This window comes from Ostrinia nubilalis, chromosome 15, assembly GCF_963855985.1.
Source record: "Ostrinia nubilalis chromosome 15, ilOstNubi1.1, whole genome shotgun sequence".
NCBI lineage: Eukaryota > Metazoa > Arthropoda > Insecta > Lepidoptera > Crambidae > Ostrinia > Ostrinia nubilalis.
In genome coordinates, this window is record NC_087102.1 from 10,010,659 (window position 1) to 10,143,110 (window position 132,452).

The window sequence follows — 132,452 nt, forward strand, 5'->3', positions numbered from 1 at the left end:
TGACGAAGTAGACTTGCTAGAAAAGCAGAATTTGCATAATTCTGCCTTATTGATTTATCGAAAAACAAAAATTACTAAAATCAATGTTTGAATAAAACAAAACACCCTTCCCATTTCATCCACGAAGCTTATAACATTGTGCCTCTAAGTAAACTATTTAAGTTTCCCCTTAAGGAAATTCATCTTCATTCATAATTGTTATTCACGATAAAAATCGATAGTTATATTTAGACCTTTAAATATGAAAGGTCACTATTGATACCAGTGGAAAGAGTTTCTACGCAGCAAAGGGCGGCGCAGGGGAACACCTGTTGCTAAATATAGAGCGCAGTCCAGCCGGTGATCGATACGTGGACCAAAACAACAACCGACTGATAAAAAAGCCAGACTCGCCAGGATACCTTACTTTAGCACCCTAAACGTCACCACGCATTCAAAAACAAAGAAAGCAGAGCAAAAAAATGAAAATCGAAAATTAAATGGCGACTCACCTTTGTTTGTCGGTGTCGGAACCGCGTCGCAGACGAAGAGAACCGCGAAAATCGCGGTTGTACTGATTAGTAACATGATTGCGAACTATCAGGACACGTATAATTGTAGACTTTCAAAGACTTGGAGGATCCCTGGTCTGGAACACCGGATGCGGGCGTGTAGAGTCAGCACGCAGGCAGCGAGTGTCGTCGGTCGGAGCCCAAGCTGGAGAGAAAACCCATCGCTCCTGTCGATAAACTCGCGACATGCGCAGTGTGATTTGCAGGGACGCACTCAGACGATAGCAGTGATAAAGATTCCAGTCGCACTTATGATTTTATATGCTAATAACTCTTATTTTTTAGTTTAGTTTTCTCTCAACTTCGCCTATGCGAAACCGTTATTTTAAATAATAAACTTCAAAGAAGTTTGGAGCGGTCAATTAAGGAACGGTAAAAGCAATGTAAAAAGTCGCAAATTGTTACCTAATGCAGCTGCGTGAAGTTAGAAAAGGTTTCACAAAGAGCCTCAGGAGATTTGAAGTTAAAAAAAAACATTAAAGATTCAGTCTTTTTTATCCATCTAAATCGCCGCATTTGATTTGGGTCTAGCCTCAAATATTCTTAGCCTGTAGTCCGTCCCTGCATGCTGACGTCCGATGCTGCTGAGCTAAACATGCCCTTCATAAAAGGAGTCTTATTGTGTGGAATGGAAGGAACCAGACGACAGAGGCGTCAGTCCTCATTAATTACGATACATTAAACATGTTACAGCTTTTTATTCAGTAGCTTTGTACACGCCTTTCATTGCCTACTGAAAATTACTGTTCTTGCCTGATTTTGTGAAACACCTACATCTTTTTTATTAGAAAAATCTTTCTTAATTCATTGCCTCATCAACGCTCAGGCTCTTTCTCGTTTAAAATCTTAATTTCATTAGTAAAGTAGGTACCTATGTAAGTACAAGGTAATGAGGTAAGAAATTTTGTAATTTACTTCTAAAAGGGTGATAAAAAGTGGAAAAGTTAGTATGAAACATTTTCTTGGTGGGCAGATTTAATTAAAATTTCTGTGGTCTTTAACGCTTTTTGATTTAATTAATGAAAACCCTATTTTATTCGGCAGGGTTGAAAGAATTTGCGTTTGTATAGAACTTAGATGGGCCCAAAGGTTGACTGGGAGAATACCTTATGACTTTAATAAGTTCGCCTTTTGTACTTTGATCTACCTAAATGTGTGCAATTAAGTCTTGAAAGCGCGAGTTTTCCCAGCTGAATCCTAATGTGGTACATTTAGTACTAGTTTTTCCTACAATTTAAACAAAGCATCTGATAGCTTTTCAATACAACAGTACGTAAGTAACTACCTACCTTTATCTTTGTGTAGATAAATATAGAATAGTGCTATATGCGACTGTACATAGTTGAAGACACAATGGGCAGCTTAACAAGCGCGATCTTCTCGTTCAGACACTTAACCACACAAAGGGTAACTGGTCAACCAATGAAAGGTAGATTCGCAGCGAACGTCCTGTAAACACGTGGTACAGCCGTAATAACGGACACAATGGACACAGTATTAAGGTTGCAATCTTTTTAAGACCACGTAAGCAAGTACCACGAGACCTTTTATACACCGAGAATAATACCTATCTCAAAGATGAAGGGTGTGGGTGGGTTGGTCTATATTTAGCGCTTTCTAAGATTGAAAGCATTATTGTGACCTTCAACCTTCAGAGAAACCTATTCAGATTTATATGAAAACACTTAAAACTGTAACGAAAAACCTCAACCTTTCAGAGATGATCATAAATCACCAGAAATCAGGGACAAAAGACATCAAACAATAGCATGATGGGGATATTACTTCAGAGCAAGATGACAATAATGTAGGGATACTTGAAAATATTGAGGATCATCACAGAATATGTCCAATGGCGCAGGTTCCCCCACTAGGTGGACCGACGATCTGGTGAGGGTCGCGGGAGGTGCCTGGATGCGGGCAGCGTAGGACCGGTCGTCGTGGTAGTCCTTAGTCCAGCAGTGGACGTCATTGGCGGAAACCAACGAATCGAAGGTTTGTCCAATGATGAGAATGGGAGACATCTGAAGTCTGAACAAGTTGGCTCCCAAAATACTCACATAAATAACAGGTATAATATGTAGAGAGCATTACTGAGATTCCTGTCAAACGATTTGTTGAACTGACTTTATCGTACATTATGAACTGTCAAATAATTATGATTGCTTTACACAATTCCACCTCAGGAGATAATGGAGTTATAGGTCTAGCGCCGCTTAACTCAGTTAGTAGGTACCTGAGCGTGCAGGAGGGGTAACGTGTGACGTAAACAAGCTGTCACGGGATGAAGCTATTTTAAATGACTGCATGTTATACTTACGAGCAAAAATATGGAATCACTCCCTTGTGTTTTGTTCCGAGCGATCTTTAAGAACTGAATGACTATGCATGTATCTGTGGTATCAATTTAAAGTTTGTAATATTACCTTTAAAATGGTGTCATCTTTATTTGTCTTCTATTAGTCATTTAGTTATTGTGATCGGTCTAAACAAATAGGGTGTTTCCATATTTTTGCTCGCGAGTGTAGCTATAACATTATTAAATCATCTATTGATAGATAATAGACGAACACTCTTTGCCGTCAATCCGTAAAAGAGTATTATTCAACGCAAAACCTAACGAAACGCAAAACAGAACGGATTTAGATGACAAGAATTTATAACGCAGACAAACTGAATTTCATGCGGGCGAGGCCGCGGATAAGCGCTAGTAAGTTAATAAAATCAAACATTATAGGCTCTAGGGACTGCTAAGAGCTTTTATATGACTGTGGCCGATTTGCCGATTTAGTAGGTAAAATAAAACCAGAACATACATTGTGGGAACAAATATTTATTTTTTATGTATAAAAAAATACATAGAGTACTTATCGATAATTGTGACATACCATCTACTAATAAAATGTCTAAGCAAAAAGCTACTAATAGGTACTTACATCATTTATCATAATTTTATTAGTTAATTAAGTACCTAACTAATTAAAATTCATCAGATGTCACACTCATACTTTACTTGTATAAATACAAAAATTACATCCACTTTTTTGTACTACAAATTAAGAATTTTGTATCATAAACACATAATAATGAAAATGGCATCACTTAAAAATTTATGTATCTTACAAGCTAGAAAAAAACAAATAAAATTACTACCTAATCACTTTTATATAAATTGAAAAATACAGTCAAATTGAAAATCAATATTATTTCCCTAATAAAACAATATTTTTAAAATTTATTGCTGTTAAATCTTTTATAATTTTTTTTACTGAAACAACACAGTTTGTTGATTATTTGCTTTTAATTGTGATGATATACAATACCTACATACATATATTATCTGCCTAACTAAAGTTTAATTGTGTAGTGGAACATTTAGCTACAAATTTTGAATTTTTATGTATATCATAAACTTGGCTTGACACGCTACCGCGTCTTTCGATTACATAATAATTACAATATTTAAGTTTAAAATAAATCATTTAAATAAGTCTTTCATAATATACAAATAACAGTTAATGTGGGGAAGAAGTTTAGTATGCTAGATTTAAGAAAGTAAGAACAGTAGGAAATAATGACAGAGATGAGATAAACTTGAATAATGTAGTCTGCACCAATAAAATTTGGCAATTTGATACAAGAAATACAACTGTTTCAGTTCTAAAGATGATTTTTGTTTAAATTTATTAAAGTTTAGAGACTGACATCGTTATGATTAATTACACAATTTAAAAGCTAATTTTAGGCCACATTGTTTCATTTTAAATTATCAAATTATATATAGGTGTGTAGTTGTGGACTATAATTTATTATGTAAAAATTAAATGCACACATCCACAACTATTGATCCTTATTTTATTAATAGCCAACGAAACAACTTTTCCTATTATTTAAACACTGCTATATTGGTTACTATGTACACATCATACATTCAAAATGAAGTTTGATATAGTAATATTAAATGAAATACTATTTTTGCTATCTAATTGTACTCAAGTAAGCTAAGTAGCTACTATGAAATTTATAAATGGTATAATGTCAATCAGAAAAAAGATGTTTTTTTAAGGTTCAGCCAAACCAACGCGATCACACGCGTGCAGCGATGGCGATCAATGCGTAAGTCTGGTCGCCATCGCTGCACGCCGACTGATCGCGTTGGTTTGGCCGAACCCTAACTAATAATGTAAATCCTGACATTATTTTTAACTTGAATGAAGAAAAAATGATCCTTATAGCTTACAGTATAAAAAAATATTGCAATTTGATCATCACAAAGATAAAGAGTACCTACATATAATTATTTCACTCATTGTTACAGCAAAAAATTAAAACTGATACATATCTACCTACTTCTTTTTAATTTTCTTAACAACTTTCCTTTTGACATTTTTCTTTCTTCTTTTGTCTTTTTCGCTATCTGAACTAGAACTAGTTGAGTCACTGCTGGAGTCTGAACTACTGGTAGAACTAGAAGAAGTATCACTAGTGTCACTACTACTAGAGGATGATGAATCTTTCCTTTTTCTTCTCAACCTTTTCTTTCTGTTATCCGATTCACTAGAAGAACTAGAATCGGAGCTAGTACTTGATTCTGATGAGGAGGAGTCTGATGACGTAGACACTTTGCGTTTTCTTTTGTTTTTGTCTTTTTTCGAAATATTCTTTCCCTTGTCACCTTTCTTTGATTTGTCACTGTTCTTTGATCTATGTTTTTGCTTTTTTTCCACAGGAGGAGTTTGAGGTTCAATATCTTTTCTGCTCTTTTTTGACTTATGGCTATTATTTTTTGATTCTTCTAGTTGTCGTTTTTTACCTTTGTGTTGAGGCTCATCTTTGCTATAGGATCTATCTCTACTTTTTTCATTCCTATGGGAAGCTCTATCATCACCTCTAGCATTACTGTGATCCCTCTTTCTAGACATTGATTTATTTTTGTTTGTCTTGTGAGAATTATAATCATTTTCTCTATTTTTGATATCATTGCTTTGAGAATTATTTCTTTTGACATTGTCATTTTCTCTTTGCTCATAGATTTCAGGACTAGTATCATGATTATTGTGATAGGTATTTTTTTCCTCTCTTCTATTATGAATTATATCAACAGATCTATCTTTTTCATTCCTAGACTTATCTTTCACTGCACTTGATTCTCTTTTTGAATCTTCTCTTTCATATGAGCTACTTCTTTCTCTCTGATTCTTTTCTGCCTTCTTCCTCTCATGTTCCACATGTCTTGTATCATATTCTTTATTTGTTCTTTCAGAGGACCAATCATTTTTCTGTCTTGCTTCATTTGTTCTTTGTTGAGAATTGTCTTTTTCTTTATATTTTTTGTTATTTGTCACCTCTTCTTTTTGATTGCTTTTATCATGATCTTTTTTTTCATGTCTTTGCCTTTCTTCAACAACATCTTCTATTGAACTACTTCTTTCCCGATGATTCTTTTGTTTTTTTACATCTGTCACCCTATTCTTTCTTTCATGCTCTTTATTACGTTTTTGTCTTTCGTCATCTTGTCTTTCAGAACTACTTGTTTCTCTACGGCTTTTTGTTCTAGTTACATCATTATTCTTTTCATAGTCCCTGTCATGTTTTTGGTTCCTTTTGTCACTATGCCTGTCTTTGGAGCTAGTTGCTTCTCTATTGTTGGATCTACCATCTCCATCTCTGTTTTTCTTGTTATAATCCCTTTCATGAGATCTTTCGCGTTTTCTTTCTTCTCCATGTCTTTTATGTTTGTCCTTTTCTCTATCATTATGATGATTACCTTTTCTGTCTCTGTTCCGATCTTCATTTCCATGTTTTTTTGATTTATGTCTAAAAGAGTCATCTTTAGCTTCTTCGTCATCAAAATGTTGCACTCCTCTGCCTTTGCCAAGCCACCTCATTTTAGAAACGGACTGTGAGAAATCTACGTGTATACGTCTGTCATCAATTAAAACATTGTCCATTTTAAAATAAGCATCTTCACAAGATTTTTTATCAGAAAACTCTATAAATGCATACTGCAATGAATCACCAGTCTTTTTATCTCGAATGACTTCACAGCTTTCAATTTTACCAAATCTACTAAATATGATTTCTAAATCCTCATCTGTGGTAACTGGATTTAGTTTACATACAAACAGTACATTTTCAGGTGGAGCTATGTCGGCATCAGGCAAGTCACCAACAATTTCCAAGATGGTAGCTCGAGCTTTAGCCTCTTTTTCTTCAATAATTTCTTGAATTTCTGCAGCAGATTTACCTTCAGTTTCATCGAGCTCTTCGTCAGGAGCTATTCGGCCTCCTTTCAACCTTTCCGCACTGGGAGAAGGTGACCGGGATGGTGCACGAAATCCTTTAGGATCACTGAATGGATCATCTAAAACAACTGTGTGAGTAATTCGCACGTCTTGGTAAGGTCTATGAGTCTCATCACAGATTGCCTCGTTTAATTTACGCAAAACTTCATGACCCTCAGTAACCTCGCCAATCACACAGTGTATGCCGTCTAAGGAATCTAATTCTGAGCCAAGAGTGAGGAAAAATTGCGACCCTACCATCATATCATCTGTGCACACCATTGATAGTAATCCAGCGCTCGTATGACGAATTTTAGGCATTTTCTCGCCGGAGAAGAAACGTTTCTCTGGACCCTCCAAAAGACCAAAAATAGACTCACCGCCTGACCCCTCGCCAGAAGGGTCGCCAGTCTGCGCTATAAATCCACTTCTTATTGTGTGAAATAGGTTGAAGTTGTAGTATTTCATCTTGCATAGTTTCAGAAAGTTGAGACATGTCACTGGACGTTGTTCTAAGTACAAATCCACGGTGATGTCACCAAGAGTCGTCTCTATTACCACCGCCATTTCAAAAGGGAGTATTATTCCTTGAAGATAATTTTAAAAGGCACTATTTAACATTATTACTATCGATGTTTTTGTAGCAATATTTTTGACACATCATACAAATTCTAACCTCAAATTATATTTTTTAATTTTCGTGCGTCAGTCGCAGGGTACGGAAACTTCCATACTACGATCAAACTTGCTTCCAAACAGCGACTTCAGTCGATAAATTCCAATACTTTTTTTTTTTTCTTTCTCCCCCCCCTCCATGTCCTTGCCATGATCACAAATTATTGTGTTCCTACTAAATTTCTTCTAAATCGGTTCAACGATTCTTGAAATAACACCATTTTATAAAAAAATTGGTCACATCATCATAAGGTGATCAATTTTACGATTGGCCACGATATAAATGCATATTAGTGTTAAATATGATTTATTACTTATTAATCAATAAACTTAAATGAGAAAAATTCAATAAAAATAAAGAAAAGATACCAATTGAAATAATTATAAAATTATTTGTTTTCACCCGGTGTAAACACCCACGGGTGGAATGAAACGGGTTTTTATTGGGTTTTTACCCTCATGTGGGTTTTTACCCGGGTGGAAACCCATCTCTAAATTCGCAATAGATATGATGCCAATCGCCCCAGTGTTCGTCTACGATCTGATTGAACTTAATGTTAGCATTGTAGTCATCCTTATGTATGTCTAGGTTGAAATGAATTGTCGGAGTAAGAATAAGGGATTCAAAATTTACAGAAAATATCGGAAGAAAGGAGGTTCTGTGGACTGGGGCTTGGATTGATATAAATTTACGAAAACTAATAATTACACAAGGAGGAGATTTACGTGACCAATAAGAGGAAGTATCAATTAAATCATTAAGTCTGTTGAGTTTGCTATATATAGGATGGTCAGCAAATTGAAGTACACGGAAAAGATACTTGTCACATAAATATTGGCGGCGTAATTTCAATGGGGGCTCAACACATTCAGCTTGCAAGGCATTGATTGGACTCGATTTCATAGCACCAGCTATAATCCTTAGCGCTTTAGATTGAATCGCATCCAATTTACTTAAACCAACTAAATTACAAGGCTCTAGATAGAAACTGCCATAGTCAAATACACTTCTTATAATAGCATTGTATAAAAGTCTTAATGACGCTGGGTGAGCACCCCACCAGACTCCAGAAACACATCTTAAAATATTTAAAAGCTTTTCAGATTTTGCAGCAATGCTATAACAATGAGGAAGCAATACTTTTTAACTACCCTAAAACGCTTTAGATGTCGCTGCTCCTGTTTCCTTCATATTTTCATTTTTTTCTTAATTAAAATATATTTCAGAATATTGTTAATTACAATGTGAAAACTTTTTTTAAAATGAAATTAATTTGTTTTAATTTAAAACTGAACGGTGACATTTTTTGTTATAATTTACATAATAGAGTAGTAGAAATTACTATTTAACATATGGCAACTTTGTTTTTCCTCCAAAATGGCCGGTGTTGTTTTTGTTAGGTTGAATGCATTCTTGTTTTCTTAGCCATCGTTTATGAGTTCTGTGGCCCTATTAAAGTATTGAAGAGTCGAGTCAAATTCAAGTTCATTCCTTCGTACCTGCTGCTGTTCTGGTTCATCGGAGTTTTGTTCGTTCCTTCGTGAATCGCGAAGAAACTTTCTGTTATGTTCACAAGTGATCTGAGTTTTCTCAAAGTGCAAATGCTTTTTTAGTGTTGTTGAAAACTTTGCGAAAAGACGCTTTTGGTGTATAATATTATGTGTGTTCATAAATAAAGTAAAATTATTAAATTGAAAAGTTTTTGTTTATTTGCATTTCCATGTGCAATGTAGAATTTTTCCAAATCCATTGTTTTGAAAATAATACAATACGTACACCATAAAGATAAATATTTTCAAAATAATGGATTTGAAAAAATTCTACATTGTACATCATAAAAACAATAATTCTTTGAAGGTTATGAGGGCCTATGTGTGCGTGAACTGTGTGTATGTGTGCGTGGACTTTATGTATGTATGTGTGCGTGTACTATGTGTCTATGTGAGCGTTACGTACGTAGGTTAAGTACAGCGAATTTAACACCAGGCTGTCAATTAGTAGGCTCAAAAATTTGACAGAGAGGGTTCTCTATTTCCTATGTATTACTTTTCTCTATGGTCAGTCGCGTCCAAAGAGCATAAAAGAGTAAGAGACGGCACTCCATAGATATTTTTTGAGCTCACGCACACATATGCATTTTAGAGAACGACCCGCAAATCTTTACCAACCGCACAAACTACAGGCGGAGCTACCAACATAATGCCTTATTTTCTGACAGTATTAGTGACATATGATATCTAGTATAGGAACCTTCAATATTTTAGTGATTACTATTTTTATTTTATACTATGTGTAAGTAAAACGAAGTTTTGTAACGTAAATTATTTATTTCGAAATAAAATAGGTATATTACAATAAGTATTGAACATGACATAGCAGTTGTAGGCATGAGGAATTATTGAAAATTATAACAAAGTACAGAAATGATAATTTTGTAAACTTTTATTTTCACAACTTTTTCTAAGAAAAAATAGGATTTTTATTTATAAACATCTTTAATTTTCTTATCAGCTGATCGAACCTCAGCCTCAAGATTACTTTTCAATGCTTTGTTGCTGTGCTTTTTTACTTTTGTCAGCAAAATTGTTTTCACTTTGTATGAAGCTGTCATTAATGATTTTACAACTTTTTCTTAGAAAAAGGTAACTTAATATTTTAAACATCTTATCATAAATTTCTTTATTATGTTGTTGACATTTAAACCAACTAAAATTACAATTTGTACTCAACATTAAGAAAATGAATTTTCCAACATTTTCCATATATATCTGGTCGGCAATATGGTCATGATAAAATTGTTTAGCTTCATTTACGGTGGTACATAATTGAATTGTTGGATAAACGAGACTTTTTTTATCATGCCACCATTCGCGAAGAGATATATATGCATACAAATCATTGTCAACAGGAGTTTTCACGCTCAAACACTCTTCACAAATTAAACAAGAACTGTTCTGTAATAGTTTGGCAGCTAAATACCCGCTTACATATACTACTGGTTGGTTTTCAAGGCTACACAAATTTTCAATGGGCTGTTCTAAGTTTTCAGGGTCCGGGATAGACAACACAGGATAAAATTCAGTGTCTGTGGAATCTTGAACATTAATTTTTATTTCTGTTGTTTTTAAATTAGTTTTTAAAATGTCTTTATATTCCAGCATATGTTTATTGTTGTCTGCTTCACAATTAGCACTTCTGCTATGAGGCACTTTCAGCCCAGTAACCATGCTTGTTTTAAGCGCTGCAGTAAAGTGCGTGATAGTGGGATTTCTATTGGTTACACTGTGTTGCCTAATGATTCCAAATAAGTTTTCCAGAGAGTCTTGGTTAAACTGTCTAAGGTTCATATATTTAAACCCTTCATTCTTTAACTTTTCCCAAATATCGTTTAAGGATTTGATAGATATTTGATATCCCTTTACGCATTTAACATTTTTTAGTATCGTGTTTTCTGCTGTTATAAATTTTATGGTTTTTAACTTATCAGTATAAAAGGTCCAAGACTCAATGTGATTACTTGATGTGGAAACATTTTCCCGGATCCCTTTCTTTACGTCATTTAAAGATGATGGACCATTTGTACAATCAAATAGTTTATCTAACTGTTCAATCACAAATGCTGTATCATTGCAATCAGAAACTTCTTTCCATGCCATCATTTTTAAAATAGCTGCCACGGTATTACTCAGAGCATGCGCAGCATACTTCACCCTCATCTTAGTTTTGAATGTTGGATTTACAATGGTACTATTCAGTTTTTTAATATTTAAAAAATTTCTGTTGTGTTCTTCTGCAACTACCTTCGCTATATTCCTTATTGTTTTTTTTGCATTTTGTAACTGTCGCCAAAGCCTCTTCTCTTTAATTGTAAATGTTGATGAAGTGTCTGTAATAAAAACATTTCCATTAGTAAAAAAAACAACATTAAAGCAAATTGAATTGAATATTGGTTAATTAATCAGCAATTTTACTTAGTTTTTTAAATTAGGTATGTTTTATCTTACCTTTCATTTCAATGTTTTTCTTAGGTCTTTTATAACTGTGGACTAATATTTCTGCCTGTGCATCTTGATGGCAAATGTTTTTATCATCTGAAATATTATAAATATGCAAATTAGTTTAAAATTTATTTTGTTGTTTTATGAAACATATTATTTCCAAATCAATCAATCATTATCAAGTTTTAAAAAAATGCAAAGACAGGATAATGATAGCTCTTCTCATAAAATATGAAGCGTGGGCCCACCTTCAATAACAATGACATAATATTAAATTAAAGGCATTTAGAGGTTTTAATGTTCTGCATTCTGGATGCGGTCTGCGGGTATGTCAAGACAATCTGTAAGTGGTCGTGATAAGGCAATCAGTCACGTGTGCTTTGCGTTCTTTGTTCGTATCCGCACGGTCAAATCGCATTAATATAAAATGTACAGAAACCTAGAATGTTGTACATATAAGTTCATTTTGACCTGACTGCAGACTGCAGAACGCATCCAGGGTGGCATTCTTTAGTTTGAGGGAAGGCATATTTTAGAAGGTAAATAATTAGTTTGTACACTTACCATGAGTAATGGGTTTATAGGTCATATGTTCTGGTGCATTGGAAGTAGAAGGAAGAGGTTCAAAAGTTGTTTTCGCAGAAATACCAGAATCTGGTATATCCACAGCTCCCAAACATGTTGAATTTAGTTGTTTGGTTGTAGTTGTAAGGGGAACTGAAAGCAGATAATGAAATGTGAATTGGGTAATAAAATGTCATGTTCTTACCCAACTTTAGGGTACAATCAGTCTAGTACATGTCTTGCTCACATTAAAAATTACTAGCTTATAAATATTATTAAACTAGCTGACCTGGCTAATTAATGTAGATTGCCTAAAATTTTTCAAATTGGTCCGGTACTTTTTTTGAAGAATTTGTATTACACAAATTACTAAAGTCCCTCTAACTCAACACACATTCTAAGCTAAATTGTGTTACGAGTGGGTTTACTACAATATTCAAGCTGTGGGGTTCTAACCCACACTTTAGGCTATCTTGGCTCGAGTTACGGAGCCGATCAAATACAAACAAACAATTAAATATTTCCTTTTTATATTATTAGTATAATTTTAGATAAACATACCTCGTTCAACTGGATTTGACTTCTTTGGAATGCAATATCAATGATCATAAAGAACTGTAACAAAGTATAGATATAATTAATAATTGAAATTATATATTATTTATTGATAAGCATACAACACATGTTTGTGGTTACAAAGAAAGAACCTTGTTAAATTGCATTCGGTTGGTTTGTTTTGGAAACCAAAGAAAATTAATTAAGACATCTAAAGAAAAATTGATAGATAGTAAATTAAATTTAAAAAAAATAATTGAAGTCATCATCATACCTGTCTTGAGGTTTTCTTTATTGGAGTCTTTTACATGAAGAGGAAACTCTGTCAAAACTTCATCTGGCAAGATGGGATTGCTCAATTCCAGTGTTGGAATAGCTGAGTTCTTCAGCCGAGTTCCTTTGGCATTGAAGGATTCAGGAGTGAAGTGCCCACCACAAACAAACTTCAGTTGGTGTAACTTTTCAATAGGTACATATGCTAAGTCTTCTAAGCCAGCATTTTTAACCCACATTCGACAACTGAAATAAGAAATACCTATTAGAAAAGAAAAAGAATAACAAACTGAAATTTATTCATCAACTAATTTCTTTTAGTATTGTTATGCAATTCATTTGCAGAGTACGAAACAAAATACTGAAATTAAAAATTGGTTATGGTTATTTACTGTATGATTAAAAATATTAATCCCAGCCTTTAAGTTTACACAATCAGTAAAATTATCTTGTAATAAATGAGTGTTATTAGAAACTCACCGGTCAGAATCCAGAGGAAACCTACTCAAAAGTAAGGGTGATCCACCACGACTTCGCCTCTTATTACAAATAACGCACTTCTTGTTGTTTCTACTCTCCATTATCAGTAGAAGCCTAAAATGAAATAGGTATTAATTAAACAAAGCCTATAATTTCTCTCCAACCAGTGTCAATGCCCTGGTTCATGCATTTACCAGTTTTGAAAGTACATTTACATTTTCATCACATAGGGTTGTTTTTAATGAATAATAGATTTGTAATAGATCTAATATTTCAAGTAAGTAGATAACATACCCATTAAACAGAAAAGTAAATAAGAGTTTAAACTTCTGTAGAAGTTGAAACACAGCTTATTTAAAAGAGTCTCTATCTCACAAAAAACATAACACTGAACAGCAAACTTTATCACGCCCGATACGGAGGAACTTAATCAACTCAACGTAAACGACAGAAAAGTTTATTTACAGTAATATTGCACCAAATCTGAGAAAATAACTTCACACGAATCAATTCGCCGGTTAAAAACTCAAACTCAATTGACAGACATTTTTTTTCATTTGTCAAACTAACAATACTACCAACATAAGGACACTAACAATTATTTTTAGTATGGTGGTATTGATCCGCGGGTTCCCCTGCTATAGTGAGATCAATCCAAAATGCACTTTATTGCTTAAGGGATAAGGTTGTATATCAATTGCTACATATAGAGACTAGTTTTTGTATGAGAAGTGTCTACCCACTGGTCGCGTCTTTTGTCTATGGTATTAGTGTTGTGTGTACTTAGCAATTTACGGTTTTAGTTATTTCGGTTATTTGCAATAACGTTACTTAGTTATTAAAATGAGTGTGGACTGTGGACTCGTCAATATTAAAAATGAAGAAGTCCTAAAATTTTATAAACTTCCTATTTATAGAATGCTTAGCTTAGCACTGATGAGACAAATAATAGAAGTTTTGGGGTTTTTCTACTCATTTGTAATCTTGCCTTGATAGCGCTATCTAGACGATACGATTAGTACTGTAAAGCATAGCAATATGGTGCCAATTAGTTAGGTAATAGTCTCAATAATGTACAATAGATGTCACTAATCCAGAAATAATATTTTTATAGATGACCCACGCTGAACTGTCCCAACAAACTCAACGACAGGGGGCGCTACCATCGTTCAACTATATGGTTTCCAACATGGCAAAAATCGGAACCAGCGATCCGGTATTGACGGTGGTGGGCGCCCCACTGTAAATGTCATTGATAGGACAGTTCAGTATTTTGGAACTATAGGTACCCCAATTTTTGGACTATGTTGCTGTGAATGCCTCGATACAAAAAAGGGATTTATATTTCATATAATAGAATCTATTTAAAAATAAGTAATAGGGTAGGTACGACGACTGTAAGTATAACAACATTTTACTAATTTTCTAGCTGTTATTGGCCATAATGTTTATAATACTTTTAATATTTTTATCACTTACTTACTTGAAATACACGAAATACCTACACCTGTTCACAAATACCTCCACCGCACTCTTGTTAAGGGTTTTATTTTGTTAACCGACCTCAAAAAAGTAGGAAGTTATCAACTAAGTAAGTAGGTAGTTCAATATCGAGGTGTCGGACGCAGGCCATGCAATCCGCCTATACACACCTACTCACGTTTCTAGCAAATCTAATAAGCGCCGTTTCACCCACCCTCCTTCCGCTCTTGCCCTAATAAAGAGAGTATTGAAAATTTACCAACCATTCTTCGAGGAATATAAGGTTAGCCGGCAAGAATGACGATCTCACCTAAAATTGATTAGGATCCAAATAAAATTGAGTTTTAAAACGATGACATAGAGTTGATTATTGAAGTTTGGGACTTGTTTGGAGTGGTCCGAAATTGTTCTTGGTGAGGTTACGTATCGAAATAATAAAATAAAAGCTGCCGGATGGAAAATATGATATAAACACGGCGGCACGTGCCCGACCCGGCTGTTGAACGAATGCTGTTCAATCTTATGAGCAATCGTCATTAAAGTTTTAGTAAGTTTACAGGATATTCAGTGTGATAAGATACTATGATAAACGAATATTAAGTAGGTACTTATTTAGTTTTATTACTTTTCTTAAAATGCTTAATTTAACCGTCTCCATGGACTGGTGGTGGTGACACCTGTATCAGATCCAAATGTTCACGGGTTCGATTCCCTGTGGGGGCAAACATTTTTGCTTGGTAGGGTTTGTTCTGAGTCCGTCTGGGTGTAACTGGTGTAACTATCACTGCTACTACCAATATTTATTGTCAGCATTGTTGTGTTTTGGTACTTTTGGAACTCGTAAGATAGCTGTTCCTCTAATAGAGGACCATGATGGTTGAGGATTCCGGATGAAGTTTGGTCCCGTCTTCGACCTGTCAGCAGATGAGACGCATGTGAATACTTTCCCCGGAAAAAGCAGGAAAATACTTTGCAGTGGACTGTCATAGGCTGAGTGACTGTAACAAAAGACATAAAAATTCAAAATCCTTCAGGGATTCGTCATTTTGCTATTGACTAGGTTGCTACAATACAACACGCTCATGCGTCATCGCAGGCGACAAAACGTGGCCATTCGAGTGCCACGTGTAGCTCTCATAGCAAACAAGTGCACCGTTGATTGCCTGCGGTGTTTGGAGTACTACATGGGTCAATCAGTAACGCTATAGCTCACCTCTTTGAGCTAAGGAACTATTGACTTATTTAGCACAACAAAGATATTAGACATTAGATTTGTGCTAAAAGCGCATTCAGCATTCCCAGACGCGAATAGATGACTTTCTAAATATTTTTGCAAGAAGTAAGTAACCTAGATTCGCTCGGCAAAAAACATTAAAAAAAGTAAAAAAATCACAAAATACAGAAATTTAAAAGAAAATTGAATCGATATCACAAAAACTGAAATTATTAAGCCGTAAAAAAGTTATAAAATATAGATTTGTGTGCAGATAGCAAAAAAGTAATTTTATTTATGTACGTAAACATCATTCCAGGGGCGCCCAATGGTGCCAAGTCAAGTGGGTACCTATTATCTTATTCTGTATTGCATTCTGGAAGCCCCCGACAATAAAACAGTGTTGATACACAACGCAAGACGATATTATCTACATGAAAAAGCAATCAAATCGCGAGCGCGTCAAACCAACGAAACATAACGCGAGTATAGTGATGTGGAGAGGCAGTGGGACAGTAGTGGTGGGACAGAGAGATGGGACGTGGTTATGTCCCACCGTATAGAGAGTTCACCAAAAATGTATTCAGAATTTACGTTGAGTATTTTGTAAAACTATAATTTATAGTCTGTATGTAAGTCTATAGATACATGGGAACTCTACATACTCTCTACATAATATCTTAATAATTATTTCAGCGATACGACGTTCACGGCTGACGGGCTGAACATTGGTCTCCCCCAATGATTTCCATAATGACTGCTACCTGTATGAGGTCGTCGGTCCACCTTATGGATGGACGTCCTTCGGCTACGCTTTTCGGTACCCTCTACATGTAATCTGATAATGACTAAGAACTTGACACAATAGAATGTAAGTACAACATTAAACTAATGCAAGATATAATTATCATTTTAACCAAAATGTGTCAATATTAGTTTTCTGAAGTCATTCAGTCTGCTTCAGCTTTTGTAGAACCCCATAAAAAGTCCTTCTGTAAGTTACGTAGTTCTACATAGGTCTTATGGGACAGTCCCACTGTCACTCCCCATCACTACTAGATGTATTTTTAAGGAGACGGGGGCGCGGTGACTTTTGTATTTCCATACAAATGTTGCATAATTTAAAAAGGCTCTCCCGATGCGCGCTGTTGTAAAACTCGCACTTTACGCGTTTCATTACAATACCGACCATCAACTAATGCCTATTGTTAATGTTATGGGCGCATGCGACTTTGTTTCGTAGAGCTTGGAAATTATATAGTAGAGTTTGCCTTAGAAGTCTTTTGAAAATCGTACACTCTACTAATATTTTCTATCAATGTGTAACTTATGAGAGTGCATTTTGCATAATACAAATGATTTAGCCATTGTCCAGCAGTGGACGTCATTTGGCTGAAATGAACGAACGAACGAACGAACGAAATGATTTAGAAGCTACGAGGATAACTCTATCGTAGATAAAACAGGTTATCTAGGTAAGTAGATGTTACAAATTCAGCCCACATGAATTACTGAAGATTTTGCCACAACAGTTTTTGGCCAAAGCTTATAAATCTTAAAATTGCATTTAACTGACTAAAATTATGTACTTTATAAAATATTTTACCGTGTTTCATGTTTACATAAACCTCCTACCAAATAAAAAGTCCATTCAACATAAAATTAACTACTGTATGTGCGATTAAAATAAGATGTTGTAATTTAGCCGAGAAACATTCATTCATGTTTACATAAACCTCCTATCAAACAAAAAGTCCATTCAAAATAGAAGGTCTCAGCTACGCATGTAAAGCTCTTGTCTTGTAAAAATCAGCCGACAAGCCAATAAATGGTAAACGCATCCGGCAAACACCCCGCAGTTTGATTTAATCTGTTTAAAGCCATAAAGTGTAGCCGATAAAATAAAGAGAGGCTCGCCGTCTTGTCTTATCGCCACCGAGCGGGATTACACATAAAAATGTTAAATGATCTCGAACGCGTATTGAAAAAAACGGGGGAAGCGTGGGGGTAGCGCTTACACTACGCTCGGAGGGTTAGGCTGCGACATAAAGTGATATGACCGCTTCCTACAAACGAAGCATTTGTGACAGATTCATTATTTAAATCTACAGGCGAAGACGGTCATTGTATCGTTGGTTTAGTATGTTAGCCTTACTCACACCTTGGGCAGAATCGCCGTTAACTTAGGCGGAAAATTTTGAAATGAAAATGTAGTTCTTTTGCTAAAGCTCTTCTTTTGCTAAAGGTCATCCTAATAATGCGTCTATTCGGTTGAGTTATTGAAGGAAAAATAACAATAAGATTAATAAGTATGAAACATCGGTGAAGAGTACCAATGTCTAGATGATCTACAAGGTGGGCGGAAGAAATAGTCGAGCTTTTTCAGCAGTGGACTTAAGCTAGTTAATGATGATTCGACGATTCTCGTATCTTATTATATGTTAATTTTAAGTGTATACGGACTCTAAAAAAAGCTTTTGATAAGGTTAATCACTCATTGCTCTGTCATAAGCTTAGACACTACTTTGGTTTCCATGGCAGTTTGTTACGGTGGGTGTGCTCCTATCTAAATATGAGGAGTCAATTAGTTACCCTGAAAGGATATAGCTCTGCTCCAACTACCATCTCATCGGGGGTGCCACAGGGGTCCCACCTGGGACCATTGCTTTTCTTGATGTTCATCAATGATCTCGTTGATCTCCTATCGTCCCCATGTCTTCTTTATGCGGATGATCTAAAAATATTTACCACCATAGCAAACAATAGTGATTGTCTCAGGTTGCAACGCGACCTCGATGCAATATCATCATGGTGTCGGTCTAATTGTATGTACCTAAGCGTTGGTATGTGTCATATTATCTCTTTTACTAAAAGAAAAAAACACAAAGTCCTCTTCGATTACCAGCTGGATGGTCATAAGTTGCATCGGTCGACAGTCGTCAGGGATCTTGGCGTATTGTTTGACGATCAACTCACCTTCAGAGATCATTATGACCATATCATATCTAAGGGACTCAGAGTGCTTGGTTTCGTGGCTAGGTCAACCAAACCATTTAAGAACAACCTAAGTCTTCTTTATACCTACTATAGCCTTGTCAGAAGCTGCTTAGAATACTGTTCTGTAATCTGGGCACCCAGCTACACAGTTCACTCTGAGAGAATTGAAAGGGTACAAAAAAAATGCCTCAGGATCTTATCCTTCAGAGCCGGACTCCACCGAAAACTGGTGTCCTATCAGGACAGGCTTCGCCACTTCAAGTTGACACCATTGATAGTGCGTAGAAAGCAACAGGATCTTCTTCACCTACATAAGATTTTGCACTCTGCCTTTGACTCCCCTATTTTGCTTTCCTTGCTTAACTTTAACGCCAGAATTCTTTCTAGAAACCGCAAAAAGACATTTGTATTGCAAGTATTCAAGAATAACACGTCCTTTTTCAACCCAGTAGTACGAATGTGTCGGCTTTACAATGAACTGCTACAGAACGATAGCAAAACATCGACATCACTAGATCTCGATATTTTCGAGCCTAAGCACGTCCGATTCCGTCGCAACGTCAAAAAGATCCTCTACTGCGCTTCCTCTTCGGGGATTACTTTGACATAGCTAGTATTGTTACCTATTTGTTACTGTTTATTACTGTTAATTAAGACAATATAATACTGTTTACGCAATATTTTAACCATGCTGTGTGTACACGTTATTTGAGTGATGATCTAGATCTAAGCATAAGTTACTTTCTTTATATATTATTTGTGATTGTTACTTGTTGTGTATGCCTAATAATAAATAAATAAATAAATAAATAAATGATAGTAGGTTTTGAAGCACAAAACTGCTCGCACTCTATTTGTTGGAATACCCCACACCCCCCACCGCGGGGGCGCGATGCTCGTGACAGGCGAAACGCCGCGTCGCTAGTCGCCTTCGAAATCCAATCTTGCGCCTAATTTCGATCCCGCTCCCGAAAATATCCCGACAAGTGTCATTTTCACGTTTATATTTATAACGCAACGGCTTTTGGCCAAATGGCTTTAGGTGTTTTGCAACTGGACGCACGTGAGGGCTTAAAATTACCTATTAATTTCTTTTTTTACCGCCAAGAACTTATACTTACCTACATTTAGGCAGAAAAGTTCACATGTAAAGAAAATTTCCAAACATGACTTGAACAAACCTTTGGGTCGTCGGTGGTAAGTGACACCACCACTTTCAATTCGAAGTAGGAGTGGTAATAGTAGGGTATCTATCTCTTTAGCAGTGAACGGGTTACGTCTGATAACGATGATAAGACGAGATTGGTAAGTACGAGTATGTGAACAATCCCATCTATTGTTGAAAACGAGGTAAGCTCTACCATTGGACTATCTATCATTGTGTACCACTTACTTAACATGGTTCAAAGAGATGGTTTTTTAAAGTTCCGATAGCATATCGGTAGCCCCAGTCATGCCAAATCTCAACCCATTCTCAAAGATAACAGCGTGAAATAAAATGTCTCCTTAGTACATAAAAGACCAACGAAGCAAAGAACATAAAGAAAACATTCGGACACAAAAACCGTAACGGACGAGTCCAGAATGCAATTTCAATCACAATGGCGCCTTGACGCACCTGCTATCACGCAGTGTAAGAGGCTACTTAACCTAAGTGGCACCACTTACGGAATACCAACTGCGCTCCGGAGATCGCCGCCGGCCGCCATCTGCGACCGACGCGGCAAAAAATAACATTCTAAACAGGGTATCTAGGCTGGAGGGAAATCGGGGACAGTCCTATTTTCTTTTGGGGCGCCACAAGGGCAATATGAGGAGCAGCTGCTTGAGTTTTCATAATATGTCCGGTGGCTATAAGTTCCACGTCATATCTATATAAGGTAAGCTATGTTTTGACATCAATTAAGATAGGGCTTATACTCGTAGTCACCGAGAAAACCTTACCTGTATTTGATTAATTTCAGAAAATGAATAGATTTTCCCTTATTCGTTTGAGGGTTAGAAGAGGAAATTTTTTCTTTTCGACACTCGGAAATTCGGAAATAACTCGGAATTTCGTCATTGGAAACATAAAACATAAATTCTGATTCTCAGATGCTTTTCTATTGCTTTTTTTGTGTGCTATTTTCAAATTAAAAAAAAAAAACAAGCATTTTATGATTCTGTAGCTATCTAAAAGTTCTCTTTGGTGTTCGGTGTTCTACCAAATGAACTCTTTGTCCCAAACCAAACTTTTTTGTAGTCTCCCTACTCCCGAAAAACATTTCCGAAAGAAAGGGATATTAGTCTCCGCGGGGCCATAATCGAAGCCAATTGGCCCACGAACGAAACGACACTTTTTATTTATGCCGTCACTGTACAGCGGTGATGTCGTAAAACATGGTTTATGGCCGTGAGTATGCGGCATGATTTTAAACTGCTTGTAGCCTGTCTTAGACATGGCTTTTAGAGGCAATTTCAACTACGCAGCTATGCTGTAATATCGAGTGCTTTATATAAAGGAGCTAAGCCACAACCACTCGTTGTAGGTCCCTATTTATTTTACTGTACTGGGGCTTTTAAGGATACTAGCTAACAATTAACAACTATTCATAGAAATTGTAGGCCAACTAAAAGTCGACTTTTAGTTGGCCGATAGTTGGGCCCGATGAAGAATCGGTCGACACCAAATCGGTTTAATGTGCGCACTTCCTTATATGCCCATACTGATTAACTGCCCGACTAAACTATCGGCCGACGAAAAATCGGTGGTCTGCGCTTAGCCTATGTGCAGACCACCGACTCTTAGTGGGCCCAACTATCGGCCAAATAAAAGTTGGTGGTCTGCGCCTAGGCTAAGGCTAATAGGTATAACAGCCCAAGGCAATAGCACATCAGACTCAAATCAGACTGCAAAATCGCACTTATCACAAATACAATAAGATGCATAACAGTGTGTTGTAACGTCTGTGTAAGAATATAGATAAATAATGTGCGTGTTCCGTACTAATTTTGTCCTTAGCGGAATTTAAAATCGAGATCCACAAGAAAATATTTATACTGATACGTTGATTGACTATAATTTTTAATTAAAGTGACTATTAATACAACCCCTCAATTTAGTAAATATCACTACTAGGCCGTAGAAAACATAGATCACCTTGCGTTTAATAAACCACCCGTTACCGTAATTTGCACCCAAAACACTCAGTAAATTATTAAACAATGCCGTTCATCCACGAAGATGAGCAATAAACGTATCTCAATGCAGTATTGCGAAACACAATTTCTAATATAAGAACGAAGGCAAAAAGCAAACAAGGCAGAGGCAGTTTCCGGCAGATATTAAAGGCATATCTCTCTACTATGAGCGGGAAGTTCTGTAATTTAAGGGCGGGCTGGAGCGCCGCGGCATATGGCGAGACTCGGAAGGGTTGGGGCCGACTAAACATCGATAAAAACAAATAATATCGATAGTATATTATCGATACAAACGTTGGTATATATTTAGAAAAATATTGATAGATAGAATACACTTTATTGTACACCACACGTCAAAACAAGAAAACAAAAAGAAAGTCAAGTAAGTATTCATACAAAAATTAACTAAGACTTGAATTGCATCTAAAGTTTGGAATAACGCTTAGATAAAACCAATAGAAAGCAACATAGCATAGTTCCCATATGAATAGTTTGTTTGGGTGGATGAGAACTGCTACGAAACATGGCTACACGTGTGCTACGAAATAAAGAGCGACTACGAAAAAATTCGTAGCTATAACAGTTATGAGTTTAAATCAAAGGAACTTCTGAATTAGGACCAGTTAAACAAAACATTACAAAATAGTATTCAAATATAAACTAAACATGTTTCGAAAAAGATGCTATAATTGTAAACGCTACGAAAGACTACGATGGTTCTGCTACGAAATTATTATCGTAGACAAACTCGTAGCTCTACAAGCTTCCTCTTTGCTACGAATTTCGTAGACATTATTTATTAACTTTTTTATTCTAAATCTTGTATTTATTTGATACTTTATTAGCAGGTAATAATTATGAAGTTTTTAGCTATTATTTTCTGTTCTGTTATCTTATTGCATTAATTAATGTTTATTAAGTGTCAAGTTTTTTAGAACGTAGAACTAAAGTTTCTTGATACTGGTTCTTGATAGCCTCGTGTCTTTAAGTTGCATACAAACACTACAGTAGATGTACGAGTAGGTTACGTTTAATGTTTACAGTCGTCCTACTAAACCTACTTATGTCGGATTTCTGGTTTGTTATCGATATTGTCAACTAGTCGATAATTTTCCACATCACTACTCGCTGCTCGTTCTTCAGACACAGCTGCTCGCTCGATTATAACTGGCTTACTGAACTTGCGATACACATTACACACACGTTGGTCGCGTTACTAGTTTATTTTTCAAACTAAATTCTTGCTGCAGTTATGTTCTCTGAGATTTCTCGTTTCGTTTGGAAGTTAAATCGAAGTCTTTCTAAGTTTTATTTTACGCGTGGATACCGTTTTACCCCCTTAGGGGTGGAGTTTCATAAAATCTGTTCTTAATGAGAACCTACATTCTAAAAGGAACCCCCATGCAAAAATTGAGACTCTTAGAACTTGTAGTTTCTGAGATTTCGTGATGAGTAAGTGAGTCAGTCAGTGACCTTTAGTTTTTATAGATAGGAGCCTTTTCTGTTCTTGTTGGATGATCAGAAATGAAGTTACGAATACTCGTAGTATGATTTCGTGACATGGTTTCGTTTCTTAACTATCTAAGTGATATTTTATTACGAGTACTTAATTTTTTACTATGTAAGCTTTTCGTGACACGACTTAATACCCAAATAGTTCTATTATACCACTATAATAGCAAGTCGTATTTTGTTTGTTACAAGAAATACAATTTATAATATCTAACAAACGTAAAAATCTAAGGCTAAGCATTTTATAATTATATCGCATTAACATTACCAACATTAAGGTACCAATTTGGTATTTAAAAAGCTGCGTGGAGCCTACACGCATACACCATCATGGCACGCGTGTAAACGTTGTACAAACACCTCAGCCGACGTTCGCAAACAACTCTCAAATTGGTTGTCAGAAAACATAATGCGAGGAAGGAAAAGGGTTGGGTCGTGCCCTTTCCTATTCTTGACATTTTAAATTGTTTATTTGCGTACAAGTGTCATGTTACTTATTCAGCGCGTTCGCTTGTTTAAGCGTTGGGGTTATTTGTATATCTGTGATTTGGGAAGTTTATAAATATTTTTCAATTCTGCAACCAATTTATGATAGTCTGATTGTATTTTGTGATTCAATAAGTAGTTTGTTTTTTCTTCATAGTCACTTGTGTCCACACAAAGGATAGGTTTAACAACAAGCAGAATAGTCAGTCAACACAGAATATTGTAAAAAAACGCGTTGCTGAAACTGTGAAAAAATTTGTTTTGCTAAAGGATATCAGTGAGTTATCCAACCTGTAGCTGTAAGACCATTCTTCACTTCTTACAGAAACTCATTAATATCACATTTCATTATAGTTTCCTTGCAATTACAACCAAAACTACATTAGCTTCAAATTAAACACTTAACAAAGGTCAGCTTTGTCCGCCCATCCTACAGATTGTTGGCGCCCACAACGGGTATCAAACCCGACGCCGATCGCGGTGTGTGGCCACGCCAGCCACACTGCCCGCAAGTTTTGAGGAACCACTATTTATGCGGTGTGGCCACAACTGGGCTGCGGCTTTATTAGCGGGCTTAGGTTACACTCGCAGCGGAAATTTTGATGTTGGTTGGCCTTTTGCTATAACAATACTGGTAACTGTTCGTTGATTGTTAGTTAGCGTTGTAACATACGTGCATTACTGCCTTCGTCATTTCATTTTTCTCATAAACTTAACTGATGGTAATTGAGTTTGTTACGGCGTTTTATCTCGCACATGTTTGTCATAAAGAGCTGGTAGAGCACAAAAGAAAAACCTTTTTCATATATTTTTTGACGTTCATAATACCAAATCTTTAAAGAAGGACTTATGTTTAAAAATTTTGACTGAAATAACTATATTCGTAATATTACCCTTGTTACAACTATGAGTCTCAGCTAACTGTGCTATTGCGTAGCATGTATACAGCATTCTTTCTAAAAATGGACCCACCAGAATTATTTTATTTGTGCTTTAGTGCCTTCTTCTTCTTATGCCTCGCTTTATCACATTAAGCAGGGTCATCTTACGCAATCATTTTTCTTTTCCTTACTTATTGCCTAAAAATAACCGAAAACTAATCATTTCGCTGTATCCGCAACGAACAAAACGTAGATGCTCCTTTATTTAATGTAACATATTGAATGAAATGTAACATTCTCAGATCATATGATCTGAGGTAACATTGTATCACCTTACCACCTAAATGCCAGTTACCGATACTCGGCGTGGTAGATGCGACCACGGCGCGATTAGGCGCGCGCGATACTGCGGCGTAGCGAGGCGGTTTGTTAATAAGTGAACAGCCATGTTTCAGCGGCTATCGGCATGACAATCGTTGTCATTTGTTTTCATTCCATAGCATTGCCAGCATTGCTGCTGCTATGGTATGTGTGGTATGATTGCATACCAAAATCGTTTATTAACAGATTAAGTAAGTACCTACAGCTCTATAATCACAGCTGCTTGCGGTCAGATTTACCTTCAACTGTTTTGACGAACACGATTGTTTCATTTATAGTGATTGTTATGGGTATTCCACGGCGTGGCGTAGTAAGTACAGTAGTCATTATGATTGTGTGTTCTTAAACTTTCAAATGAAAATATTAAGTCCACTGGTCCACACATTAGAGTCAGCATCGTAAAAAAACTTTAATGATGTGCTTTACGCATAGCGTTGAATAGAGTTCTTTGATTGGTTCGCGTGTGACCCTGTGCGTCCACGCGCACTGTGAGACCTCATAGTAATGTTTGTGAAGACGGGCGTGACAATCTCAGACAAAAGTACCTACATACTGGCCACTGCCAAAACCAAAGTACCTACTTGTGACGTCACACTGTAAACGATCAGGCCATGCGGCGGGTGTTGCGGCCGAGCTCGTGTAAGGCGGGCAGCCGCTGCCGTTTGAGGTCGCCCGCTTTGCTCCGAGAACTTCGAAAATTCTGGAAACTTGTAAGAACTATTTATTAGTCTAAAGAAATAAATAAATTTTGACTTTGACTAAAAATCATTAACAGTCAATAACTGGTATATTTTGAAAATATTTAGGTAGATGTCTCTACCAATCTAATGTGATCAATAAAAACCATGCTTTGATCGTCAGTAAGGAAAACATTCAAACGCTTCATAATTTCATCCAATATAATTTTCCTGTAAGCATATCCATCCGCAAGAAGCGTTCCGGTCCAACTTCAGAAATGAACTGTCAGAGTTCGCGCGCAAACTGTCATTTCAGCGCATGCGCGCGCGAAGAGTGTCGCCTGATTTTACGTCTCGTTTTCCCTGAACGAGGTCTGCGGCCCGTGGCTAACCTTCGGCGCGAGGTTTGCGGCGGGAAAAATGTGTGTTTCGGTGTGCCGATAGCGGAGCGCCGCAGCCCCGCCCACCGCCCGCACCCGCGCCCGCTAACGCGTCTTGAGCCACTTAGTCGCTAAGACGACGCGCACACTGCCATCTGGAGCGTGAACGTCTTGGAGTTTTCCGAGAAATTTATGATTTTTCCTTTGAAATTTCCTTCGTTGTAAGGATTCGTATGAAGTTTTGTGCGAGATTTGTACTTGGAGGTATCTTTTGGCTTGTTACAATGAGTATGGGGAAGTTTTATGTTATAATTTAATGATTTTTTAGTAGGACTGGATGGTATCTTTTGTGAGTGGAGGGATTAGTTCTGTTGCGTGTTTCAGATCGTCATTTATGTTTACTTATCAATCTACTGTGTCGATATTTAGAGGATAGAGTTTTTAAAATGATTGAGTAAGGAGGGATGAAAGGCTGTGATTCGAAATGTAACTTGGGGGAATGGATGTAGATAGAGGTATATTCGGAGATAATGACATTAAAATTTGGATTTGCTTGTGAACGCAGACTTACCTTCCGGCCAGATATGGAGCCGCGAGCTGTCAAAATGGAGTGGGAAAAAAGGCGGGAATGTGGCGCGCTTTATGTGAAGCTCGTCATTGCGCGGGAGCGAGAGAGCACGTTGCGGCGGCGCGCGGGAACGAGACGTCGAACACAACGTGGTTTATAAGAAAACCCAAGACGTTGGGCGTGTTTGGCGGGTGGGCGTATGGGTTTCGGGCTAGTGGTGGTGCGCCGTGCATGTGTGCGGTTGCAGGTGTGTGAGTCGCGGCTACCCGACCTCTGGAAACGTGCTCATCCTTTTGTCAACGATACGAGGCTATATCGGCTTCAGGCTTTAGTTATTAAAGTGTGCAGTAAAATTTTACGGCGACGTAAAATTTCCATTGTCGGCTGCTCGGGAAACGACCCCGGCGTTTATGCGGCGAATCTGAAGCATATTAATAATTAATGCCAAGAAATGGTTAATATCTGATTCGGTTGGGTTTGGTTCTGGATTCCATTTTAATGATTCATGTCTTAATTAATTCGGAGATTATAATGGAAGTCTGTACTGTTGGGATGGGATATATTTTTATAATAAATAGGTAAATCTTTTAATGAACTAATATTTTACAAAAACTATCAATTTAAAAAAAGTTCAATGAATGGATTGGTAAACATTGTTTTGTTCGTATTTTTGTTCATATTAACTTTTTAATTATTTCAAAATGTAATAAATTCTTCGAAAACTAAAGCGGACTCAAGGAAAACGACGAGCATCCTCGTTGAGTATCCAAGGTCATACTGGGTTCGATTTTTAGGAGTAGATAATTTTATCGAAACACTTGTTGTTAAAAGACTTTTTATTAAAAGAAAAATGTATTCAACTTTTTCTATTATAATAAAAATGGTAGTTGGGTAAAGGGACACATATGTAAACCACACTTGATTTTTAGTTATATTTTTTAATGTTAAGTTCTTTGTAACATTATAAATAAAAATACATTTCTGTAAACAGGAAAACTTGTGTTTTATTTTAAGAAGATCATCCAGTTAAAAAAAAGTTTCCGACTCTACATGCCGGAGATCATTTATAGACCAAATATGAAATCTTTAATAGACTATTTGACCCCATTCTACAATAATTCTAAATCTTCACTTCAAAAGGTCACTTCATTATGGTATTAAAAACTTAATTAATATTTATTAAATTAATTGTAAATTAAGATTTTTGGTTGCATTGTAATTGAAAAAAGTAGTTTTAATTCAGTTGACAAAATAGTGACGTCACTGGCATGCTATACAAAATCTATGGGAGAGTCTCGTTTTGACAGTTTTAAAAAGTACGGCAATTGATTGGTAGTGTCAAAACGTCTATTACTACTAGATCTATGAAGCTTCGAGGCAAGTCGAGTGATATAAAGCTCGATCTATGTATAAAGCTCTTTGGTTCGCCTAAGTAATAATATAAAGGTAGAAGTTGGCACATAGTTAGCCGAATTAAAGGGTCTGGTTGAGGGCTACCGCATTTACGTTCATCAGTTGGCGCCACTGTCTTAACCACTACCAACTGAAAGATCAAAACTCTACCCCTTTTATTAATAAAAGTTACACCCTAATTGAACTCTGGCTTAAATTGGCATTTAGTATGGAAATGTCATTTAATCCAAGGTTCATCCTAGGTGTAACTTTAACTTTTTATTAATAAGGATGTACGAGTACCTACAGTTACAGTGGCGCCAACTGGCGAGCGCTAATGATATACTCGTAGTCCTGATTAAAGGATTTGTTTTCTTAAAATGGATATCTTTATCCTTCTACCCTATTACAAAACCTGTATATGTTTGAATTAATATCTTCTGATTAACCACTACCGCACAGTACAGCCACGCATTATTGTGACCAGTGACACAGTGTTAGTAGACACCTATGATATTATAATTATGGTTTGAAGTTGTTATGACAAAATGAGGTTTAAATGCAAGTTAAGGTACATTTTTATTACAAAAAAAGGACCTGACTCGGTGAACAAGAAAAAGTTGCCTCAAGAACAGTTCAAATGTTGCGTAAGAGGTAGGATTAATGACCAATGATAATAATGCACGACAGGCAGGAACAGTTTGTATGGGAAGATTAAATTATCCTCTTTTGTCGAAGTTTTCATTAGGATCTCTAACTTAAAAAAAAAATATCCTATCGCCTATGTTCATCAGGCATAATGTTGGATTCTAATGGTGAAACATTTTTCTTAAATCGGTCCAGTAGTAGGTATAGTTTCGTAGCATATTCACTACAAACAAACAATTAACAAAAATGACATATCCTAATCATACGAGTAGGATATGAGTAGAGTACCTAAAACTATTCGAGTATTAAAACAATTAATTTCATTTGGTGCCAAGATAAAAAAGTACAGCAATTAGAAACCACTGTTCTGTGTATGTAATTCCTAGAATTCCGTACTAAACTTTGAGAAGACTTTTCCAAGATGTATGAACACTGGGTTTGTAAGTAGGTTACGTCAGGCGTAGTATTCATTGTATTGGTTTTATTGATATACATAAGTACGTGTTTCAACATTTACGAGTACAACATAGTTTAGGTTGTTTTCTATTAAATTATTAAATCATAAGAAGGATATTGGATATTTTACTTCGTATTTTTTTTTCAGTTGTAAGGCTCACCATCATTGTTAAATATTACGAATGCTAATATAAATCATGTTTATGAAATGCTATCTGACTACTTAGCATCATATGAGACTCTAGCTAGGTAGAGATTGTTGCTATTCAAATATCATCTTAGTGCTGTTACTCATAGAGTTCATGTTAACGCTTTTATTTTGATTAGGTTAAATGAGAACAAAAACCATTGATTTTACCATTCACCATGGCTACATGATTTAAATGAATGTAGAATGAATGAATGAATTTAAATATAAAAAAATTTTTTTTTTGAGGATTTTTAGGTCACACATTTATTTTGATGAAATTTTCAAGTTTCCAAAAACCTTCTCACACATTTTTGTCACACTTCTGTGAAGCCGGATCTCAGAACAAAGGGAATTATACAAATTACGAAGACCCTTTGACTTTTGGAATAGTTTGGGTCGAGAATTTCTCATGTACGACGTCATATGGAAACGTGTCAGACGATTCGCGTGCTTGGCCCGCACCTAACTATCTCTTTTAATACTTATTTGTACCCTGCCACGCACACAGCCGCAGCCTTCCCCCCATGTCGCGAATAACGAGCGCCTCTGTGTGGGTGGACTTCTTTCGCTACCCCTGTGTGCGGGAGAATTTCTTTCGAGACGTAATAAGGGGACCGTTTCTTTCCCGCTAAGGTTTTAATGTCGACCACGTTTCGGTGGCGGACGCGCGCGCTCTCGCGGTTACTGGCAAAACTTTTTAGTTTTCTTTTTTTAATTCTGTGCGGACTGTGTTGTGTGCCAGTTTTTTGTGAAGAAACTTTTTGCAGGTAAATTAAAAAATTAAAGTGTGAATAAAAAATAATTGTTTTGAATAGTTTGTAAGTACAGTGGTGTGAAAATGTTGGGGATTAATTACGGGAAAGTTTGTCTTAAGTTGTGTTACGAGCGGCGCGTCTTGCGTGTTGTTCTCGCGTAACCGCAGGCTCATTAGCCCGGGCGCACACTACGCCGCGGCGATTAAACTTCCAAGATAACGTTGGGAAAGGTCTCGTTACGGTTTCAGGATTTTGATATATTATTAACGAGAGTTTACTTGATGAAAACGAAAACTTTTGAACTGGTGTTTAGAAACTATTTTGATAAACGAGTGCGCGTGGCGTAGAAAATTAACAGTTGGTTTCGGATAAGATTTTTTGTTAAGTAATTATATTATTTTGTTTGTTTTTCGAAGGTTATTTTATTGTTCAAACATGCTATGATTAACCATCATTAATTAACTGTTATCCAATCGTATTTTTATAGTACAAAATATTTTCATTTATTGGAATAATAAACGAAATAAGAAATAAATTGTATATATTTTATTATTCAAACCAGGAGACTTATTCACTGTTTCTGAAGCACTATTACAGGAGCGTACCTGCTTTAATTTAAAACAAAAATTACCCAAACAGCATCTAAAACCTTTTACATCAAATCAAAATCTAATAAAAAGCAATGGATCTGTTACTTAAATATTTGTGAAAAAATTACGCACACCTTCATCGCAGTATAAAACAAAAAGAACGCACTCACCTCATTGAGGCGAACCACCTTGGAAGGAACTTGTTAAAAGTAGGCGCGAACTGCCATTAGCGCGCGTGTACCCGACCCTTAACTTTTGTCTAATTGTTGAGTGTGTGACGAACGGAGCATTTGAGTGTTGCCGATTTTTGTTATTGTTTTTGAATATCACGTTTTCTGTGTTGCTACTGTTAAATTTTAGTACTTATTTGAATTGTTTTATTTTATGTTTTTAATTAAACATATCTAATGTATTAACATTAGATATTATTCTATAGTATACGATATTTTTGTCCCTTTGCTTTACAAGCATTAGTACTATTTAAATTTATTTGACTTGTTCTGACTATAACAGATCAAAATAATATTAAAAATGTATAAAACCATTTTATAATGTTGTCTGTGAAATCAAGATCTAAGTAGAGCCGCTATGCACACTTTTCGCTAAGATTGTAGTTGTCTATACAATTAGTATCGATCCTATAATTTTAATCACTGCTCAGACGCGATAAATCGAAGTTACAATAATATCGCGAGGGGAGAGGCAGTATGAGATAATTCCTTTGATTTCCGCGGGATGAACCATGCGTCTCGGCGGGGGTTGGCAGCATTGTTCACGGGCTGCACTCGTTTGAAATTCGAACATCGAATGTTTTGAATTTTGAACAAGCATGACACCCTTCTGGCAATGGGCGCGACACCAATAATTCCACAAATAAAATAATGCAGTCCGAAAATTATAAAACACAGTTAATTTGACGCTGTACGATGTAAGGTAATAATAATATATTAATTGTCTGAATTTTATACTATTATGCTCTGAAGGCTTAAAAAAGTAAATGTGCATGTTTAAAATATTCCTTGTCTGGTTGTCCATAATATTAGAACAAAGTTTTTTTTAACTATTTAAATGCCTTAAGTACAATGGGTACTTAAATTATATTTATACAATTTATATTTTTCTCTGTAGGATCGTCATGATCCTAAATGCACTGAATCTGTATAATTTTTATGGTAAAATTCCGTTTAACCATTTCGTATCGTTTTAAATGACACATTTTTCTTGTCATTTTTTTACAACCCAAAAGGAACTTTTTTGTTCAAACAGTTTTCATATTTAGCATTGTGTAATTTGTGTATCGTTTGCTCGTGATTTATAAAAATAAAACCATTTAGGTTTTCTTTTGTTTCCCTTGAGAGTAAGTTTATAGAGCCACAGATTACTAATAATGTAGATAGAGCGTTAAAATTACTTTAATAATTAAAATATCAATACAACCCTCGTATTTTAATCCTGAAAGCATCCAAAATCATACGTAGACGCGTGAAATGTAAACTTAAATGTAAAAGTGTTGAATAATTAACACGCGCGTGCGTTATTAGCTGATTACTCGCATAATGACGATGTATTATTCACGATCATTCGCGAGCGTTTCCGAGGAGCAGAAGATGCTTGGGGTTTGCGAATGTTACTTTAAGTGCGTTAATATTTTACGTGCTAGGTACTGAAAATAATGGTTTAAACAAGGTATAAACAAGAGATAATGTACATTAATCCATGTGACCTTCAAAAGATTAAAAAATTAACACAATCAGCTTGCAAATCGACTGAGGACCATGATAATGTTTGTTGTTGGCATATCAGTCACAATAAGTGGTATAGCATGCATGACTATATATTTCTTAAGATTGATAACGATTTTGGTATTCTAATAAAAATAATTTTAAGAATTAAAAAACATTTAACTCAGCGCATTCCCTTCTATTCTTATTTAACTGCTTGATTGTGGCTTTATCGTTACTTATCGTTAACAGCAATATTGCGTTCTACCAACCCTCGTACTATTTAAGAAGAGCCGTGACTAAAACTGTGGAAATCGGCACGTAGTAGTCGTGAAGTTATGGTAGAAAATATCATGGAATTACGTTTATGTGAAGAATCATCACCGCGTACCGGAAAACGCAGCGTGGGACGTCCACCTACAAGGTGGACCGACGACATCGTAAAGGTAGCAGGGAAGCGCTGGACGCAGGCCGCTACCAATCGATCAACATGGAAAGCATTGGGGGAGGCCTATGTTCAGCAGTGGACGTCCTGTGGCTGAAATGATGAAGAATCATACGGTTTGTAAACAAAGGCAGAGTTTTTTTTATATCGCCTAAGAAAATCACAACAGCTAAAAGTAATTTATATCTATTACTTTGTTCAAGCCTGCAAATAAGCTATTTTTTAAGCCCACTTGTTCGTTACTCGTTGAACGAATGCCATTGGGACCAACGTTGGGGCCAACGTGTAGAGTCGGCCTTAAAAGCTAAATTGAAAATTATTAAATACACCACCATACACCATATACGGGAGTCACCCCGTTTGGAAATCAATCTTAAAATCTTCGAGTATAGTCTTTAGCTAGCCCACAATGTTCTTTTGTACGAATGGTATTCCGAAGTAGCACACTAGCATAGTCATTTAGGCCATGGACGTCGAACATTATACACTAAATTACATCTTAAATAGTTCGATTACCTACCCCCGTTGTTTATTGTTGCCAATATTGCGCGGTGCCGCCCCTCGCAACGTTTAAGGGATTCTGTTTAGATTTTTCGCTGAAATGAGGATGAACGTGACAAGTTTCTTTAGATGATCTCATTTGGGCTTTATTGAATTTCAGGCATCCAAGGTATTGACTTATATTTTTTCCCAAAATGCTGTGTTTTTCAATTATAAACATCTTTACTTATAATGTGTAGGCAATGTGATTATGTTATTGGCATTGTTTTAAATTAAGATCTTTCTATGAAGTTGGCCCTTTTTGAAGCCTTCTATCTTCTGAAATACTTGTGGTAGACGTTAGTTGATTTTTTCAAAAAAGGGGGTTTGTAAGTTAGGGTAAGTTTGTAGTAAGTAACATGCAGTCATTTGTACTATCTGAACTTAACTGCCGTATGACTTATAAAAACAAAACAATATCGCACTATTTTGCATAGCTGCAAAACATTTTTCCTATTGTGTACACACTACTTTTGTTTTATTACATGCTTATCATTGTTTCCTGCTGTTTTCTTATCATTGTTAAGCTGAAACTTTGTTATTTTATTTGTGTTAAGTGTATGCATATAAATAATTGATCTATTTTGCATAATAATTCCAGCACTCATTGCTACCTACTCAACACCGTCTTAACAAATCAGGAAGCAAAGCAGGAAGTCGCAAGGGTCGTCACGGCGTCCGTTCATCTGAATATCGGACGGTCGGATATTACATTTGCTAACCCATTTGTACCCGTCGCTGGTCGCTCCACAATCATTATACATGTCCAACCCGTCTCTAGGGAGCTCCCTTAGGAATCCCTCCAAAGGTCCCTATTGATTCCCTCCGCGTTCACTCTTAAATTCGAACTGATAATGGCCGGGACACTTTATAGGACACATGTGAGCCTTATTGAATCCACGATGGTGTTTTCCAAAGTCCAATTGCCTGAGTTTAGTGAGCGATAAAATTATTAAGGGTCATCGGAGGACGAGACGCTTTTTTGTAGGGGAGAGTCCAGGGAAAAATATTAGGTGGCAGGTTTTGTGTTCTGGAATGAAAATGGTCTTGCTTCTTTTATTGAATGTGGTTTCCATGACATGTGATTACATAGTATAAAACTAGTTTTAAAGATGAATAGAACAAATCTCGACTGCGAGATTTCAGGATTTTCCCATCATAATAATGCCTAGGTATTTGTTTATTTTGAGAAAAGTTATGAAGAACAATGGCAGGTTAAAAAATAACATAACTCTAAAAAGTAATTGAAAAAAAGGTCACGACGGAAAACGTAAGTGTTTCCAAATCCGCCGGCGCGTGAGGTTTTTATTAAAAATATTGTCGAAATGTTACGTCGTGCAGTCAAACAGAAATGGTCGGTGTAATGTATCTTTACCCCATTTGCTGGGTCCTTTGTGGAAGGGTGTAGAGTAACGAGCGTGCCCACTTGTAGGGTGCCCCTACATGCTTTATTATTTACGACTTTTGCCCTTTATGTATGTTTTTAAGCTAAGATTTTATTGCTGTGCTATTCATGAGTTTAATCCGTAGCAATCTCGGCAGAGAGTTTTCCAGTCATAAATGCATTTTATGTGGAAGCGTCGTATAATGGTTCGCTATTTTCATAACAAATGCCGGAGAGGCTAAGCAAATTGATTCAGTAAGAATTTAAGTTTAGCGTTTTTGAAAAGCGTCTCATCTTCTTTGTGTCTTGCTCAAATCATACAGTGACCATATCATACATAAGTATTCACGATCAATTTCCTAATTTTTAAGTGACACCTATGAAAACAAAATTCCTGTTAATGTGTTACTATAGGGGTCACTTAAAAATTAGGGATTGATGGTGAAAACGGGCATAAGTCACCTTCCTTCGTCTCACAAACATTTGTTCAATAATTCAATCCGACAAATGCGTCAATATACTCACATCAGTACGGGAGCAGTAAAAGACGGGGTTCACCCTCGCCGAATTAACTTAACATGCCATCGACATATCGCGTAACACGTAACGGCCTGTTCGCAGGGGCGTCTTACCATTATCTGAGATGCAGAAAATAGTGCCATTTTCGGTGGTAATTGCTGTTTTTGGGTAGAAAGATGCGTGCGATTGGAGTTGGAATCCGGTAGACATGAAGGATGTGAATCCAGGGTAATTTTAAAATTTTATTTTATTTTTCTAAAATATTTTTTTACTTCAGGGGTTGCCTTTAATGATAACAATTAAAACACCAACATCTACGACTCTATTACATATTTTAATATCAACGAATTCTACTGCTTTACATGTAAAGGCTCCTTAAAAGCATTTGACGATTTGTAAGATCTAATTATTTGGATATTTTTGATTTTGATTTTATTACTAACTAGTAATTAACTAACCATTGTTTAGAAAGTTAACAACCAATATTATTAAAAAACTTTGGAGGTTCTTTTTTATCAACTTGAGTTTATCTAGTCATAGGCCCGTATTCATAGCCCGATTTGAGTGTCTATCATACTGGCCTTAGTTTCCAAACTATAATTCTATTGATTCGTCATGACCGGGTAAGATATTAGGATCAAACGCGCGGGCGGGGGCAAACAGGCCGCGGTGGCTAACCAACCATGCTTAGTGACTGGGGTGACTCTTGACGCTGTGTCTGTCGCGAAACTTTACTTATTTACTACTATAGGTATTATCAATTGGATTGGTCTAGTTTTCGTTTTGAAATAGAGCCTGTTTGATAGTATAATATCGCAAAAGAAAAAAATGATCTCAGAACCAATTTTTCATTGGCCGCCTTTTTTTTGTCGCGGAGGAAATGCTTTGCGCACCGTCACCACTAAAGTCAAAGTCAAAGTCAAAGTCAAAATTTCTTTATTTGCATAGACTATTATAAAATATAGTGCTTACAAATCGTCAAATATTTTGCTCTTAAGAAGTCTCTACATGTCTCATAATCTTTTTACCCTACCAGCGCTTCGAGACCAACATTTGGCAAGTGCTGAGAAGAAGCGCCGCAACAAACTCACTGCCGGGGGACAGTGTGGGACTCCGGATTCAGGGCGCTGCTCCGTCCTGAAAAGGACGGGGTATACCTACAAAACCTCCGAAGTGACATGGATCAACCTATAATAACATCCAAATGGATATTTACCTATACCTAAGTACTTTTCAGACAATCATACTGGCTAAAATTCTTTTAGTGTCTTAAGCACATACAATGTGCTTTAATATTATGTCCAACCTGAAAATCAAACCACTCCTTTTCGTCGCGCAGTCGGGTAAATAGTTCTGTGTCGTTTACCCGACTGCGATTCGAAAACTCTTACTCACAAAATCATTGAGTAGCTAGGCTACTTTTAGAATTCAAAAAAATGCCTCACGAAAAATTCCGCAAACATTGTGCCCAGCAAATATGCAATGACCTATTTACAGCCAAAAGTAGCAACTGTATTGTCCGCATGACTTCCCACCCCGTTCCTCAATTGTGCGTATTCTTGATGCGTGAGTTCTTTGATCCATCGCGTTTCGTCCTCATACGAAGTTCAAAGCATCAAAGTAGTTCACCTGCGAAATGGGTTTAAACATTTGTTAAATCTGCTCTGTCATCTCATTGATCTTTGAGGAAATGAATTAGGTTTTATTACTTTTGAGTTCTTTGAATAGCTAGGTTATGTGGTAGATGTGTGCTGTGAAACGTAGCGCGGTTTCACTTATCGCTTTGGTACAGCCGACGGCTTATAAAGATAATATAAACACATTGATGTTATTTTACAACTAAAATGTATAGTCTGATTTGTATTGTCGACTGTACATATTTCATGCGTAATGCAAGTAACACAACTTACTTATTTTTTACCACCCTGAATCTCAAGTGATTCAATGACTGTCGATATCATAGAAAGTATGTATATGTCACCGTAAAATTGTGAATTCTGTCAGATTATAATCTGACGTAGTTAAATTACAATCTAACCTAACCTAACCCACTGTTAGTTTACAATCTAACGCGTTATATTATAAACTGACAGAGTTCACAATTTCACGTTGACATATATAAATGTAACATTCCATTGTCTACAAATAAAACGTTATTCAGTTGTTTCAGATAACATTACGACTATGCTCCCGACGGCAGTGCCAACGTTTCCCCCCAAAGACTGTCATCTAGCGTGCCCCCACCTGTGTATGACTGACAGAGTTATGTGACGGATGTTGGTGTCACCGGGACAGTTACATGGTTGTTAGAGTGATACAGTGGTAGACGATGCATTTGTCGAGTGAAGTGAGTTCGACTACGAGCGGGTTGGGCCACGAAGCCCCGTCGTCGAGTTACGGCAACGCGTTGCCGAGTCAGCCGTTGACTGCGGAGTTGTTAGCCGAAAGGACGCTGGAGGGGCTGTTGGCTGATCACCCGGGTGAGCTGGTGAAGACCGGGAGCCCTCATGTTGTGAGTAACTTCGCAATTTATACTTTTTGATCGCATCGTTACGCGTTAGCGGCTGTAGATAAATCGATGTTCATTTGTTTTAAAATGTAAAAATTTGAAGGTGATAATATTTACCCCAATGTAGAAGATATCAGACTAGTCAAATCAATACCCGAGGAAAGCTGCTTCGAGTGTCACCATCGGTGGACTACTGTGCTACTCTTAACACGAAAGTCGAGCTTAGCACGAGGGGTTAACGTCACTATAAGTAATTTGTTCTATGCAAATTCTATAAAAAGATTTGCTTTCAGATTTTTCAGTGTTAAGTCGTTAGAGCTGGATATCCATGTCATAATATTACCTTCTTAAAGAGTTATGTTTAAGAGCTCTTTCAATATAGGCAATTTGGCACTATTGCCAGTCAACCACATCCTTGAGCAGCAGAAAGTTTAGGACGTATTAGGGCAGTCCCAGAGAACTGGCAAGCTTTCAAATTGTAGTTACAATTTATTGATTTAGGGGAGAGGGGGGCATAGTGGAAGGGGTGGGCAAAGCGAAAACTTTGATTTTACCAACACTCTTTCACCCAACGGCACTCGTGCTTCACGTAAGCCAAGCACAGGGCCGACCAAGGTCATTGACCAAAATCAGTCCGGCTAGCGCCACCGAGCAGGCTACATGACTGAGCGATGTAGATCGAATGAGTTTCTTACGAAATTTAAGGATTTTGGAGACTGGATATTATTGTGAAAAGTGAGTAGTGATGGTATTTTTATTATTTAAATCTAATATCTGTTTATCATAGATTCCTTTGACATTTTGTAGATTAAACAAATTTTAATACTTTCTTAGTTATCAATTGAAAACTGTAATTATTATCAAAAAGGCAAAGTGGAAAAAATTACAAGGGGGCAAAGTGGAATGATTCCCACATAGAAATATTTAATTTGTTTTTTCAGATGGTTCATAATTATTACAAAAGTAAAACGAACCAAGGATCATTTGAAATCTGGTGATGCATCGAAGAAGATTGATAGGTTTCGTTCAGTATTTTTCAAAAAAACTGGAGCAAAAAATATATGATCTTGCAGTAGTAAGGGACAAGGTTTTTTATGGCCTAAAACAGTTCCTAATTACTAAATAAGTTTTTATGTTATTTCATTTAATTGACCTCATTAGCAAATTGCACAAATACAGTAGATAAACGCTTAATAAGTGCCTTTTTCACTTTGCCCAAAGTGCAATTCCACTTTACCCTTGTGATAAGGGCAAAGCGGAAAATTGTAGACTATAAAAAAAACTTATTTTAAGCCAAAATTCTTAATAATTCGTAAATTTTTTTTAGAGTTATCTATAATTCAATACTTGTAGTATCATTTCGATTAAAACTAGTCTTCGTAACTTATCTGGTTCTTTTTATTTTTTCGATTGAAGTTAAGTACTCCACTATGCCCCCCCTTCCCCTATTTAGAGTTAGACAATGTAAGTTAGTAGTTTAAAGAAGCATTTCTAGTTTTATTTAGTCTTTGCAGCTGATATTAGGTCCATAAGTATGTTGTATACTATGAACTATTGTGCTGCTTTTGTTTATAATGTGACTTGTATTACAATCTTCCCAAATTCTCCAAAGTAGAGTCTAAAATTGTAGATTTACCGTAGATGTAGATTTTAATGTGAGGCGGCTGGGTTGCACCATCTTACTTAACCTTTAACAAACGTCAAAACTGTCAAACTCCATACAAAAAGCACCGGTTATCGTTATAGTTACCGTTAAAGTTAGGTTGTGCAGCTCAGCCTAAGAATCAACTATCATGGACATTTGACAAATGAACGTATTTATGAATGCATGAATCTATCCTCAGGTATGTACAGTCCTTCCCCCACACTGGCGGTCGAACAAGACCTTACCCGTGGCGTTCAAAGTGGTGGCCCTTGGTGACGTTGGCGACGGAACCCTGGTCACAGTCAGAGCCGGGAACGACGAGAACTGCTCTGCTGAGCTGAGGAACTGCACTGCGGTCATGAAGAACCAGGTCGCAAAGTTCAACGACCTGAGATTCGTCGGCAGGAGTGGCAGAGGTTAGTTAGATTAATTGTCATTTGTTTAGCAATTGTTCCACTTCAAATTAAAAATAAATGAGAATTTGAATTTTTCCTTCGATATTTAAAAATTGGCGGGAAAACATCACTTCATGTGTGATTGTTTTGTTTTGCACACACTTCCATTGAGATTGCATTGAGATGGCGCTCCGTCACGGTACTATTTATTTAGTAATAGCACAGTGGATTTCATAGCAAAATGAAGAGTCCGTTGTGTAGTCTTTTTAACTTTGAGATAATTATTCAACATGATTTCTTTTTATCGCCAATCGATGAGACATCATCCTTACGATGCGATATATTTATAGTTGTTTCAACGAGAGTCTAGCAATTACGTTGTAAAGATATCAATTGAAGGAAATAGCTTTTCATTGAAGTATCCAATTAACAAAACTTACCTAGCTCTCATGCTTTTCTTTACGATACAGTCAGTCATATAAAATATAGGTTGTTCAAAATAATGCAGACATTAGCTTATAAAAAATCCCCTCGCCCTCAGGCGGGCACTCAAAAACAAAGCGCTTCGCCTTCTGAATATTTCAACAGGTCTTCGCTTTGTACGAATATTAAGTCAATGGGGGTAATTGATCTGTTAAGGTCCTAGTGTATGAAAATCTATGCGATCAATGTTTAAACGCGCAGGTGTATTATGCATGGGGTCTTCGAGGCAGGGATAAGGTGCTCATCAAAGAGGATTGATTAGAATTAACAATAATCTCCACCCAACGTAATCGCCTAAAGGCGTATCGTTTGTTTGTATTCAAATTGTTTGCAGTATAGACGGAAAAATCAATGTGAATTTGTCTGGTTTTTTATTAGTTAATTGGAAAATCTGTTTAAAATTACCAATAAGCGGATAAGGTTTAGTTAATTAAAGAAGATGTTATAAGTCGGTTCGTTTTTCTGAGCTAATATGAAAATAATAACACGAGGTAGCAAAGTAGCTTACCTACATATACTTATGGTGTTTATAAATGTTGGTTCGTTCGTTCGTTCGTTTCAACCAAATGACGTCCACTGCTGGTCAAAGGCCTCCTCCAAGGTTTTCCACAATGCACGGTCCTGCGCTGCCCGCATCCAGGCTCCGCATCAAATGTTGGTTATAAAACATTTATCAAGCAACGTTCACAATGAACGAAACAAATAAGTCAGTCTCCAAGTCTCTACTCGACTGAGTTTCCAGGGTGACCACAGTCTCAAAAACAGTGTGTGCGGTGAACCACTCAGTTGGTCGCCGGCGTATAACGCGTCCACACTTGAGGTGATTCTAGCGCTTGGCCGATTAGTGGGGCAATATTATGCAATGCAGTGTACGGAAGAAACGCGGGTGAAAGTCTATAATGTAATAAATAAATGTAAAAAATATCCTAATTTGGACGTCCATAATTTGGGTGTCACTTGAAAAGTTTAAGTTCGAGTTGCTCATTTTCATTTAACAATCTTGAAAACATTTAAAGAAAACACACACATGTAAAAGTGTTTTCAAAGGGACGATTAAATGGTTTATTAAAAGTGTAAAGTCCAAAATTGCGAGTCCTATCTTTGGGATTTATCAAAATCAAAATACGTTTATTCGTGGAACATAGGTAAATTACATATAAACGATGTCTTCTTACTTTTAGTAATACAAAATGATATAAGATACAAAAAGATACATTTTACACACTTTATTCTAAACCTCACAAAACAGAAACAATAAAAAAAAAGAACCGAAGAGAAACAGGCAGGCACTATTTAGGCGGTTTTCATTTGCCTCATAGCGTTGAGAAAAGATTTTATACGTTGCGTTTGCGTAACTTCAATTTACGTAAGTACAATATGTTGCAAAAAGAAGACCCAATCAATACTGCATCGTCTGCGATCACAAGTTGGTCAATAAGTGCGGATTAGGGTGTAAGCGGTCAAGTGGACTCACTTGTAGTACTTCGCAATTACGCTGCCGTCTGAAACTAATACTTCGCCCTTTAACCCTTTGCGTGACTCTAGACTTAAACAAAAGCTACTTGTGTTCAGAGTATCGCATTATATTGAAGTAATGCTAAGACGCGGTAGTAGGAGCCAGTGTTTTACTATTTTTCTGAATTAAATACTTGTTTTTGATCATCTGAAAATGAAAGGACTTTGAAATCTTAGAACACACACATACAATAAATACTTCAATTCAATGCAGTGAGCTTTATACTAAAGAGTATTTAATTCGGCGTCATATCGAGTCACTCACACAGTTCCTAACACAGACACTATACATATAATGTAAGTATGTACATATCTGATAAAATTAAGTACTCTGTCTTTTTTAATTTTATTTCATCTAACTTTCTATTAGCGAATTAAACAACAAAACGGAACCTACATTTTGCTAAACTATCCCATCGATCGGCGAGCAAACTTAAAGTTTGGGGTCGCAAACATCGGAGTATCTCAACTGTAAACTTGCCTCGCATCTCATATTCAAATAGTGGGGCTAACGAAGGGGAGGCAGGGCGTAAGAGTCACCCGAAACTTGTAAGAAATATCGGTGAACGTATTTTATGTATGCTGCGGGGTAAACATGGTCTGACAAAGAGTGACGTCGTCACCTCTGAACAGGTAACGGTAAACATTGCGTGGAGTGTTTTGGAGAGGAATGTGTATTCTCTTGTTTGTTGATGTTCAGTTAAGGGAGCATTTCAGTTGTCACATCAAAATTATTTATGAAACGTTTAAATTGAAGTAAAATTGAAGCTTTTGTTAAAGACATTTAAGTTGATTTCTGTTACAGCTTTTGTTATAAGTAGCTACTAGTTTTTAAAGTTACTTAACTCAAATCACTAATATCTAAGAGTAGCATATTAAAATATCAATTTATCAAAGAGTGTTTATAATATAAAGCAAATGTGGCGTAATTTAAAACATCTAATCGCGTTTTCAGAAGAGTGCTCACTGTATTTGTCTGCCTCCGTGTACGAGTAGCTATTAGGAGAGCCGTAATGTCCCAGGCAACCCCATTAAAATTTCCTTAAACAAACAAAAGCCCTGACCGGATTGTACACGAAAAAACCAATATAGCCCTGAGCGGCAAGTGGGAAAGAAGTTAAGAGGTGTCTATTTGTCACGTTCCTTCCTGAATAACGTTCTGCTTCCAATTAAGGGTAAGCGCTCTCTTTGTTTATCTCAAATTGCGAGAAAATCTCACTCAAATTATCGAGCTAAAAGACAAAGGGGAGATTGGTGCCCCGCGAAACATAACTTTTGTTTCGTTCGGGGATAAAAAGTTGCGTATCTGATGTTGGGGGAGACCGGGAATTTTTAATAAGCGAAAAATTTAATGAGGGCTCCTCGGTCCACTTTTTGCTCGGTCAGCCGTGTCAGCCCGTCAGCTTAGCCGGCCGACACCTATCATTTTAGAATTAATCTCGCAGCTTTAGAGGTATCCATTTCTTATGTCAATTTATAAAAGAAAGTTTTTGTAAATATTTTATGTAGACGAAACCATTATGTTACCTCTTTAATTTTGGGCATTAAATTAAGGTTCATAACATGATCATATTTAAGATAATAATTGGCAATACATGCTCGTACCTACTTTATCAACCTGGCAGTTGCTTTATGATCACGATACTGATAGCACAATATTTAATAGCATCAGGGACAAACTGAAATAGCTATACACTTGTTTTTATTCGGCGCTTCCTAACGACGCCCTTCGAAGTGAAATTTCTTTTAAAACCCTAACAAGGCTAGACCCACCTTATTACACCGACGGAGTTGGGCCAATTTACCGCATCAGTAGTCGGCAGCGACATCTGCTAATCGATTGATTGACCCGCCTTAGCCCCGATAAAACCCTCAGGGAGCGTTTGTCCCCATCTTCCCTGTGCGATCTTTAATTGCGTGGGGTACTTTTTAATATGTGATTTTTGAGAAATCTCCACCGTTTACCTTCATGAAAAGTTTCTAAATTGGGTGGGATTCTTTGAATACGTAATATTTGTTTCTAAAGTCTGATTGGCATTATAACAAGAATGTATTTTTGGAAGTTATCGGAAGGCTGACGTTTATCTTGTATTAATATCAAAATTGTTAACATGGTCTCTATAAATATACTAGCTGACTCGGCGAATTTCGTAATCGTTTCCTAATGGTGAACCTTTCCTCTTTAGAAATCTTTCCAAATACCTACCTTACCTCGCAGCTCTTAGAATAAAACTAGGCATCAGCGTGTCTACTCCGAAAAACGAAGTTTCGAATTTGCCATCCCTCTCACGCAAAGCGAGGTGCCAGCATGAGCGACGGTGACAGATAGACCCGAAACTACGTAAACAGCGTTTCGGAGTAGCCCTCCAGGTTTATTTGCCGACTGTTCTCACTATAGAACAAAGTCTGCAGTAACCAGTGAGAACCCGAGACAATAGCCTTTCCCTCTGGCTTCCCTCCCTCCTCCCTCCGTTATTTTTGTATGAAGCCGCGAAAAGATCTCTGGCTCACCTTTCCTTATTAACTGGAGCCCTTTGATGTACTGGCTGGTCCCTCACGGGCTAATGACTTTAAAGGGCCAGAACTTTCGCTAACTACCCACGTGTAAAGTTGGTTATGTTCAGTATCATCGTAATGGGGACGTGTAGGTTAACACAAATTCGTTTATAAATAATTTTAAACACAATTAGTATATGTAGTTGATACCTTATGTTCTGTTTGTCTATTGTAGAAGCCATTGTACAGAATTTTTGATTTGTGTAAACAGTGAATTCTACCTATGTTCCAGTATTTAGTGCAGTTAAATTAAGACCTAGACACTTTTTTACATGAAAGTGGACCACTTAGACAGAAAAACTGCTATTGCGAAAAACTGGTTGTGGAATTCAATGATCCTTCCATTTAACTTGTGACTTCTTATGCAGAGCGTGGCTCTACCTACAGTCAAAATGGATCTAGGTCTAAAGCCATGAGCCATGACGTCATCAATTTGGAGTTATATGAGTGTTAAAAATTGAGACTGAGAGAACACTTTTGCATATCCAAATACCTCACAGATCTCATTAAAATCAATAAAAGCTATCGCAACACGAATATCCGTAAATAATTTACTCCGCTATAAAACCTGTGTAGCGATAATTCACCGGACATCAGCTATATTTATGCGATATCTACCGAATATGTTAATGAAGTGAGCGCATTAAATTCGTCGCTAAAATAATAACGATAATGCATAGTCGTGGTGCGTCGGCAGTGCATTATTCATCTATGTTAATGTGAGTTATGTACGTAGTTTCGGTATAAAACGTTCAAGCTATGTGTCGATTTGTTATTGTCTGAACCGTTTTAATGGCTTAGGGTTTTTATGGGTAAACTAACTGCTTTATACGTATTTTGGGTGTAGATATCAGACCTAGCTGAAGACTTTATAGATTTATAAATTCATAAAAGTGATTAATGAAAAGGTCAAACGACCTTTTTTAAAGTTGCTATTAGGTTAGGTACCTACCTACTAACGCCCGTATCCACAAACGATGCTTGCTTAAGCGAAGCAGCAAATCGAACGCATAGCGTTAAACAGAGCTATGTGATTGGTTCGTGTGTCACCCTGTGCGTCCACACACCCCGTGAGACCTCATAGTAAAGTTTGTGAATACGGGCGTAAATGTCTTACTCAACGTGATTCTGTCTATTTATAAGATGCAAAAAACATGTTACCTATTGAAAATTTCTTCAAATGTTCCAGTAAAATCAATAGATTTTCTAATTGCAATCAAAAGATTAACAAATGCAAGCTTGTAATTAAGGCAAAGTATGAACGTTATTATGACTAAAAGCTTAGGAGATGCCAAAAGCTACATTGCGAATTCCTTGACCACTGTTTTAGCAAAAACAGTACTATATCTGTTTACAAGTCTGCCAACTACCGCAACTCAAGGCATCCATTTGAATTTTTATTAATTCAAAAGAGCAGCCAGCGGGCGCAAAAAATTCATAAGCGAAATTGAGACGAGCGAGCGAAATGCAAGTACGGCCGTGTCTAATCATAGAGCGAGACAGATAACTTTCTTTAGAATCTCACCCGCGTTTTTCGAGTTGTTCTCTTTTCCGTTTTTAATTATTGAACCACTCATTCCTAATTATTGTTATTAGCGCCGGGGAGTGGTGAAAATTGAGGGTCTTGCTGGGTAATATTGACCGTTAGGCCGAGGTGCGTCCCCCGGGATGTTTTTAATTGTGCCGCGTTTGACTTTCCTCTTATTCTTTTGAGACGACTTGGATTTTACGGTGTCTTTATATTGGCTGGTTTTATAAGGGCCGCTCTCGACTCTCGACCTTTGCGCCTTAAATTATAACGATCCACTCAAATGGTACGCATAAGTATAGGTACTTTCTCGTATTCAATCCGCTAATGTGTAATGCGTATCGGTCCGCATTAGGTTTTTATATCCAAATTGCCGTTCTCTAAGCTGCAAATCCCCTGTAAGCTATGAAACCGAGATCAAAGGAACTGGCAGCCATTACGATTGTGGCTCATTTTTTATTTAGCCCCGAGTGAGAACTCTTATCTTAACGCGGCCCCGCGTACTTTATGACGTTATAAAGCTGATTTTTAATCTGACGTGCCCGGGAAATTGGCCGGGAACAATCCGACGGAGTTAGATTTCGATTTTTAGGGTACGCAGAGTTTTAATTTATGCATGGTCGCTCGGTTTTCTTAAAAGCCTTGGTGAATCAAATATGTTATACATATTATTAATCTTTTCCCTGTTATTATGATAGTAGTATTTCATGAAACTCTTTATGTAAGAATCTAGTGCTATTGTTAATATGGTTATTTGTTTCAAGTAGTGTTAAGAATAATTGATTTCAAGAAATTGATTTAATTATTAGAGAAATAAATAAACAAAACTTGAGAATATTGTAATGAGCTTTCAGAAAAGCTCATAAAGTTTAGAAAGCATCACGGCTAAATACTCCATTCGTTTCAACCCTTCTTCGACAGATGGCATTGTCCTACCCAACGAAACTGTGAATGCTTTTCACAGTCAGTCACTTTCAATTCAATTAATAGTAATTAATATTAGTATTTTATTTTATTAATAACTGACAGACGCTTTATTATAGTTTCAGTTATAAAACTATTTTTAATATTATACCTACATTTCAGAGAAGTTGTATGAAGTGTTGCGTATTTTAACAACGGTAAGAATTGTCACGATTTAAAAAACAAAAAAATATAAACAAAGAGGTCACGATATTTGATTCGATTTGAACTTGAACCCGAGTGCAAAGAGGGATGTTTGGTAGCATATTTTTATGAACAATCACTGCACCCCTCGCCGGGATCAATATCAGTTTATGAAGTGTGTAGCACGTGCAAGCATGCAATATGTTCGCCGGGGGACCTCAGACGAAAGCCTTTTTATGAATAACTAAATGATTTATGAAGTACTCACTGAACGCACGCATTTTTCCTCGCGAGGAAAAATAAAATTGTCTATAAGTTGTGAATTTTTAATGAAGGTTTTGGAAGGGGATACGCAGTGACATTTCAGAAGATGGTCTCGTGTACGATCAGAGCAAAAATAGCGCATTATGTTTATAATTTGGGCAACGAGAACTGAAATAGATTCTATCCACACTGATACTGTCTGAATGATATCTTAAATATCTGTAAATATTAGTCTATAAATAAAATAATACAATTAGATTTCTATTGGGTCGTTACCATAAATAGATGAAAATGTGAGAGCAATACATTTATTCCGAATAACTAAGTATTCTCAGTGGATATTAACAAGAAAATTTGCCATTTTGACGAAAAGCTCGCGAAATTTTAATGCTAAGGAGCGAGCCAATTTCTTATTCTAGAATACTTGTGTACTTGTGGGTGTAAGCACATTTGGTAGCGAACAAATTGCTTATTTTTTGCGAACATAGCAGCTGGAAAACAATTTCTTGGTCTCTCTTAAGTTCGCGCGGAGTTTATGCGGGTTTTATGAAAATAGGTGGGCGCCCGCTCATTTTGGGTCGTGGGGGGTTGGTGTTGGGGGTGTTTATGTCGTTTTCATGGGCGAGGACCACCGCCGTTGGCTGCAGGCCAGACGCCGGGTCGGTAGTCTTTTGTTTTGCTCTATAACGGTATCTCGGTCCGTTTCTTCGGTTCTGATTATAATTCGAAGCCTAAATATGAAATGTTCTGGTCGGATGAAACGAATGTAAGTGTGTGGGGTATTTTTAACGCGATTTTTGTAGCCGGGTAGGTACTCTTGTCTTGGCTACTGAATAACATTAGTTAACACGAGTCTAGATAAGTACCTATCTTTCTTGCTTGACTCGTGGTCCTAAAGTAGGTTCTTTAATATAAAAAGTATCTGTTATTGAAAATCTAGGTTTCAAATAAGTGGTATTGGTGTAGGTATACCTACCTAAATCTAAGTAAGGTCTTGCGGTATTTCAGCAATTAAACACTAGTTATGTTAAATAGTATGAAGTGAAATATTTAGTTTAGCTCGTCGATGCGCACCGATACACGGCTGATTGCTCCAGCTAACCGCGTGTTTGCGGTCGTTCTGTGGTACAAGTAGTGTCATTGTCGAGACCTAAAACATTTTGGGATAGGTACCTGTTCTGTCTATTTCATTAGCATTTTATTAAAAAGCTAAGGGCCTATATTCAATACTTGCTTACGATAAAGACCGAAGCTTATTAGAATCTTACATGTCGGTTTTGATGTCACGCTTATATTTTGTTTCACAAGTCCCGAATATGGAACATAAAGTAACCCTAATTTTATTGTTAGCTAACGTATAATTGAGACTTAGGTAGTTACTGATAAAACGTGCTCTGGTGAAACTGACTGAGTTTCACAGAAGGTTAAGGACTTATGATGACATGTTTGCAAATGTTATGTTGTGAAGACAACTGTCAGTATTACCACAGAATAATAATGTACTATTACGTTTACAAGCAAATGGATGGCCTTAGCATGTGTTATCAGTTGTGTATCTGTAAGCTGCTTTCAGAATGTAATCCACTTGACACTAGTGCACCGCGTGTTTGTGGCCACTCTTAAACTATATCTAAAGCTACGGTCAAATAATTTGAATTAACGCGATCATTAATTTGCACGGTGCTATCACTAATTTGGCTCAGACTTTACGATTTTGAGTCAAGTTTTTTAACCTCAGACTCTCAAAGCTAAGTCGTTACTTAAAAAGGCTTATAACACTAAAAGCTCGCGTCTGGAGTCGTCCAATAATTGAGGTTATTGACCTTGCACTACTACAGATAAAGATCTAAAATGAATGTGTTTAAAAATGATATGTAGTTTGAGACATTCTATTTAACAAATAGTCTTTCGCAAGTTCAGAATAGGCCTCCTCTTTTCTATGCCTTACTCCACAATGTTATTTAGTTTTTGTGTAAGTAATAATTGATTGGAGTATTTATGTGACATGGAAAGAATGCAATGTCTCGAATTGTGTTTTAAAGTTCCAATTTCGAATCCCAACAAAAATGGTGTTTCAACCCTAAAATACTCACGGCAAGACATCTGGATCACGTTCCGGGATGATCACGGTGCGGAATGCGTTAAGAATTCAGCGCGGCCCGGAGGAGTTACCCCGGGAGGAGGTATGCCGCGAGGAGTTATTCCGTGAGGTTGATTTGTGGTGCGGCGTCAACGTGCCGCGTAGGCGCGAGTCACGTTGATTTGTTGAGAGTACAAATAAATTATGAGGCGATGACAAGTGACAGTCGGAAACAATCAGTACGCAGAAGCAGTGAAACGTTGAAATAAACTAGGTACAAATTTTGAGAGTAGGAGACAGTAGTGTGATAAGAATTCCGTGAGGTTGATTTGTGGCGCGGCGTCAACGTGCCGCGTAGGCGCAAGTCACGTTGATTTGTTGAGAGTACAAATAAATTATGAGGTGATGACAAGTGACAGTCGGAAACAATCAGTACGCAGAAGCAGTGAAACGTGAGAGTAGGAGAAATAATAGTTTGATAAGAATTCCATGAGGTTGATTTGTGTTGCGGCGTCAACGTGCCGCGTAGAAGCGAGTCACGTTGATTTGTTGAGAGCTGAAATAAGTTATGGGCTGTACAAGTGACAGTCAAAAACGATCAGCACGAGGAAGCAGTGTCACGTTGATTTCTTGAGAGAAGCAAAAATAACACGTTGATTTGCTGAGAGTTGAGATCAGGAGAAATAAGTATGATGTGATAACAAGTGACAGTCGGATAGCAGTACTTGTAGCAGTGCGATAGTAGAACCAACGTAATATCTAAATTATACCTAAATACTTGTACGGTTACTTGTAATCAAAATAGCAATTACATAATTAATTAATACAAAATTACCAATAACATTTTAAGATGAAGAATATAAGAATAAAAATATAAATTACATTAAGCGCCACAATTGATTTGATAAATGAGACAATGCTAGACAATGCCTAAATTATAATTATATCGCATGGCATATAAACAGTAGCGATACTACACGTTTTGAATTAATATTAGACGTATATTACCTATAGACAGTACTCTAAATAAAATTTTAGTGAGAAAGTAGTTTTTAATGAAACTTTTGTTTTGCAGGAAAGTCGTTCACCCTAACGATAATGCTGGCCACGTCGCCCCCACAAGTGGCGACGTACCAGAAAGCCATCAAGGTGACGGTGGACGGGCCTCGGGAGCCCCGTTCAAAGACCAGGCACCACGGCTTCCACCCGTTCCATTTCGGACCACGTTTCGCACCGGACCCTTTGATGGGGTCGCTACCTTTTAAATTATCAGGTAAGAACTTAATACATACAAAAATCGTTTGTGATTGTGGATATGAAATAGTTTATCAGTAATTATTTAGACAGTATGAGTATTTTTACATCCAATTTTGGTAAGTACCTTTAAAGACAGAAACTTGAAAAAGGTGCTGATTTTATTCATGTTTCTTTCAATTCGAATGAAGTTTAAAATTAGTGTAAAATACACATTATCAGCATAATGTTGGTAGTCGATCATATAATCAATCAGATGATGGTAGTACTTAATATAATCTTGATATCTTTGATAAAAAACTTATACAAATGTGTCCGATTCGCGGGACATTTTGAGACACTCAACAGCTTCTACTTTCTAAAATTCCTGTGGGTTAGGGTTTTAGCATTTCCCAGGTTAGTTACATCTTAGCACTCTACCCTCACACAGAGCCAGAATGTCTGAAATAGTCACAAAGTAGTCGCCAGCATTTAAATTCAGCGCTGTAGCTACAGTTGCGAGTTCCACAGAGTTGCCTTTTGTCTTCACCTTTACACCTATCCTCCAAGTTGGCAACTAAGTCGAGTGCCTAGTTAGGTAGGTTGAAGGTAGACACAGTTGTTACTACCTGAAGTTTTTAATCGAGATTTTAACGCCTGTATTCACAAACATTACTATGAGGTCTCACAGTGCGCGTGGACGCACAGGGTCACACTTCACACACGAACCAATCACAGAGCTCTATTCAACGCTGTGCGTTCGATTTGCTGCTTCACTTAAGCAGGCATTGTTTGTGATACGGGCGTAAAGATGGTGTCAAGAAATATGTGATAATCCACCTCTGATGACAATGTATGTATCCGAGTTACAATGATTGGTGAAATTAATGAATTTAGAAGCACATATCCGTTACGCAAGGAGCAGCATTGCCATACAGGGTGGAAGAAACTGTAGCCTCGTAAATACCATAACGCATACGGAATTACTCGCACAAAAATCGAAAACAAATCACTAAGGTTCATTTAGATGGCAATGCTTATAGAAAAACGTCTCCTGTTTGAACTTCATCGTAGAAAAACTTTTTTACACACTAATCAGTATACTCAAAGTAACTCTATCATACCATAAACTAGGTCTTACCCCAGATACCAGCACACCAGCACAAATACTTAACACTATTCTTGCCACTAGAGTCGCAAGTTGCATAAGAAGGAATGCTTTTGCCTCCCGTAACGTTATCCTCAAAGTTAGACTTCAAGCCGACATTTCTATCGTAATATTAAATTGTCAGCTAGACCGTTGTCACTCGGGTCAGAGCTTCAAAAGGGATTTAATTTGGCCGAGAAGTTTTACGAAACAATTAATTATCATTTGGGCTCTCTTTGACACCTGTAAGACGGGTTTGTTATAGCCAGTTTGATATTTTGGAATTGGGAATTTTGTTTCTCACGTTTTTGTGTATATTAAAACTCAAATTGATTAATATACCTATCTAAGCTTTTATTATTTACTTTATATCAGTAAATCAACCACTTTTTATGCAAAGTCTAGGAAGGGTTTTTATATATAGCCAATAAAAAGATACCTCATACTTTCAGCTATGACGGAAAGTTTACTATCCCCCTAACGACATCACACTTTGCATCTAAAATATTACATACAACAGTGGTTATTTCTCCACCACTGCCCCTAAATCTCAGGATGAACACAAGACGTTTCAAAATGATTAAACGTTTCAAATTTTCTATCTATATTTATCGATCTCTGAACGCCACCACGTCGCACATTCTTTCGAACACAAAGGGCTAGTGACAATCGCCAGGCTCTCCAAAGCGTCGAAATATTTCGACGTCCAAGTTATTCGAGTCTAAAATTTTAATATGACGTAGGATACAGGGTGTGCAAAGTTGAACGGTGAACACGGACAATTTTGCAGAATTCAATCATTATTTATTTATTTTTTTCTAGATGAAAGACGAATATTTACTATCCACTTGTTTAAACTCTTAAACGAACATCATATTGTTGTAACTTATAGTACTTAGGTCAATATAAAAATTAATACAGCAGGTGTTACGGTTTAAAAGAATATTTATAACATCGAAAAATAATAAATATTTATTACATTTACACTAATTTAGCAATACTAATATTGTGGTAATACCCGTGTCAAATTATAAAAACTGAAAAATCATTTTTTATGTCAGAATATTTCTACTTATTTTCTGTTTGAAATACCTGTTTAAATTTTTTCCCAAACGCCCTGTATAGCACCTGCCCCCAAGCCAATAAGGCTCCTTCCCCGCGGCGTCGCTAGGCATCGGGACCCTCACCTAATAAACACTCTGTAATGTAGTTGTTATGGTGCAGAGGTGTTGTATGGCTTTTTGATGTAACCTTCGATCTTGGAGTGGTACAAGGATAACGGTTTTTGGTTATTAATCTGACTTATTAACATAATATTCTATGGTTTGGATATAGTGGTAGTACAAATTATCAGATCAATACTATTACGCCCGTGTTCCCAAACGATGCTTGCTTAAGTGAAGGCAAGTCGAACGAACAGCGTTGAATAGAGCTCAGTCATTGGTTCTTGTGTCACCATATGCGTCCACGCGCATTATGAGACCTCATAGTAATGTTTGTGAACACGGGCGTAAGTCTTGATCGGCTAATCACGGATGTTCAAAGAATTATTTTAAAAATATTGATAATTGTGACGTGAATCTCACGTAAGTATAGATATTTTTTTTATTCTGATAAATTAAGATTCTTTAAACTGAAGTACTGCTACAAATTATGAGTCAGCGTGCAGCTTACTTGAATAATTTTGCAGATTGTTTTACAGTATGTAAAGGCAACTATAATGTCTCGTTATAATATTTCTACAGAATTAGAAATGACACGTTATTAGTGTTCGAACTTTCATCATCATTTCAATTCACCGATAAACACATAGTACTCGACTATTGTGCTAGCTATAGTATAGCGAGGCGAGGAGCGTACGCAAGTGTAGCAAACCTCGTTACGGCGGGTGTCAAAGGGCCGTAACTCAATTACACACCTCGCGCTCTTGTAGCGTGAGACGCGGGCGCGACACGACTACGAGGCTACTACGACGCGATTTGACGCGACTACGGTGCTACGAGAACACGTAGTAAGAAACTACGAGCTACGCCGTAGCATCAAGTCAAGTTCAGTAGTGTTGTAATTACTTAATTATGTTAGGTATAACTTTTGGGGTAGAGTCTAAATAGGACGTGTAAAAGTATTCATTTTACAAGAACAATTGAAAAAGAACTTTGATGACTTTTTATTCAATCAATATTATTTGCTGCAAAATATTGTATTTATAAATAAACAAAGGTATATCTTAAGAAATATTATAAAATGGTTTTAACAAGGTCGTTTCTATTAGAAAATTAAGTACCTTACCAATGCGGAAGCGTTTACGAGTTACACCATTTGCACAATTTAGTGATTAACGCTCAAATAATTCCTTAAACTCGACGAAATTCGAAAATCTTCCCCAATAATACGGTTCAGCTAGTTGCGTATTCAATAAAACTTTCCGCGAAACGTTACTTAGCTTCCATCGTGACACGCATTCGCGTTCTCATTGAAACAATTTGCTTACTACTTCAATATGTAAATTCCTGGCAGAGGAACCGACGCCTTTTCTGCCTCTTACAAGTACCAATAACCCTTCTGGAATCATGATAAATTATCCACACTCACGTTCGAACGCTCTCATAGGAACGCGGTGAGGAAAATAATGGATGCGGTATTTAGTTTTTATACAAACTATGTTACGTCATCTGAAAACGATCGAGGTATTTTTAGTTCACTGTGATTGGATGTTACTGTTTTTTTTTATCAGAACGTCGTGTTTCAATCACGATTTCAAGATTTGATTGTTTGGGATATTTTTTTTTACCTCTACTCTTAAAAACTTCTTTCAAGAGTAGAGGTCAGCTATGCTTTAGTACTGTTTTAGAAAATGGTCATTGCATAAGTTACTATCGCTAATGAGTTCTGGTAATAGTAACAACATGATAACATTTAATTGCGATTCGACATCGCAATCGCTTGCCACGTTTCAAGTTAAGGTAGGCATAAAACGGTAGGCAGTGAAACTTAATCAAAATTGAATGAAAAGAAATGAACGCTGTCTAGATAGAAACACTTTTCTAACCTAAACTAATGAAATTACAAATAAAGCAACTATCTATCACTTACTTTAAAGTTGCAAATAGCACCTCCTAATCAAAGTTTCTCACGAATTTCTAAATCTATCCCAGTCTAGTTAGTCACTTGCGCTTCTCGCATCCGCGAGCGTCGTGTGAGCGCCACTTTAAGTCGCTACCTTCACATTATTAATGAGGGAGCCTTAGAGAAAATTAAATATAGCATTAGGCTCGGAAACCGGGGGTGGCAAGAAAGGGGTTAACCCTTCCACAGTCGGCGACAATGCGGGTGCATAATTACGCATTTGTAAATTTTAAATGTCCCACCCACCTCATACAGTCTTTTGTACGGCGTGATTCGCGCTTTTATGGCGCTAAACGGTCGCAAATGTGTACTGATGATGACGCGAGCTGTTAACTGTTAATGCGCTTTCATAAGTCTGCGATGGAGTTAAATTCACATTTGTTTTGATTGGTTGAGTACTTACGTTTTGGTTATTGAACTGAATGGGGAAATTTTATTTGGTAGCTGCTTTTACAGGTTGATTTGGTTAAGGCATAGTTTTTGCGAGTACGTTTGAGTTAATATCAATGATTCAAGCTGGCACATCATATTGCACTAGTTATCTACTCTAATGTGACTAGTCTAAATATCAGACTACATAAACCAAATTAGGATTCAGGTTTAAAATTAAAATTTATCTTTCTTTATACAAAAAAATCATGTGTCTATCACAATGAAAAGAAAAATAATAGAGAAAATGGAACTTTGCGAGAGTCACTTTCCCATTCTCCAAGCAAATTAACACACCGATATTTAATCCCTTAAAATAGGTGATACTATAAAACAATATCGGGTAACCTTCACCCGGCCCCTTGTCACAGCTACTTTTCTACATCGAAAGGTTAATTAAGCAAAACAAAAAGGGGTTAAACAAAATCAATAGACGCAAATTCATTAGGCGCTAAGCAGATTGAAATCCAACATGGCCGACAAGATGGCGCCGGCGGGTTAAGACGCGTTGACAAAGCGCGCTCGTTAGTTTCCGAGCCCTCTTATTAACCTTATGATGTACGGAAGGCATCCGTCTTGCTGTGACGTCATAGCCCTTGCAACTACTCGCGAGAAACTTACGGCTCGGATTTATAACGTAATCCAAGTTTTGGCATGATAAAGTGACGTCATTGAAAGCATTTGTTTCGTTTTGTATTCAGGCATTAAATTAGATTGATTGAAGTAGTACTTTGTTTTGTAGATAACGTACCTACTAGTGCTATAGATCCATTACTTTATATCCTAATATAAACAAAATACAGAATTAAACACCAAAAAATCTTATATTAAAACGTGGAAAAAAACACTGGCATATTTTTGAAAGAAGAAAAAAAACACTGGCATATTTTTGAAAGAAGAAAAATTGTTCTGATCTGTTGACTATTAAAACAACAACACAGCATTTTGCGCTACTTCAAAAATCGTTCTCTTCTTTGCAACTACATCTAATATCATTTAGGTAATGGTAATGTTCAATATTATTACATTTTCACTTCACCCAAAATTTTAACGAAGGGTTGAAATAAGTTTAACACCTTAAATTAATTATAAGTTAACCCTCTAACAGTTTTGCTATCGTTTTACGTACTTACTATAGGTCTAGCGCTTAAACCAGGTATGAGTGCTCCTATTTATTGGCCATAACATTTTTATCTTAGGTTTAACAAATTTTTAAACTTCATCGCAATGTTTTAACATATTTTAAGTAAAACTTCCTCGATTTTTGTTAAGATTGAAGCAAGGATCACTCAATCCACATGCACATTTACTGCTTGAGGTATGGGAGCTCGAGCGGCACGGGAGCGGTGACATCAGCGTTGCCAGTTTTTTTTTTCGCCAAGTCGGGACTTTGGTACTTTTTGAGTGATAATAGCGGGATTCTTCCGTCAGAAGCGGGACATAGTAAAAAAACGTATATAATCAAAGGTTTTCAAATATTTATCTTTTTATTTGACTTAAAATTACGTTTACGTGACAATAGATAGCAAAAGTAGCCATAGAAAAAGTATTTTAACAAAAAAATAATATTTTAAATCAGATTTACTCTATCGTTAAATTCGTCTTTAGAATAAAAAAAGAAAAAAAGAACAAGAATCGAAATTAAAAAGTTTTATTCTTTAGAATAATATGGCGTTTCAAACAATAGTCTGGTGAAGTGAGTGTCTCTCTCCGAAGAGCGGGACCGAGCCTGTCCCGCGCGGGACATTAAAATTTGATTTAAAAATCGGGACGTCCCGCCAAAATCGGGACGTCTGGCAACGCTGGGTGACATTGACATTTATGACGTGACAGAGTATACAAATCTGAAGCACACATTAGAAGTCTCGCTGACGTTTGACGTCCCAAAAACACTGTTTCCATTCCTCAGGCACTGACTGAGTTAACCGCTAAACCTATAGTTTGACTTTAGCATAGTAAACAATAGTGAAAGTTGAGAGCGTGTGTGACACGAGCAGCGGATTACGAAAATTAATTTAACTTTAAGTCACACGAAATAGGTAATTAAATGTTCGCACGCCAAAACAAAGGAGTTTGTAGCTCGTCAGTGAAATAGGGAAAATATTTTTGATGGAGCGTAAGTTTTGTGTAACACCTATTCAACATTATTGTGAATGCAAACAAAGTACCTATTAAAATAGAGTCGCCAGTAACTTTCGTGTTTCAAAGTGCTTTTGAGGAGCGAAACGAGGCTTTCAAATACCAAAATTGTGATCATGTTTAGAATTTATGAGTAAAGAGTCTAGGTATGGTACGTTGGAATTCTAACTCGCATACAAAATAGATACATTAAATGGATTTCTATACGATTTGTGCGACTACGTATGCGACGTAGAACTCAAAGGCTAAGGGTAGGTACTTACATCTCTAGATCTTTACTCATTTTGTAACAACAATCACTTTAATAGCACACATCCATTATCAATTTCTAATAAGTAGGGATAGACAATAATTAACCTATGGCTAAAAAGAAATTATGCTTTATGTACATATCTAAATAATTGCTTCATAGCAATAGTAACTTCAGAAGGGCTCATAAAAGCGAATTCTCAGTCTAGAGAGCCGAGACAAAAGCCTGGGGAAATTGCTAAGCACCACTCAGATTGATGTTCGGAGAAATGTAAAATAATTACTTGAAAGTGCTCCCAACCCTTTCCTAATCGCCACGAAGGGCTGGCTACTCGTTAAAAATTCCGTCCTATCGGAATCACACTAAAACGTAAATACTTTTATCCTTGTAATCCGGGTGTCTTCGCAGATTAGCGCTGTAGTAGCGGAAAAATGCAAGGCGCAATCTAGCAAATGGCATTAAAATGTTCGGGTTGAACCCTCTCGCGGCACGCGATTTTTCAAAGTCGAGAAAAACCCCTTTCTTTCGTCGGGGGCAATGTAGCGGACTGGCACGTCTTCGGATGCGGCCAATCCGGTACTGTACGCCGGTGAGCAATCTTGGTACTTTAATGGAAATCCAAGATTTGTTTTACGGTTTGTTTTGTTTTTTCTTTACGGAATTATAGGGGTTTAAATATTTTTTGTTAGATTGAAGTTAGTTTGAGCGCCATTTAACCTTTAATGGCTTGGTATACCTACCACTCTTGTTATTACATTATTTAACAAGCATTATGTAAATGATGTAGCTTTATTTATTAAACATTTTTTTTTATAAATGTAATCTAAATGTGTGTTACTTTATTTATTTAGGAATAAGTATGCGTAACAAAACCCGTCTGTTTTATTATATTTTAGTGTTATGTTCATACAAAAGGCTGTATTTCACGAATTTTCTTGAGATGATGTATCAAATCGATAGGTCGCGGTGTACGCCGATTACACATCGTGCACACAACACAAAGAATTCCAGCATTTTTAACGAATGCAAATCGTCTGGAGTTGCCCTTCCTTTTGCCTTTTTCAGCGGGGAATACGAAATGAAACGATACCCTTAATTTTTCATGTCAACGCAAAATAAAATATTCGATAAACTTTACTGAAATAGTCAACATTATTAATGAAGTGCAGTTTTATGACAAAGTTATGGTAATACTAATTAAAATTAATTTCAAACACCAAATATTACCGAATCGCAAATGCCCTTTCGAGCATCTTTTAATAATGATGAGTTTTAATAAATGGGTTAAGCTATAAAATCAGTGGCCTTAGTATGAGTTAACATCAAATGTCCTCAGTAGTGAGCGCGTTAAAAAATATATAAACATTTTAGTTCTTGTAAGTTTCCGCTAGGGGCGCTGTACAATCTGTCATACATTTAATGTCATTTTTTACTAAACCCTCAGGATTAGGATTGTAGCCTATTTTTAGCCGACTGCCCAGAAGGAAGGTTATTTTTCAAATTGAAAGTAAATTAGCTGTTGTTTTCAAATCTCTAGTTTCTCATAAGACATTTTTCGATGGTTTATATGGTTATTTAACCATTTCAATTTATAGTTTTAGTATTTTACTTCACTATCATAATTCGTAATTTTTCATCGAATATGTGACCATTTCGGGAAATGCTTCATAATGGGGTTTTTACAAATTTATTGATAGTGGTATTTCCAATTAAAAATATGAATAGACTCTACTAAGTAACCATTACATGTAAAACCATAGCTAATTCTCAAGAATTATCACTACTTACCCGGTCCATTAGTTTTATATTATTATTCTGTGAAGAAAAAAGGGCTTAGTCCGTAATCTTGGAGTCTCTTTGTTTTGTTCCCGTCCGGCGCGGATATTGCAGCCCGGGGCCGAGCGGATCTATCGGAGGTTTCTTAGTCACTTCAGCCTTTATTAAAGCTGCTTTATACATATTTTAGTTCTAGACATTCTTGATTTAAGAAGATATTTCTTGTCTCAGTTCATAACATAAATTGACCTAGAACTACTAACTTACATAAGTTTTAAGATGTTTTAATAGTAATATTTAACCTATAGATAGAAATACGAGTACCTATACCTTATAGATGTCTACATAAATAACAACAAAAATACAAATGTTTCAATCTTAGATTCCTTTTTCTTCAGATGTCTACTGATTCTGGGCCAATCTGCGGTCTCAGTTTCAAAACATAAAATCTCTCATTTTACTGGCACTCTTAATAATGCACACTTAACCCTCTCCTCGCGATCCAATATCTCAAATCGTTATCGTTGAGCCATTCTTGGCCGGATAAGCCGCGCCTAATCCTAAAAAGCAGCTATTCTCTAATTGAACCGAACTCATAAAGAACTACACCTATAAAGGCTAAGCGGTCGGATTCAAAATAATGTGTTTAACATTTTCGTTGCGACGGTATCTACGACATAAAACGGCCTGTAATTTATTCTATTGCTGAAAGGGTTGGGCTCCCGGGGTGGGAATTACCCAAGGTGGGTGCTAAAGGGTTAAGCCGAATATACGGGGTCGCGGCGCCGGCAAACTTCGTTAATTTATGCGCTTAAAAATGTCAACTGGAAATTATGACGCCGAAACACATTTCCTATATATTTTGCAAATGGTTTTGTAATAATAGCACCGTATTTTTATTATTTGCTTAGACGATGCACTGCTGGGTCGTGGTTGGGATTCTGTTCCAGTTTGTTCCAGTCAGTTTGTTTGTTTTGTTTGTTAATAATTTAATTCAATTGCTTTGGACTATTCTAGAAAATAATCCAACAATTTGACTGTTTTCCTTCGGTTTCATTAAACCTGTATGTTAGATTAATCATTCATTTATCAATAGTATTTTATAAATATTGTTAAACCTATACAGACTGTTTGTAAACCTTTTGTTGGCAAATAAAATACTTTTTTACTTTACTTTACCTTTTAAAGATCATAGATCATCGTTTTAAAAGTGCTTATCATCTAGTAAACAACGAATATCACTTTTGCATATTTTCCCATAGCTTCTTAGAAAATTCTTACACGTAATAAGAACATTCTGAAAACACTGGTACAGCCGAAGTATAAACAGAAAACGGGCCATCTGTATCCACAATTGTTTTCCCACCTCCGAATCGGTGGTGCGGAGATAACACCGAGGAGTGCCGCGGCGGAGATAAGGCGCTCTAGCTTGGAACAGGGCCGTATTCAGGGCGACAGGGGCTGTCGTGCCCTGGCCTTAGTGGCAAAAACGTTAAATTAAAATTATTAATATAAGTAATTCAAATAAGTTAGTCCCCATTAGTTACAACCCCATCGTCCGCTGGTCTATTGTGGTAAACTTACTCTTCTATAAAGCATATTATTTAGCGAAGTTGGGATTTGTTATCGATAGACCAACGACCTCAGAAGAGACAGCAATGAAAATATTAGGCTAACTTTTTGGTACACACACGAATAATCAGATAATTTTCACAATCTAAGCCACGTGGCGTGGTCCACGTGTGTATTGGTCTTCGCACAAATAATTAAAGTCGAGTTGAAGTCATAAAATGTTAGATAGTGAGTCATTTTTTTTAATTAACAATCATATTTAAAGCAATCATATCTATCATTAATAATAACAAGTCTAGTACTTACTTGTACAATTTAAGTAAATGGGCTCTCGTTCTTGTAGTTCCGAGCCCCACAGTCCTTCGCTACGTCCCTGCTTTGTATTTCTCATTATTTAAATATTCTAATGACAGCGCTAAGCGCCGTCAGTGGGGCGTTCGGTGATAACTCTCGAGCCATTGTTTCGCTGATTGAGTTCTGATGGAAGTAGGTTAAGGATTATGGTCTCGGTGAGATTTTGTCAGTTTGTTGATTTTGTGGATAGCCTGGAATTCATTCGAAATAAACATAGTATATTATTCAGTGTCTTCGTCTGTGTCAAAAGTCTTAAAACTACTTAATGAATACTTAACTACACTACGCTACTCTTTCTGTAAGTAATACATTAAATTGTGTAAGGCAAGGTATACCTATAACATTGATTTTCGAAACTTAAATACCTGGCAGTAATCAGTGTGAGTAGAATATTAGGAACCCCACCTTTCCGTGAATGTCGTAAGAGGCGATTAAGGGAATATCATCATCATCATCGAACATCTGGCTTCCCCAACCCGTGTGGAAAAGACCGTGGATAATATGTATGTTAAAATTGGTAACTTCCATTCGCTTCTTCAAAAGAGGGTCATCCTCTAACAGTAGTTAGAGTGAAGACTGACCTGATGATGATCTTGAGTAGCAGAAGAATGTATCTTTGAAAACAAACTTACCTGATTACACCTTCACAGGCATAGCGCACCAGCTAGCCGGTCTGCCCGGGGGAGAGTGGGGCGCGTTAGCCCGCCACTACCCCCCGCCACTCCTCCCGTCGCACGCGCACTTCACGCCGCACGTGCTACCACCAGCGCACGCGCAGCCGCCACACGTGCCGCCGCCGCCGCACGAGACTGGTGAGAACTTCTAGATTATTCTATTCTTAAGTTATTGTAGTCTGTCTTCCCTACTAATAAGGTTGAAAATAAAAAGGCCTCAAAGGACCATGCAAATGAAATCGTATCCACCTGACATCAGCCGTTGGTATAAATAGGGTTTTCATGCAAATTGAAATTGTCGTTGACGTCACCAAGACGTCATCTAGGTCACTGCTCAACAAAGGACTTGATGACGAAACATAGATTCTATTCGGGTAAAGAGAAAGATGTTATTTATCGTCTATATTTTTGCCAGATGTCACATCGGAGACACCAACGACGATGCACGCTCACAGCACGACCAGTCCCGCCAACTCTCGCCCGAGCTCGCCCCAGGATGACGACATCTCCGTGACGGCTTCAAGCAGTCCCCCGCCAGACGATCGTCCGGGAGCATTCACATCAGTTACCAGAACACGAAAGCCGCTGCAGCCGCTGCCAGCACCCTCGAGTCTTTTTCACAGCGCTTTAGCCGCTCAACTATTCCTCAACTCACCTCTTCTACCCACGCCACCAGCCTGGTTGTACTCACAACTATACGGAGGCTACGATTGGTGGCTGAGACCACCTCCGCCACAAGAAGACTCCAACCATTCAAGTCCAGAGAGAGAAGAAGAAGGCTCGACCACCTCAGCTGCTAGCAAGAAAAGACCAGCGTCTCCTGAGTGGTCAGAACAAGGCGTCCGGACCCGCAGCAAATCTCTCATCACGTCAGAAAGACGGCCGGTGGACGTGTGGCGTCCATACTAGTCGGAACTTTCGCACTTGCGACGAATACAGGAAGTTTAACGTTTATTTTGTAAGTTTGTGTTCGGCTTGTTTACCGTCCGGGTGAGAATCGAAGTGGACTCGTCACTAGATTTGTGTAAGGCCCGGTGTACACGGCATGCTCACGCTATGGACGTTTCTTGAATGGATGTGTAGCCCTAGGTCTAGGTGACGATGTGCAATATAGGTTAGGTTCGTGCCATGTAAACTGGGGGATACGAATTCGGTAAGCTAGTGATACATTATTGTGGATAGGTGTTTTTACGTTAGATAAATGAATGTGAATTTCTTATCGTAACGTTTAATAAATTGTTGACTGTATTATAAGATAATGCAAACTCTGTAAATAAAGTTATCGAAATTTTTAGCGTCTGGTTTTATTTTTTAAATATTGAACGACACGGATGACTGGAACTCAATTTGGTAAGTCATTTACCTATTGAAATGTTCAGCTTTTACCAATAGTCTGTGAACTAATAAATTATCCCGGAATCTTCAATGATATTAAAATGAAATCAATAAATTAATGTTGATCACTTATCGAATAATAGCTAGAAAAACAAGCGCCAATTTCCACAATAAATACATACTAAGTGCCCATATTCCCAAAGTTGCAACTAAATATTGTGTTCCAAGTCATTACCATCTATAACGCTGCGGTAAGCACTAGGCTGTTTTATATTAATTTAAATTTTATTTACAGTTCTGGCAACCTGCCCCGACTCATTTGTGTAAATAATGATTTTGCATTCCACTTTTATTTACGTGGGTCCAAGTTAAACAGCGTACATTTTGCTAAATATTGTATTTCGTAATTTAAATTACATTTTAAAACGCAATTGTAAAAATTACGCCTCATCTTGCTTTGTTTACTTTTTGCTCTTAATATTAACAGGACGTGTTAGATAGAAATATTGACATACGTACAAATTAGATCTTTTACATTTACGTGAAACCAATGGCGTTCTTAAGGTTAGCTTATCACATGAGTATAAAGTTAACAATATTAATTGATCTTATTTAGTTTATAGGGCTCTATTTAGGGCAAACACAGTTCCCAACGCCTTTACACCGTCTGTCAACAAAATCCATGAGTCTCATGACACCGCTGTAGACCTCTGAAGCCGTGGATACGATCTCTTCCTTGGGCAGAAGGAACCGGTGCTTCTTCCCTCGTAGCTCTACCATATATGAGTAGGGGATGTTGGCGACTGCGTAGCTCCAATCTGTACTGGTGCCAGAAGCGAAGTACATGAGGTCTTTTGTGCTGCCCACTTTGTAGGTGTGACCACTGGCGTCGTGGATTGCCTGAAAGAGAATAAAACCTTGGTGAACATTGTGGACCTTTTGTTTGCAATAATGCTGGTTGTTGTATGTTGTGGAAGTTATTGGGGGAGGCCTATGTTCAGCAGCTTTTACTTCGTAGATTTTGTATAGTATAGGGACGCTGTTTCTTTGCTAATTTTATTGACTGTTATTGACATCAAAGCTATGAAAATGTAATTGTATAATTATAATTTATTGATAAAACAGAAATTGGGTTTTTGGAGCAAAATTAACTGTTATTTCAAAGAAGTAGGATTATTAGTAAATTATTGTGTCAACTACCCTTTGCAAAATAATTTGAAAACATTTGTAAATTTTTAACGATTTTATAGATTAAAACAAAATATACTTTACCTTAGCCATGGCAGTGCCACCCTCAAGCATCTCGACGTAGTCCGGACAGGGGTCTCCGGTGTAGCCCCATGGGAAAATTATCACTTCACCATAGCTATGGAAGGACAGGAACACTTTGAACGTCGTGTCTGACTCTAGGATCGCTTTCTGAAAGAAATAAATACACGTAAGTATTGCACATTGCGCTATTTAGATGGAATGTACAGCGTCAAATAGTTATTGATACCCAAAGTAACTAAAAAGTTCGCGTAACGTCTTTGTTACAATTAGAATAAGGTTGTGTTGTCAACTTTTTGGTCACTTTGAGTGTCACTACATAATAAAAGAAGAAATAAAATAAAAATTACCTTCACTGCAACAGTTTCTGGTTCCGAAAAAGGTTTAGGGCCTCTGTAGAATATATTCCCTGGATCTTCTGAAGAGCCTTCTTCTCCTTTCTCTCCCCAACCGTAACTGAAGAACAAACAACAAAATAAATTCAAAGTCAATAGTTTGACATGTGCTGTCAATACAATGAAGTCGACCACCACAACGAATCGGTCTACGGAAAGTGCACATTGTAATCCCAAACCAGTCGAAAAATGGTCGAAAGGCCTTTGTAGACACAGATACATTATGTTTTTTGAAGCTACTAAAAATAAAGATTGTCAGCAAATTCAAGAGTTTTCAGCAAATCGAGACATAATAGAAATCAAATTGTTACCGCGGTTTCATGCGACCGCTTATGGTTCCACGAGTTAAAAAAGTTGTGTCTTGAAATTATTTGTTATGAAAAGTGCAGGCGACCGGCACACCAGGCTAGACACTGGAAGTGTCTGGTCTGATGTGCCGGAGACAGTAGGAACCAATTTTGCATGTGTGTATTATTACTTAGTTAATATGTACAATAAGTTACACTTATAACAGTTAGCACGAGAACGACTGCCGACAAACTGTTAAGCAGTTTGGCAGATTAGTATTAAGTAAAATCGATGTAACTTTTATGAGACAATAAATTAAAAAAAAAATACTTAAAAAATCTGAACCTGAAACTTGAAATTGATGAGAGTTGAATTCATACCTGAAATTCCTGTTCAAATCGACGCCGACGCACTCGCCGTAGCGCGCGCGGTTCTTCCGCCACATGCGGTCGTGCGTGTGCGTGTATTCATAGCCGTCTGGGTTCATCACTGGGAGGATATACCTGGAAATACCAGAAAGTTATTAGAAATGCTAAATATACAATTATAGGTAGGAGTAGGTAGAAATTCGAAATAGGACATGGTAACTATGACAAGCCCTAAATGGGTGACGTCACAAATAATTTAATACCCGTTTTCACTATCAATCCCTAATTTTTTAGTGACCCCCTATGTAAACAAAATTCCTGTAATGTGTTACCATAGGGGTCACTTAAAATTAGGGATTGATGGTGAAAACGGGCATAAGTCTTTTAATTCTGTCAGTAGCTCACTAAAATTTTTGCATGGCAACTTTCCAAAGCTGCTTGAAGAGCAAAAGTCAGCACATTTTCTCACGGATATTATCTTTTAAATTTCTTTAGAAGCAAAGGCGAATGTAGGTATGTATATTGATAAAAGTAATTTTGTTCAATAAACATTTTTGCTGGTTACAAAGTAGGTACAATCTTTCCTTTTAGGTGACTACGTTGGGGGACGCGCTCTTTCTGTCAAGTGTGAAAGAAGAAACTCACCAGTCCTTATTAGTGACGCTCTCCGGCTGCTCGTTGAAGGTCCTCACGATCCGGTCAGCTATGAAGGTGACCACTGCTGTGCTGATCCATTCCCGCGGATGTATCGACCCGTCGAGCCACACGCCCGCGTTGTCCCGGTTGCCGTTCGATATTTTGAGCATCTACAAATACATACAATCTACAGATCCGCAGGAGAACCAAAGTGACCGACACAGCTCGCAGAATTGCTAAAACCAAGTGGCAGTGGGCGGGGCACATAGCTCGTAGAGACGATGGCCGTTGGGGCAGAAAAGTACTCGAGTGGCGACCACGGGCTGGAAGACGTAGCGTGGGCAGGCCTCCTACTAGGTGGACCGACGATCTCGTAAAGGTCGCGGGAAGAGCCTGGATGCGGGCAGCGCAGGACCGTGCATTGTGGAAAACCTTGGAGGAGGCCTTTGTCCAGCAGTGGACGTCATTTGGCTGAAACGAACGAACGAACGAAACAAATACATAACAGGAAAATCGGTAAATATTTGTTATGAGTTAAGTAAAAGTGTAGGCCAAATCCTTTATTTCCCTTTGATAAATAAGAAAGGGTTGGAGTGCTGCAAAAGACTCTAAAATTATTTGATGGAAATGATGCTCAAATTCAGCTCGCAATACAGGGAATAATTTTTTTAAAACGTCTACATTACAAGAGCAAAAGGACCTCATTCGTGTTTTTTTTACTAGGTACATTGATGTTACATTAGCAAGAAATAGACCTCGTAAGATAACTTTTAAAAACTAAGTTTATGCATAGCGAGAAGCTCTACTTTAAAATGGTATAAAACTCACCTTTATATCCCTGCCTTCAGCTGACTTTCCGATAACACTCACACTACACAAGTACGGGTATTCCAGAACCAAGCTGTCCATGAAGTTGTATATAGCATACAATCGGTGATAGTTCTTCCAATCCATGCCTCTGCCTGACATAGCAACAGAACTGTTTTAACGCAGTCACAGAACGAGGAGTCTATAATTTAATATTTATAACGTCTATTAGAGAGTAAACGCGAAATGTAAGTGATGATTGTAAGTCGCACCCTGAGCTTTATATCTGAGCTACTAATAGAAATTACTTTGCTAATTAGTTTAACTGCATTACTTAATCACCTATGAGAATACAATACAATTAATTTTTAAGTGGCCTTAAATTGGTGTTTTTGAATATGTAATTTGTAATGCGTCATTATAAGTATCTCAAATGAGTACCTGGGTGAAATCTTTTTCGCGGTAATGTAACGGATTGCCGTCTTATCTTGTTACCTACAATCGTTTAGAGCAATTAGCCAAAATAATAGGTAGGTGTCACCTATTTAACGTTCAAAGTACAAAGCTATTTTAGTTTAAAAGAATTAAAAAAGAAGTGAAATTATAATTGTTGTATGTAGAGAAAGTTATCTGTTACGATTTTAACAGTCATCATATTCGTTTTTTTTTAATTTTTATTATTGTAGTAATGCCATAAAACTGATTTTATTGTCACGAGTGATTCATTTATGTATCACTCTACAGTATGCGTTTCATGTTAAAAGGCATGGTAGTTAAATAACAATGAAAAAATAACATAAATCACTTATTGCATGAAAAACTACACAGCAAAATAAGAAGTATTAAAACTAATGATCTTACCTATAAATATATCAACAACGATGTATTTTAATAAATAGCACGACTCAAGGTATTAAAGTTGCGGGCGAAAGCTAGTTAATACTTAAGAACAATATTGGATAGAAATAGTTTTTGCTATGGATAAACATTTTGAATTTAAATATGAACCACATCTAGTGAAGAGCCCGGAACTTCGCAAAAATACAAAACTGGTAAAATGGTAAAATGTTTTGCAAGAAAAATCAAAAGACTCACGATTTTCTGCCGAGTTTCTTCTGTTATTCTTTGAAAATGAGCCGCCCTGTTCCCTCTCCATCATCAGACCCACGTCGCCAATGGCCACGGAGAAGGGGATCTCTCTTTCGTGGAGCATACCAGCCACTTGTGAGGATCGGGAGGATTCCACCATTATATCCATCGTGCTGCGTTCTTCTTTCCAGATCGTTAATGCTGAAATTAAAGTGATGTTCAGTAATAACCTAAATAATATATGATTTTTATTAATACGCTTGTAAGGTTTGCAATCCCGCAAAAGCTAGCGCCATGTTTAGTCTATAATTTTCACCGGCTGTTTCATTTTTACTACATGCGATGCACCTTCCGTTGAAGTTTTTGGAGGTAATTATTTTGTAGGTAGATAAAAAAATCACACCGCAATTCTTTGCCATCGAGACCAATCATCAATCACGGAACAATCAGATAGTTTTATTTCGAGTTTCTGAATGTTTCTTTTATAATCCTTCAGTTTTGTCATTCATTCATAACGTGCGGGATTGCAAACCCAAAGCACGTGTAATCTTAATTTTGTTTTAACTTGATACTAAAGTTACAATGAATGTACCTTCAATGCTAGAAAAAATCAATAGCAGCATTATCGCCAGCATAGTTCTTACGTATATTAGTTCAATCAACGTGAATAGCATTTCTTCTGATAATATCAGTGTGGTTTTGTCAGAACATTAACATGTTGGGAGCCATATTCTTCGTCATTGGATAACTCTGATTTGCTATTTGATTTGACATTTGCGATGTAAAGTAAGTTTTATTCTTGTCATTTAGGTGCTGTAGTTTGAGTAGGCATATCAAATGAATCCACTTTGGTTTGGGTAGTTACTCCTGACATATCCACCATAGTTTGAGAGGCTAACTGAGAAGTGTCCACGTTTGTCTGTGTAGTGATTTCAGACACATCTACGTTGGTTTGAGTAGTCATTTCAGATATGTCCACATTTGTTGAGGTTGCTAGATCCCTAAAACTGATCGAAAATCTTATAGCAGTGAGTATGAGGCCTGTAGCATATCATTTCAAACTTTGGCTACTTTACCTCATTGTTATATCCTTTGGAATCAGATGATAATATTTGAAGAATGACGTCAAACGATTACATAATTAACATAGCTTCAGGTTCTGGCATGTTTTGTTTATAAACAAGTTTTTTATTGTGGCTTTTGCGGTATTGAAGACCAGCGAGATTGCAAACCCTACAAGCTTATCGATTTTTAAAGCAATTAACCGATCAGGAAAAAAAGGAATTTTGAAGTGCGATATGGACAAAATTATTTTGATTTTATTTCAGTTATCAATATCAATTTCATTACGAAATGATACCTCTGAGAATCCCCTCGGGGCACTGGAAGACCGCATTATTGAGAGATATCAGTTTCCCCAGGATTGCTTTCATATCATTTTTAATTTGTACCTAATTATTTTAACTAAATGAATGCAAAATTACCGCCCACTGTGTCCAGAGACTTGACGAAATATCTTTGCCCCTCCCTAACAAATTTTACCTCCCATACTTGGGTTTTATCACTGATTGGTGCCACTTTGATAATTTTGTTTCACTGGTAACGAAAAGAATTAAATTTTAAAATGCTGATTGTTTACTTTTGCAATTTTGAATGATTTGACGGCAGGACATTTTTCAAATGACAATGATAATGTCAACTGACAAATTAAACACTTAAAATAATTTGAGGTTTCATTACATTTTTTAAGCATTTTGGTCGCAACTACGATCGAGACTTTTTCAAGAGAAGAAAAAATGGAGGAAAAACACAATAACGTATTAATCCTAGGTTTTCATCATTTTTTTTCTCATCACAATACCATTAATTACTTTAATATTCGTTTTTGGAATTTTACTTTACATTATTTTAACACCGTTTACCTACCTTACACTTCACTTCTTCAATTTATCTACCGGGTGCTTGTCCACAAACTCCATAAGCGCCTTCACACAGTTCAAGATCTCGTTCCCAGTTTCTTCTATTTCTTCCTTAGGCAGCTTGAACTTGTGCTTCCTACTCCTCAGCTCTATGAGGTAGCAGAAGGGTATGCCGGCTTCACCGTAGCTCCAATCATTACTGGTACCGGCTGCACCATACATTACATCTCTGGATATCCCCACCTTGTAAGTATTGCCGCTGGCTTCGTAGATAGCCTGTGGGAAAAAGGTAAACGGAAAGTCATAGAACATCAAGATTCTGCATATTTATCTCTTTTGTTAAAACGTGTGTAAGCAAAATGTGTGCAAAGAGTATCTAAATCAAAAAGTGAGTAAACGTTAACTGTTTTATTAATAATAATAAATTTTATATCAGTCATTTGCATAAACTGCAATAGGTTAGGGTTATTGTTTAGGTTGCATTTTTTTTTCATAAACTGTAATATAAAAGATTCCTCTGCAAGATTTTACGTGTAATTAACTAAAAATATTATGTAATGATGTTATATATGTATCTAAATAATTCTATATTTTTGTCGTGTGCCCTAGAAATTTTGTCATAGGTACTTAGGCTGAGTTGCACCACCTAACTTTAACCGTGACTATAACGATAACCGGTGATTTTTGTATGGAGTTTGACAGATTTTTGACGTTTGTTAAAGTAAAAGTAAGATGGTGCAACCCAGCCTTAAAATCTGTCTGCAACAAGAATGACTCAGAAGCTCATTGCTTAAAAATGTAGGTGATTAGTGTTCTTCCGTTACGTTTAAAAGATAATCTTTTATCGGTAATTTGTTAATGACAACAAAGATGCACCTAAGTATTTGCTTATATTGATATATCGGTAATATTGATGAAGTCATTCACCTTCGACATGACCGTAGCTCCTTCCAGCAGCCTCACATAGTCCGGGCACAGGTCTTCCTTGAAGGCGAACGGGAATATGATCACCTGGCCGTAGCTGTGTAGAGTGATGTACACTTTGAACGATATTCCCGTATTTATCAACATGTCCTGCAATGACAAGGATTTGGTCAAGTGTGAAATATTGGCACGTAGAGGTTCCGTGAAAAGTTTATTTTACTCTCTATACTCTGTTGTTAAGTTAGACTTAGTTTCTAGTCCTATACTCGTAGGAGTATCTTTAAATGTAATCCAAGTTCATGTGGTCCTTGCGGGAATCGAACCAGTGACTTTGAATCATAACTTCTCTTAGGAAACTTTATACTAGATTTAGTAACCAAAGTTACTTGTTGTCAAAAATAAATTCGGGGCTCATTCAGCTTTTTAACAGCAACATTATCCGAGTCATTACTTTTACACAAAGATTCAACTGAATAAATCAAGTAAATAAATCAGAGCTTAACGGGCAAATTTGTTAATTCCCAGCCCAATGAACCCTAATAGGGAATTAATATAATGTAACAGAATAATGTAAACCGTTGCATTGAATTGATTTACGACTAAATCCTGTTTGAACTTTAATCTGGGCGCGCGCCGCTGACGGCACGATCGCGGCATCAGGCATTATCTACTGCTAAATGATTGCGTCGCACGTGTTGTTGATCATTCGAAATCACAATCTTTACAAAAGATACAGCTTTAAATATCTTTACAGTAGACAAAAAACTTGGATTCCACTGCACTGGGATAAAGACGGGTCAAGTCTATTGACTGAGCTGAGCTTAGTGAAAAAAGATGCAATGACCTATCGCGAACTAATATACTGGCAACGCCATCTATTGGTGGATTTTTTATTCACTTAATGGATAGCTATGAATAATAGTGAATTTGAACATTATTTCTGTTTAGATATAGGTACCTAGTACGTTTGTTTTCAGAATGAATGAAACACCTAAAAGTATTACGTCTAGGTATTAAAACTAGACGTAACACTTTCAGGTCTTTTAGTCTTTCAAGACGTTTCAGCCGAAAGACGTCCACTGCTGGACAAAGGCCTCCTCCTAGGATTATTGTCAGACATTATTTTTTCACAAGCTGAGAATAGATACTTAAAATGGTTTTTACCCTCATAGCACTTGACTCCGGCTCGGAAAACGCCTCTGGTCCTCTGTAGAAAGCGTTCGCTGGGTTTCCCGACGAGCCCTTTCCACCCCAACCGAAGCTGAATTGATATTACTTCATAATAATTAAAATACCACTTCATTATACCTATTTGCATTACAGACGAACTGTTTGTTTACTCTAAATTAATAGATGTAGCCTTTTCGGTGCATTATGCCAACCATTGAATTTGGATCAGTAACATGAAAAAAAATGTGTAAAAAGAAAGCATTCAAAGGTTTCAGAAAATGTAGTTTAGTGTCTCAAAAGCCTTTAACAGGCATAACGAGTCCAAATTTTTCATTAGCTTAAGACAATGGAATAAAGTTCAAAATATGATGGGAACTATGTTCCCACTGTCGTATAAAAGGCTAAACAGGTTAAACAAATAGGTTAACTAAAATATTACAGACCTAAAATTTCGGTTCAAATCGACTCCCACACACTCCCCAGCATGCCAGGCTCTGTTTTTTCGCCACAAACGGTTCACAGTGTGACTGTATACGTAGCCATCTGGATTTACTACTGGAAGAAAATACCTAGAAACATAACCATTAAACAAATTGATCTTGAACCATTAATGAAATAGAGCTCAATTTTCTTTAAATCCTTATAGATTCCAGTTAGTTAAAGTGGCAATGGGCACTGGGCAGGGCATATTAGTACGCAGAACTGACGGCCGATGGGGCAGCAAGGTTCTAGAGTGGAGGCCACGTACCGGAAAGCGCAGCGTAGGACGTCCACCGATGACCTCATAAAGGTAGCGAGAAGGCGCTGGATGCAGGCCGCCACTTGTGCCGACCGGCCATTGTGGAAATCATTGAGGGAGGCCTATGTTCGTTCAGCAGTGGACGTTCTATGGCTGAAATGATGATGATGAGATTCCAGTTGTAAACTTGAAAAAGTCTAAGTACCTACCAGCAATGTATTTAAATTTTTTCAAAGCTTGGTCTTATTTATTTGGTCATACTTACCAGTCTTTGTTAGTAACGCTGTTAGGCATTGTATTGAAGTTAGTCGCAATATGGTTGGCGATGTAAGTGGCAACGGCTGGGGCGATCCACTCCCGCGCATGTATGCCCGCGTCTATCCACACGCACGCGTTGGTCGTGTCACTGTTCGATATCTTGAGTATCTGTGATTTTATAAACCAAGGAAAGGAAACATAAGTATTATAATACTCCTTTAATGTATAACCACAATGGTCTCTAGAAGTTGATCAAAATTATTGCATTTCTCTACTATCGTGTGGGCCGTTATTAATCTGCTACAGGCTTCATAAATATGGGACTATTCCCACCTCTCTTTCCCACCGCTGCAACTCCTGTGTAGCCAGGATCTACAACTTGACCGCCAATAAAAACCCTTCAAAAAGGCTTCATGAATAGTTTTGTAGGTGTTCAAGATTTTCTAACCATAATGTGTTCTGTGATACCTTTAGATCTCTTCCCTCGAGTGATTTCCCAATAGCTCCAGCAGTGCATATTGAAGGATAGTCATACTCAAGGTCATCCATAAATCCATGTATGACATCCAGAGTGTGGTAGTCGTTCCAATCCATTCGAGGTGGTTGAGATGTCTTTTCATCTTCTAAAATAAAGTTAAGAACATTTTGAAAAGTAGGCTTAGTTCCTAGAAAGATTTTGTTAGGTATTAAACTATTTTGCTTACTTTCTTCGGTGATACTGGCTTTTATAGGCGTAGGAGTTTTAATTATAACAGGTTCATCACTATCGTAATGATGTTCGGTGCAAAAGGTGGTAGGACTGCTCCTGCTTTCCAGAACTATATGGTTGCTGTCGTCACTTTCCAATATGTGAATCATCTTACTCAGTTTTACGTGGGCCTTCAATTTAGAAGATGGTGTTTGCTGGAGCATATTTTTATAGTAGTTGCTGTAAGCACCAGTGGATTCTGGCACGCTATCGTCGTACCGTTCGAGCAGTAATTTGATGGTTTCTTCATATTTGTTCTTGTGTTTGTGGTAACTTTCACTGGATCTTGGAGGGTCGCTGTCATTTTGGGTACCTTCAGAGTTGTAAGCGGAATCGTCAGGGTTGTAGTAAGTAATCTGACCACGTTTGGAGAAATGATGGTTGGGGTTCATGCAAGAAAGGTGACAAGTATGACCTAATTTATCCATTTTAAAATTGTTTAAAATATGGTGTGTGGAGTCCTGTGTTTTTAGTTTAGTAGGTAACTAATGTTTTTTTCTTGTTGTATGTTACATGGCAGCGATAGAAAATCTTGGGTCAACTAAATAGAATAAGAAGTAAATTCATTTTATTGGGTTTATTTTGCTGTATTTTCTATTTTATCAATGACATGCTTTTATTTTGGTGTGTGACAAGAAATGACATTATCGCATTGCCAAAATTACAACCAAAGACAAGGCACTCTACAGAAACAACCACAGAGAATACCGTACGGTAATCCAACGGTAATCTAATAAACGATTGTGCCTTTTGAGAAATGTTTAATCGATTCTCAACTCAATTCACTAATTTATTCAGTACGGCTGGTACTGCCGTGGTAAAACTTGCTCATAATTTTACTTCCTAACAAACTTAGGGAAAAAGAAAGAATAGAATTTATAATGCAATTTGTCAAAATAGACATCATCAAAACCCATTATAATCCTAATAAAATGAAACCCATTGAATATGGCGTTATCTCAAAAGGCGTTGTTAAATAGTTCTCACATCGGACGCGGAGACGACAGTTAAGTGCTGCGACGCCCCATAAGCGACTAATGAAAAACAAAGCCCCCACCCCACAGCCCCCACCCTCGACCTGTGAGCTACTAATTGTCAAATGGAAACTTCCCTGCTTACTTTAAATAGAGGCTATAATAAAAAGGGTATTAAAACACCAGACTAAGTTTAGTGGTCAGAAAAAAATTTCTTGTGTCTGAAGAAGACACACTTTTTTTAATACTTAGCTTCGCTTGCGATTCGGAGTTTCAATTCTCAAAAATGTAAGCTAAGCAAAAGAACTCTAATCTGAAATCGAAAATATTATAATAGCAGTGTAGATACGAGTATAGATAACCCTAAAAAGCTTTCGTTTAAATCTACACACTCGCACCCACACAGAGCGATCAAAACCTCACGCTGTTGATAATTGACAACCGTACGAAAAGCTTTTTTCATTACTATTTTCCTCTTCCCCGACCAATTTAAAAAAACGGCACGTCAAAAGGCGGGATCAATCCGAGTGATAAATCTAACAAGCGAGTAACAAGCCGGGCGCGCAATTAAAAAGATAAACGCGTAAGACCGAGTGGGTGGTGGAGACGTTTGGGGTCCCAGACTGGTTAGCGGGTTACCAAGTGATCGCCCCTACTAGTGGTACTTTTGACAGAAACGAGAAAGAAGTGAGAACGGTTCGAGATCAAATTGCGAGATTATAACATCGACATCCCACCAGCTCGCACTAAGACTAGGCGCAGACCACCGATTTTTAGTTGGCCGATAGTTGAGCCCGATTTTAAATTTATGAAGAATCGGCCAAATCGAATCGGTGTAATGTGCGTACTTCCATACATGCCCATACTGATCAACTGTCCGACTGAACTATCGGCCGACGAAAAATCGATGGTCTGCGCCTAGGCTAAGCGTTTCGATGACTCTTTTATAATGCGAACAGCTAGGGACTGGAATTTGCTGCCTGATGCTGTCTTTTCAAGGTGAGAGTGAATAGGCACTTACAGTAGGGCTATGTACCATCCTAGACTGCATTTTTACTTAACACGATGTGCGATTGCGGTCAAATACCTGCCTTGTCCTGCATAAAAAAGTGATATTGAAACTTTTAATCGAAAATGTTTTATTATTTTAGCGGCATTTACTACCCGCGGTCTGGTCACGTAGGTCAGGTAGGTCAGGTCAAAGTAGGTACATATTAATAAAGAATTTGTATATTTTTTAAATCATAGCGACTTGCTGTTCGCTGTTTTGTTTTAACCAGGCCATGTGTCCACATAGCAAATACACAATAGGTATTATCCACTCACTAGATGGGGTCTGCGTTCAGGTTACTTTCACTTTGACCTGAAGGCAGACCCAGTTTATTAGTATGTATGTAGGCCATTTTCAGGGCACGAAAATACGCCCCAATATTGACTTTATTTATTATCCTTGATTAAAAGCTCATTAGAAGTAGGTATAGAACATATTAGCACTGCCCAAAATCTTCTTCTTCTTCTTCGTAATTACCACCTACGGAAGCTGTGTGCAGAAGTCGAGGCTCACGCAGATAGACATGAAACAAGCGACCTGCACAAGAAAATAAAGTACATCACCAAAACCTTTACCTCCAAAACATGGTCTATAGAAAACTCACAAGGCGTACTTTTGACCGAGATAGGTGCTATTTCTGAAACCTGGAAAAACTACTGCCAGTCATTATTTGAGGATCCTGAAGCTCATAACTTTCACTCGACAATGCCCAGGAATGAAGAAAAAGAGCCGTTTATACTAAAGGATGAAGTGCGAGCCGCTATCAGACGCCTAAAAAGCGGGAAAGCCACCGGAAGAGATGCCATACCAATTGAAACCATCAAGGCATCGGGGGAGTATGGTGTCGATATTTTTCATACCCTGTGTAATAGAGTTTGGGAGACAGGAACTTGGCCCCAAGAATGGACTCACACTGTCTTTGTTCCTCTACATAAAAAGGGCTCCACTAAAATATGCAATAATTACCGCTTGATTGCTCTAATTTCACATGCAAGTAAAATTTTACTGCATATTCTGAACGAGAGGCTGAAGTCATACCTGTCGAAGGAAATTGCTCCTGAGCAAGCTGGTTTTGTGAGGGGTAAGGGTACCCGTGAGCAGATCCTAAACGTGCGCCAGATTATTGAAAAGGCCAGGGAGTTCAACAAGCCAACCTATATCTGCTTTGTTGATTTCTCAAAGGCATTCGACTCAGTAAAGTGGCCAGTACTTTGGGAGACTCTGTTGGCTATGGGAACACCTAAACACCTTGTTCACCTTCTCAGAAAACTTTATGAAGAAGGGACGGCTTCGGTAAGGACGGAAGACATATTGTCGAATAACTTTCATCCAAGTGCTGGAGTCCGTCAGGGCTGCATCTTATCACCACTGCTGTTTAACACCTACACAGAGCTCATTATGAGGATAGCACTCGAAAACTGGTCGGACGGAGTCGTTGTTGGGGGTCATAAAATCTCAAACTTGCGCTATGCAGATGATACCACCCTTATTGCAACTAGCATCGAGAATATGGAATTTCTACTGAGCAAAATGGAACAGGTCAGCCTGGATTTCGGTTTGAAGATTAACCGCAGCAAGACGAAGATAATGATTGTCGACCGAGCTAACAATAACTCGCCCGAGGTCACTAAAGTTGCGAACTGCGACGTCGTCCAATCATACGTCTACCTTGGTGCACTGATATCGAACGGTGGTGGATGCGCGGATGAGATCAAGCGGCGTATGGCTATTACCAGGTCCGCCATGGACCGGCTCAGGAAAATATGGAGAAACAGAAACATCACAAAGGCCACCAAAATGCGACTTGTCAGGGCATTAGTGTTTCCCATATTTCTTTACGGTGCTGAGACGTGGACTCTGAGAGAAAGTGAGAAGAAGAAGATAGACGTTCTAGAGATGTGGTGCTGGAGAAGGATGCTTGGCATAACCTGGACAGAGTTCCGAACCAACGTCTCGATCATCCAAGAGCTTGATGTCAAACAGCGTCTTTCTTCCATCGTCCAAAGTCGTATACTCACTTTCTTTGGCCATATAACACGTGGAGACGTCGCTTCTGTTGAACGACTTGTCGTGCAGGGGAAGGTTGAGGGCACAAGAGCGCGCGGCAGGTCGCCCATGCGCTGGACTGACCAGATCAAAACCGCACTCAATGGTCCACTCCACGAGTGCACAAGAAAGGCTACAGTGCGGGAGGAATGGCGACGGATTGTGAGACTTGCCACCGGACCTGGTGTGACGACCACGACCACTCTGGCAAGAGTGTAGCGACGAAGAAGAAGAAAATCTTCTTGGGTGATCTTGCCTCTGAGTTGATCCTGGCCTTCAACAAAATATACCTTTGAACACTTTAGCGCATTGATTAGGCATACAAGTTAACAATTTCAGTTCGAGATCACTTCAATACGTTTAATGTAATAATTACTATACATGGCACTTTATGGATGGATTTTACAGCTATACACTGTACCAACGATGTTACTTGTTCAAAGTGACATCACAAAAATAGCTAGAATTACAAGGCTCATACATTTTTCACTAAAAATATTTGAAACCGAAAATGAGAATCAGTAGTAGTGTCTCCGTCTCATTATAGGGGAGTGCAGAGGGTCGGGCGGTCGTCGTCGAGGCGTTTACTGAAAATATCTGATTACATCTAATTATCGAGCGAGGCGCTCCGGCGCGGCGCGGCGCGACCCGTCTTGATTACGAGGCCATTGTGAGAGCAGCTGCAACAAGCAGATTAACGGATTGCTCGCTTTCTTCATTGTAGAGCTGAGGTTATTTGGCATTATGCCCTTTGACAGCTCTACTATATTCAAATGCAATATTGGGTAAAATACCTTATGGACTTTAGTAGACCCGTTACTATATTCGAACGCAATAATGGATTCATGCTTGTAAGACTAAGGTAGTACGATGTTTCGATAAAAATAAAATGCCGTTTCAATTTGTTTTGATAGGTCCATGGTTTTGATGCTGTGTGTATTTTGACAGACTCAACTAAAAATTATAAGTTTATAATCGTTTTAAAATAAATCATTCACTTCATTTGAGCTCTATCCCGAACTCTATTACGTCACGTCATCTCGATGACTGCTTATTAAAATGTCAGACTAAGTCAAAATTTAAGGGTAGGTAATTAATTTCGCAAAAGCCTTTGTTCCTAAATCTTAGTGCAATTAATCAAAGTGGCACGGAAAGAAGCAAAATATCAAATATGGGATGTGAAGTGTTTAAAAGAAGGTCAAAAGATTTTTCTAAGAAGCTTAGACGCAAAAGGCGGTAGGTGCTTTTTCTTAAACTGAATGGCCAATTTCTCAGTACTTGGCTAGGAGACTGGGACACTGATCATACTGGTCACACTGGAAGTTGGTAATTAGATACCGTTTTTAGAGGATCAGTGACAAACGACCTCACAAAGGTAGCAGGAAGGCGCTGGTTGTAGGCCGCCACCAACCGGCCATTGTGGAAATCATTGGGGAGGCCTACGTTCAGCAGTGGATATCCTATGGCTGAATTAATGTTGTGACAAAACGTCGGACTTCAGTAAAAATTATCTTTGAAGTCCCTAGCTGGATTCGAACCCGAAATTAAAACTTGCGGCAGACTGTCAGATAACGGTGACCTTATTTTGGTAGTGGAATTTGCCTGTTCCCAATACGACCTTGTTTATTCTTATAATAGCAAGTGGGCGTAACAACACTTATTTATAATAGATTTCAAGACCCTGTAAAACTTTCGCGCGTGAGACGCTCCCTGGTGGGTAAAGGCTATATCTGCGTATTTGTATGCTTTGCTACAAAAGCGGTTCATCTTGAACTCGCATCAGACCTTACCACAGAAACCTATCTAGCGTGCCTCAAACGACTTATCTCTAGAAGAGGATTGCCCAGGGAAATCTACTCTGACAATGCTAGCACCTTTAAAGGCGCACGGAACCAATTAGCTGAGCTCTATTCACTGCAGGCATCTGGTAGTCACCAAAATAAAGTATGTCAATTTGCTGCCAATCAAGGCATAAACTTTCATTTTGTTCCGGCCTACTCGCCTACATTTGCGGGACTTGCAGAGGCTGCAGTGAAGAGCACTAAATACCACTTAAAAAGAGTGTTACAATCACAATTGTTAACTTATGAACAGATAAATACAATCTTAATTGAAATTGAATGTATATTGAATTCAAGACCACTTATTCCATTGTCATCAGATGTAAATGATTTTAGTTACTTGACACCGGGACATTTTTTAATAGGAAATTCACTAACAATGTACCCTGAAAATGATGTAATAAATATTCCTTCCAACAGACTTAAATTTTGGCAGCTATGTAATCAAATTAAACAATCATTTTGGAAAATGTGGTACAAGCAATATCTTAATAGTTTGCAAAATAGGCCTAAATGGCTAGATGTTTTACCCAATGTAAAGGTAGGCACAATTGTAATTTTGAAAGAGGATAATATACCTGTAATGTCTTGGCCCATGGCTAGAGTTACTAAGATTTTTCCTGGTCATGATGGCCGCGTAAGAGCGGTAGAAGTAATAAGGTCTAATAGAAAAAGCCATGTGCGCTCTATTCGTAAAGTCTGTATCCTACCTATAGATGATAATAATTAATTTTAAGTAATGTTAAATATTATTCGTAATATCTGTATATGTTCTACCTATGGATGATAATAATTAATTATAAGTTAATGTTAAGTACTAACTAGGTAACATAGTGACAAATAGGTTGCCTTGTAGCTTTGTATTCCTTTTTTTGTGTTTATCCTTTGGACATCGTTGTTCATTGAGTAGTAACTAAGCTTTGTATAAGTAAAAATGTATTCACCTTTCATATGAAAATTAATATCTTATGTAAGTCTATACATGCGTCACAGTTCCTTTTTTATGTATTATAGCTCGCTGTTATTGGTAATTGTAACTTGCTTATAAATAAGAGTTCTCTCCTTTTGTAGAGGTGGAGCATGTTGGGTTCCAACACTAAAACTCATTCATTCCTTCATTCGTTCGATCTTGTGACGTATGTATTTTGAGCGCCTTTCGCGCCCAGTAGCGTTTCGTACTCCGGCCATTACACTTGTGATTGTGTGTATTAAACTGTGCAGACCTGGCAATAAACTTAATTAGTGAAACCACGACCTTTCAATCAACACCTACAACAACTTCGCTGCCCTACATTTTTGAAAGAGGATAATATACCTGTAATGTCTTGGCCCATGGCTAGAGTTACTAAGATTTTTCCTGGTCATGATGGCCGCGTAAGAGCGGTAGAAGTAATAAGGTCTAATAGAAAAAGCCATGTGCGCTCTATTCGTAAAGTCTGTATCCTACCTATAGATGATAATAATTAATTTTAAGTAATGTTAAATATTATTCGTAATATCTGTATATGTTCTACCTATGGATGATAATAATTAATTATAAGTTAATGTTAAGTACTAACTAGGTAACATAGTGACAAATAGGTTGCCTTGTAGCTTTGTATTCCTTTTTTTGTGTTTATCCTTTGGACATCGTTGTTCATTGAGTAGTAACTAAGCTTTGTATAAGTAAAAATGTATTCACCTTTCATATGAAAATTAATATCTTATGTAAGTCTATACATGCGTCACAGTTCCTTTTTTATGTATTATAGCTCGCTGTTATTGGTAATTGTAACTTGCTTATAAATAAGAGTTCTCTCCTTTTGTAGAGGTGGAGCATGTTGGGTTCCAACACTAAAACTCATTCATTCCTTCATTCGTTCGATCTTGTGACGTATGTATTTTGAGCGCCTTTCGCGCCCAGTAGCGTCTCGTACTCCGGCCATTACACTTGTGATTGTGTGTATTAAACTGTGCAGACCTGGCAATAAACTTAATTAGTGAAACCACGGCCTTTCAATCATCAACACCTACAACAACTTCGCTGCCCTACAGACCCTTACTAGCTTAAGGTCAACATCGATTCTTGGAACAATATGTTTAAGAATAGAAATATTCGATATTCCTGTCTTCTTCCAGCGGTAAGCATCTGCAAAGAGTACAACTCGAACATGGACGTGATGGTGGAAGCCCAGAGGATCATGCAGGTGGAGAAGCTCCTTCGAGAGAGGGAGATCTACTACGAGGTCACGGTGAACGACACGGCCGTCGTCAGCCATTCCCCTCATAGGGCTCGGAGCCCTATGGGCATAATTCAGAGGCCTAGGTCACCCATAAGTATGATTTTAAATTGATAACATGTTTTGTTATGCCATAATATGTTATTGTATAAATATTAAAATAATCCCACTCTAAACAGTTCATTCAGTAGAGAGGAAAAACGAATACTAACTAAGAGAAATAACAATCTTGAACGGTCTGAAGTTGTTTTGGTTTCAAAATAGATTACTCACTGCTTGTTGCTCTGTATTTTGGTGATAATATGAATTGTGTAGCTTCGCTTTGTAACAAGTTTGTGCCCAATAATAAACTCTGATATTCTGGGAAACAAAACTTTTTTTAAAATTAAAGTTTGTGTGAAGAACTAGAACATGAAATAATATGAAAATAATAATTTCAGAAAGAGCTATGGATTGGAAAGACTTTTATCCCTTGCATGTCATATACAATTTTATGGATTTCTTAGAAGTACAGTTTCCTTCAACGTGTACTGTTAGTTGTATAGGAAAATCTGTAGAAGGCAGAGATATAAAGGTAAGAAACAGCAGCTTACATAACATGATTTCTATAAGTAATTTTGTTTCATTTTCATATTTTAGTTGTAGCTGCTTAGTAGTTCCATGGCTGTATATTTTTTGGCCTTTTTCAGATGCTTAAAATTTCAAATAGTGACGCAAGCAACACGGCTGTTTGGCTAGATGGTGCCATACATTCACGGGAGTGGATCAGTACATCAGTGGTCACTTACATAGCAGACCACATTGCTAGAAACTTTGATGAACTCCCTGGAAGCATAACGAATAAAGATTGGTAATATTACTCTTTATATTCTTTTTGTACGTTTTTTTTCCTTGGGGAGGAGCCTCTCCCACTATCGCTACTAGGTTCACTAGTGTCGTCATCTATCTCCCAGTCTTTTACGTCAGTTCGAATCTATCTGAGCACCTTCCTCCCTGAAACACACTGTAGTGTCTTCTTCAGTCAGACATTCAGAATAATTCCTAATTGTACATCTTTTCTTTTAGGTACTTTGTTCCAATTGTCAACCCAGATGGCTACCATCACACTCACATTCTTGATCGAATGTGGCGCAAAAACAGAGCTCGAGTAGGCAATAATATTACTGGAGTCGATCTAAACAGAAACTTTTCGTAAGATTTTGATCTATCTATTATTTCAAGTATTTCAATGTAAAAGTACTTAAATGTCAAAGTAGATTCTGTCCTAGACATACATATACATATTGATTCTGAAGAAGCTTAGGCGTGTTTCCACGCCTGATCTGAATAAACATGGATAGAGACTTTTTCATTTATTTTTCAGAATCGTTTTATTGTTTGTTTTGTTTCAGACATTTCTGGGGACGGGGAGCCGGTGAATGTTCATCAGGGGACCCGTACCATATAAATTATCGTGGAACAGAACCTTTTTCGGAGCCAGAATCTGCTGCTGTCAAAGTTTGTTCCTTAACTCTAGAAAATTCTTGATAAGATATTATCTGCTAACCAATTATGTCGGCCGTTTGGTGTAGTGGTTCGAAACGGACTACTATTCCGGAGGTTGCGGGTTCGATTCCCACACAGTACAAACATTTGTGTGCATGAACATATTTGTTTGTATTGGACTGGGTGTTTTCTATGTATAATATGTATGTATTTACAAAAAAAAAAAAAAAAAAGTATTTAAGTATGTTTGTATCCGTTGTCTAGTACCCATAGTACAAGCTTTGCTTAGTTTGGGACTAGAAGCGCAGTGTAAAATGTCCAAGGATATTTATTTATTTATTATTTATTTATTTATAATTGCCTGATGTTTTGAATATTTGCAGGATTTAATATTATACTCGGGGACCCCATTCAAGATTTTCTTAACATTTCATTCTTATAGTGAAGTGATATCGTTTCCTTGGTGCTACACAGCTGATCCTTGTATGGACTACGTCACTTTGCTAGAAGGTGGCACTATCATGGCAAAGGTAAATAAAACTCATTTAGTTTTATCTTTAAAGAGTGCGGGGCAATAGTATTAAAAATTAAGAGTATCCTTCTGAGCAGAGCCAATGGAAATGAGTACCTCGAGTTTTAAAATGGTATCTACGATGTATTAGTATTATTTATCATAATAACTTATTTTGTTATTTGCAGGCAATTTATGAAACAAACGGTCGCATGTATAAAGTTGGCAATTTCAAAGACCTCATGTATTACGCGTGTGGAACAAGCATAGACTGGAGCTATGGTGTAGCTCGTATACCATTTTCATACCTCGTCGAGTTGAGAAGTAAAGAACACAGATTTCTACTACCCAAAGAACAAATACTAGACTGCTGTAGAGAAGTACTCAACGGCATAAAGGCTTTAGCACAATTCGTCGACACAAAAAAGTGTTTAAATCATGCTGTTATATCTAAAAGGAAATCAACTATGTAATGCTATTGTTTATGAATGTTTTTAGAACGTGTATATTGTTGGTGATATTGTCAATAAAGGATTTATCAATACAATACTGTTTATTGTCACTTAACTTTATACCTACAACACCATTACAATAACAACTTAAGTTTCACTTTTATAATATTCTCACAGTTTATTTTTGGTCGACGTATTCCATGAAATTTTTGACGGCACTCCATATCTCCAGACACGTCTCGGCAATTTTATCTCTTGGCAGTTTGAACTTATGCTTCTTGCTCCGCAGTTCGATCATGTAGGAGTAGGGGATCTTGGCGATGGCGTAACTCCAATCTATACTGGTGCCGCATGCATAGTAAGTCATGTCTTTTGTGCTGCCGACTTTGTAAGTCATTCCTGTCGCGTCGTAGATTGCCTGGAACAAAACAACGCTTTGAACCACTAATAGAAGCAATAACTGTAATTAATGAGTTGATTAAAGATGTAAAGGTAAATAATGGGGATGCAAACAATAATCGGTGCCACTAATAATCGCCGTCAATCATGACCCTTATTTATTTATACACGTCTAATTCAGTATTTAGTTGGAAGATACAAAAGATAAAAATATGACTTACTCTTGCCATAATCGCACCGCCTTCGAGCAGTCTCAAATAGTGGGGACATGGATCCTTTTTGAATCCCCACGGAAATATTATAAGCTCGAAATAGCTGTGGAACGACAGGAAAACTTTGAATGGCGTTGTCGACCCTAATATTGTATCCTGGAAAAAAACTTTCCGTTAGTCCACTCACGACATAGTGTTATGAATACCAGTATACTTTGCTGATTCAGAGAGATTCAAATAATAAGATTTTTGGATTGTTTATTGTAAGAAATAGCTAAGTGATCGCATGCAGGAAAAGATAATGTTGTTGTTACACGATTCTCACCCTTACGGCTGCGGTTTCTGGTTCCGAAAAGGGAGCTGGTCCTCTGTAGAACACATTGTTCGGGTCTTCTGAGGAACCTTCATCACCGTTATTACCCCATCCGTAACTGTTTGAAGAAAAAAAGCAATTTACTTCATTTAGGAAGCCAGCTTTATTGAAGCACACAAGATGGAGTTTAGGATCAAAGCTCAGAATTTCTCAATACTTTTTGTCAAACGTCTCCCCTTACCTGAAGTTTCTATTGAGGTCGACGCCATACTCTCCATCGTAACAGGCTCTGTTCTTCCTCCACATCCTGTCGTGGGTATAAGTATATTCATACCCATCAGGGTTCAGAACAGGAACTATGTGCCTGCAAGTTAAATTTTTATCAAAATTATTGATTACCTTTATTTTCTGTTCGACTGTCTAATGTCGAAGATCAAAAACGCGAAGAAGCAAAAAGGTCATATCTATCAAAGAACCGGTGACAGCCGATGCGTAAGCCCGAAGACATGGTGAAATGGCGGGTATCGGGGGAAGTCTGTGTACAGGAGTATACCTACTTCTATAGACGAATGATGAATGTATAGTTTTATATTGACTGTACACAGCTTCCTTACCAGTCTTTGTTGGTGATGGAGGTGGATAAATTCGGGAAGTTCTTGACGATGACGTCGGCTATGTAGGTGACGACGGCGGTGGTGATCCACTCGCGCGGGTGTATGGACCCGTCCAGCCACACCGCGCAGTTGCTTGCGTTGCTGTTCGAAATTTTCAACATCTGTTGGGCATACACATTTCATTTGAAAGATTCGAGTTTCAGTTTGAACTTTATGAGATATTAAATTAAGTAAAGATTTTATTCTTATACACACCCTTTTTTCATTAATGTGCATTAATGGGAATATAATCTGGGAACTCTGAACAAGAGAGGTCAACTAACTCTATAGCAACCATGGAAGCATATTATACTCGTAGGAGTTTTTTTATAGGACTGTGCACGAGCTATTTGACGACGTGAGTTCCACTGGAATAGCCACAAATAGTGTGGTCGCATTCTTATTACTTACTTTTAAGGTAAATACGAGTGTCAGCAAAAATTTGAAAGTGTAAAGTATAAATAAATTGTTTTTACTTTGATATCGCGTCCTTCAACAGATTTCCCAATCACAGATACAGTACAAATTGCAGGAAAATCTCTCTCCAGTTCATCTAGAAATGCGTATATTACGTTCAGTCTGTGATATTTCTTCCAGTCCATTAATTTGACTAAAACAGAAAATGTAAATTAACAAAAACAAAAAATATATGAATTAATGAATGTTGATAAGATTTTTATACGTACTTTTTCGTTTTTTCGGTTTATGATTTGGTATAATTATATGCTTTATACATTTTTGTATCATCCCGCTTGGAATGCATTTCCCTGCAATAAAACAGAATGCTATCAACAACTTAGTTATGATAATTGTGCTATGAGCATATTATGCTGCTATTATGCCTCAAAACGGTGCAATAAAGTTCACATTAGGAGAAAAGGTGTTGAATAAAAATTGTTAGGCAAACAAATCGCTACCTTTCCCTTTTCCAAATTTTGTTTGCGTGCCACTTTCGGTCTTATCGGCTTCCGGATGGAAATCCTCATCCTCAACTTCTTCCACTTGAAGAAAGTTCTTCCGTAAGACGCTTCCGACCTTCCGCGGGCCAGGGTCTACCACCACACTCATGGCTAATGACAGCAAACGTACACAATAATTTTGACGCTTATTTCTTGGATAAGGGCATCTGCCTTATCCTCATCCTATCTCACGGTCTGTAACTGCATTAAAAATCGTTAAAAAGTATGTTTTTTAGGAAGAAAAGATTATTTGAGTTAGCGAAGAAATCGATTTTGGAAAGTACCAAACCTTTATTGCTTATTTATTGCTCTAAAACAACGATGAATTCAACTAAAACTTGATGTTTTTGTTATTAAATCTTATAGAAACACTAAAATTTTACATAGCTACACTGATAAATTTTGTTTGATTTCAAAAATGTGACCGTTGTGAATGATGTAATGTCAAGTGACAAAAATAGCTTTCATAGATAATATAGAATATTTTTTGTCATTTTAAAAGTTGTTAATGAAGGAAAGAGATTGAATTCATTAGAGATTATCTCTGGTCAAGAAAATGGTTTTTGAGTCGAATATCTATAGTCTCATCGGTGTCTATAAGCATCTGTGTGGTATCAGATATTATTTCATTATATTAAGTCTAGTTTTCCCTTAATTAAAAATATAAAACCAGCCAATCGTAAATAATATTAAACCCTAACCGTACTTTCTTTTGTTTGCTTTTTCAGTGTCAAATTACGAGCACTCCTGTCGCGGTCACCTTCAATCAATCTCATTTGTTCGCAATTAGACTACGTCTGTCCTCGCATGGATAAAAGTTAGGGGCGTATTCTAAACGAATCATGGATGTAGGAAACAGTATGAATAAGTTTATAAATAAGGTAAATTATGCAAAATAAGAGTCAACAGTTCTTGTATAAAGCATTCGGATTTTGCTGTACGTAAAAGTTCAATCTGTTGAATTTTATTCCCTATTAAAACAATCTAACAACGTATGGTTTCTTTCATGAAATCTGCTCAATATGATTATTATTGATTGTGCTACGAGTACATAGTGAGTTTTTAGTTTTACACTTCAAAATAAAACATGGTCCTTCGAGCCAGACATGCACAATAGTAAAGTATTGCTGTTCTCTGACTCTAGTCAATTGTGACGGCTCGTAATTCGTCCGACCACGACGCGTCCGGAGTTTTCGCGCGGTTTTCTAATCCGGACAGAAATTCGTCCACGATTTCGACACCGGTGTCCGATTTAATTGGACGAGTTCAGTCGTGGCGAGCGATGCCAGAAATGGCGACTAGCGGAGTTAGAAGTCAACTTTTATGCAGACTGTAAAGTCAATATTTAACGTCGTATAAAAATAGAGTTCAGTTGGTCTGAGCTCTGTATCAACTTGGGGTGCAAAAAAAGAATCCTCAAATATAGCCAACATATTTTTTGTTTCGGCTATAAAGAGCTACAGTTTGTAAGTTTGAGAGTAAAAAGTTATCACTGGTCTGGAACTACTAAAATAATGAGTTATTTAAGTTAAATCTTTCTGCGACTGACCAAAAATCGCGAAGCCGTGGGCACTACTATCTTTGATAAATAACACCCATATTCACAAACGATGCTTGCATAAGTGAAGCAGCAAATCGAACGCACATCGTTCAATAGAGCTCTGTGATTGGTGCGTGTGTAACCCTGTGCGTCCACGCGCATTGTGAGACCTCATAGTAATGTTTGTGAATACGGGCGTAAGTATCCCTATAGTACAATTACACGACAACATTTCTAGTCCTAAACTCAACAAAATTTCTACTGTTGGTGACATGCTGCACACATAATAATATCAGTTGAGCGGCACAAATACTTTTATTATAAATACTATACAACCCTATTACACACACTAAACACTTACGAGTATAAAAAAACATCTAAAAAGGAATGTTATAGCGGCTACATAAAATTTCCTTTTTTAGTATTTTGGCATCCGAACTGTTTGCAAGACAGCTCGTAAACTGGAAGTAAGTGCCTAATCTAGCTGAGAACAGGGGAGAGCCATAAGTTCGATTCGGTCGTTATTAATGAACAGCGTTTGGCTAATTGAAACGTACGATGGCAGCGTAGTTGTTTGCGTGGAGCCGGCTATACAGTCTGTCCCAAAAATCACCTCTAATGTTTGTCCGCGATTTTTCATAGTTTTCGAGTTATGATTGTTTTAAAGGTACTTTTTTGGTCACAGCACAGCTGTGGTGCGGATAGTTAAGGTACATGCCTGATTTTTTTATTATTGAATACGAGGCCCAGCTGATTCAGAAGTATTTACATTTATAAAACGAATGTAAATTAATAAACGTTAAAAATCCTGTATGTTGTAGAAAATATAGTAACTCGAAAAATTTGAAAATTATAAATAACTTGAAAAAATCGAACTGCCTAAGGCGGGAATTGAACCCACGACCTTCCGCTTATTTATAATTTATAATTTTCAAATTAGTTTGAGATGCGACTCTTAACGCTAAAAATTAAATAACTCGAAAAATATCAAAAGTTGCGGTGATTGGGGGTAGCCCTAGTGTGCTCTACCTCTGGGCTTCGGTTTGACACTATTTTTTTGGGGCACCCTGTATATACTTAGCTGTAATATGGAGGTATGGTTTATGGTTGAAGTTAAACGTATTTGTTATCGAAATGCAGAGTGCTTGGTATTCGTATCAGAACTACGCTATGTCGTCGTTACAGTCAATGGAATTTTTACAAGGATATTAATATTATTATGTTCTAAGGTGCAGTCAGATCAACGCGAACGCTAGAAACTATTTTAATGAGGCAAGCTAATGAGTATAAGTCGCATCTGATTCCTGCTAGGAGCAGAGACCGAGTGCAGCTCTAAGTACTTACGGCGTATAACTTGTAATAGAACTGAATATACTACATTGTAATAACGAATATCTGCTCTATTTAGACAGGACTTAAGTTACTATCAAGGCAAGCTAATGAGCGTCAAGTCGCTTCTCATCGAGAGAGTATCGAGAACTCAGAGGCTAGGTCTCTCCTAGTTCTCGCATATACAGGGTGTCCCAGAATGGGTGAATCAAACTGCTAGGGGAGGTAGCTCTACTAATGTACTGTCCCTAAAAATATGAAAAAAAAAATATTTGAGTCCGGATTTTTTTTTAAATAAAGTGCTCTACACCAGAAATCTAGTCATTATTTTCAAAAGTTTGTTTACAGATAAACGAAGCGATCATGTACAATTTTATTAATATTATAAGAAAAAAGTACAAATAAACTCCAAACGCAACAATTATAGCCAGATACTTAGGCAGAGCTGATTTATTTTCACTTTAAAAAAAAAAAAATTTTTGTGTCCTTATGCACTCTATTTTTTTTCTTATTTTTTAGGGATAATACATTAGTAGAGCTACCTCCCCTATCAGTTTGATTCACCCATTCTGGGACACCCTGTATATCTTATTGAACCAATACAAAATGACTTCACTGCATTAATTTTAGGTGTCCTTTTTACTTTTTTTGGAATTATTGTTTAATGATTTAACTGGGGAACTGATTTGAAATTATGAAAATAATACTAAGAAACATATCATTAGTGATCTTATCTGTTCAACAGCCAAATGACATCGACTGTTGGACAAAGGCGTCCCCCAAGGATTTCCACAACGCAACACACAAATTTACCACTTATCTATCACGACCTATTAACTTCCTCCTCCATATTCTCATTACCCAGCTATTGTCTAACAACTACCTACTAATGAGGCGAGCTAATGAGCTAGTCGCGTCTGATCCGGGCTCAGGGCCCAGGTTGATCGAGCGACCGCGTCGCGTGATTGCTCAAAGACTGATTAGCTCATAGTTCTGGTCAGTTCTAACTAAGCAAGTTTATGGGAACAAAATGATGAGAAACAAGACTGAATGTAAATTCACATATTAAAATAACATTTGCTATTGTCTAACAACTACTAATGTGGCGAGCTAATGAGCTAGTCGCGTCTGATCCGGGCTCAGGGCCCAGGTTGATCGAGCGACCGCGTCGCGTGATTGCTCAAAGACTCGTGATTAGCTCTACTGTTCTGGTCACTTCAAAATTTTTTTTTTATTTTATTTTGGTGGAGGACCCCCTGTTGCTTAGGTGTTCAAAATCAGTGTAATGTCTTATTTCTTTACTTTTGCGTCAGCAAGTGTTATTTATGTAGAAAAGAAGTTTTAAAAAACACGTAAAATAATGCATTTAATGCAAATAACGGCGGGAGTTGATCAATCTAAATGCCATAACCTGTAATAATATTAGACCTTTTTTTTAATAGGTAGTAAGTTTAGTAGAACCTAATCAAGTTCATACCTAGTTTAGTATACACATCAAAGATCAGGCAGTAGTTTAGTAAAGGTTTTCATCAGAGGTAGCAAAATTGCGTTGGGTTTTTGGCGGCTGATCTGGACCAATCTGGCTATTGGTCAATTAATCGGCCAGCCATAGAGTTTGTACGTCATTTGTCTGCGGCGCTTGTCAAAGCTCGGCCTGAATATCATTAGCAGCGATTGGTTTAGTGATAGATGATTACCCCTGGCCTGAAGAGCTGTTAGGTTTTGGTATTGATGTTACGTTCGTGAATAAATTTTGTAGATGAGATCCAATGTTGACCCAATATCAATTAGCGTCTTGCAAATACAATCTAAAAAACATAAACTGTATTCACAAACGATGACGAACGCACAGCGTTTAATAAAGCATTAGGAAATTCACTTGAATGCTTACGGTGGGACTCTTTTGACAAACTAAAGGTTCATCATCATCATTTCAGCCACAGGATGTCTACTGCTGAACATAGGCTTCCCCAACGATCCAGTACTTTCCTGCAACTTTTATGAGGCAATTTTTGCAAGTAGATCTGTTACGGTATCCATATTTTAACATGAATCCTTTACATCTATATGAAAATATATTTAGACCATATTTTGATATAGGAATAAAACTGTAAAACTTCACAAGTCTCAAGGGAAGCGTTTATTAAACCGCTGCCACGCGCTGCATTTTTTTTTATTATACTCCATCCCTTTTGACAAGCTAACACTGTAATCCTTGACGAGCCCAATAATGCCTTAAAGCGACTGGGATCTGCTTTAATGTAAACCCGGCTCGTGTAAACAGGCTTTGTTGGCTTCCTTCGCCCACGGCAGTAGGCAGTGCGCCACAGAGTGGATTAATAGCAGTATGTTGGAGAGATGAATGCCCTAGACAAATTCTATGACTGAATATTGAGCTTCAACAACGCATTTCGAAGTATTAACAACACATTTATGTGATTCCGAGTGAACGAAAGGAACAGAATATAATATAGGTTACGAACGAGGCGGGCAAATTTTTTTTTTGTCTATAAAGTAAAACAAAAGAGACTAACTGAAAATGTTTGTCATTATTTAAGTACCTACCTACGTCTGTAAAGTTATGTAGCTAGTAAGCCTACACGCTGTGTCCTAATTTTAGTGCAAAAAGCTTGTTTAACAACTGGTATACTTACTTCTTCTAATCTGTAGTTGAAGTTGGACAAATCATTGATTAATTTTAATGTTTCACAAGAAACTGACCTCAATACTAATACAAATAATTCTTCAGGTATGCAATGTGTTTTTAAAGTCTTAAATAAAGTACTTACAGTAAGTAGATTTACTGGCACCCTTCTACACTGTAACCCCTAAATAAAGGGGCGTGGGGGATGAGCTTGAATCAAAAAATTGTGTTCTCAATAAAGGACATCATTAATTCTCACCGGTAGTCTACCGATCGGTCGACTTTGTACACAAAGAAATATTTTGCGAGCGATCGATTTTGTATTGCAGTGCTGTGGTTCGGGGTATTAAGGGCTTTTTTACCATTTTAGTTGGGTAGTTAATACGCCGTTTGTTAATGGGCTACAAAAATAAACTTCAGATTCATTTCTTAAATGAAAATGAGGTCTTACTTCGAAGTGATACTGAATAAACATTTTTTCTTTCTTTCTTTCAAGTGTCTCTTGTTGTTACTTGTTTATTAAGAAACCACTTAGGATTCACAAGAAATATGTTCCTATCTACTCGTACGTATGATTTTGTCTAGGGGGAGAGATCGATATAAAATAATGTTTCATAAGTTCTATAAACGAATGGTAATTATTAAGTTCTTACTACCAAAATATAAACTGCTTACTAATTAAAATTAATTATAAAAAAAATAAAACCGACTCCAAAAAACCTACACTAAAACGTAGAAAAATAATTACTAATTACCTACTTATTTATTAGGACGAATTATTAATATTTATGTAGGTATACCATGATTGATACTTCTGGAGTCGGTGCCAAGATTATGAAACATGTAAAGTTTGCCTGCACCGACTCCAAAAGTATCAATCATGGTATACCTACATAAATATTAATAATTCGTCATAATAAATAAGTAGGTAATTAGTAATTATTTTTCTACGTTTTAGTGTAGGTTTTTTGGAGTCGGTTTTATTTTTTTTTATAAAATTTTACTTATTTCTTGCTTTTTAGTTAACTAATTATTACCTTGATGTTACCACTGAAGGTAGGCAGTACACTGAGACCAAAAAAAAATTGGTTCATAATCGGCGGAGATATTGCGTATAAAAAAGTTCATCCCCAATTTTCCACCCTTGGGGGTGAAATATTTTCTTCAAATTCGCATGAAACCACCCTTTTGATAATACCTATTAACAAAAAAATAATCGTTCAAATTGGTTTATAATCGGCGGAGATATTGCGTATAAAAAAGTTCATCCCCAATTTTCCACCCTTGGGGGTTGTTTTTTTTATTATTAAATTTAAATGGGACCACCCTTGAGGTATTACCTATACGCCGAAAAAAGATTTGTTCAAATCGGTTCATAATTGGCGGAGTTATCGCGTAACAAACATAGAAAAAAAAAATAAAAAAATAATAATAAAAACATACGGGTCGAATTGAGAACCTCCTCCTTTTTTGAAGTCGGTTGAAAATGGATGGCAAAGATATTACAGAATAATCATCAGTTTTTTTTCGAATATACTTTCCTGTCTCAGCACAATTTCCCAACTAATCCCCGGCAGGCAACCGAGTAGGTATTTCTTTCAAATAATTATCCGACAAAAACATCCCAAGATTCTTGCGGAGTTCGTTAAGCCACGCTAGTGATGGGCTGATGTTACTGTTTTATTCTGTAGAATAAGTAGTAGTAAGTTCGAAAGTTAGTCACTGCAAAATTATGGTTTTTGTAGTCTAAATAAATAAGTAATAGGATATTTTTGCCGGTTTTTTCCTGATCAAGATTTTAATATAAAAAAGTTACTTACATATCGGCTCTATGTGACTGTGGCAAATACTCGTACTTATCGATGGCTTATAAATTGCGATCTGAATTTGTCTGCTCCTTGGGCTTTCTTTAAAATTGTTAAATATATAGGTACACTATAATCCGGGCCTTTTAAGGCGAGAGTGAATAGGCAATTACAGGGCAGAAAATGTATCATCCTAGACTGCATCTCACTTAACACCAGTTGCGATTGCGGTCAAATACCAGTACCACTGTCTTGTTATGCATAAAAAAAATCGTTGTCGACTGGTACCAATATTTTAGAACGGGAATGCACAAAGTTTAACTTTCATCGATAAAAAATTAACAGGTACATATCGCTAAAAGTTGATTAATTCCAAGAAGCCCTTGGCCCATCTCTACCCGCCTGGGCCCTCCTAAGAAGAATTAATGATTCTCTTTATTGAAAGTTCAATTTTTTGATTAGGAGAGGCGAGGGCGGACGGACCCCTACAACACTGTTTAAACACCGAATAACAGGGTATTTATTTGCATTCGGTCAATACCTATTTGATTTGTTTGAAGAGGCTGCGCTTTTTACCCAGCATCGGGGAGATTGCGTTCATGCATATTTAATTTTTAAATAGAAAAATATAGATGCCTGCTTGAAGGTGATGTTGGGATTCTGTTGCATCCCAAAAGTTAGTTTTAATAGAAAAGATTGGCAGACTGATATTTAGATACTTTTTCATGTCATGTCAAATGTCCAAGGCTATATTGATTAAATCGGCAACATTATGCTTTACACTTTAAACCTTATTGTTCCAATTTAACTTACTAACCGGGGTCAACCAATAAGTCCACATGAATCGATACAAATTCCGGCGCCGCAGCACCACGCCGTAATCTGTCCTGACCGGCGGCGGCCGGCGGGAATCTAATTTGGTTCCGTAGCCTTCGCTCATTTGTTCAAATTGCTCCGAAAGCGTCTCAGATGCAAATCCTCTGCGAGCCTGGACAAACAGCGCTTGTTGGCTATTGATAAATTCAAATAATTTAACTACGTTACCTTTCAAAGGTTAGGTAGGTAAGGCATAATTTTGAAAGTACAAATAACTTACCTTTATTTGCTACGTTCGCGATGATTCAAGCATTTAACCGTTTGATGTTTGGGTATGTTCTAATAACTACAAACAAAGATTGACATCTTATTTATAGATAAGAATACGTGGTACTTAGTCCTAAAATTACCTTTTTGGCAACAAGAAAATAAATCTACATCAGTTTATCTGTTTCGGAGAAACATAGATAAGTAATTACATTATGTTAATCTTCATCAATTTGGTCTAATAATAGACTGAGGTCTTACAATGTTTAAAGGTTGCGTTGTGGTTTATAAAGAGTTTGTTGTGTTATTTACGATTCTTGTATCTCTACTTACTTAAGTAACTTGGTCAAATCCGGTACGGACTGCTAGTGTTTCTCGTTACATAAACAACTCCTAAGTTAAGATTCGTATCAATAAATAACACCTTTCATTAAAATTCATGTGCCAAAAGTGGTTCCTTCTTTTTTCTTGTCTCAGGCAACCGGGGTCTAGTGCGTAACTCGGACAAATGAGCAACAGCTACCGACCCAAATTAGATTGCCGCCGCCGCCGCCCGCCGGCCGCCGCCGCCGGTCGCCGGTTACGACAGATTACGGCGTGGCTTTGCAAGGAAGTGTTTTTTATCGATTCTTTGTTCTTTGTAGCAAAATATGTATAGCTGAATGCAAGACATGTACCTATATTTTTCTTTCCCTTCATGCAGCAGTAGTATCGGCTCTGCATATGGAAAGTGTGTAAAACTTTCTATCGTTCGTTCGTTCGTTTCAGTCAAATGACGTCCACTGCTGGACAAAGGCCTCCCTCCCTCAAGGATTTCTATAATGACCGGTCCTGCGCTGCCCGCGTCCAGGTTCTTCCAGCGACCTTCTGCGAGCGAAATTATTGTTGCAAAAACTTTTTTTATTTTTTTTATTTATTTATTAATATATCCAGAGTTTACAAAAATATGCCCTCTTAAGTAGCTACATAATATGTAGGTATACACATATCAACTAACTTAGGTCTAAGCAAATTAAGAGAGGTTTACGATGACAGCTGTACTAGTATGCACTAGTGTGTCACAGCTGTCAGCGTCTTCCACCTTCAAAGTTACAATCAGAAGTTAGTAATTTGTGACGCCAAGCTCCCACAGGAGCAATCACTAGAGGATTAAAGGTCGTGTGTAGAATATAAATCTTTGGACAATTTCACTCAGCGCCAGCTAGCCCCAAAGTAAGCAACTTAATGCTTGTGTTATGGGTGCTAGCTTAACGGATATACTACTTATATACTTTTTTTTTTTTAAATACATAAATATTATACATAGTCACACCCAGACCCGTCACAGAAATTAAAATTCATCATTTCAATTTCTGCCCGGCCGGGAATCGAACCCGGGACCTCTCGGCATAGTAGTCCGTTCTGAACCACTACACCAAACGGCCGACGTTTCGTAGAATCGCAATGGCATACAATCAATTTAATTAAAAGCCAGTGAAAATCGTACTTTAATATTTACCCATGAATTAAAAGCTATAGGTGTAATTATAGTTAAATTCTAAAACCAATGAGGCCACGGAGCTTGGCGTATCTGAAACTGTGGATTTTTTTGCAACAAATACTTGCAACTAACATCGCACCCTGCCTTCAGCTCCACACTAATCTCCGAATATAATTGGCCTTACTCTACCTATACTATATCTAACTGCGTATATTGAGTAATATACATCGTATAGTATACACTGACTCCGTAGCAACGCCCCGACTTGTGAGCCGGAGCGTGAACACACCTGCCGGTTCGCCTCTTACACTCCGCCGCGTGTGAGGCACTGTCATATTGAACCATTTAATTAACCTGCTGCGAATATTTGGACACTTGTTGATGATTAGGGAAGTGATGCCATCATAGTTAATACTAAATTAAATTGAGGTATGATTTTGTCAAGACATATTGATGAAAGATTTAAAAGCCTGTGTAATTTTGTAGAAGGTAATTTTGTCTTTAATAACAAAAGAGTTTACTGGTGACAATTATTTTTTGGCAGGTTGTGTGTTGTCGACTGTACAAACACTCTACACTCCACAGCGCCTATAGTTCCAAAATACTGAACTGTCCTATCCATGACATTGACAGTGGGGCGCCACCGTCAATACCGGATCGCTGGTTCCGATTTTTGCCATCTTGGAAACCATTTAGTTGATGGTAGCGCCCCCCTGTCATTGAGTTTGGTGGGACAGTTCAGTGTCGGTCATCTATACATAAATACTAACCGCAAAATTTTCCAGTAAGCATTTTCATTGGTTTTCAACTTAGTCTTAAACTATAAGATTAAGTTTTTGCCAGTACTCACACTATTTTCCTCTGACTCTTACAGGTTAATTAAAGGCGTCGAATCTATCAATCTTGGAGCTCCCCTGATTGCATAGCTGCACATTTGATGAAGCAGTCCTTCGGCCTCATTACGTAATCCAATCACCGTGAGAGCGGCGTGGGCTTTGACTAACACAATGGCTGCACACTTGTCTAACGGCTAACTTTGCGAGTTTTGCGACCTCAGAATTAAGGCACTATTTTGGGTTACAGCATATTGTTACAGGAAAAATAGGTTTGGAAAGAACTTAGATGGCTGGTTCATAACAGCATTTTCATAAAAAATTGTAAAACAAGAACAGGTTTACTTAAATGTTATTAGCTTTCTCATAGATCACTATATTATAAGCTATTAATAAAACTGTTGCAAAAAGTCTTACATTAAATCAAAACATTTTTTTGATGCTATTGATAAGACCATAATTACTAATACATGTCTGCTTCTAAGACAGCAAGTCTGTTAAATTCAATATTTGCTGGATTTTATTTTTCAATATTTAAAGGAGGCTAGATGCCGTAGCATAACCGTAACTCAATCGATTGTTGGAGCGCGGACTCGAGTCCACTAATCGATATAAGCAGCTCCAACATCAATATTTGACTGATACAAGATTCGTCTTATTGCCGGCTAACGAGCGCAAACGGTAAAGATTAACGATGACCGCCGACCGATCTTGATACTATACGGAAAAAAATACATTTATTAAATGAAATACCAAGTTCATTTCTGTTGTATTTTCTGTATTAGGTTATCAAATATTGATTTGTTGATGCACAAGAAGAGAAATACAATTTGTGCTATTAAATGTACCTACCTGCAAGAAAAAACAGTATAAGTTATCTAATGACAGTTGTGTAATTAGAATGAAAAAATGTAGAGCCTCAGCCTAATCTATCATTAAAATAAGAACTCGTACGTATGATTTTTAGGAGTTTTTCTTGCCTTATAGGATCAACATTATTTAGACTGCCTATATTGGCTACGTAATCGAAGTGTTACTGATTGACTTGCCAAATTTTATAACTTCAAAATAATATTCAGTTGATTGATTTAACTAGCATCTACGTAAAATAAACTTATAGTAGTTTAGCTTTACTTAATTTTGTTTTAAGTAGGTATAATGTACTTTTCATAGTTGCTTCTTGAAGTCAAAAGTTAAGCTTATAAATCGTCAATTGATCGAGGCTACACTAACTTTTGATTTATTAGACTTTATGCATTATAAATGAAAGGTCTCGTTCGGCTGACTTGACAACTAGCAAGCATATCCAGCTTACGAAATTAATTGCATCAACCTATTAAACAACGTATGCAAGATGTAACTGCCACCTTTAAAATTTAATTATTATTACCAGATGTGATTTTCCCGTAGCCAACGGGCCATCAAACGGGGGCCGGGACGACTCAACTAAGTTTTACTTTTCATAGTTATCATCAGAACTTCGTCGATATCCGGACTGGCATAACAACTTGTTTTAGTAACCACACAGTCTGGTCTCCCCGCTGATCTTGAGTACTATACAGCAGGAAGTAAAAGGGGATTGTGGGAACAATCCCAGGGGTCAAGATATGTTGGTCGCGGATACAGCAGTCTGTAGTGCGCAAGGATGTGTTTTTGCTTTATGTCGCGTGAAATTTTATGTCGCGGGCGGCGCCGGCGAATCATTGTAACCGATGAGGTACAGTGGGACGCGGCATTGTTTGGAATCTTTTACAGTTTGATAATGGAGATGGAAGGAAAATAAAGACATATATTTTTGACGCTGACTGTACTTAACTATGCGATGTTGAATTTCTGGGATAGATGTGTAACTAGCCATTACAAAATCACTACCTGTAAAGGATGAGGTATTTTGATTGCGGGATGATTTATTTTGTTGAATAATTGGTTTTTGTCGCAGCGAGATATTTATTTATTTCCTTCAAATTTTACCCGGCCAAAACATTTTTTATACTTTTTACATTATTTCTTTGAAACAGTCAATGCATTTAAAGAAAGGTGGTCAGAATGGTTTTATTATTATTTTGATCTGTCGAAACCTTAGTTATTTCAAACAAACTTTTCGTTCTTAGGATGTTCTTCTCGACTGTAAGTTCCCGAATACATGTTAAACATAACCCTTCGCACTTTACATGTCCCAAACAGTATTCCAAAAGGGCGCCATCAACTTTTAACGTCGCATGAATTTTAAAGACGGTCAAAAGCTGCCGGGGGAGTGTATAATACTGGCAAAATCCGTATTTGCTTAACATTATCCAAATGAGGAGAGCGGGCCTCGGACATCTAACTTCGTAAATGAGAGTAGTACTAAGCAAACAGAGGAGAACGGGCAAATATGGCCACGTACGTAAGTGCCACAGGATTTTCGGTCGGGATGCCGTGTATTTCCAACAATACTTTAATGGGTTTTAAGTTCTTTTATTATGCATCTGCAGTAGAATAGTCTAAGTCCAGCTGAGGCTAAGTAAATGGTGAAAGTAGCAATGAAATAAAATACTTAGACGCTTTTAAGGGGTGGGTATAATGTAAAATTATAAAATAACTCTTCTCTAAAGTTTTATTCGGTCTCATTATAGCAAATGTAGTCCTAAAACACATAAATACCTACAAGTGAGTAATGATATCTATGTGTTCAAGAATAACTGAAGGTCTTTTGTTTATTTACATGGCTCTAAGTCAAAATCAGAGAAGCTGAGACAAAATCCAAGAAAAAACGTCTGTCGTCGCACCACATAAAGTAAAAACTATTGACTTGCCTGCGATTAACATAAAAAATATTTAATTCCTATTAGAACTACCTTATTATGTGACTTACATTATTATCAACCAGAATGTGACCATCCAAAAAAAGACGTCAAGGAAAAACCGTTTACCGTTCGCCGTCAAGTTGGCGTGTTTTCCCATCTGTTGCGAGGAAATCATCTCCCGCCCCGGGGACCTTCTCGATCACTGCTCGATAGATACGCATATCGATTATATCGATTGTAATATCGATACGTACACATCGCTAGATGACGGGGGACTTCGCACTTTTGTCGGCGAAATTAAAACTCATTGTCGGTGTAAGTGGGAGATGGTGACTGGGAAAAATGAGACGGATGAGTTTTTGGAATGTGTGAGGTATGGTTTATTCATGAGTGGATATCAGGTGACGGAAAATGTATAAGACATTTAATGAGTTCTTGTAGAGTGTAAAAGTACCTAGACGAGGCTTTACAAGTGAAATAAAATTGACCTTTACAAATTAATATTCATTACAATATGAAATCGTTGGTGAAATAGGTTATTCTTTTGGAGAGAAAAGGTGTTTTTCACAAACTAGATTATCTATTTTGTTCTGCGTAAACCAGCTTTTTATAAAACGACCAAACTTCAACACAACAGTTGCTTGTAGTACTTATCTTTTTTTTGTTTTAGTTAATTTTAATTTGTAAGTAAAAGCTTCAAAAACTGCCTGGATCCTCCACCAAAAAAAAAATTCCGCTCTCAATTCAAATCACTAACACACCATTCTGTCAACACGGCCATCAAAAAAGCAAATTCAATGCAAACATCCCTTCAACCCTTCGATGCCCCTTGCACTCCTTCCCACGGGATATGTTTCCACGAAATAGATGTTTCCGCCCTTCAGGACACAGGATGTCTTAAGTGACTGCCAAAGGGCTAAGGGCGGGCAGATATTTATATTCCCAATATATCCGAGAGGTTAACTTGTTCGGAACTTCTGAAGGGCTGTCAATGATTAGTGCGGTAGATGGATCAGATAAGATGGGCCCTGTAAGAACAAGGTTTTGGTACAATTTTGGTACTTTAACTTACGCGTAATAAAACAGTAGATATAAAATATATTTTGCTTGATATGAAGTTTTTAAAAATCAATCAAATTTTATCATTGAACTATAGGCATGAATTTTAAAAGTTTAGATAAGTGCTAAAATCTAAGGTTTAGTAGAACACATTCTTCAGGTACCTAGTTCTTGATCTGAGCTGCTTTTATAAAAAAAATATGTGTAATTACCCACTATCAGTACCAATAGATATCGCTTCTACTATTAGTGTGTTTTCGAAATGCCTTTCAAAAAAACCTACAGAATAAACTCTCAAAATAAAAGAGCAAATAATAAAAATTTGTTTAGTGTCTTTATCTAATCTCATTTCGCAAATCTCTTCAAACAAATCGGTCTTACCAATACACCAAGAGCCTTTTACCAAATTGTCATTCCCGAAAAACAATTACGACAATCCTAAAGTAGCCCGGAGGATCTCCAACTACCATTTCGCCTGTCTGCTCTTATTGTGCGCCATTGCATTTTGTAGAGATGGATATTAATTCTTTTATTCTTTTAGCTACGCTATTTATGTCCGAAGACCAGACAAGCATTTAATTCAATAATGCACGCGGAGGTACGAAGAATACTTGGGCGAGGTGGCAGTTGTTTTGAAGGTAAGTAGAAGGAGAATATTGGTTTTCTGTGTGTGACCGTAAATAGCTATGGGCGAGAACAAGAAATAGTGTTTTCACTGGATTTTAGGCTGTGTGTGTAAGACTAACTTACTATTTGAACTCATTGAGAAAATTTATTATTCTAAAGCATTTTGATGAGCTTCACTGTATATTTATGTACTGTGCTTGCTTCATGATGATTTTTTAGTGTACCTATCCTTTTTTTTTCAATATTATACCTTTATACGACGTGTTCGTAGGTACTTCTTTTTCTTCCTTGGAGGTATTCAATTGAAACTGATTTATTGCTTTAAAATGTCCTTGATGTTGTCTTTTGTAAATTAATTTTGGCATAATACCGGATTAATTAATACATAGTAGGTAGGATTTATTTGTGTAAGTAAATGCCGTATCCACTCTTCCACTTTCTAATTCATCGTCCACCATCTACTTACGCTGATTGAACAAGTTTTTCCCATAACTCGGGTCCCGCTGCCGTGCGCTCTAGTGTGAAATTAGCCTTACTTACGTCGCTCGGCGTCAGGCTACTTGTCTAATAAGTGTAACACAAGCCTAATGCCGCCCCGGACATATTACTGTGCTGAAAATAATAAACGTAATGTATGTTGTCTACTGGATTTTTGATTAACGTCATGTAAGATTGATTCTTTTGCCTGTCTTCCAATTCTGGTATAGTCTGGGTATTTAAAAATCGTAGATTATCTGGGTACTTCTCATTTACACTCAAATTTGATGGTCACACAATAATAGTTCATAAACGGTATAAGTTAGAACAATAACTTTGAAATCAGATGATAAAATATCTATTTAGCAACATACAAAATAAATTTTATCGTAATAGAAGCAAAAATAATACGAAAAAATCACATGAAACGATAAAAAACGGGGATATTTTTCGCGTTCTCATCGTGTCACACCTTCGGTTGCAATGAAACATTTGGTTACTGCATTCACAATTTTCATTCAATTTGTGTGTAGCATATACTAAAATCATCGTAATTAAATATACTTTCCACACAATAGGCAAAAAAATATCTTCTTATAATTATTTTGAATTGAGAAAGCGAAATACGTTGGTCACACGATTTTAGGTACCTAAAATTTTGAGTAATTAATACAAGATTGTCGTTAAACCGAACACCAGCAACCAATCACAGCGTTCTATTCGGTTAACGTCAGTCGCGCTTCGACCATTGGGGAGGTGAGATAGGTCGATCGTCGCTCCGCGAAAAAAATACGTAACTTTTTGTGATTATCCATAGACATACCGTCGCTTGCTTGAACAATATTTTCTACCTCTAAAATTTAAACAATTTAATTGAAACTTTGCCATTGAAAACTTAACATGTTAGACTTATTTGTGTAGTATTCGACTTGAACCGTTAAATTCAAATTTAAGGATAATTCATAAAAAACTAAAATTTTCGTCACCTTCGTGGCATCACCTTCGTGGTGTTTTATACACGAAGGTGATTTTAGGCCACGAAAGTGATTTCTTGCTTTGGTTTATTTTAAAATAAAGTGACTGGTGTTTATGTTTTTACAATATTTTAATAACTAATAAATTAAACGTGGTAAGTAGAGATCAGTACATCAATAAATAAATAAGGGTCTCGTATTTTTGTTATCTGTCTGTATGAATGTATGTATTGGTGTATATGTGACTGTGTATCTGTTTGTAAGATAAATTTAATCTGAAGTTTGAGTTAAAAGTTGTACAACAAAAATACGAGGCCTAAATAAAAAAAATATTTTTGTTGGGGGACTGATAATCAGTTAGAGTTCTTTTTATTGAGGTACTGATAATCCGTTTTTTGCTTCTTTAGAATTTCAGAATGCCACCAGTGTCACCCTTAAAAACCAATGAGGATCAGTACTGTTGTAGAAAATTCAATAAAACTAGTATCTACGTTAATCTTTAAGACATAAGAAAGATATATCTTTTTGAATTATCCAAATCGGACCATTACTTACGAAGATATTAAGTAATAAACATAGGCCGTTTTTGCCGCTAAAAGTCAACGTACGCAGGGCCGCGTGACGTCATTATATCCGAATCGAGCGCAGCCGGCGTACTATTGGGATGGAAAATATTTTTTTCCAGCTAAACCATCAGTTTTAGAAAAAAACTTTTAATAACATTTATTCATCAAAATAAAGTAACCTATCGACCAGTAATTTTAAAAAATAAAAATTGTGAAAATTAAGTATCGCTATGTCCAAAAACCACATTTTCATAGGATTCGATGCAATGCGGAGACGCGGTTGGGGTGAGTGTAACTTAATGATTGTTTGTATTGAACATAATATGATGCTAATACCCAGTTTCTGGCCTGGGGGGGGGGGGGATAAGTCATACCCAGCTTATAGCCTGGGGGGAGGGGCAAGCCTTACCCAGCTTCTGGCCTTGGTGGGAGGGGGGGAGAGGCAAGTCATGCCCAGTTTCTGGCCTGGGGGGGGGGGGGTAAGTCATACCCAGCTTCTGGCCGAGGGGGAGTCATACCTATCTTATGCTTATTGACTGGGGGAAGGGGCTAGCCTTACCCAGTTTCTAGCCTGGGGGGAGGGGGGGGTATGTAATACCCAGCTTCTGGCCTAGGGGGAGTCATACCCAGCTTATGCTTATGGGCTGGGGGGAGGAGCTAGCCTTACCCAGCTTCTGGCCTGGGTGATGGAGGGGGGGGGGGGGGGGGTCAAGTCATAACCAGTTTCTATGGGCTGGGGGGAGGGGGGGGGGTATGTAATACCCAGCTTCTGGCCGAGGGGGAGTCATATCCAGCTTATGCTTATGGCCTGGGGGGAGAGGGAGGGGTCAAGTCATACCCAGTTTCGGGCCTGGGGGGGAGGGGGGGGGGGCGGGGGAGTCATACCCAGCTTCTAGGCTAAGATTAAATAGATTTCCAGGAGGGAGCAGCTGTCCTTTCCTGCAGCAGCTGGTCCGCCCATGGGAACGGCGAATAGATAGGTAGGTACGTAGGTTTAACTCAGAAAAACTAAATAACAGGTAGGTATTGCGTGTACATCGAAATGATCTGCATAGAAATGTCTTGTAGCCTAGGCAGAGTGTATCTGCCTCAGCTATATTATTGTTAGAAGTAAATAAATTAATACTTATACATTTTTATATTTTACTTGGAAGAAGATATGACTCTAACAACACTTATGAACACTTTATTTGAATAAATCGCCAAATATACCACACCGCGGAGACCCCAATCGCGTCTCTGCGTTCCATTGAATCGTATGAGCGTATGGATTTTTTGCGTTATTTTTCACAATTTCTATTTTTAAAATTACCTATCGATAGCTTACTTTATTCTGATGAATATATGTCATTACAAGTTTTTCTCTCAAACTGATAGTTTGGCTAGAAAAAAATATTTTCTATCCACGCAGTACGCCGGCAGCGTTCGGATCGGATACAGTGACGTCATCGGTCCCGCGCCGGGCGGTCAGTGAACTTTTTTAGTAATTTGGCCATAACTTCGTCAATTTTTGTCGTAGAACAAAAATTTTTGGACTGTGTATTAAGGATTTCTTAGCCCTATAAATCTGCATTCACAGCTAAAAATCGAAATGATCCTCATTGCGTAGAATCTTGTAACTTAGTAGGTGACGTAATCGGTAAAATTTTATCTTGTATTTAAGTAGGTACCTATTTATATTATGTTATTGCTATTTATCTATGAAAATAAAACAAAATATATGTTTTATAAACACTTAAGAGTCATTTACAGTAATAAAGTTTGAAAAAATTATTGCTGTGAAGTACAGAATCACTTTCGTGGCATCAAAAAATTCAAAACGTTAAAGCTTCCAAACGAGACTCACTATTTGACTGATTTACTGAGAATACAATCTTCACATCAAGCGCTACAATTTTTGTTTACAAAAAGTTGAAATAAGTTAGAAATAAAATTCGCCACGAAGGTGACGATGAGAACCGTGGCGATGAGAAATACCCATCTCTCAGCCTAAATTACTCGGGTTTGGTTTGATTGAAGTCAAACACAGCACAGCTCGATCTTAGCTAGTAAAACATTTCAATTAATCTCGCGTTGCAGTCACTTTTTATTATCATGAAATTAATAGAGTATTTGAATAAGTTCATCCATCCTCCAGGCATGTGAATGTACATCTGCAAGAAAGGCATAGGTACATAAATATTGATTTTGAAACATTGGATCATTGAACATAAATCATTGGATTTGAAACATTTACATAGCGGTTTACAAAAACACCCAGTTTTCAATGTCAGTCTCTACTTATAGGTAAGGGCTAAGAGGACAGCTCATCTAGAAAAACACTATAGCATCTTATAATGTTTATAAATATCAGCAATTTTAAAACAAAAAATAGAGTCTGATGTGCTGTCAACTACACAGAATAATAAATAGTTCATCGCATCCATAATGTTATAAGAGGTGGTAGCTAAACGTATAAAATGAAACATTGTGCAAGTGCATGGTATAATACCACCATAGTATTACCACAGTAATACCTACTTATCACCAATTGAACCTGTCTACTCTTACTGCACAATGTTTCATTTTAAACGTTTAGCTACCACTACTAATATAAAGTGTCAATAATATCTATAGATCTGAAATTTACATCAAAATTCACATGAGGGGTGGTGTTGGTATGCGCGGCACGGACTCGAACCGGCACTATCGCATACCTGCGTCTCACCTCGCAGGGGCGGCTGACATCTGTAGCGTAACTATAGACTATCATACACAGGCTTTTTTAGGGTTCCGTAGCCAAATAGCAAAAAACGGAACCCTTATAGATTCGTCATGTCTGTCTGTCCGTCCGTCCGTCGGTCCGTCCGTCCGTCTGTCCGTCCGTATGTCACAGCCATTTTTTTCCGAAACTATAAGAGCTGTACTGTTGAAACTTGGTAAGTAGATGTATTCTGTGAACCGCATTAAGATTTTGATGCAAAAATAAAAAAAATATAATAAATATTGGGGGCTCCCCATACTTAGAACTGAAACTCAAAAATTTTTTTTCGTCAAACACATACGTGTGGGGTATCTATGGATAGGTCTTCAAAAATGATATCAAGGTTTCTAAAATACTTTATTTCTAAACCGAATAGTTTGCGTGACAGACGCTTCCAAAGTGGAAAAAAGTTGGTCCCCCCTCTCTAACTTCTAAAATAAGAAAATGAAAAATCTAAAAAAAACATATGATGTACATTACTATAAAAACTACCAACGAAAATTGTTTTGAACGAGATCTAGTAAGTAGTTTTTTTTAATACCTCGTAAATCGTAAACCGCTTATTACCGCGTAATCTTTCATACTAATAACTTAAATAAAAAATAATAATTTTAATTTCATAAATCAATGGTACGGAACCCTCGGTGCGCGAGTCCAACTCGCACTTGGCCGGTTTTTTTCTATTGGTAAGTCAGTCGTTACTTGGAAGAGTCGCAAGCCACGTACCTACTGTTACCTTGTCCAGTACTGAAGCGGAGTACATAGCGTTGTCTGACACATATAAGATGTAGTGAAAAGTTAATGGTATTTTTAGTTGTTGCGAGTAAAAAATATTCTTTAAGCCTAGCGCCAGACTACAGTCGCAGGCTTTTTGCCGGCCGATAGTTGGGTCGGGCTGTTAATCAGTATCGATATGTATGAGAGTGTGTGCATTGGATAGGCCGATTCTTCATACAAATTAAAAGTCTGTAGTCTGCTGAGAGTGTTTTAAACCTTAAAGTCGAAATAATGACATAATTAACTACGATTTCGTACTATGGCGAAGGAGATTACAAGATTAATCGTTATGTCAGTCCCTAGGTAGGGTTACTGCTGCAACCACGTCTAATAAGTCATACGGCTCACTAAGCTAAGTGTGGTTGAACGTCATTTTTTAGCAAAAAAGCTGTGCTAGCGAAGTAAGTACGTAAGTACATACAAGAGTGTTGTTAGTTGCCAAATTCCATTTTCTAAAAAATCATTACTTTACTAGGTTGTATTACGAGTTCATTATTAGATAAAATAAATCTTTTAATAATGCATAATGCTAGACAGGATGCGTATCTAAATAGAACGCAGTACGTTACACTAAAAGGTTGGATATCTAAGAAAATAACAGATTATACTGCGTAAATTACCTTTCTGTTATTCTTAGAACAAGGACAATCCTGACATCGACAAATCGAATCGATACCTTTATTTAGCTTTCGCTTCCTCATGTGTAGGATCGAACGAACATCCGAGTGTGCAAGTTGCCGTGTCCATCGTCGGCAAAGTTTGCCCGCGTGACAACACTATGATCACGCCAATATCCCGGTTAGGCCCGATTTCCACCAAACCGATCTTGTCGCGACAAGCAAAAAATTCGGTACTTTTAAGCGATTTTGTGAAAAATATTATTGGTAGATAGCTAATTGCTCATGAGATAGGCCCCTTTAATTGATATTTATTGTCCGTGGTGCATATCTTTTCAGGTTATTAAACCTTTGTTTGTCACCTGTCATCCACTTTGCAATGGAGGGAAGTCGAACCTTAATTTCGAACTCCTCCTATGTTCTTCTGATTAATTTTGTCCAATGACAGTTTCACTCTCCCTCGGGACAAACTTGACCTTCATTGGTTGGGTTATTAATGGCGTTCAAGCTGTAGATCGTGGCTACACAAGAGTTGCAGCGGTGGGAACGAGAGGTGGGAATACCGTTTCTACCAAAGTGAGACGAGAGATAAGACTGGAGATGTGCCGCGAAGCTGGCAGGTTATTTCCATCCAAGCGGAGAAGAGATGCGTAGCATCCCGAACGCTCGACTACAGACATACACTCGTATTCACAAACGATGCTTGAAGCAGCAACGCTATGCAAAGTCGAATGCGCAACCTTGAATAGGTAGCTCTGTGATTGGTTCGTGTGTGTCACTCCGCCACTCTAGTATTGTCTATGAATAGGTTTTTGGGACCCTGTGCGTCGACGCGCACTGTGAGACCACATGGTGATTGTTAAGGTCTGACTAGACTTTAGATATACTATAAATTAAAGGCGGACTGTATTTCATAGGTATAATGATTATAAAAACATATCGCTAGTTCGCGCCTACGTGGGAGGGCCGCGTCTGACACCGGTGACGTCCAATAAGCGCCAACAGTGATGATTGTGAATACGGGTGATAGCTACTCTGCCGCCGCTGGCACAAAATTCTATAGAAAAATAAGACATCTCCTTTCCTCTGAATCTGAGCGGAGAGATGTGGAGATAAAAAAATCTGATTGGTTATTCAAAACACATCTCTTCTCCTCTCCGCTTTGGTGGAAACCGGGTCTTATTCCCGCAACCCCGGCCTTATCATGCAGGAAAGACAGTTAAGGGAAAGTATACCTTATGCTTTTGTGTTAGAGTGGAGGCAAAAGAAAGATGGACATGTGTAAGAAAAACGTGCCGTATTGAGTGGACAGTGAGGGGTTTATGAAGGATTTGTTATTATATTTTTATTATTGTGATGCAAAATACTTACTTAGGTATAAAAGATAAATCTATTAAAATTGTCACTCATACTGCTCATACTTACAATTATTTTAGTAGATAAACGACACACAACAATTTCGCACAATGATTTACAATTATTGAATGTTTAGAAATACTTTTTCAATATTTTTACGTAAAGCAGTGTACCTAATGATTTTGGAAATTAGATGCTAGGATCTTCCACTTCTTAAGCTAGCTTTTACCACTAAGCTATAGATTTGGTTTCTTTGTTTCAGTTGCGAAATATGTGATATCAGATTTGCCTTTTCTCTTCCATACTCCTGATGGATTTCCAATCTATCTTTTAAACTCATTTACCCAAAAATATCTAGTAACTGTATCACAAATTGCCTCCATCATCGGAATGTCTCGATATAATATCAGTTAGTCTGTCTGGCACGCCAGTCACGCCAGCCACGCCGGCCATGCCCGCGCGTGACGGACGCCACGCTATTTAAGATATGCCAGCGCCAGTCGCGTGATTGGGAATGCAGCTTATGTAATACCTGTAATTATTACATGAATAGTAGCATGATTTGTTAATGGATAAGCTGGTTGTAATACTAATCAAACAAGCAATACTTGTAATGATAGGGCATGTTAAAGTAAAAGGGTCAATGTTAATACAAATGTTAGGTTAGGATGTGTAGATTCTCTAAATAAACGAATAGACTCAAAATTGTGACTTTATGATTCAAATTCTTTGTTAAACCCTTCAGGGCACCTATACACGTCCAGAATGAAAGCTTGATCTACCTAGTTGGTACTTCGGGACAAATCAGTAGTTAGTGCTGAGAAAAAGTGGCAGAAGGAATCATAAAAAGTTAAACAAGACTTAGAAAAGGATAGCTTCCTAGCTGCCTATATTGTCCCTTTTCAACCTTTGTATTTTGTTGTATTTATTTTATATCTAATCATTTTAAGGTCACTTATTCCTTTCACTGTACGAGTAAGTACAGTTGACAGTACTAAACATATACTTTTTATTGCAAGGCCGCACTTATCACAGCTATTTATGTTGCTTCTATTGAGCTTTATTTGCCAAGGCGGCTAATGGAAAAGATTCTTTGCTAAGGCGTCTTACTCATCCCACCGGCTCTTAAGCCGCCGTCTAATTACTAATTCACAGGCAGCCGGCGCTGCATATTCATGTGGACTGTACACAGCCTCGTACACTCGTAGACCTCGTAGTTACGGGCTAGTAGTATTTCTACGGCTAGGAAAGGCGGTGTAATCTGTATTGAACAGCAGAATCCATGCATCCTACTAATATTATAAATGCGAAAGTTTGGATGTCTGGATGTTTGTTATTCTTTCATGCAAAAACTACTGAATGGATTTTGATGAAACTTACAGTTTTATTCTTTATAACCCAGAATATCATACTTATAAGCTATAATTTATGACGATCTGTGACAAACTAAATTTCACGCGGGTGAAGCCGCGGGCAAAAGCTAGTGTTAATTTAAAGCGATTTATGTTTAAAGTATTTGGATCATAAATAGGAGAGAATGTTAGATTAGAGCAGGAGATGGTGTAATAGAATAATGACAATCTCGATATAACGACTCGATGTACTGTTTTTGTGATTTCCAGCTCTACTTATTTTTAATAAGCTTTTACCGGGGTAAAAATAAGTTTAAAAGATGAAAAAAGTTACCCACAAGGCGGACCGACAACATCATAAAGGTAGGAGGGAAATGACGATGATGATGAAGAAAATAGTTAGAAGTACTATAAAACATAACAATAGTTTAAGTTTAAACTTAGGAACACTAGGTAGGCAGGTACACCACATGGCGATACCACATTAAGCTTGACATTGAGTGATATTCGGCAACAAATATTATTCCTAACTATATTCATTATCTTTAAAATCTTACCGGCTTATATCCCTCCAATACATAGCACAGAGCACTATACATTCTACATACCTATACTCTTTATCCTGAAAGCGGAGAAACAGGGAAATCGCTCCTTTATCCTTTAAGAACTCAGCAAGAGCAAAAAACCTGAGTTCTAAAGCTATGCAAATGTACAAAGGTCTTGAGGGTCGAAGGGTCAGGGGTGAGGGCGGGGGCCGGACAAGGGGCAGTGCAGGAACAAAATGCCGTCGGTTTTTACGCTTGCTAATCCTTTAATAGCAATCGAGGTTAGGCTTATAGATATTATTGAAAGAAAGAAAGAAAGAAAAAATGTTTATTTGGCACCAAATTATATGCACTTCTTAAAAACCTACACAATATTTAACTTATTCTAATACAAAACAAAAAATATATAAAATTTAAAAAAATAATTATAATTTTGGTACCAAATTGGGCTCCGCTCAGTAAAGGCAGTGACGGCGCAGAGCTCGTCACGGCGACTGGTATTCTGCGGAGTCCATTTGCAGAGGAAAAGAAGGCGCATAGCCTCAGCACACAGACAGCCGACGCATACTTATAGATTATGTGTGACTCAATTACACTAGGCCTTCCCGCAACTTAGCCCGCGTATAACATCAGTAGGGGGCAGAATGTTAAGTACCGGTATTCTTACTTCAGCTTTTGCAAGTTTAATAAATATTTCTTGTATTTTACAAGGAAAGTAAAAACTGCATTGCATTTGTTTTGAGGTAGATTGCAGACTTAAATTACGTGACAACTCCTGTGTTGCCAGGATCTACAGCTTGACCGCCAATAAAAACTAAACCTAATAGACTTGAATTGTCAATTAAAGACCTTAGTAGGTACGTACTGCTGTTCTTCGTTCATTATTTTCGATTATTATTTGTGGATAAGAAATTTTATAACCCGCCGGAAAAAAGATTTATATTTTTGTATTTGTATTGTAAAGAATAACCAAAAAACATCTGATCCGAATTAAAAAACTATTAAAATTACTATTAAAGGCTTATTAGCAGATCGACATTCACGCGGGCAAAAAAAGCTAGTTTTAAATTATTTTTCCAGAAGCTGCTAGATTTTTTTTTGTTTCTAGAGACGATAGAAGGTAAACATCATTATCGACGATCTCGCAAATAAAACAACTTAATAAAGGAACTCTTTTCTCGTATTCCATTGAATATGCATCCAGGTTAATTCCGCGCCTCATCCCCACTACACAAATCATCACGCGCCTCACATAGGCTGTTTATCACTTCTTTGTCCACCCGGGAGATTTATCGACTCATGACCAACCCTGGCTCATAGACTACTTTGACTTTTAGACACCGCGCTACAGAGATATGACCAGACTCAAATTCTTTTTACTTTACACAGTACCTCAGTTTCAAGCACCTGCGTATCGTATGCATTTTTGTTACAAATAGCATGTGTAATTAGTAATTACTCATACATAAGTTATTACAACGTTTATTTCAATAAATATGGCACTAATAACCGTTGGTTTCTAAACTGCTTTGGATTTTATTTTGCATGTTAACAAAGATTTTATCAATTGTTTGTTTTACGCAAGTTTTCCAAATAAAGAAATTGTAAGATAATATCAAAGTGTTTTTCTTTACCCACTCTCGGCAGACTTGTTTACCCTAAAAGAACACATTTATGTAAACAGTGTAGAGATAATATAGTAAAAAAATTACTTACCGCAGTTAATAATTGTCGAAGACCAGGACTCACTTTGGGTCGCTGCGCCAGCTTAGTTGGTTAGAGCACCAACAAGTCTTTACTCGTATCGTATTGGGCTATCACAAGCTGTCGTGATTTATGATTTAGTGTGGCCTCTATAGAAGTTACTTATCTGTCCCCATGGCCAGCCCTAGTTCCTCAGGGATGCGATACTATAGCAATAACTCAACACACGCGTTATTTATTACTTTTCTGCCCAGTAACTAAGTTATGAGCACCGTGGGGTATATGTAGTAGTTGATGAAAAAAATGATAGTGGGCTCTGGACGGATAGGCTGGACAAACTGGCCAATGAAATATTCATTTGAGTTAGATAAAGTGACGCAATTTGGGTCGATATCGATACAATGTGTACAGACTAAAAATATTATTTTTTGTTGTAAATTATCACCAATGTAGCTTCGTAGCTACGATGCTACAGACATTGAGGTGAGGTTTATTTCATCTTTACATATTACTATTTCATTAATCTAGTTTAAACAGGCATTAATTGTCATTCTTCATATTTATGATTTGTTATTGGTGACGAATTTTCATGGAACTACTTAATGAAAAAGAGTGGAAGCACCAATTTGTGACGTTATTATTATTTAAAGCCAACTGATAGACCGATCCGATCCGATTTTTTCATACCTACCTACTAATTTTCGTAATTATATCTTCCTTAGATTATCGTTCGTTCGTTCGTTTCAGCCAAATGACGTCCACTGCTGGACAAAGGCCTCCTCCAAGGTTTTCCACAATGCACGGTCCTGCGCTGCCCGCATCCAGGCTCTTCCCGCGACCTTTACGAGATCGTCGGTCCACCTAGTAGGAGGCCTGCCCACGCTACGTCTTCCAGCCCGTGGTCGCCACTCGAGAACTTTTCTGCCCCAACGGCCATCGTCTCTGCGATTGCCCTAGATTATAATATGACAAAATATGAATAATTTTAAGGCTGGGTTGCACCATCTTACTTTCACTTTAACAATGGAGTTTGACAGATTTCTGACGTTTGTTAAAGTACTATGGTACAACTCAGCCTAACTGCATCGTAGGCATTTTGCCCATTTCATGTCACTCTTTGGAACATATTTATAAATAATAACAAGCGCGTGAATACGTTTTTCACTAAATATTTAATCACATATTTCATATTCCTATAATTAATGATCCGTAAAACGTTATAATGAAACGTTGCCTGTATTCATTAACGATATTAAAATTCGAGTTTCGGTTGTTAATTTAATACTTTGTTCTACGATTCGGGGTAGCTGATTAATTACTAAGGACTATATGAAAGTCTTCCCCAAAGTTTCAGTTAATAAGCAAAGTTTGGTACAAAACGTCTTTTTGAGCCAAACTTGCTCTTTGACGCAGCCCCTGATGTGATTAGACTGAACATTTTCTGTCTTCACAGCCATATCAGACTGTACATCCTTGTTGCAAAATCAGCCCTATTAAGTAGTACATAAGGCCACAGTGACTAGCTTGACATGCCGCTACATCTACATGCGGGGATCTTGTTTGTTTTGATAGAAGTTTCCTTAGAACGTTGGTCGGTTCTTGGTTCCTTGGTTCATCATTCACTGACAGGACAGATTACGTTTTGCGGAGTAATAATTCTTAGGGTCATTGTTTGTTTTTAAAAGAAACCAATTAGGTGCTAGAAAACATAAAAAAAGCTTTTCTAAAGTGTATGCTCTACATAAAACCGTCTAGTTGCGTCAAGTTAGCATTTTTATATTCTTTATTGTAAAAATCTTCTTTGTTAATTGATTAAGTAGGTATATTTAATTGTCATAGCACTCTTTCCAATTTTTTTACTACGGTTTGATCCCTCTTGTGCTTATACCACATAATATAGTATTTTGCAAAGCATTCCAATAAAATATTCCCAAGTAACGTAAATCCTAAAAATTTGTATTTGAACGTAGCGCGTTATACAGCCAGATAAATTGTTAAGATAAGCTGTGTTCACATTGATACATATCGCGGCAGCTGTCAACCCGTGAAGTAAGACGTATGGCCGGGCGCGGCGTAAATCATACCGGGGTCTAAGTTACCCCTTCTTAATATACTGCGAGAAAAACTGACCCGATCTCCCTGGACAGGGAAATACACTTTACACGGACGGACCAACCCTTATTTTAAGGATTTTTCCGTGTATGCGTTTAATACTCTTTTTTGAGTGTGAAAGTTTAAAGCGAAATTCAAGTGTGAGAACAGATGCTTGCTTTTTGTACTTAAACGTTTTGTAGATAAGTTTATATGACTATTAAACATAAATCCTAATATGACAGATGTTCTCAAACTTACTCGAAACATAAAATGCATTAATTTAGTCTTACTAAGTACATTTGCAAGTTACAAAACGTGCAATGAAATTAAGCGCCTCCTATCACGCATTGCTATGGCAACGTTTAAGCTATGGCGGAAAGTTCATTCTACAAGAACGTCTCTATTATCGCTTGAGGAAAAGTTCACCTTTGTCGGGAAAACAAATTAGAATTCTTCTCATTTTTAATTCGAATTAGATTTACCATGTAGACTTTTCTTATTTCTATGCTTAGCTATAATTCTATTTACTTTTGCTAATAGCAATTTAAAGATGTTAGGTTATTATAACCCTAAAATGAGGTCCGCGTCTTTATTCTTTTCCAGGAACATAACAATGAGCACAACCAAAAAACATTTGTAGAAACCCGCAATCCTTTATCACGTCGGCGTCAAAGGTCGCAGGCGGCACCTAGCGGCCGAGGGCGACAATAAATCAAGCTCGAGGAAATTGCCGGCGACGCCCGAGGGGGGAAGGGAGATTTAATTAAATCTTGCATCGAACTCCTGAGGCCTGCCGCCTAACGAACGACTATTGTATTTAAATAATGTGTGTGTCGACTTTTTGCGCATCGAATCACTGGAGCGGGTCCGGTAGACCCGGATTGGGAGGCTGGGGGTTGGCGAGGTGTATTAAATTAGTTTATTTATTAATCACAAGCTTTTGAACGTGTCTGTCTGCGTATATTTCGAGAAAAAATAGCATAACTAAATTGTATGTGTGTTATTCTAGTTTTTCTAGTTTCATCAAAATCAATCCAGTAATTGTTGCCAGAAGGAGTATCAAATATCCATTCTCCCAAACTTTCACGTTGATCCCCTTATGTAAGTAAGACATTTATTCGAACAGCAATATATTTTTTCAAATTCAGATTAGTAAGGCTGGGTTGCACCATCTTAGTTTAACTGTAACAAATGTCAAAAGTCTCTCAAACTCCATACAATAAACACTGGTTATTTTAGTTACGGTTAAAGTAAGGTGTTGCAACTCAGCCTAAGAGCATCTAATTATTACTTAAGATAATCTCGCCTCTCTGTTAGTTTCTAACCAAGATTTAGCATTCATTTTAAACAAGTCACGTACTTTTATCCTTAACCCTTCACCAGCCACCGTAACCATCCGTTGCTCTTCCCGCTAAGCACTCACTCTCAATGGCTCATATTTCATCAAGAGCCCTAAATAAGGCTTTATTACGTAAATAATATCCCCCAAAATATTCCTCCTAATTAATTAAGGGGTTGCTGTTAAAAGGGATAGCAGTTCGCAGACTGGTTCCCATCTTAAGCTTAAGGGCTTATTTATTATGGTAATTTGCTAATTTATAGGCAATAGTCGGTTTTATTTTAACGCGGTTGTTGGTTTGGGTAGTTGATGAAGTTGAAGTAAATTATGAGTTGGCAGGTGACGGGTTAAAAATACCTAATTGTATGGACCAAATAGAATTTAACTTTCCTAATGTCAAAATTGTTTCATTTGTAAACCTATTATAGGAATTATTTCTATTTGTTAGGAAATGATGACGTCACATACATAGATAACTTGCAGGTTGATCAATCAATTCATGACTAAAACAGGTTAAAAATTAAATAATGAATGATACTTACCCAATAAATACTTTATATCATATACGAGTAGTACACAACATACGAAAATAACATTCTTGTTGTTGTTTTTTCAAGTCAATAATAGCGCGTAGTAGTGATTAAAAAGCCCACACAAACTATATTTAGCTACTGTGTTTATTTACACACAATAAACACGTTATTTTGATTGAGGGTTCCACGTGTAGGCAGCCCTCGACATGTCCTCTTCTGAATTGTTAATGCCCTCTCAAATCACAATAAGAATACCTGCAAAGGAAACAGCCTTGTGAATTATGTGTGAGGCTAACAACAAAATGTTTATTATATGTTAGACAGGCTTCTATCTATTTTTAGGCTTGATATTTTGTGATATAGTGTAAGTAAAAGAACCATTTTTTAGGGTGAGCTGGGTTGCACCATCTTACTTTAACAATAATGAACGTAAAAAATCTGTCAAACTCCAAAAAACACCAGTTATAGATGTCCTACACTGAACCGTCCCACCCGTGACATTGACAGTGGGGCGCCACTGTCAATACCGGATCGCTGGTTCCGATTTTTGAAACGTTGGAAAACACTGAAATGTCATTTGCATGAGGGAGCTGCCATCAATGCCGGTTACTATGTCCGATCTTTGACTTTTGACGTTTCAAAATCGTTCAACTAAACGGTTAAAATGAGATGATGCAAGTAACTCACCCTTAAAGCATAAAACTAAATTAATAATACGAAATACAACGCTTAATGATATTTTCATGGAAAATTGTTAGTGTCTCTACTCTTCTTTGAATTAAGGATCTACGTAACTCTATAGTAGAGGCTAGTTCTCAGTTTGCTTGAAGTTGATAGAGTCAGAATGGAGCTAATCCTGGATTATTTAAAGTTGACTTCTGTCCACTACCTACTTTACTACGAGTAGTTACTTAACTACATTTTTATTAAATAAATAATTAATTTCTTGAAAATTTACCCTTTTGCCGCAAACATTTGGTTAAACCCTTTTAACCTGGCTGGTTGCCTCATGTAATCTATATAAATAAAAATGAATTGATGTTCGTTAGTCTGATTAAAACTCGAGAACAGCTGGGCCGTTTGAGCTGATTTTGGTTTTAAAATGTTTGTCGTACCTAGTCCAGGGTAGGTGTAACGGTGAGCAAATACGCGCGCGATATTGTTTTTCTGTGACAGACAAAATTCCACGCGGGCGAAGCCGCGGGCGGAAAGCTAGTTAAAAATATAAATTCAAGTATTTTGTAGTATTTCATATAAAGTAGTTTCATTTATTTATTCAAAAAACAAAATAAATTGTATTGTGAAAAATTGTTATCACGATTATTTAGCTTTTTTCAGGTGGCATCGACCCACTGCGGTTTCGACCGCGCCACCCAATGAAATAGAAATTGGCGACCGAAGACGAGCTCCTGCCCCCTCCCGGGCGACCACCCGCTCAAGAGCCGCGGGAAAGGGACAAAATATATTTATACAAAGTCAAAGACGCCCGCGGAGTGGGATAGCTGTATTCATTATGAATATAATGCGGTGGCGGTTGTGTCCGTGCGTCTATACGGCTACGTTGCGTGTGTGCGACGCCTTTCTCAACTGAATCAATAAATTCATCTTCGCGAACGACGATGACCAGTTTCGGATCGAGATATTATCTCTATTTTTATACAGCCTTCTTTTGTTTCAGCGTTCGTGACATCTTGATGCTGGCAGGGTGGAATTTGTTTTTAGTTTTCAAATTCGAATGAAGCAATGAGCGTTGTTTTTTATTTTTATTTTAATGAATGATTTAGAAAAAAATAAAGGAATGGATAGTTGAATTTGGAACTGGCAGCGTGTAAATAACTCTTGTGATATTAAAAATAAAAAACAAATGACAGAAACCAAAATTAGAGCGTTCGAAAAAAGAACGTCGCGTTCCATGACGATCGATGACGAACGTCTCGCTTTGTGGTTGGTTTGCGGTCGCCTGGGCGTGGCTTGCGGTTATATTTACTGCGTCCCATTGGTTGATCACCTGACCTTTGCGGTTAGTCGTGCGGTTTCTAAGATTTTCACCCTCGGAAAAATAGATAGATGAAAATATATGGTAAGCTGTGCTCCGATTGGTTGCTCTGTAATTTGCGGTTAACCGCGATACGCGATTCGTTAAGATGATAATGGGTGGTTTGGTGGCAATTGGAAGGATTTGTCGCGGTTGTTTGGTGCGAACTCGCTACTGGCTGTTGCGGTTAGAGGTGGCGATTTTGATTAGCGTACCATTCCACTGATCGGCGATCGACCCTTGTTACACAAAAATATGTTACGTAGGCGGGGCTATTCGAATATTTTAGTATTGTGTGACAAACATGATATTTTTTTCTATAATGTAACTAATAAACACACAATGTTTCGATTACATGAATGGATAATAAATTATCAAACGCAAAAATTTTAGAACTATTTGTAAAGAAACTAAACAACATCGACTTCTGATGAATAGTTTGGTACAAACTTATGAAAAACTAATTCAAAAATCATAGCGCCCGCGCCCTCTTGTAACAAGACGGCGAACTGCGTTGTAGTCATTTTTAACAAACGCCTTCAAGTGGGAACTTTCCGTTTTCTTCCCTTTCTTAAGAAAGCAACTCCGTCTAAGAAAGTTCAGTACGACCCGTGCACGCACACACTCTCATTTGACCCCTCTAGTTAAACCGTCTAGGTAGAAAACGTCGTAACTGCCGCAATGTTCCACAAACATCCAACATTTCACCCTCACGCCCTCTCACTTTTATGGCACAGTTTCAAAATGACACAACAGTCTGTTTTCATTGCGCACTTACGTCCTTCTGCGTCAAAGGCGAGTCTTTTCCTTCGTTATTCGAATGTGTAGAGAACATTTTCATGCTCTACCGTACTTTCAAAATTAAGCTCTATGCTTTACAGATAGGGTTGCTATTTATTTGGATGTGTGGTAGGATTTAGGCAAATATTCCTTTGACACATTTTTGGCAACTTTTCATGGTAGTGTGTGAGTGAAAGTATTTACAGACTCATAAAAAGTGTGCGTTTGGTTGTGGCGCTAGTGTGTTCAGTGCGGGGAACGTTCGACAGATGGCGGCACGGGTTTGCGGTTTGTAAGCACGGGAAATCCGTTTGAAAGATGAGATGAAATTGCTTTTAGAAGATTACGTTTCGCGAACACTGTTAGTGGAATTACTTTAAGGTTTGGAATCGTTATTGTTTTGTGTGGAAATCCCCAACTTAAAATAATTAAGCACTCACAGTCGGTCGCACGAATTAGGTCACTAGTTCGGTTTAGCTAATGAGATTTGCGTCTAGCTGTAAATTATTATGGTTACACAACGTTTTAAGCATTACGGTAGAAATAGTTGTTAATTTCATTAAAAAAATACTAACTTCATATATCAAGATCCTGAAAAATGTTTTTAACCTTTTTTTCTTTGGCCAAACAGAAAATAAAACATAAACAGCATTAGGATTTTTTTACATTTTAATTTTAAAATGTTATAGGTACCTACCTAATCGTAGTTTTTTTGTAGGCACGCTTCAGTAGATCAATGGTAGAGTTATCCTCTGGCGACTATGGGGTGGTGGGTTTGATTCCCAAGTGAATCGCTCATTTTGTGTATTTTTACCCAGTTTGGTTATGACATTGCAGACTTGAAACTTGATTGTCCATGTGAATAAAAGGCAACATAAGCAGGTTCGTACTTAGTTTCAGAGCGCACTAAAGGTTCGTTTTAGCGGCTCTTAAAATCTGACGTGAGGGTTGCGAATTGCGATATTGTTATTTATTTATTTTGATTTATTTGTTACAAACAATACAAGCTCTTTATGTGTAAAAACTTTGTTTAGATTGTGTATTTAGTAAAATCACGTTTAAAATCAATACCAAACAGTTTTTAGTTTGCTTCAAGAAACTGAAATACAACGATAACATCTAATTAAAACAAGTAGAGCGAATTTGGTTACTTCCTAATAAATTTGAGAAAAAAGCAGAGAACCTCCTTCTTTTATGAAGTCGATCAAAAAGTATTTCAATTAATTGGCAGTCCCAACACGCTTATCAAATATGTTGTGATGTTGTTTTGTTGATGTATGTTATTATTAATAAGTTGAAAAAAATAAAACGAATTGGCTACGAATTGGCTACGAATCCACTACCTTACCGGGCGACTGCTCTTCCATCAGAGCTACATAGTTATATTCCCACATTAGGCATTTTTAGGGTTCCGTAGTCCTGACAAGGAACCCTTATAGTGTCGTTATTAAGTTATTTAAAATTTAGTTCGAGATGCGACTTAACGCTACAAGTTTTTTTTAACGTTCTTAAGCCTTAGCGCAGACCGGCCGATAGGCCAACTAAAAGTCGGTGGTCTGCGTTAGGCAAAAAGCTTCCAAGCGACTTGTAAGTGTGATAGCACACCGAATGATTATAAAGGTACCCACTATAACAGCGGGTAGGATCCTGGCAATTTTCTGGACTATTTATTTCCGTCTGGTCGCAGCGGCCATCACGGGCGCAGTTTTGTACATCACGATACACGCGGCGTCTTATGCAGTGGTGATAGAGTTCATTTTGCAATGGTAATTATAGTTTGATGTGTTACCTATAGGATTATGGAAGTACCCTCATTAAGCGGTCGACTGTTTCCCCTATTCGTGGGGTGCTATATGGACTTTTAGATGTAGACTATTAAGTGTTTTCTGTTACGACTGTTATAAAAATATGCGTTTGTTAATTTTTTTAATCTTTGGTGTATTGAATTAGATAGTTAGTGGCTCTTAAATTTTAATTTGTTAATCAAATTATGCAAATTGTATCTTATGAAGAGGAGGAAAATAATAAAATAAATGTATTAATTTTATTAATGGACGCAGGCCGCTACCAATCGATCAACATGGAAAGCATTGGGGGAGGCCTATGTTGAGCAGTGGACGTCCTATGGCTGAAATGATGATGATGATGATGATGATGATGATGATGATGATTATTATTATTATTATTTTTAAATGCTTGGTTCTTACAGAAACTGTTTCTTCAAGTCGAATTACACTCAATGTAATTTCGTAAAATACCCTTTCGTTAATATTAATATTTGTACTAGGTATAGATAGGCCACGATTTGTCCGATTTCATAATTTAAATATTTAACTTAGAAACCTGTGCAAAGTTCCTACATAAGTCGTTTTCCATTATTGGTATACATTGTCGAGTTATAAATCATTTCCACTTCCCCAAATGCAGTACTTTCAATTACCAACATTGTAGCAAATAAAAATTACCAACGGCCTATTAGGCCTCAAGACGCTCGCCTCTGCAGAAAGAAGGGTTGAATCAAGGCGGTAATCAGGCGCCGACCGCGTAATGGCCCCGCCGAGGCCTTCACGGCGGTAGGGTTGACACCGTTGACACTACTGGAAAAGTCGCTTAAAAATCTTAAAAATTTTCTTATGTAGAGTTATCTTAAAATTGTTCAATTCTAATGAAGTCGGTTAAAAATACCGTTGATCGACTAAGCTTTGCTTTTGCTACGTATCCTACTAATATTATAAATGCGAAAGTTTGGATGTTTGGATGTCTGGATGTTTGTTACTCTTTCACGCAAAAACTTCTGAACGGATTTTCATGAAACTTTACAGTATTATTGTTTATAACCCAGATTAACTTAAAGGCTATAATTTATGACAATATGTGACAAACTAAATTTCACGCGGGTGAAGCCGCGGGAAAAACCTAGTCTTAAAATAATAATTTTAACTTAAGGAGGACTTCACTAACATGTTTTACTTCAGGTGGACCGCGTGAATGCCGCTTTGAGCAATCAGAAAAGAGGTTTTGATACCTTGATACTGCAGGGAAAAATATTCTAGTGTATTTATTGTGTTGTTTAATTTTAAAGGCTATTTGTTTACCTACTATGAATCAAAAATAATAATAAAATGAAATTACAATAATTAATTAGACTTCATAGTTTTAGTTTTTTTTTATATTGACCGATATTTAAATAGTTAGTTTACATATTGAAAATTATTTTAAAACTGTTGCAAACCGCGATAAAATTTTACAGTGTCGTAGTCGTAATGCATTTCTTCACCTATCCCAAGCAAAGAAGGGTTGGAATCAAGGCGGGTAATCTGGCGGCGACCGCTTTACGACTCCGTCGGGGCCAGACCCGCTCGGCGATTTGGCAGGGCTGTCACTCGCATGTTTTTAATTTTTTTATGAAATTTAGTCATGATAAAAGTTTCGTCTGTCTTCTTAAATTAGAAATACCCTAAAAATTCTTGTCCAGTAGGACATCATAATGTACTATTTTAGTAGGTGTCGCTAGTTAGGTTAATGCTAAGCCATTAATTTTATCTTACTTATTTATCTAAAGAAGAAGAAGCTAAAATAATGTTTTGTATAATATTTGAAAGTGTTGTGAATGCTTATACTAAAACGTTTGTTTTTATTTGTATAGAGAACAATAGCGTCTAGACAAACCTAAAGAGGATTTAGGACGCTATTTGGATCAAATAAGTAATTGCTCAATAATGAATAATAAATAAATAAAATAAATAAATAAATAAATCTGTGACAGACAATAAACGATTTGAATTTGAATGATTTATTTCTTTAATTAACTTTCATACGTGCCTCCACATGCTACATTCTAATTGATGTGCTTACTTACATAAAAATAAAAATTAATTTAGCATTGATAATTATGTTTGTTAGTTTTGGAAAATATCTATATCTGAACCTTGAAATGGCCTACGGTATTTTTAAATTACATTGCTAAAGTTGGCAGCCCTGAAGCAGCAGTAATTCTTGCAAGGTTTAAGACAACGATGTTTATTCTTTATCGCAGTCGTGGGAAATTTACGCTCAGCGCGATAATTAAAATATTCCCATTCATTTCGCCGCTGCTTAATTAAAACAGACAACCCTAATCAGTATTCATTGATTCGGTCTCTACATATTTTATAAATTTTGGTAGTTCTTTTGTTAAATAGATTCTGTTAGTGATTTACCGTACTGTTTGTTATAAATACCTAAAAATAGTTCTAAAGTAGTTGGGGAAATCTTTAGGCTGGGTTGCGCCATCTTACTTTAACTTTGATAAACGTCAAAAATCTGTTAACTGCATACAAAAACACCGGTTATCGTTATAGTTTCGGTCAAAGTTAGGTGGTGCAACTCAGCCTTAGGCATTTGTTTAGCTGTGGTGAAAAAAATTAAGATATACGAGGGCTTAAAACTTTCGTAGCAATGTTTGGGTCATCAGTGCTACGCGTTACGAGCTACAATGTTCTACGGAATCTCGTAGCTACACGCTACGAAATCTACACGAATTAGAAGTGCGGTTTTTACATTATCTTCTCGAGTTCGCCGTCTAATCGATCGACTAATGTAAGTGTTCCCCCTACGGAGGGTCTTTCGAGCGTGTAATTGAAGTTTTCAAGATAGTTTCAGCGTAGGTGGTGGTGATATCGTTTTGTTTTAGATGTTATGAGATCACGTGTATGGACGACTAAGGGCCTGTTTACAATATTGATGACACACTGTTTTTCCTGGCCTCATAAAGCAAAAAGTGTTAATCAATTGCCTACAAGTAAAATGCCACTTTTTTCAGATAGACTTACCGCTTTCTGACTTATAAGAGCAGTAACAAAGCTCCTTGTTAGTATTACTGAGAAGTAAGAAGAAGGAAGGATATTACTTGTTTCTTTCATTATTAAATACTAGCTGACCCGGCGAACTTTGTTCCGCCTTAATGGCAATAAATAAGCAACTTTTTTTTTTAATTTCGAACGGGTTAAAAAGTATCCTATGTCCTTCTCCTGGCTCTAAACTACCTCCCTGACAATTTTCAGCTAAATCGGTTCAGCCGTTCTTGAGTTATAAGTGGAGTAACTAACACGACTTTCTTTTATATATATAGATTATGAAGCTCAAGATGTGAGATATACCTACCTAACTTGTGATCATCAACAAACGAGACCATATTTCATACCTACCCGAGCATAATCTTTCTGATGTTACCCTTCCATCTTCATTTATTTTCATAAACACCTCTAAACAAAATAAAGTACGTTCAAAACATGAGTAATTACATTCATTAGACGTACAGTCAGCAAGACAAACGACGCGAGTGGTTATTGCAATAATTGGCATCAGACAAAAAGGCTTAGGCTGTAATCAAGGGGCCTTATGAAAGGCATAATTACTGTCATGCAGTCACAATGTAACAAAATTTGAGAAAGCTTATTCCAGAGAGATTTGACTTTTAAGGGCCTTTTGGTCGAACTAAGTAATTTTGGAAGTATAAAGGCAGCGTGTAAAAGATCACAAAATAGTAGGCAGCAAGTCACTATAAATATTTGTAGTGAAATAATCGTAACACCTGCCGTGCTACTTTAAAAAGAATTAGGTAGGCGGTAATTTCAGAAAAAATATCCTGATCTGATTCACATTAGGTAAAGTCGCTTATACGGGACTATTCCCACCTCTCGTTCCCACCACTGCAACTCCTGTGTAGCCAGGATCTACAGCTTGACCGCCACAAAAACCCAACCAATGAAGGTCAAGTTTGTCCCGGGAGAAAGTTAAGGCGCTTATTACTCAAACTTTTTCTAAATTTGATTCCCATGTTAGAGCTATAAATAACAACTTCTTTGTAGCTTGAAAAACTCAACCGTGAATGCCAAGTTTGCCCATGTGGAAACTAAACTATCATTGCACCCACAAAAATGATCGGAGAAAATAGAAGGACTACCAGAAAACATTCAAGATTAACTCACTGTGTTCTTTTATGAATTGCCAAATTATGTTAAGAAAGTACCTACTAGAAAACACTTAAGAATATTACTTGCCTTTTCTTTTGAGAATTATCGAATTCTAGCGGCACCAAGCCTACTGAGCTCTTCCCTCGTATTCTCGCCGTGTCTTCGTTTGGCCAATTAAAGCACAAAAGGTCGTAGGTGTTTTGTGTGAACTGTGAGGGGACTGACAAAGGTACTGTCTTCGCTTGTACGCGATTTGCATTTACAAAAGAACTGTCTGTCATTGGTTTGTCGGGTGAAGGTGTTCGTACTAAAATAATAGGCACTTTTGAAATAAATAAAATAAAGCTTTACACGAATTAAGTCTATGTAAGCTCATATTAAGAAATTGCAATAGAGCTTGTTGTTTTGACAAAACATAATTTATAAAATACTTCTAGATCAGTTGACTGATCCACCATCTACCCATAGCCACATCTCAGAAATTTAAATAATTAAGGTGTAATCACAGTCTGGTTTTAAAAAATCCTGAATGGCTTAAAACTTTTGGAGACAACATTCATGTATTTATGTAAGTATTTAGTAATACTATCAATCCTCTGGCAAAACTACCTACTAACTACTACAAGAATTCATATCAATGTTTTTTGTACATGGACGATATCTTATAATTTTACCTACAAAGCAAAAACAATAATGACATGTTCAAGTTTACACCGAAAACTACATCAAAACAGGAATATCTTTGCGCCCACTGCAAATTCCAATCATCACCAAACTATCCGGCCCTGTCGAACTGAACGTGCCCCCAGTGGGGTGTAATTTAAAACCGCACGCCTCCCCCTCTAAAATTAAGTGCGAGTGGGCCGGCGCGTGACACCGGCAAATGCGACGAGCCTACCGGGCGCGCCTTAATTGTGCAGCTTCATTTGTTACTCTGCTCGGCTAAGAGTGTAGCTAGATGTACTTATACGTCGTAGTTTTAGGCTCAGTTGCATCACTTACTTTAACCGTAACTATAACCATAACCAGTGTTTTTGTATAGAGTAAAAAAAGTAAGGTGCAACCCAGCTTTAGTAGGTAACCAGAACAAAATGTTACAATAATGCATTTTTGAAGCGATCGTCACCTGTTTTAGGCGGAACTGACGGTTGAAAAATCGTATTTGGGATTTTCATTTTCTTTATTAAGCAGTTTGAGACTCAAAACAAAAGACGAATTATTAATAATTGTTGCTCAAATTATGGGTCATATTATGACTTCATTTTGACCTATCAGAACTTTGAGACAAAATAAATTTAACAACGTGACAACTACCACAAATATTATAATATCTTTTTAGTCGAATCATATAGAACTAAAACTGAAAGTGACACACAGTCTGGGCTGAAAATAGTTCAAACTGTGTTTATTCATATACTTCGATGCCAATAAAAACAAAGGGTTGTTTCAAACACTGTGAAAAAAAATGTTTACTACATGGCACTGTGTAAAAAAAATTCCTTAGTCACTCTTAGCTGAAGGTTTTTTTTTAATAAATCGGAGCTGCAATGCTACGAGTATATTATACTTCTTATCTAAAGATGGAAGAAGTAGTTTTTTCGTATAAAATGTTATTTTGCTCTGTATAAAGAAACCATTTTATTATTTTGCCGAATAAAGTATTAATAGTAAGTTTAGCTGACTGCACAAACAGACTAAACTCATTTGAAACAGCCGAACCGTTTTACCCGACGCATCAAAAAGGGCAATAAATTTTTAGACGTCATTCGGCGCGAGTGCGAGCGGATGACGGCAGCTTATCGTGGCGTCATTTCCATAATGCAGCCCCTACCACGGACCCTCGTCATCGTCATTGACCATAATACATTCATTTCACTTTTGCAGTAAGTACACGACTGAAATCTATCAAATGTAGAGTCGAAGGGGACCAAAATCACAATCTTAAAAAAGAAAACACCCTATACTGGTACTTTTTTATATGAAAACTGTGAGCCTTTATCTCTCCTAATTTAAATTTACGATTAGGTCGAAGGTACTCGTACTTACCTTAATGAAAAATTGCCGACTTTATTTACTTAGGTACTTACTTACTGATCAGCTGTAGACCACGCACAAAATTGTTGCAAACAGCGTTTTAAACATGTTTTGTTGTTTTTTATTATTTTGGTATTAAATTCTAGGTTCTGGAAAAGTATAATGATTAAAATTCAGGACTAAGTATAAGCAAGAGCAAAGTTAATTAAAAAGCTTGATCTTTTCATTTTCATTTCGTTCATAGAGGTGAAATTATTAGATTGACTTACTTGACTTATGGTCCTATGTCCCCTAGATGGGGCAGAGGGCGTCCACAACAGTCCTCCATCTCGTTCGGTCTTGAGCTTCTCGCTTGATCTCGCTCCAGGTCTTGCCGATCTTCTTCGCCTCGTCCGCTACAGTGCGCCGCCAAGTTTGCCTGGGTCGACCACGTTTGCGTTTTCCTTGGGGATTCCAATCCAGAGCCTGCTTAGGGATGTGATCGGGGTCCCTTCGGAGAGTGTGGCCAATCCAGTTCCACTTGCGGCGCTTGATCTGCTGGTCGATCGGAATTTCGTGGCAGCGTTCCAATAGCTGGCCGTTGGAGATTTTCTCGGGCCAGTATATCTGCATAAATCCGTTCTGCTCTATGGGTGTGAAACGTGGAAGGTCACCAAGGTTATCTCGCACCAGCTGCAGGTCTTCATCAACCGAAATTATTAGATAGAGTTCAAAATAAAACACAACTTCTTTTGGCTCAGTCAGACGTACAATTTCACAAGACTGTAATCAAAATCGAATCTTAAATCAATGAACTATTATGAAATATTCTGGTTTTAAATTCAAAAAGGTGTCTCCCAAAAGTTTTATAGTACGGCCCGCGCGCATTTTAGCTCGTCTATAATGCTTCGCATAATGCATGTTGCGCACCGGCCGTTCGGGGACTGCGTATTAATTACATACATCGCTTAATTATTGATTTTTAGCATTAAACACACGGCATTTCAGTCCCGCCACCGTTTATGCCGATGGTCGGAGCATATGCGCGTTTTTGGCGATAAATGGTCTGATCTAGTGGCTTGTGGACTAGATTGTGGTCGATTCGACTCTGATAGGGGAAATCTATGATTGACCATTTGATTACTAGCTTCTGGCCGCGGTTGTGCCTGTCAATTTCGGTCAGTCACGTTTTTTGCGCCTTGGAAAGATAATAGAGTTTTTGTATTGGTAACCCAACGTTAATTAGTCCTACATAACTAAAACTTGAAGCCTAACGTAGTTTAAAGCTTGTTATGACGTCGTCTGGTCTATAAAAAACTAGCATGCATAAATATTTGTACCGTATTTTCCTAATTTACTCGTAGGTACTATGTTTTTTGTTATGTGTTCAGTTTTTTATTTGGTACACTATTATTTACCTGTAGCTATTAATAAGCATTTGGTCATTCTAAAATTTTGAATCTCTCTTAATTATTTTTATGTAGGTAACGTTATTCGTTTTTAAGTTATTTTTATTTCTTGAGGTTAATTACTAAGTGCTGTCAATTTTGCACAGACTTCTCCGGTTACCATAAAAGAATTACTTAAACATCAACACCCCTTTCAAGTAAATAAAACATTGCCCGTAACGTATCTGGCCATCGAACTCCGATCCGAATAATTACAATCCGACATTAAAATTATCAGAATCGTGCACAAAATAATATCGCAAAATATCTGTCTTTATGAGTATTCGTGTTATCTGGCTCGCACAGTTTGTGTTGTAGTTTTCACTCGGCCGAGCGTAAAATATTGATTGTTGTAATTAATAGCAAACACTCCAGCGAAATGAATATCGCATTCGCAAACAGCTCATTATGTTTGGTTTAGGTTCTGTTGCGTTATGTGTTTGGAATTTAATAAACTTTGAAATAAATAGTTGCTCTTATGAAACTAGCCACCCATTTTGATACATTTTTTGAACGCTGTGACTTTGGAATGTTAAAGGTGTTATCAGATAATTATATGAAAATCTTTTCATATTTCTACTTCTATTATGATACAATATAAAATCCTTTTCTTCTATTGTTTGGACTAAAATGAAAAACTCGTTCTTGAGTCATCATTATCATTAAATTAAAATAAACACTGCCTGTCTGTTTGGTTCCCAACCTATGTAGCAATCAATGAATGGTGTAGTTGGGAAATAAAAGTCATCCTTGGTGCCCATAAAAGGTAAGAAACCACTGGTAACATAAAATTCCCATTCACAGATAGCCGTTACAGCGATGTGTTCTTCACATGACTCTTCAGGGGTTACGGCAAAATCCGGAGCAGAGTTGGTTGTAACCGCAAAGTACTGATAGAAAAAGATCATTGAAAATACAATATCATCAACCCTACTCAGGTGTAGATTTTTAGTATCGAAAACGAAGATTAAAACCCTAACATATTAAATTGAAGTCTGTGTTTGGCTGAACATCAATATTTACCAGTGGCAGTTTAAATAAGGTATACCTACTTGAGTTTTGCTTAATAATAGGCCTACTTTTATCTCACAGTTTTTATATTATTATGTGCTTATCCGAGGAGTAACTTTATGTATTTCATTGGCCCAACTGCTTTTATCTCTAAAATAATCAAAACAAAGCCTTCATCGCGGTTGAGCCCATGATCGAATTATTTAATTCAAAGCTAGGCCTCGCAATCCATCTCTGTTCGATGGAACGCTAATCCTCATTAATTACTTGGCAATTTTAAATCTCATTACTGCCGAACAAATCGGTCTGGCATCGATTTTTCCCGAGCCCGTGCCGCGGGTAGAATCGCATATATTATCGCTGCTCAGGTGACAATCAGTGCGACTAGCTATTTGGAAAAGAACGGACAAAAATCAGGTCAAGAGCAAGGACTCAAGCTTTTTTAATTTTCCCCCGAGACAAACTTGACCTTCACTGGTTGGGTTTTATTGGCGGTTAAGCTGTAGATCCTGGCTACACAGGAGTTGCAGCGGTGGGAACGAGAGGTGGGAATAGTCCCGTAAGTTAGACTCAAGCGACTAGTACTTGGGTGGAAAATATTTCATCATGCTATCTTGATGAAAGCTCCATGATGCACTCGTACCTTGCGGAAGACAGCTGGATAAGGAGGTGATTTAGAGCGAATTAGAGCGTACGATTGAAAAACAAAAGGAATTATCACTCGATTCCTTTGTTGTGAATGTCAATAGGAGACAGTGGAAAAATGGCTTTTGGTTCTGTGGAAGTTGCAAAGAAATAGGGTAAAATCTCGAGCCTTAGTTTCACTTTATTTGTTATCGTACGCGGCTAAGCTAACCACATTTAAAAAACTAACTCATTTATTTTTGCAAATAGGCTTTTAAAAACACTTTTACACGTCCCAGTATTAACCCTGCCACTGCTTCGGGCAATAAATGGGCCAGTGCTGAGAAGAAGCAGCGCAAGAAACTCAGTCACTATTTGCTACAACATGGCCAGCTTATTCCCATATTTCAGTGTCCTCCATATTAAAACTTGATGGTCCTCCTACCAGCAGTGGGCGTGAGTCTGTCTGTCCATCGTATCGCATTGGCGCAAATTAATGAGGGTGGGATATTTATTTCAGAGGTTCGTTTGCCGATGCCAAAATATCAGCGGCGCTCTCGATTGCGAGCAGGTAATATGCAAATGTTCCTGATGTAGTAATGAACTCATTAATTCCTCGGCCCTTACTTATACAACAAAATAAACGGTAAACTTGACATTTATCCGCTCCCCAAGTCTAGCTGCAAAAAACTGGTCATAAAGTA

The 132,452-nt window shown here is 37.2% G+C and overlaps 6 protein-coding genes across 8 annotated transcripts in view; 2 read left to right on the plus strand and 4 right to left on the minus strand.

Annotated features, from left to right (window-relative positions):
• The window catches only part of LOC135078914 (putative neuropeptide precursor protein), a 2,851-nt gene extending 2,137 nt beyond the window's left edge, over positions 1–714 (minus strand). For 2 of the 3 annotated variants that reach the window (XM_063973493.1, XM_063973492.1), the window contains exon 1: positions 492–712. In XM_063973493.1, the coding sequence (XP_063829563.1) occupies positions 492–567 (76 nt within the window). In that variant the 5' untranslated portion in view covers positions 568–712. Of the gene's footprint in view, positions 1–491 lie in introns of all 3 variants that reach the window. The other variant, XM_063973494.1, reaches the window with a different exon arrangement.
• A 2,656-nt stretch (positions 715–3,370) lies between these two features.
• LOC135078917 (peptidyl-prolyl cis-trans isomerase sig-7) lies at positions 3,371–7,540 on the minus strand. The gene has a single exon (XM_063973498.1). It carries the CDS (start codon positions 7,400–7,402, stop codon positions 4,898–4,900), a length of 2,505 nt encoding a protein of 834 aa, XP_063829568.1. The 5' UTR covers positions 7,403–7,540; the 3' UTR covers positions 3,371–4,897.
• Positions 7,541–10,130: 2,590 nt separating this feature from the next.
• LOC135078500 (THAP domain-containing protein 5-like) lies at positions 10,131–14,004 on the minus strand. Its single transcript, XM_063973042.1, has 6 exons — positions 13,382–14,004; positions 12,903–13,147; positions 12,635–12,688; positions 12,074–12,226; positions 11,516–11,602; positions 10,131–11,397 (listed from the first exon to the last, which is right to left on the minus strand). The coding sequence occupies exons 1-3, from the start codon at positions 13,480–13,482 to the stop codon at positions 12,672–12,674; spliced, it is 363 nt and encodes a 120-aa protein (XP_063829112.1). The 5' UTR covers positions 13,483–14,004; the 3' UTR covers positions 10,131–11,397; positions 11,516–11,602; positions 12,074–12,226; positions 12,635–12,671.
• A 16,538-nt stretch (positions 14,005–30,542) lies between these two features.
• On the plus strand, positions 30,543–63,469 carry LOC135078686 (runt-related transcription factor 3-like). Its single transcript, XM_063973229.1, has 6 exons — positions 30,543–30,591; positions 37,940–38,290; positions 40,132–40,348; positions 50,936–51,133; positions 62,537–62,698; positions 62,976–63,469. Exons 2-6 carry the CDS (start codon positions 38,108–38,110, stop codon positions 63,467–63,469), a joined length of 1,254 nt encoding a protein of 417 aa, XP_063829299.1. The 5' UTR covers positions 30,543–30,591; positions 37,940–38,107.
• A 1,053-nt stretch (positions 63,470–64,522) lies between these two features.
• Positions 64,523–88,044, minus strand: LOC135078687 (uncharacterized). Its single transcript, XM_063973230.1, has 25 exons — positions 87,910–88,044; positions 87,579–87,821; positions 87,348–87,428; positions 87,138–87,271; positions 86,623–86,783; positions 86,250–86,372; positions 86,021–86,126; positions 85,705–85,851; positions 85,269–85,502; positions 74,462–74,990; positions 74,226–74,380; positions 73,765–73,925; positions 73,204–73,329; positions 72,755–72,851; positions 71,594–71,740; positions 70,686–70,942; positions 70,232–70,332; positions 68,754–68,948; positions 68,100–68,153; positions 67,680–67,813; positions 66,861–67,021; positions 66,228–66,350; positions 65,515–65,620; positions 65,168–65,314; positions 64,523–64,795 (listed from the first exon to the last, which is right to left on the minus strand). The coding sequence occupies exons 2-25, from the start codon at positions 87,727–87,729 to the stop codon at positions 64,523–64,525; spliced, it is 3,903 nt and encodes a 1,300-aa protein (XP_063829300.1). The 5' UTR covers positions 87,730–87,821; positions 87,910–88,044.
• On the plus strand, positions 79,637–85,221 carry LOC135078945 (carboxypeptidase B-like). The gene is made up of 8 exons (XM_063973546.1): positions 79,637–79,812; positions 82,536–82,733; positions 83,077–83,210; positions 83,326–83,486; positions 83,702–83,827; positions 84,028–84,133; positions 84,505–84,651; positions 84,821–85,221. Exons 2-8 carry the CDS (start codon positions 82,568–82,570, stop codon positions 85,103–85,105), a joined length of 1,125 nt encoding a protein of 374 aa, XP_063829616.1. The 5' UTR covers positions 79,637–79,812; positions 82,536–82,567; the 3' UTR covers positions 85,106–85,221.
• Positions 88,045–132,452: the final 44,408 nt, after the last annotated feature.

Excerpts from the sequence above, each read along its gene's own strand:
- LOC135078686 (XM_063973229.1), top strand. The coding sequence starts at position 38,108 with ATGCATTTGTCGAGTGAAGTGAGTTCGACTACGAGCGGGTTGGGCCAC. Across the intron at positions 38,291-40,131 it reads AGACCGGGAGCCCTCATGTT|GTATGTACAGTCCTTCCCCC; the intron begins GTGAGTAACTTC and ends ATCTATCCTCAG. Across the intron at positions 40,349-50,935 it reads CGTCGGCAGGAGTGGCAGAG|GAAAGTCGTTCACCCTAACG; the intron begins GTTAGTTAGATT and ends TTTGTTTTGCAG.
- LOC135078687 (XM_063973230.1), bottom strand. The coding sequence starts at position 87,729 with ATGAGTGTGGTGGTAGACCCTGGCCCGCGGAAGGTCGGAAGCGTCTTA. Across the intron at positions 85,852-86,020 it reads CAGAAACCGCAGCCGTAAGG|GATACAATATTAGGGTCGAC; the intron begins GTGAGAATCGTG and ends GTTTTTTTCCAG. Across the intron at positions 73,330-73,764 it reads AGCGTTACTAACAAAGACTG|GTATTTTCTTCCAGTAGTAA; the intron begins GTAAGTATGACC and ends TTATGTTTCTAG.
- LOC135078945 (XM_063973546.1), top strand. The coding sequence starts at position 82,568 with ATGGACGTGATGGTGGAAGCCCAGAGGATCATGCAGGTGGAGAAGCTC. Across the intron at positions 83,487-83,701 it reads AGCATAACGAATAAAGATTG|GTACTTTGTTCCAATTGTCA; the intron begins GTAATATTACTC and ends CTTTTCTTTTAG. Across the intron at positions 83,828-84,027 it reads GATCTAAACAGAAACTTTTC|ACATTTCTGGGGACGGGGAG; the intron begins GTAAGATTTTGA and ends GTTTTGTTTCAG.
- LOC135078917 (XM_063973498.1), bottom strand. The coding sequence starts at position 7,402 with ATGGCGGTGGTAATAGAGACGACTCTTGGTGACATCACCGTGGATTTG.
- LOC135078500 (XM_063973042.1), bottom strand. The coding sequence starts at position 13,482 with ATGGAGAGTAGAAACAACAAGAAGTGCGTTATTTGTAATAAGAGGCGA. Across the intron at positions 13,148-13,381 it reads TTTCCTCTGGATTCTGACCG|TTGTCGAATGTGGGTTAAAA; the intron begins GTGAGTTTCTAA and ends TTCTTATTTCAG.